The 107819-nt window shown below is 25.9% G+C and overlaps 1 protein-coding gene across 1 annotated transcript; it reads right to left on the bottom strand.

Annotated features, from left to right (window-relative positions):
* Window positions 1-7089: 7089 nt before the first annotated feature.
* Window positions 7090-97965, bottom strand: LOC135927426 (rabphilin-1-like). Its single transcript, XM_065463404.1, has 12 exons — window positions 97787-97965; window positions 79140-79601; window positions 78688-78795; window positions 76746-77219; window positions 76014-76392; window positions 31306-31335; window positions 11860-12004; window positions 10978-11115; window positions 10392-10548; window positions 9791-9960; window positions 9329-9440; window positions 7090-7922 (listed from the first exon to the last, which is right to left on the bottom strand). Exons 1-12 carry the CDS (start codon window positions 97833-97835, stop codon window positions 7615-7617), a joined length of 2532 nt encoding a protein of 843 aa, XP_065319476.1. The 5' UTR covers window positions 97836-97965; the 3' UTR covers window positions 7090-7614.
* Window positions 97966-107819: the final 9854 nt, after the last annotated feature.

The following is a 107819-nucleotide window of genomic DNA, read 5'->3' as shown; positions in this document are numbered from 1 at the left end:
TATTTAATTAATGAGTTTATCGAACCAGGAAGAACATTTCAACTAATATTATCATCAATTTTAGATAATGTAATCTTTTTGAATATTAATTTTTAATTTAGACATTAAAAAAATGTACTATATCGTTACCATCACTTGATAACGATTCTATTATTTTTTAGTCCTAGGACATAGACCCGAACACAATGGACAAAATACCATAATTCCAATTTTAAAAAATTTATAATGATTAGAAATAGTAATATTTTTAAAAAAATTAATTTGTTCTAACCAGCTCTAAGTATCTGTTGGATCCTACCGAATGTAGTGGATTTAGTGTCTAATATAATTATTATTTTTCCTCGTCTAATATAAACACTGACCCTTATTTTTGTGACATAGGCTTAAACTAACCAATAAAGTGGTCCACAAGCTTAGTATAAAGCCTTATGAACCGCATAGTTAAATAAAAACTAAAACTTATTGGTAGCCTGGCGGTGTTTCACAGTTGCTCAGCTACCCTAAGTATCTTTTAAAATTTACTGAAATACAGTGGGTTTACTGTAAATTTTTACATTGAGAGTAATTTTTTTATAGGTAATTCATATAAAATATATGCCAAAATACTATTAAATATAGCTTACTTCAACATTTTTTTTTGTGTATTTTAACAATTATTTTATGATTTTAAAACTTCAACATTTTTTTTAGTGTATTTTAACAATTATTTTATGATTTTAAAACTTCAACAATTATATTTTAAGCGGAACTAATAACTTTTTATAAGAATCTTAAAGATTTATACCTAAACTTAAAATCAAATGTATAGGAGAATTCAGCAGCTATTTTATCATTTGCTATTTCAAAATCACTATGCATTTCCTTGATGTTATGAGAAATTTAAAAAGTCCTTGTAATTTCCGATTACATTTTATTTTTGCACTTCTTTTATCCTTTAATTTAAATATGTTCATAGAAGAATTTCGAATAATCTTATGGCCCACCATAAATGAATAGGAAACACTTCACGCCTAAATAGAATTTTTAATAAAAATTGTATCAATTATATAATATAATCAATTTAAAAAAATATAATGCCATTAATTTTTCCAGGGGTCTACATTAATATTCTTTTTTTTTTTCTTTCTTTCTTTTTTACTTTCTTTCTTTCTTTCTTTCTATTTTTAATGATAGATCTTTTACTCTCCATGCTTGCTTTTTATAAAAAAAAATTCCGTGATAGAATTGTGACAAAAGTTACAATTTATGGAACTAACTTCATTCAATTTATTTGTTTTAATAAAAAAAAATTTAATAACTTATTTTTAAATTGAAAATAATTATATTAGCACTCAAATTCGGCCGAACTCTACAAGCGTGTCAGATCAAAAATAATATCAACAATAATATCTTGGGGGAAAGCGATTTATCCAGGGGAGAAATAATATTATCTAATAGTGAATAATTATTATTTATTATTCATATTATATAAATTATATAAATTATAATTATATATATGTCCTATTGGGATATGAAATCCAATGGGAAATTCGCTCTTGTGAAGACAGTTTGTTATAAAACTTTTGAAATACTATTTATTTATATCCATTTTTAAATATATTTTTAATAGAAAATATAGAATACAGACAATTGTATAGTAAAAATTGTATGAAATTTATATGGTAAGATATTCTACATGTGCCGGAGTACATTCCTGGTCAAAACATCTTTTTCAAATTTAAAAATGGCCTTTATTTAATGACATAAAATTGAAATATTCAGACCCATGGACTCCATATTCCAATACGACATATATATGTTAAAAATATTAAAGGGGAAAAATAAATTAAAGGAAAAGAAAGACCCTCTAACTCAAGGGAGTGATTAGGATAGACATAAAGGGGGTAACTCTCTTAATTAATATACATATTTTGCATTCATTTTTTTCTAATTTATTATTATATTAATCCTTGGTGATATTTAAAGGGCTCTGAAAGCAAAAAATCAGAGAAAATTTCTTAAAAAATATTTTTATACAACAAATCATATTTAAATTAATTATTTTCATTAAAGAATATTATCAACCTAAGATGTCTATGCTAGTAGTCGAAGATTGCGATATCGAATTAGAATTATCCAAATTTACGCAAACTAACTCTGACATAAGTTTACTCTTTTCTTTTTTTTAACATATCTTATTATTTTATAATTGTATATTTTGACGTAAGGTGGTATTTTCAAAATACGGTATAAAATCCAATTTTTTCAAATCTAAAAATCCCTATTCAGAATAAATATTATAAATTTTAAAAAGAAAATGGATGAGCTTGGGTGAGCTTGAGCCTTAAGGCCATGTCCTATTGTTTAATTTATAAACAGAGATCTGTTTAGACGATCTATATAGTTTCCTCTAAATACCCTAAAACATACTTTTAAAACAAACCAAAGTAATGGGAAATTGTTCAAAATCTAAGTAGGCTGCGCTAAACAGAAATAAGTTTCAAAAATATGAAGAATCAGACATGGCCTAAAGGTTTTAAAAAATATTTATTGCTATAATATATAATAATTACTTAATATCCTATATCTATATACTCTAAAAATGACAATATTTAAATTTGAGTATTTTTTTTACAAAGAAAAAATACATTTTAGGCTTTAAGATAATTTTAGGTTTTTGAAATGACACATTTTAATTTTTACTTTAATAGTGGGATCACTTTACATGGTAAAATGTTATATATTAGGATTTATGAGTGAAGATGGTAGATGGGTTAGTTGCGTAAAAGCCGATAAAGGTGATATAGGAATTTCTGGGACCCGAAGATCTGAAGTGTTAGGTTCTGGAGACCTTGGAACCGGAATGGTTCATCATCTCATAATATTTCCCCACCACGAAAGGGCGGGTTACCATTATTACCATAGGGGCTATATCAATAACGTCAACTCAGCTTCTTTAGGAAAAGTCAGCGTAGATGTAAATTATTCCATTTATTATATTTTTGCATAACTTTTCTTTTTAATACTTTAAAATATCGTTTAAATTCATAAAAGTTGAAGAATTAGAGTTTCCTTTACCGAAAATTAAAATTTTTTTGGCCTTAAATTTGAAATTTAACTTTCATTTTAAGTTAAAAAGTATTAAATTTTTAAATCTTTCAATAAAAAATTTTTCATTCTGAACTTCTATATTTTACTCCTTATTAAATATTTGTATATTTTTTCTCTGACTTCTGGTCTAATAAAATAGAAAACTGAACGCAGAAATTATTTATTTCCTTTATTAGCTATCTTAAATTTATGTAATTTTTTTTTTATAAAAATCTTTGCAATAGCTGACCCTAACGCATCCAGGATACATATTAATCAAGATAAGAAAACGCCGAAATCTTATTACCATTTAAATAGCGGGCCTTCATAATGCCAAAACAGTGAACCAACATAATAATACTATTATGATTAATTATTTTTAAAGTTCGCGATGTTATTATAGTAAAGCCCGTAAGTTTGGGAGATTAATAATAATAGTATATATTCTTCAATCATTATTTTCTCGTTTATTTAAAAAAATTTTTTTTTATATAATATAATTTGCTTTAAACAATGAGTGTTTTCGGTCAATTATATTGTATGTATAGTATGCTAAGGTTTATATATTTTTATTTAGTTAGTTTAAATGAACACTTCAATGATGTATAAAAAATATTGTGATAAAGGTTAAAAATGTATCTAATTAGTTAAATAAACGCATAGTAGATCAAACTATTTTTTAGAACTTGGTCCCGTTTAACTTATCAGATTTGACATATCAGATTGAAATTGAGTTCAACTTTACCATTAACTATAATCTTTGATTTATATTTTTAGCCACTTAAAATATGATAGAGATTGTTTTTGTTATAAATGCTGATCGTGAATCGTTCTTTGTTTTATTGTACCCTATATAATACGCAACATTTTGTTCAAAAGTAGTAAAGGCGTTGCCAGGATTTTTCTAAGGAGGGGGCCCTATTAAGTCAGTTTTTCCTACCATAAATTTTATTGGAGTCTTTAAGTCAACTTAACAGTGGCGTAGCTATGGGGGTGGTTTTCGGGTTTGGACCCCTCTCAGAGCAAAAATTTATTTTTAGAATATACGCTCAAAAGACTTCTAAGTGGTGACTTTATATCAAATAAATACCAATAATATTTATATTTTCCTGGTTTTGATGTTTGTGGAAGGATATTATATTATTATTGAAATTATTCTGGATAGTACTATTATAAAGTCACTGAGAATAATCTACTAAATTATAAAAAATTAAGGGGAGTCTGGGAGGCGAAGCCCCCCAGGCTTTTATATGTATGGACCCCCTCTAAGGAAAATTCCTAGCTACGCCACTGCAACTTAATATAGTTTGGCTAATTTAAAAAATTTTGAATTATCGTCTTTATTTTTAAAACTCAAAATGATATTTACGAGAACAGATAAATTTGTTATGGGGGGGGGGGGAGGGCTACTTGGTTACGTGAGTTATAGTGATAGCCTTTAAAATTTTAATTTGTCGCAAAATTATAAACGTCTTTATAAATCATTTAAGTGGGAATGTCGGGGCCAAATTATTTTTTATCTTTAATGAACATTTTGCATATAACATGATATTTAAATTTTAAACAAGTTTTAGAATAATTTTTTTTTATGATAGTTTTACTATTTTAAAATGTTTTTTTTTCATCATGAATCCAATATCCTTCGATTCAATTAAAAAAATTTATCTACATTAATATGGGTGTATTTTAAATGGATTTGGAGTACGCAAAAATTTAAGATCATTATATAAAATATTTATATGATATTGATTAGAAATTGAGTAAAATAATTTGTCTAATTACAATTGGAAAGGTTTTCGATTATTCATAAATTTAATATTGGGCAATTGAAGGGAGATAGTGAGTTGTGAAGACGTCATTGCCATTATAATAAAAGGGATAAGGGGAAAAAGAAATGTAAAGGGATAGGGGGTGTGCTAATTTTGATTAAAATTTCTCTTATTTTTTTGTAAATTTTAATTTCCCCTTTTTCGTTAATTTGGATTTGCCTGTTTTTTTTTGTAGGGGGTTACTATATCAATTTCTTATGGGGTGATTAAATGCTTGATTGTTGATATGAAAGTTACACTTGAAAATAACCTTCACATTTATCCTAAAATTTATCTAGTAAATTTGTTTCATCCGATTCGCAACTAACCCTTCTTTGCACAAGTGGAAAAAAATCTCTCGTGACTAGCTGGGGTCCCCGAATTCCAATTTAGAAACACTTTATCTTAGAATAAAATTAATTTATAGCTTTCATATTTTAAACATAAATAAAATAAACTCTACTTTAATGTTTTTAATTTATTTTAATAATTAATTCTTATTTAAATTATTTTTGTTAAGGCAGTAAAAAAAGTGACAAATTATTTTAAAATGTCAAAATGTGATAAAATAAAAATATATAAATAAAATTGGTGATAATGAAGAATGTTTGTCTAAAGTTCATATTAACTTAATATAAATTTTTAAATTAACAAAATTGATGTATAGAAACGTGTTTATTTATGGTTATTATATCAATGCCAAAAAAAGATGTTAAAAAAGCTACACCAAGTGGAAATCTATGCAGACACAAAGTTTAGCATCAAAGTGTAAGAAGATTAATCAGCTCTCATAAATATTAGAAGCCAGAATATAACTTTAAAAGATTAATAAAAAATTTGATGCGAGTCCTAATCGATTTGTATATTTAAAATTAGAATAATCAAAGACCCTAATTAAAACCGAATTTTTATTGTCGAGCTATTGTAACAATTCCTAACACATCTTTGATTATGACAACTATACTAAACAAGTAGGCCTGTTAAGTAAGTCTGGTTACCCTAATGTTCCCCGTATAAGTCTCAAACCTAACATTCATCATTTCTAATTCAAATAAACTCAATGGAATTAAAAGATTACTATGATTATATCTCATAAGTGAAAATGATTATAGCAGGATACGATTGTTATTTGTTTTTTTTTAAAATCCCTCTTATAAGGTAATTTAAACTATTATATTTTGGAGTGGTGTTTCATAAATATCAAAAAATATTAAGTCTTGATGTATTATATAATAATATATATTTAAAGTGTATATATCTAATATATAAAAAAAACACATTTATAACCGTTAAAAACATATTATGACAATTTGGTGTATATTATATGCCGAGATTGAGCAGCGGAATAGGGTTAGATGTTAGTATATAATATAACTTTTAGGGTTATAATTGAGTAGATTTTATAGAATGTAATATTTGGCAATAGATATCAACTAAAACCTAAGAAAAATATTTAAAAATAATTTATTCTGCTGGATATACATTGGCGCATGTGAAATTTTCTAAATATGGAGTAGAGTGGTATTTGTAATAAAAAAAATATACGTAAGGAGAGGAGATAACCCATCATATTTTCTCTCTTACGCAAGCCATTGGGAATATATTCAAGAGATTATTAATTTTTTTTGAAAATATTTTCAACACTTCCGTTACCTCATTGTTGTTAATTTATACGCGTAATTTTTTGTATACATATTTTTACAATAATTATTATAATTTTATAATATATATACATATATTTTTTTGTTATTTATTTTAAATATACCTTAACAATTATAATAAATATATTCAGCATTTGACTATGTAATATCACGTAAGATTAGAGTATTTTGCAAAAATTATAATTTATTAAACTACCCTTTCAAGTGAAAGAAAAAGAGAAAGAAATGGGTGGAATAGGGCATACTTTTTAAATATTTTTTTGAGGATGTCTTAAAGGCACAAAAAAAAATAAACATCTATCACACTAAGTTTTTAATTCTAAATTATTAGATGAGTAATTTTATCACCAAATTTAGCATTTATTTTCAAAAAAAAGGAATAGCTGCTTAGGGTGCTCATAATTAGGAGAAATGGAAGATAGTTTAAGAAAACATTAGGCTCTAGAGAAGAGAATGCTAAATAACCTAAATTTCTTGTGTAAATTTTGGTTTTATTATAAATATAAGAGGACATTTTCAAAAGAAATCAAATGTCCCAGTAAACGTTAGACAAAATATTTAATGTTCTCTAAAATAAAGTTTCAGATGAAAAATTATGTTATATTGTATTATTTTTTTTAAATAATCTTGTAATTTTCCGCTATCCTACCATTAATTTTTTGCTTGCCGTTAAAAAATAATATGTTTTTTCTGGTTTTTTCATAATATTTTTTGAGAAGTTTTTTTTAAGGAATAAATTATATTGCTTTTATGATATTCTTTGAGTTAATTATACTAATTCTTTTTTTAAAATATGATTTAAAATTATGACTAAAATAATTTAAAATATTTAAATCGATAAAATGATCATGAATGAGGTACATAAGTGAATGTGTTTTTATGTATAAATAATGCACTTTAATTTTCATCTTTGGTATATAACAATTCTTTGAATTTTCACAAAAAAAAAAGATTATCCTCCTATTTTACTTGGCAAAGAAAAAAAATATATAACTTATGTTCTATGCATTAAAAGAATAATTACATAAACTGGGGTGGAAAAATTTTTTTTTTCCTTAACGCGGTAATGTTTTGCTTCAAGTTTTCTTAAAAAAGTGCCATTGTGTCACGGGTTTTCCGGGGTTGAGTAGCATATCTTTCCAATGTTTCATCTCCATAGGACTACTTCGAGAGGAAAGGAGGAAGGAACCAATAGTATCGTTCCTGGTAAATTTATCGTAATCCTTGGCCGTTACGAGTACGGATACATGGCGTATCTTTTCGGTGGGAACGGAAAAGGTAAAACTTTCTTGAAAAACCGGGTTAAGCGTGTTAAATTTGGTTTGAGTCTTGCATTTAACCATTTTTTTACCGTTCTCTAGGAGCCAGAGGGTTATGTAGGGATCTGGTTTAAGGGAGGATATACAATAAAAGCGCGCACGCATTTAAAATAGATATAATATTATCGATTAAATTTATTATGTAAAAGAGAAAAATAAAATTTTCAATCCAATAAGAATAAAGTTTTTTTTCTGGCATATGGAATCCACGGAAATTCAGAATCTCTCAATTTTAAATCATTTACCGGAAACGATTTTGAAAATTTAATAAATTTGAATTCGACCAAATAATGTACTATTCCAGTATGCAGAGTATACCTATAACTACCCCATGAATTTCAGACAATTTTTGCTATTAACTTTTATGTATTTTTTTTTTAAAATTTATAACTTTATTATTCAAATTGCTTACCCTTTTCAAATAAATAGCGACTTTTTTCAAAAATTAATTAAATATAGAAATGACGCGACATTGAAAAGCAATATGGCTGGCTTGTATGTCGATATAGCCAAAAAGATTAAATGAAAAAATTTTACAAAAAACGAAAAAAAAATAAATTACCCAAAAATTGGGTTAAGAAGTTTAAAATTGTTTGATTAGGCATTATGAAACCACAGACTAAACGGAGTCAATAGAACAGGGTAATACGAACTGAGGGCGTGTTCAGATCTCTTTTATAAAATTGGCTTTGATTAAGTTTCTGTTATCAAAATTTCCGCTAAAACGAGTTTAAAATTACTGAACCCCATTTCGGGTCCAGAACCCTGAGAAATAACAGGAAACGATAATAAAAGACGAAAAATAAGAAAATGTTGCAATCGGGGGAAATCGCAATACATTGGGGTTTGTGGTCAATAATATGTGGGAACTGTTTCGATATAAAATTGATGGTGACACAATAATAATATTTAAGTTTATGAAATTTCAATCTAATCTTTATATAAAACATGTTCTTTTTATTTATAATTATTTTATTTTTAAACAATTAACTTTTAAACTCAAAATAAACGTAACATTCAAGTCCCAATTGAACAAAATACAATATAAAAATAACGCCTTAAACAATGTTATATAAACATTAAGATACATATTGATTATCACAAAATAACATATCAGAAATGTCATCAAATACTTAAAACAAACCAAAATAAGGTGTCCTAGATTAAAAGCTTTTTAGCATTTACTAAAAAGTAATTTAGTATCTAAATTAAGTCGAATCTGGCACAGCATATGTTACTAGATATAAAAATTAAAAAATAAACCTAAAATAAATAGTTCAAAAATTCAGGGAAGAATTGTCTAAAATACATGGTGTGGGTAAAATATACATGTCGAAATACATTTCCAATGATAAAAAAAATATATAATTAAATTATCATCGATAAAGCATTTAAAATTGAGACTACCTTTGAACCCATAATGCATGCATGTTTATTAAAAATAATATGTCCAAAATGGATTTTTAATTACCCGAGGAGCCAATCATGTCGGTGGCTTTGAGGTTTTTGCATCTGATTACATCGATATTCAATTTACCTGGACCTGGAAGATATACGAATGTCATCAAAATCTCGCCTGTTTTCTATATAAAATAAAATATATGCTTTTAGTCTTATAACCCGCATACAGTTAAAGTATTTTATATCGCTTTCTAAATTCCTTACTTATTTAAAAATAGGCCTATATATTATAATAAATATATTCTAAATTTATTATAACACATTTTTATTCTTGTTCTGATTTAGCCTTTTAACCATCCCTTTATATATTCCTAATGTATGAAATAATAATATCTCAATTTACCACTAGTTTTTTTTTAATGAATATTTTATTATATCTAGTTCTAAAATAATATTACATTAAAAGGTTCAATTATATTTAACATGTTGAACTTCTCGGCAAAAAATATTATTCTTTTTTTAAAAATTTAACCGATGATTTATCCATAGGAATGAGCTTTTTCCAGTAATGAGGAAATTGAGATAAATCCACTTCGTTTAAAGGTAAGAAAATTTCCCCTATAGGATCATCCTTGCTGAATCTGTCGTAGTCAAATACTTGTAGGTTCAGGATGCGATTTTGTAATTTGTGATAAGGAAAGCCTTTTGTTTTTTATTTTTTAAAATCGATTTTTTTTTTTAAATTTCAAAATAAATGAAAAATTTATAACTTTTAGAAGTATAGAATAAATTGTCGGTTTTCTCAAAAGTTTCTAAAATAATATTTTAAGGGAAAAAATTCAATTTTCTTTTCAGTCTTCTTTTTAAAGGTTAAAGTAAAATAAAGTTTCAATCTTTCAATCACAACAATTTCCTCTAAAATTATGATAAGTGTGAATGCACTATTTTTTATCTTTTCTTATATAATAGATCTTATAAACTCTATTACCCTGCATTCACAGTTAGCGCGAATTCGCAGCAAAATATATAAAAATTTGTAAAATTATTATATTTATATGATATTTTGTATACTTCGCTGCTGATTCAAGCTTATTATAAATGCTATGAATTCTAATATTATGATGCCCCTTTACCTTCATATAAAAATGTTTCGTTCCATATGGGATTGAGGCATTTCTTTTTGACTCTGGTTTCCATTTTGCTCTTTCTGTCAGGTAGTAGAAATAATCTCGCGTAAGGATCGCTGGTTCCTGTTATATCCTTAGCCGGCAGGGCCTTTGCTTGGAGAATCTAGAATAAAAAAAGTTCATAATAATCATATAAAAATGTTATAAAGAGTCGCATATTAGCCACTTTATGGAATCAAAAGTGTTATCAAAAACTTGATTACGTTTTTAGTGTTAAAAGTGTAAAACTATGTTTAAAAATTTTTTTATGTTTAAATAAACTCTGGACAGAACCCTTCGGTATTTTAAAGTCTGGCTTTTCGGGAAAAATAAGAAAAAAATCTTTCGGATCGGGCCTAGCTTACTGACCCGGGGTTTGAAAAATTAGGCACGATGTAGATCACTAATTTATTCTATTCGTAAGCATTAATGCATTTCTATTATTCATATATCTTAAAAGTTTTTTTCAAAAAAAAGATGATAAATTAAGAATTTTTATTTAAACCACGTAATTTATATTGTAATTTTTTTTTGAAAAAGAATGAAAAATTACTTTGACTATCAAATTTTGACTTTGAAAATCGTAGGATAATCCGAAATGAATGGTTCCTAAACCCCCTTGTTCCTCTTCTTCTCCGGCTCCTGAAGCGTTTAATTCTGCTAACCGATTGCTATCCTCTTTAAATTTAGACTTTTTTTTTGAAAGAAAGAGATGTTTTATATATCAAAGTTAACTCAAAAAAAATAATGTCTTTAAATTTCGTGTTTGCTCTGTAAATGTTTAGTGTCAATAATAATACTGTTACCCAATTGTTTGGGGAATAAAGCGTGACTATACATCACTTCTATTACAATAACATATTATATCAGCAACTATTGAAATAAAGAGAGAATTTACCCGTCAATTTAAAGATAAAAAAAAATTTTCCTCAAACTTACAAAGAGTTAAATTTGAAAATTAATAGCCGCTGCCAAAAGATTTTAAACGTTAAAAATAAAAATAAAATTTAAGTAAAAGTAAAAGTAAACCCATTAATATAAAGCAACGAATATACTAAAATTGTCAGCAAAAGAATAACAGAAATGATTTTTAATCCCCTTATTTATAATTCATATATTAAGTGAGTATGACTAATTAAATTGTTGTTGTTTTGAGAAAATTGGTTGTTGGCCAAATTTAATTGTTATGGGCAGATATTATATTTATTTTAGATCCTCTCAATTAGCATTACTCATTTGTTCCGTGCTATATAACGAAGGCATTAATCAAATATTTAAAAAATAAAATTATTAATCATTACTTAACTTGAAAATTACATCAACCAGAGCTTTCAAATAGTGTATTTGATTTCTTCATCAAATGAAATTAAATAATATTTGCTGAAGATGGGACAATAAAATATGAGACATTTAAAGAAGATGAAAAAGTAATAACTTGGTTATAATGGGATGCCGCCAGGGTGCTTTGATAATTGGAATTTGTCAGCGGGTTTCCGGGTATCGAAAATTTTGATGGAGGAGATTTTGGTTGGGAATAATTACCCCCTAAACTATCTTTCTTGGGGGTACTGTTATTTAATCTATTCAATTACAAAATAATGAAAGTTATGTATCATGTATTATTATATTATACTATATAATAAATATAATATATTTTACAGTTCTACAATAGGGTAACGTTTGAAAAAAACCTTTCAGGCTGGAAAAAATTTGGCAAAGTTTTTATATAAATATATGTTGTATTCCATATCAAATCAACTGAAGATTCAACCCGACCCTCTTCGATTTTTTTTAAAATTTGCATGATGGTAGTATATACACTAACTAGCAATAATATAATATTTTAATTCTCAACTCAGCTTACTTCATGAGATATGGCCATCTTTAGAAACGCGAAAAGTTCATAATACACCATATTTAATTTTAAATATCTCAAAAAGTAATTAAGCTCAAGGTATAATTTAAACTTTATTAAATAACTCTAGAATAGCCCTTTAATATGATATAAAATTTATTATATTAAAAATAATTTTATTACCAAAAACCGGAAATAGAAAACCGGAAATGGTTATAAAATAAAAATTGCCCTTTTTTTTCTTTCAAAATTTTTTAACAAATAGACATTATACATCTTAATATTTGTACAAAATCCTAGATTGGGACCATTACTGGGCCAATAGTTATTACGCTTTAAATATAAATAGTATGGCTTAAATTCTATATTACACGAAATGAGTAATTATTTTTTTAACAAAAGTGATAATATTTGTGAATAATAGTATTAAAACTGAAATCCGAACCCCATCTTAAGATTTATATTCGCCCCTCCCCCCAAAAAAAATTTCTTCTTAAATTCGAGATTTTTGATCTGGCAATTCTATGAGTGAATTATGTAGATTATTTTTTTTGCCTGATAAAAAATTATCTTTGTGATCGTCAGAAATATATTTTCATACAGATTATTATCTACTTATAATTAATTATCAAATAAAATAATTATCATAAAAATCAAATTCAATTCCAACAGCAACAGCCGCCATTTATATTGATTAATTTTATAAAGCCATTTTTCTAAGAAAATTAAATTATCGGTATTCATTATCCAATTTATTTTTAATTTAAAATAATTATAAATCGCTACTTTTATTCCTTACCAAAAAAATTTAAATGTCTAGAAAAGATATTTTTATTCCAGTAAAGTGCTGTAATCCCTTTAGAATAAAATCTCATTCAGTACGTTACGATCTTAGAAATGTTTTACAATAGATGATAGAAGTGAATTCTAGCTGATCAATTAATCAAAAAATTTGTAGCTCTTGCCGGAAAAAATTAAAAAAATATTCAACAAATCTGATCTCACCTTTTACTTCTACGATCCCGATCACATTACCTTCTATTTCTAACTTACCTTCTACCTCAACTATTAATGAAACATTTAGCGATTCTGAACCTGATCAACCATGCAATAATCCCGACTCTTATACAGATTTTAATACTTCAATTTCAACTTTAAATGAAACTTTGCCATTTAGGGAAGACACCTATTAAAAAGAAAAGGTTAAATGAAAAAAAATATCCTTTAAATAAATTTTTGAAAATTCAGGGAAAAATTAAAAAAGTTTTTAAAATAAATCTAGAGGATCAAGCAAAAAAAGATGAAGTTGAAATCATAAATCAACTGAAAGAAAAATTTGCTACAAGTTCTCGCAATGAAAAAATACAAATTTTAACAGTTTTACCAAAATCTTGGACTCATGATAAAATTGAAAAGGAATTTTTAGCCACGAATTTTATGGCCCGGACAGCTAAACAATTAGTTGAAGAAAAGGGTGTTTTGTCAAACCCAAATATCATAAAACCAAGTAGAATAATTCCGGATGACATTGCAAATAAAGTAATAGAATTTTATAATTCTGACGAAAACAGCAGACTTATGCCAGGTATGAATAATTTTATATCAATGAAAGTTAATGGAAAAAATGAAAGTCAAACGTTATTCTAATTCATTAGATAATTTAATGTATGATATTATTTAATTTAATGTTTATAACAATATTAATTTTCCATTTGATATTCATGTAATATAAATAATTAGCTAAATAAAGTTATAAATATTTTCTCTCTAAAATAAAATCGCTAAACTTATATGTTAAATATGACATAATGTTTACTAGTGGGCTCACAGCCCGAAACATTTATAAAAAAAATATAATCTGCCCGATCATAAAGGAATTTTCTTTTTATTTGTTTCGTAAATTACTATATATTTGGTATAATTTAGGATTTAAGCCATGCTATTTATATTTAAAACGTAATAACTATTGGCCCAGTAATGGTCCCAATCTAAAATTTTGTACAAATATTAAGAAGTATAATGTCTATTTGTAAAAAAAATTTGAAAGAAAAAAAAGAGCAATTTTTATTTTATAGCTATTTCCGGTTTTCTATTTCCGGTTTTTGGTAATAGACTTTTTATTAATAAAATAATTTTTATATCATATTAAAGGGCTATTTTAGAGCTATTTAATAAAATTTAAATCATGCCTTCAGCTTAATTACTTTTTGAGATATTTAAAATTAAATATACTGTATTTTGGAATTTTCGCGTTTCTAAAGATGGCCATATCTCATGAAGTAAGCCGATTTGAAAAGTAAAATTTTACATTTTTATTAGTTAGTGTATATACTACCAACATACAAATTTTTAAAAAAATTGAAGGAGGTCGGGTTGAGAATCGACTTTTTTGGTTGATTTACTATGGAATACAACATATATATTTGAAGAATTCTGATATTTCATAGAAATGGTAACCCATAAATTATAATGTTTGTAATTTTTTTTACCACTTTCCAAGATTATAAATAGTTGTTTATTTTGGTTTAACAACATATATTTTGTTTTAGGCATTTATATTTTAAAAATAATTAAAAAACTAGGCAGGGTTACCTTAGTGAAAAATTGAAACTGGACCGTACTAGCAAAAAAATAAATTTCCTCTGAGGCGGACCTGATAATTTCCCTTTACAAGCAACTAATACTTTACTTAGATATGTACTAACGGTTTATAAAGGTTCGTTACAGTCACCTTATAAATTTTAATTTTGAATATAATTTACTTTAATTTTTGCCATCACTTAAGTTAATATATTGTTTATTTATAAAATAGATGATATTAATTAATTTTTATTATTATAAGTGTCTGAATAATATATAAAAAAATATATAAGAATTATAACTCATTTATAAATATATTATTTGAACGTATAAGTAATGTATTTTCCAATATAAGTGGATTCACATTTGTTTACAAATAACACTTAACCCCGAAAAAGCCCTTTTAACAGAAACATGTGTTACGGGAACAATAAGCACTATAAGAGCTAGTTTCTATAATTCTGGATATTTAAATTTTTTTTGATTCTCAATACATAAAAACCGATGATTTTTTAGATTAATTAAATGCAACTTAATCAAAAATTGGTTATTTAGATATTTTGCATATTAAAATATAGAAGATAGGAATGCTTCAATACTATATGAAGCAGATTGTGGATCAATTTAAGTCATAGTGAAAAAATTAAATACTTCTTACGGATATTAAATAAATATTTTGATCATTTAATAATTATATAACAACCCATAAAATATGCAATTCACCACAAGGAAAAGAATGTTAAAAAAATATAAAAATATTTATTTTATTTTGGTTTAAACCAATAAACCCAGTTTAACTTTTTTATAAAGATTCTTTTTACTCCTTCAAAAAATAATTATATCGGTTCTGTTAAGGTTCAGATATTTATAAAGGTTTATAAAGGTTTATAAAGGTTTAGCGGTTCATTCTTGGTTCCTAGTTTATAATGTTACAAAATATGTTATTAAATAAAAGTGGCAAATTATATGATATATTTTGAAAGAATATTTAATTGATAATTTTAATCTTTAATATTATGTCCAAATTAACGTTTTTTAGGATATCAAAAATTTTAAAAATGCGCCAAAAGGGGGAAAATGTTTTAAATCTAACTGAAAAATATTTTGGATTATTTACGAAGGATTTATAATGCGAAAGCAAGGGGAAAAGTTACTTATTTATTTTTAAAATTTATATTACCTAAAAAAATTTCCAGGTGGCTAAATTCTGCATTATTCAACTTTCTACTTTTTTTTGTGAGTTGCAAAGACACTGGAATCTCATTAAGATATAATGTTGAGTAACAAAGAGCCAATGGAACCCCATCTAATGAATCCTTATAGGTTCAATGGTTCATGATTATACTAGAAATATTTTGTTTATTATGAGGATAGACTAATATTATTATATAGATTCATTTTATTTTGGCAGATAAAATATTTACTGCCGATTTTTTTTATAACGGGGTTTATCTTAATGAGCCATAGTTTAATTTTATTATCCTTATAACCATTTCTGCCTCTAAATTAGTATTAAAAATGTAAATATTATAGATTTTTTTTTGGAATAATTAAACTAATATGAGTATTTTTTTTAAAAAAAAATAAATTAAAATATTACAAAATGTTTCATGAAAATGTTGATGATAACATCTAAAAAAAATAATTTATTCAACTAAAAACATTCGCCTAAAATTAGAATTTTACAGATTACACAATGTGAATATATACGATACGATTATGGTCGGCCTCAAAGAATTTATTTTTAATCATATGACGTCAGATTTGACTAGTTATAAAATAAATTAAAAATATTAAGAAATATTTTTATTATATATATATTTAACCCTAACCCATATCGCACACCTTAAACCCTGCATTTCACAGTTAGTTCGAATTCCACCGCGAAACATACAAAATATGCTGCAATTCAGTTATACTTCGACGCTAATTGGCGCTAACTGTGAAATACAGGATAACCAATATCTCTCTAACCTTTAATCCTATGTTTAATTTTAAATATATTTCATCCAATTAAAAAATTTCCTTGGATGTAGGATTTCTTGAGTTGGGTATCAATTAGTGTTGTTAAACGGCTCGTTTTGAGCCGGTTTTTAAAAACGGCTAATTCAATATTTTAGAAAAATATTGCCTTAGCCTCGAGATTTCGATAATATATCCAAACATTTGTGCCATGCCATGTAATGAAAAAAATATTCAGGCTTGCGTAATATTTTTTTAAAAATATATTGAGTTAACCGTTTTTAAAAATCGGCTCAAATCAAGCCGTTTAACAACACTAGTATCTATAATATAATACTACTTATATAATGAAAAATGTAATAAAAAAAATTATCCTCGAAAAATCTATTTAATAAAACATGTCAAACTGATCCATTTCCTTATTTTGATGAATTCCCATTCTTCTAATTCTATTGGATCTAAGGTCTGACATAGACTAGGGGTCGCCTATAATGCGATTTTTTTTTGAACCAGTAAACGAGAAATCAAAAAATTTTTCATAATATCAAGATATTTTTTTTAAAAAAAATAAACTATTATTGATCACTACAAAGTGTAAAGGCTCTAAAAGTCATAATTTTCCTTCTTTCTTTTTAAATTGAAAAAGATAATTTTAAAAAAAAATCTTACATATTGACTGAATTATTTAAGACATAATAGTTTTTGTTCTATGAAGAAAATCATAAAATGATTAGAAATTTATGAAATCTCCTTGGAATAAATTGTTAGATTCAAATGTTCCCACCAACCTCCCTTTTCTTTTTATTCTTTTATATTTACAATTGCCAGATATGATTCATAGAATAAACGTTCCTCACCTTGAGTATATGGTCAAATAATGCTATTTTTTGGAAAAAAAAATCGTATAGCTCTTTGTTGGTAAAACAATTAATTGCCCATATTTTAAAAAAATCGATGTTAAAATTTTTTGAACCATTAAGGTTATTAGAAAATGATATAGCATTATCTCCAGTCAACTTTTCTTAAAGCGAATATTGCATACTCGTACTGACCATCATATAATCTATCATACATTTAACAAAATAATAATGATAAGATAAGATTATTTAGATAAAAATTAATTAAAATCGATATAAAATTTTGGAATGTTTGCTTTAGTTTAACTTTGACATAGCCATTATTAACATTACCATATCTCTTATGAAAGCTTACTCAAAGCAAAACAACAAATTATATCTCTAATTAATAATTAAAGTCTTATATGGAATGACTCAAAATAACCTTAATAAAATCATACATAGAATTACGATAATATTAATTTTAGAAATTTATAGTCCATCTAGGCATAGATCAAATATTGCTTCATTAATTAAATATAACATTTTTATTGCTTTCTAAAATGGATTTTTATGGACTTTGTCCTCATTATAAAAGGATTTTTGATAGATCATAGATAACACAAGGTTTGGATATCTAATAGTATGATTTTGAAGTTTAGACAATATTTTTCTGGCTATAATATTGAGCTAGCCGTTTTTTAAAATTGGCTCAAATCCAGTTTTATTAATAACAGTTTGTAAGGGCAAAAATTTCTAATCAGCATTTTAATTTTTCAAGTAATCCCTAAAATTTGTTGGTTCAAAATTTTCTTTATAAAAATATGTATCCCTTGATGACGATTAGTTTAAAGGCCATTTTTACAATTTTTTAAAAACATTTAATTTATTTATTTAATAATAAATCATCTATTACTCTAATGAAAATAAGGTTATTTTTTTTCTTTATTCTCTAAAGGGAAGGGATATGTTATAAAATTTATTTTTGCTTATTACATTACTTATATAATATATTATAATAAGAATTTATATAATATATTATAATAAGAATTTATATAATATATTATAATAAGAATTTATATAATATATTATAATAAGAATTTATTAAATATATAATAATTTCTATTTAATAAGATTAAGTCTTGATGGCGTTAATAATATAATGATAATAAAAGATATAGCTTGTAATTATATTTCAAAAGAATATTTATAAACTGTATAACCACGATGTAAGCTCACAGAAGTATTTTTGTGAAAAATTAAATTTTTTAAAAAAAAATTGTTAATAACATGTACTTCTATATTCTTTAAATTAACATTTGACATGTATATTAAAATCTCATATCCCAAAAACTTTTTAAATGGCTGAAAATAACCCCTAAAGGACATGGCCAACCAAATAATCAGACGTGAGAAGTATAGAAAATATGGAGATGAGAATGGTGAGGACGACTGCTGGGGTATCAAGAAAGGATAAAGTGTGAAGTACAAGAATATTAGGAAGTAAGACTAAGATGATGATGAACAGACTTAGGAGGTATGTGCAAATGAGAAGGCCTATGAACTAAATAGGAAATAAGGTTAAGAGATTGGAAATGATGGACAAACGTAAAAGAGGAAGGCCAAAACTTCAATGGAGCCATAAAGTTAGAGCCAATATGAAGAAATAGAAATTAGATAAAAGAGATAGCATGAATAACATAAAGTGGAGAGAAATAGTGAAGGAGCTTTCATTTCTACAAGATGTAGGGTTTATACCATACCTCAGGGCCCTAAAGATTATTTACATCCTTATGAAGAACTGTGAAATCACATGCAATTGCTATAAATTACACTTACTATCATTCGCCTTAATTTATTCGTTTTTTTTGTAAATTTATGGTAGACTGCGTCTTAATTTTTTTTAATTTTAGTTAATTCTGAATTCTATTCAGAAAATCAGTCTTTTGGACACCTTTTTTTTGGATTTTTTTAAATATAAATTATGACATAAGGTGAAGATTTCTTTAAAACCCGCTTAATTCTTATTTTTTTTAATCTAAAAATCACTATTCGGACTTTTAAAAAGCAATCGAGCTGTAGCGCTCGATATCTTCTTTTCAGAAACATAGATTACTCTTCAAAATATTATAGGAACTTTTTCCAAATATTGAGGTGACCACAAGATCAAAAATAACTTTATTTAAGGATATTCTTTTCATTTTACTTTACCAATAAAAAAAGAGACTTCATAGTTATCTAGGCTATAATTTCATTATGCTATATAATTTTTGCCTCAAGTATTTTTTTTTCTCATAACGAATCTAACGAGAAAGCCCAGGGTATCCTTGCACACAACCCGGGTTATTTACAAATAAATGTATATTAGCTTTATTTTAATAGAAAGATTTAAAAATCGAGAAATTATTGGCAAACTTTATTAATGAATTTAAATATTTTATGAAAACTAAAGTTTACAAATTCTACTATAAAAATCATCATAATTAGCACATAACTCGTGTGCCCATCTTTTATACTCTACATTCTAACCATTCCTGGTTATTATGATCATTTTTATAATTTTTATATTATAAATCTATTAAATAAATTTGTTCTAACATATATATTTAGAAAATCTTCAAAGGTTTTAAATTTAATCTATATTTTTCTATCTAAAATACCAAAATTATTTGAAAATTATATTTGCTAGTATAGAAATTAAACATAAAAATTTATCATGATTTTTGCTTAGCAAATTTGGTAAAGATTTAAAATATGAAAGATTCATTATATTTTTTTATCTTGGTTTTAATTTTAAATCTATTGAGTAAATTTGTTATAACATATATTTAGAAAATCTTCTAAGTTTTAAATTTATTCACATAACTTTTTTCATTAATCTAAATACCAACTTATTAAATATTGAATGTTATATTTGCTAATATAGAAATTAATCATATAAATTTATTATTATTTTTGTTTAGCAAATTTGGTAAAGCTTAATATGAAAGATTAAGCTTTATTTTTATAAAGGGGAATAAAATAGTGACATTTTGAATACATTTAAAAATTATTTTAAAAAAAATGAATGAAGGATAAAAACATTTATGGTGTCCGGCAATTACCCAGTCCGGAATATCCCCTGAGACAGTATCTACATAAATGCAATCAGTATCAAATAAATTCTTGTTCAAAAAATTTTGAAATTTTATTTTATATTTGTTAAGGGTTAAAATTTGTTCACAATTTCAATTTTAATGTAAGGAACTTAGATGAATTAATTTTAAACAAAAAAAATCTATTTTTTTTTTACTTTTAGTCATTAAAAGAGGTTTTTTGCATTGAAATTTTTCCAAAGGGTCCCCAAATTAAATTTTTTTTACACATGATTTTTTTATGGAAACCTATTTTATAGTTATAAATTTTAAGTCTCTAAGTCAAATAGTTTTAAATAAGAAGGATGTCCGAATTACATATCCGAAATAGCCCTCGTCTCCCCTACATATAATTAATGAGTCGCCAATATATTAGTGTTGTTAAACGGCTCGATTTAAAAACGGCCAATCCAATATTTAAGCCAAAAAAATTAAGCAAGCTTCCAAATTTTGTTAATAGATGATCAAGTCATTCTACTATCTGGGAGCAAAATCTCCAGCCTTGCGTAATATTTTTGGTTAAAATATCGTGTTAGCCATTTTTAAAAATCGACCTTTTTAACAACACTACAATCTAGTAGTATATATCAGGTTTGGCAAGTAGGCCAATTGAGTGGAGTAGTATTTGAACTAGTCAAATATCGTCAAATACTCTCAAAAATCTGAAGAAAAAATTAAAAGACCGATTTAAATTAATATATGTGATCATAATGCTGCTTATTTATTCAGCCTTCATTATTAAGGAGGCATCTTACTAATAGTGAATTTAATGAAGTATGTTTATATAACACAAGAATTAAGCATTTTGGTTGATGATGATCAAAATATTTCAAGTGTTATCATCAATTTTAGAAGTAAAAGCGGCATGCTTAGTAACAAATGATTTAGAAAGCAGTAGCTATCACAGAAAATAATCAATCAGATCCCTGCCTCAAGTTATGGAATTGGCTTTGCCCACCATGCCCATTAAGAGAAGTGACATTTTACTAACAATACCTAGTTCCACTTCTTCTTCAGAAAGAAATTGGTCGAAATGGGTTAATATTCTTGCTAAACCATAAATAGATTGAAGATCTCGACAACAAGAAAATTGGTTATGAAATATTAAAGAAAATGATAATATTGAATCTGAATCAGAAAAAAACTCTGGTACTGAGAGCTACACATTAGTTATTGAGTGGCAATGAATTTAAAAAATATTATAAAATTAATTACTATAGATCCATCTTTCTATTATATGCAAAATAAATTTAATATTGACTTAAAAACATTTCTTTGAATTTGACCATATATTTAACCTTATTTGATCCTATTTGACTGGTCATACAACGGTCAATTAACCGAATCCTATACTTCATTACGTGTAACTTAGAAATAATGTATATTATGAAATAGGGGGCGAGCTGCTTTTTTTAATATATTCTCCCATTTTTATGTTTACTTTTATAAATTAATTGGGTGCCTCGTAAAAAATTATTGTCAAACTTGGCGCAAATTTTGGAGATAAAACATATTTCTTTTTATACAATGATACGAATAATTTTTTTTAAGATTAAAAAAGAAAGTCTAATATTTTTCTCAATTAATTTGTTTTTTCCTTCCCTTTTCTTCGAAACCTGAGTTTAGGGCCTTTTTTAAAAAAAAATATTTTTAAAAAAATTATACTAAATTGAATTGATTTTTTTTTTTCAAAAAAATAAGATAAATAATTATATATGTATTTTAAATGTATCTGGCAAATCTCATTCTTGATTATTCATTTTTTAAGGAATCAGAAATAGAATACCTTATCTGCCAAACGGATATATTAAATAAATAAAACGAGTTCTTTTAATCATCTCTTAAAAATATAAATAAAACGAGTTCTTTTAATCATCTCTTGAAAATATAAAATTAAAACAGGAACTTCTTTTAAGAGGAAGCGGCTGCCAAAAGAGGAAGTATGATTTATAAATACTCTATAAAAAAAATTAAGTCTTACCTGGAAAAATAGAATAAACAATGGATTATAAGAGTGAAATGCTCTTCGAAACAAAAAAAATCTTCAAAATTTTCAAAGATTTTTTTTGAGAATGCTCATATTTTTTGATTAAGTTTTAAATTCTAAATCTAATCTTTTTGCGATTTTTATGCAGAAATAAAAATCTCCTTCATGATGAAATCACAAATTTTTTATAAAATGATTTCGAATAATCTACACAATTTTGTGATCTTCAAAGATTCTGTGCTTAAAATTTTGGGCAAAAAAAATCTTAGTTCGGTAGACAAAATTCTATTATATTGTAAAAGGCATTGCCATTTTCTTCATTTCGGTTGGTCATTCTCCTTGCACAACTCGCTATTCTTATATGGTAAAAGAGGACACTGTGGGATTGAAAAAATGGTTACTATGTCACTAAAAAATTGCTATATCCCAAAAATATTATTTATTTTTCTTTCTAAATATTATGCACCATTTTTCATTAGTAATAAAAAACTATGCCTGACATTACTTTGAATTGATAGAATGACAACTATGTTTACTTTAGATATCAAAATTAACTTATTTAATTTTTCCGATTTTTTTTTAAGCATACCTAAAATGTGTTATGTTTTTAGTGAATATATTTAAGAGACAGAGTTAATATTAACAAAAAATATATAGATTAAATGTGATTATAAGTGCCGCAAAGTGTTGTGTGAACACTCGCTGAGTCAATTCAATTGTAGGTATTTATGTTATTAAATGGCGGTATTCTTAAAAAACTCTATTTAGTTCAATTTTTAAAAACGATTTGATTATGATTTTAGCTAAAATAATATTATGTAAGCCTAGAGATTAGGCCAATAGATGTTCAAACATTTCTACCATCAATGAGCAGAATCTCCAGGCTTACATAATATTAATTTGATTATTATCTTAACCTGGCCGTTTTTAAGAATCGATTCAAATCATGCTTTTTAACAACATTATTAAATGTATCAGCGAAATCAATTTTAGTCATAAGCTTCAAAATTTTTCGAATAGATGTCCAAACCTTAATGTCACATCTATGAGCAAAATCTACACTCCTGGCTAAAATCTTGAATTAGCCTTTATAAAAAGTCATTTAGTATAAAGTGCAAATTTTTATTTTCCTTCAGATATTAAAATACTTTTTTTTTACATTTTAATTCTCTCTTTTCATTTTATTATTCTTGTTTAAGATATATAGAAAATTCTCAAATATATATATAATATTTGAATTTGAAAATTGAATCTTCATGGAGGATAAAAATGGCTATATATTATAACTTGTTTTTGATCACAAAAGGATTTTCTTTTATCCAAAAATAACTAAATAGGTTTTTTATGTGGGGCTTATTCAAATATATTATCATATATAGCAATTTGGAATCTTTCCACGAAATGTAATTAATCCCTTTGGAATTGATGTTTTCAAAAAATAAAATGCATAATATACTAAATATGTTATATTATATTATATTTAAATAAATAGTTCGAGATTTTTTTTAAAAAAATAAATTTTATGTGAGCCTTTTCACACTAGCCCAACGGCTTTGGTATGATAGTGTTAGGGGTAGTGGAAAGGCTCATCACGTGAACTTTGACTTTTGTTTTTGTTTAATCTTTCCCGCTTATAATATTAATTTCTGGTTTCTTGTATTTCATAAAAATTATTAAACACAATAGATATAGAATACTGAATTTTACAATTTAATTATATAATATAATAACTTTAACCTTTAACCAAATAAATAATAAATGGTATTAAAATTTAAAATGGAAATTTTAAAAAGTGTATTAAATTTGAAGATTTTATGAACTGAAATTAGCTAAAAGAAACCTTCTTTTAAATATAAAAAAGATCTTTAATTTAATTTTGATATTATCTGATAAAAAATAATGACTGGTGGACTCGAATTGAAATTTTTTGATTTTGCGATAGCATATAAAATATATCAGCCTTTTCGAACTGAACCTTCAAGAATTTTAAAATGTACCCCCAGTCCTGTCTAAAAAAATGTTGGCTAGGCCCAGTTCTTAAAGATTTTTGTGCAAATTGTCCAACCCGGCATAATTGCACATATTTTTCAGGCCTGACCTAAATTTAGATCTCTGATAACCATGGGGAAAAATTCTTAAAAAATGCCTTATGCTTTAATATTTCAAGTAAAGCTAACTTAATCAATAAATAGCACAAAAATAATATATTTTAATAACTTAATTTATAATCCAAAATTCTATAAAATATGCTAAAAATTTTATATTTTAGAATATATCACCTTTTTTTGTCGTGATTAGAGAAAATTGTTGTAGAAGCAAAATAGATAATTTTCCTATCAATAGGCAAATGCATTTGTATCGTTATAAACGGCTTATTTTGTTACATATTAAAAATGGTTATGGGTTTCAACATCTGTTCTTTTAATCGCTATTCCGCCTTTTAGAAAAGAAAAGAAAAGAAAAGAAAAGAAAAGAAAAGAAAAGAAAAGAAAAGAAAAGAAAAGAAAAGAAAAGAAAAGAAAAGAAAAGAAAAGAAAAGAAAAGGGAGGGAGGGGAAGGAAGGAGGGAGGGAGGGAGGGAGGGAGGGAGGGAGGGAGGGAGGGAGGGAGGGAGGGAGGGAGGGAGGGAGGGAGGAAGGAAGGAAAGAAGGAAGGAAGGAAGGAAGGAAGGAAGGAAGGAAGGAAGGAAGGAAGGAAGGAAGGAAGGAAGGAAGGAAGGAAGGAAGGAAGGAAGGAAGGAAGGAAGGAAGGAAGGAAGGAAGGAAGGAAGGAAGGAAGGAAGAAAGAAAGAAAGAAAGAAAGAAAGAAAGAAAGAAAGAAAGAAAGAAAGAAAGAATGAAAGAAAGAAAGAAAGAAAGAAAGAAAGAAAGAAAGAAAGAAAGAAAGAAAGAAAGAAAGAAAGAAAGAAAGAAAGAAAGAAAGAAAGAAAGAAAGAAAGAAAGAAAGAAAGAAAGAAAGAAAGAAAGAAAGAAAGAAAGAAAGAAAGAAAGAAAGAAAGAAAGAAAGAAAGAAAGAAAGAAAGAAAGAAAGAAAGAAAGAAAGAAAGAAAGAAAGAAAGAAAGGTAATAAATAAAAACTTCAAAAATATTATTTTTGGCTGTGATTAAAAATAATAGATATTATTTTAACAGCAAAATAGGTATCGAGCAAGGTATCGAAACTAACACGTTAGGCTAGTCTCATATCTATTTTTGTAATAGGTAAGGATATGTTGATACATTTAGATAAAAGCTCCCCCCCCCCTCCTCTCCTTATATTTTAACCAACTCATTTAAATCATATCCTCTCCTCTACCCCCTAAAATATATAAAAGAAAATTGTCTATCCCAACCCCATCCTGTTTATATAGACCTATATTAGCTAGCTGCTACCAATTCTTTTTAATAAGATGTTATATTATATATCCTCTATTTCATTATTTTTAAAGGGTTATTTGACTAAATTTATTTATTCTTGCATATCTGGGATATATAATAAAAGATACTAGTATAAAAAGCAAAAGTTAAGCTCGGCCAGGCTCGGTTCGTTTGAAATTTTTTACTAATGTTGTAGGCACCCGATTTTTTAAATACAAGGCCTAACCCGAGATATATATTTAAACACAAGATAAGCAACTATTTATATTATTAGTGATTATAATTAAATTATTTATCAAATATCAAAATTCAACAATATTTCCACTTTTAAAGTTTGAAAAAAAATATATTTTCAAATTAATTATTCCTTCTCTTTTCTATAATTTTTGTAAAGATTTAATTAATCAATATCTGGAAAAAAAATAAAATACAAATAAAAAATTTAAAAGGTATTTTAAAGGTATAAGATTAATTTTTTTTTTAAAAAAAATATAAAGAAACCCCACAACTCATATTTTGCTATTTAGATATTTTATAAATAATTAATTTTTTTTTTAAAAAAAACAAGATCAATATAATGATCATTAAGAAATGGATCGAATTTATTGGCACGGAAAAATTAATCAAAATGAAGTGGTTTCAAAATAATTAAGTTTCACTTCAATTTTAATTGATTTTTAATAGAAATGCGCATATTTTTTCGCTGTTCTTTTAAAAAAAAAAAAATTATGCACTTTAGGATTCATCCCCAATATATATACTTTAGGTAAAGAATAAAACAAACTAAGGTTCAGGACTTATAAAAATTTGACTTCGAAGGCCACTCTTTTTTAATCAGTTGAAAAGTAAAAAATATATATCTTTTGGCGCGCAGCGTTAAAAATACTAGCAAAAATTATTTTTAAAGACGTCGCGATTAGAAGGTTAGGACTGCCTCATAAAATGTAAAAATTGGTATTTTAAAAAAAATGTTCAAATTAATTTGTAAAAAATTTTTTAAAAACTGCGCAAAATAATTTCCCGTAAAATTCTCCTTTGTTATCCGGCCTTCTTTAAGCGTTTTGATTTCGGGTGGTGGAAATCTTTTCATTTTAAATATTTTGTTTCCCAGTTTTTTTAGCATTAAAATTTTTTTAACTACGGTATAAATTTTATGAATCGTGTAATAAGTGATAGGAGAAATGAATGTAAAACGAAAGAAGAACAAATCTAATAATTATAAGAAGAGAAAAGACATACGAAATCTTTATTATTTTAAGAAGCAAAAAAATTAGTAAATTGTTATAAATACAAATACAATACTTCTACTTTTCAGAGTTCTTTGTCCTCTTAAAAAATAGGAAAATAATTTTGCCGAAACAAAAGTAAAATAAATCCCAGTAGAGTTTATTGAAAAATTAAAAAACAATATTCTTTCAAAATTTAGTGCTTACAAAAGTAAAAATGAAAGTGCCACTTAATTTTGTTAAATTATTTTGTCTTATTATTTTTTCACATTTATAATAAAAATCTATATTTAAGAGACCTGGCGAGAGAATCCGGGGAAAAAAATTCAGGGCAGATTGGGTTTAATTAAATGAGAAAATTATATTGTTGCTTTATCGTGATGAAAATACTTAGAATTTTTTCAATGGGATCAGGAACAAATTAATAATTTTAACACTTTCGACTTTAGTTAACACCCCAAACCTATGAAAATAAGATTGAAATTATATCTTTATCGCCAATTTACCAAATCCTATCTTTCTTCCCTAACCAAGAATTATGATTAAAATTTACAATCAAATTTTTTTTTTAAAATGAATTGGTGTTAACCCTCCTTCTTTATAAAAAGAAAAAACATTGGTAGGCTAAAAATTGGCAATAATTAAATAACCCTTATTTAAGATTTTTCGTTTAAAAAAAGTTAAAAGATCATTTTAAGTGTTTTTTTTTAAATTGAAACATATTCAGAATCCAGCATACCATCATAATGTTTTAGTTTTTCACTTTTTTTCAAAAAAGGTTTTTTCATTTTATATTAAAATTTTGAGTTTTTTAAATTTTAAAAAAGCATCAAAAAAAATAATTTATTGCCTCTTTTCGTTTTTTTCATTCATAGTTATAACTTTTATAATTTAAAGAATATTTATATTTAAACAGTCAACCACCCTTCCTTTCCTTACCTTTCTTTATTATTATTTTTTTTTACCTACTATTGAATAATTCTTTGAGGCCAAGATTTTTCATCCAGGAAAGAAGCAAAAATGTAAATATTTTTTTTAAAAAATTCCTTTAAATTTCTTTGTTTTATTACAGAAACTATTTTAAAAAAAATTATCGGAAAAAATTTTTTATATTAATATTTTATAAAAATCCAAATCATTTAAAAGAAAATAAATAATATACATTATTAATTTTTTTTTGTTAGATTATTTTTTAATTATTTTTTCGAAGAATTAATTAATAATTAATAATGACCCAATCTTAATTATGACATTTTCAAAATTTTTTGATTTGTTTTAGAATGATTTCTTTTAATTAAATAATGAATAGGAATATATTACAGATTCAATAAATATTTAATAAATTATTAATGAAAATTAGACTATTTAATACACATTTTTTTTTGTATCGTGTCATGATAGTGCTTTACTTTGTAAATTAGATTATTTTAAAAATAATTTAAAGTATAACTTATTAATATTAAAAATTATATGATTCAGAGGCCTGCATAGGCAAACCTATATTCAGGCTCGGGAACAATATTTTTTTATATTTAAACATTTTATTTCCTGAACCGTATTTTGTAAGTTCATTTAAAAAACGCTTTTACTCAATGGCATAGACAAGGGGGAGAGGGGGGGTTGAAGATAGGTCCACTGGTTGTGCCAAAAATTTTGCTTTCATACTACTTTTGTAATGTATGATTTTATTTAGTGCACAGGAACATACTAAGATTTTCGACAGGCCTTGGTGAAAATAAATTTGGCCGCCCTCTAAAAACTAATTCAAAGACCCCCAAGGAGGATATTGGGCTAGGTTTTCCCCTATAAAATTGTGGCCGTTATAAGAATATGTACATGAGACCAAAGTATCAACATCTACCCTTAGTTCAACATATTTTTGCTATATCCCCCTTGAATTTTAAAAAAAAACTCATTATTTTAGATTAAGTTTAAGATAATAAAATTTTGTGAGTTCATATATATATGTTGATTTTTCCAAGATCGAAAAATATGTTGGATTACTGGAATGACTTTTGAAAACTTAAATTTACAAAAAAATTGGCATTTAAAATTTACTTAAAATAATGAAATATGCTTCTTTTTATTTAAATTTCAGGTAAAAAAAATAAAAACATAATTCTTAAGGGCTTTAAGAATTCTAAGAAGAAGAAGAAATAGAAGTTAGAATAGAATGATAATTTGTTAATCATTAACAGGTATAATTTATATAAATAGAACTTTGAACATTTTCCGCGTTATTTTTTTAATATTATTTTACCTAGTAATGTATCTTTCAAGCTTGCACATTATCATTTTAAACCATATGAATATTATATTAAATATGTAAAATTTTCAATGATACTTTATTGGACAAAGTACTATATATTAAATTTAAGAATTCATGAAACTTTTAAATTCACACCTTCTTGCCCTGCCTTTTTTTAATCGAAAAATCATAATAAAATACAAAAAAAAGCGATATCTGCTTGCAGCACCTCACCTTCATTATACTGAAATGAAATTGGAATATTTCAAAAAGCTTAATTTTAAATCTTATATCATGAAATTCAAGAAATAAAATTCTAAAAAGATAGACTGAAAAATTCCCGAAAAATTATAATTTCTGATTTCTGATGGAAAATTTTGAAGAAATATATTTTTTAATAACATTTAAATTAGAGAGAAAGAGAATATCTTTCTTCCTACCTTCCTAGAGAAAGTAGCTGACGATTTGGTTTTTTTTTTGAATATATATTTATATAATTTTATTGTTTTAATAATTAGATATATTTTTAAAAAAACAAAATATTTTAGAAAAAAAAGGATGTTGAGTGGATATATCCCATGGACCCGGAGTGAACCGTAACAAACCGTTAAACCATTATAAACCGTTATAAATATCTGAACCATAACCGTAACCGAACCGATATAATTATCTTTTGAAGGAATAAAAAGAACCTTAAAGGTCAAACCGGTTTAAACCTGTTCAGTTTTTATATTTTAGAAATGAAAATAATTTGAATATCCAGAATTATATAAACTTGCTCTTATAGTACTGGCGGTTCACGTAACACAAGTTTCTTTAGAAAGGGCTATTTAGGGGCTAAAATTTGTGTTATCGTCACAACGAACAAAAAGGAATCCATTTATATTAGAAAATATATTACTTATACGTTCAAATAATATATTTAAAAATGAGTTATTTTGAATCTTATATATTTTTTTTATATATATAATTCATAGATGCTTATAATAAAAATAAATTAGAAGATGGTGTTGCTTCTATAAAAAAAAATTTCTAACCGTAATGAACCTTTATAAACCTTTATAATTAGCTGAACCGAACCGAACCTTTATAAATTTCTTCTTAAGAACCGTAACCAAAACGTAACCATTATAATTTTTTACACACTGAACCTTAACCAAATTGAACCGTTATAAATAACGGTTTAGGTCAATGATATATCATAATCGAGTCTTAAACTTTAGAAAAGGGCGAAAATACCCTTTTGCAGATAGCAGCATTTTTGTTTTTGGAACCAAATATTTTAGGATGGCCCTAACTTTATAGGCAAACAACATGGGATTGTTATAATGGTTTATTGGGTTGGGTCATTGATTAGACAGATTTTAAGATATGTATAATCTGTTGATAATTGGAGAAATTTAATTATTTTTTTTCCCCTAAATATATTATTAATTATCAATAATATTAAATTCCTTCCTATTTAAAAAATTTTTTTTTATGCAAAATCGATAAAAAGAATAAAAATATGCATAATATTTCTCCAAAAAGTAAGGACAAAAACAAGTTTTAAATGGATTATATAATAATTAGCATAGAATTATTTATATATATATGTATTTAATATTTATTTTTCATTGTTTCTTAAAAAATAAATTATGATTTTAAAGAGAAATCTTTATCATATTTATTAAATAATAAAATTTGAAAATAACTTACAAAATCTCTTCTTGGCTGCCAGAATGTTTCCTGTGTGGTTTATTTTTTAAAATTATATATATATATTTTAAAAATATTAGTAAATGGAAAGGAAAAGAAAAAAGAGGAGATCTGAATATGCTTAAATTCTAAATTATTTATAAGGCTCTTAAAAGTTATTAGAAAAAGTCTGCGCGGGCCGACTCGAATTCGCTCACGTAAATATTTGTAAAGATTTTTTTTGGGCCTAACGCGCATTTTAATTTTTTTATAAAGGGAAAATAAATATAAATTTACTAAATTGTAAGCTTTAAAAAAAAATTGCAAATTTCTGGCCCTGCCCGACAAAATATTTAGCACAGATTTACAGGCCCTAGACGAGCTGGGCTTTCTGTTCCGAGCCACACTAACCTATAATACTAATAATGTTTTTATTATATAAATATAATATTATATATATCAGAGACCTGCAGGCCCGGCCCTAAGCCCTGATCGGGCCTATTTTAAATTTTTAAAATATACCCGGGCAGGGACGAGCCTATTTTTATTTTTTTAAATATAACCGGGCCGGGCCGAGCCTAAAATTTTTAAACCCGGGCCGGGCCGTAAAAAGGGCAGGGCCTAGCCTAAAATAGCCGGGCGCAGGTCTCTGATATATAAACAAAAATTTATAGGGAAAAGGAACTATAGTAGGTATAAGTTTTAACATAAATATTGATCAACAGAAAAAGGGCATAAAATTAAATTCAGAATTACTGATTAGGGAAGAAAAAAAAAATATATATTGAATTAAATTATTAGATTGGTTATGATAAGATTTACCAGACCATCTTGATGGCATTTAATTAGTTATATTTATTTCTTTTTATAAAAAAATTCTGATATATTTTTCCAAATATTTGGGATGTGATTGTATAATGTGAAAATATCAAGTTATATAATTCGTAAGTTGTAATATTACAAATATACATTATATCATGTACATTATTGGCATCATATCTCCTTTTTTGGAATAACTTTAATATGGTGTTTCTTTATTTCTAAATGTAAGGAAGGGGGGGAGGGGGGGGTAAACTATAAATTAAAAATCAATATACAAATTAGTGAGGCGTTTTTGAATTATGAAAAAGTTTTCTTATTATTGGAAATGTTGTGAATTTCAGGCGAGATAATAATACAGCCGGAAATATAAATATTTATGAAGGATATCATCATAAACCTAAAATCGGTTAACCATAACTATTTATATTTTTTAATAACTGTACCTAGTTTACTTTTCAACTTTTAAAATGGGTTAAATTTATATATCTCTTTTATTATCTTCATTATAATGATTTCCCAAATTTATTGCTGTTATTAAACATAATTCCAAGCACTCCTGTAGAACTGTGTAGTCTAGGGAACCTTAATATGGTTTACAAAAATGGCACTCTTTATAAGCACTAACTTTGAAAATTTAACTATTTTAAAAGTCAATTAAAAATTTATTAAGTATAATTTTTTTTTTGAAATCATAATTTTTCGGTGCAAATCTAGTGTTGTTATATAGCACGATTTTGGTCGGTTTTTAAAAACGGTCCCATTAATATTTTAGCCAAAATATGGTGTGAGCCTCAGGATTTGGCGAATAGATGTCCAGGCCTTTTTGTCATCTAGGCAAAATCATCAGGATTACATAATATTATTTTCGTTAATCAACCCATTTTTAAAAATCGATTTAAATCAGGCTTTTTAGCACAAACAAATATCATATTTGATATTTTTTTTCAGCCAAAAAAATATTATGTTGTCATAAATTTTTTCAGTGAAATTATTTCTTAAGTTGTTTATGTACATATTTTAAATCTATTTAAAGATTAGTTTATATTATATAAATAATTTAGAAAATAACTTGTAAACGTGATTAGTTAATTTTGTAATATAATTATAGGCAGCCAGCTACCTCTTTTAATGTAACTAGATATAATGTAACTAGATATCTTTTGAATATGTATACCTTTTGAATACTAATCAAATTTCAATTAAATATTTGTATTTATAGGCATATTTTTTAACTTAGCGATCACCTATCAAGTTATTTAATCTTACAGTTGAAAATATTTTTTTTAGACAAAATATTGATTTATAATTTTTTTTTTATAATAAAGAGAAGAAAAATAAATAAAACTCCCTCTCTACAAGGTAGTCGATAAAAAATTTTATACCCTTCCCCTTTTCGTCATTTAGTTTTGATAATGGTTACTAATGTCACCGTTAATCAAAAAAAGGAAGAGTTATATAAGAAAAATCCTCTCCCAGTCAATTTTATTCATTTTAAAATATTAGGCATTATTTTCAAATCCTAATGTTGAGTATAGCAGATAAGAAATCATACATATTTTTAATTAAGTTATAAGCATTCTAAAGGCTGTATAAAGAAAAATAGAAAAATTACTAAATAAAAATTTAACCAATTATTCAAATTAAATATTTGAACAAACTTTCGTACGCCGGTCACATTAGTATTACTGGATTTTTTTTTCTCTTCAAACTATGAGTTTATTTGCAGAAATATGCTTATTAATATATTTATAGAAGCTATTATTTCAAAAGGAAGCTTATTTTTTTATCACATACAAAAGTTAACAATATATTATTTATTATATTTATATGTAGATGCTAGTATTTTCAATAGAAATTTTTTTTATCACATATTATTAATCTACTGAAGTGGCAACTTCTGAAAAATTTTAAAACGTTGCATAAGAGGTGGATCTCAATTGTTTTGAGGATTAACAATTAATTTTGATTGATCAGTATTCGTCATTTTCAGATAATTTTGTATATTGCCATTTAAGTGCAAGCAGCGTGGATATATGCTTTTTAATCAAAATTTTATATATTTACCCTATAACTCTAACTCTGAAAGGTTTGAATCTATTTTATTTTATGTTTTTCAATATAAAATAGTTTAAAATTACATATATTATATTATAACTAATAAATACTATTATGTTCCAATTTATGTAGATATATTTTTTTTTATAAATTATAATCCATATTTATACCTTATTAATAAATGAAACTTTTAAATATCTTATAATAATTGATCACATAATAATATTAATATTACATTACATTCCTTAATTTATATAATCTAATATATAAGTTAATTATTCAGCTATTTCATTCGGTAATATAAAGATATAGTGTTAAATGAATGAAGATCAGAAAAAAAATTTGTATAATAGATGAAGAAAAAAAAAATCAATATTTTAATTTATTTATCTTTTATAACCGCTAAAAAAACGTGAAACCGTTCGTGCAAAAAATCAGTGTTAATTATTCGGCTAAAAAAATCTACCATAATCTCAAGATATGAAATGTAATCAGGGCCAAAACTACAGAGTGGCATTTGGAGCCAAGCCACCGCACAAAAATTAGAAGTGATGTGTAATTTTAAAAAAATATATAAATATTACATAAATTATCCTTAATATTACATAAATTATAGCTTAACATTTATGATTAATACTACTTAATCGTCTTATCAATTAGATATATTTTGTTGTTAATTGGCTCGATATGAGCCGATTTTTTAAAAATGGTAATTCAATATTTTATTCAGAAGAATATTATGCAAACATGAAGATTTTAGTCATAGTTGGCACAAATGTTTGAACATCTATTAGCGAAATCTCGAGGTTAGACAATATTTTTCTGGCTAAAATATTGAGTTAGCCGTTTTTAAAATTGGCTCAAATTACCAACAACATTATATTTTGTTATTTATTTTAATAATATAATTCATATTTTAATTTGTCAATCTTATTTTAAAAATGATAAAAAAAATGAGTTAAATATGTAATGTCCGGTTGAATACGAGTTGAACATGCAATTTCTGATTAAAATAAGCAAAAAAATTTTACCCCCTCCCAAAGAAATTTTTTTAGTTACGACTCTGAATAAAACTTTAACTAGAAATATTTAAACATAATTATATTTACTTTTTAGGTGCATATTCATTATTAAATCAAGCTCTTTTTAGAGCCTTATATATTTATTTTTATCTAGTAATTTTATATATTTTTATAATACTGTTTTAATATTTTAGTGTTTTATCATTTTACTAAAAGTGTTTTATCATTTTATATATTTTGAAATTGTTAAATAAAATGCCTTTTTAATAAAAAAAAATTAGCGCAATCTAATTAATTATAAAAAATCCAATATTCTTATCCTAGATTTGTTTTTAATATTTAGAAAATCTTTATGTTTTTTTCCCTTCATCACCAATTTTTTAAAAATGAAGATTTGTTTATCGATCACGAGTTAAAAATAACAATCTTTTGCGAGTATTTTCGCGTACTCCTAATTGGTATAATATTTTTCTTCTTCTTTTTGATTTCACGGCTTAATGTGATTTCATTCAGATGGCCGCAAAGATGCTTATTAATTATTTTTCATTTTCCCATAGTTATTTTTATAAATATATAATAATCTCTGTGAAAATTGGCTAGCAATTTTTGAATGCACTATTTCTAAAATCTATCCCAATATTTTATGATTTCTTAGTGCCTTTGGGGACCTTGACTAGTATAATTGCCAAGCCAGTAAAAAGGAAAAAATTTACTAACAACAAAAGTATGATCAACTTTAAGATTAAAAAGCAACTGAGATTATTTATTCTGAAAATTTATTCGATTATTAGTGCTTAAATTTTTAATCCAATTAATAGATCATATTTAGTATTTGGGTTTGGTAAATTACTCTAAAAATGTAACGGTTACCATTATTCATAACAAAAAATTTCAATCATTTATTTTGCTGCAAGACATTAAAAGAATAAAAAAAGGTAGTATAAACTATAACATTCACTAGTATATTTATATTTTTTATTTAAATTTATAAAATATAAATGAAATATTATAATTTTAAATCATCTACAAATAAAAGAACTAATTTCCAAATAATAGATCAATAAATCTTTTTCTTATTTGGAATCAAATTAGCAAAAGAAAAAAAGCATTTTAAGAAAGGAGTTAAAAATCTATTTTATTATCGGATATTTATGCAGTATATTAATTTCAAATAATTGATCATGAAGATATTAAATTAACTTCAATCTCTATATTATTTGAATTCATTGTGGAGTCCAACTTTAACTCTGGAAATAAATAAAAAATTATTTGTAGACATGGTTACGTCCCGGGGATTGGGTTTAGAAATAAGCGTAGGAAATCTTATCTCTAAGGATATTTCAGTCCATCAAAAGGTCTTGTGGTTTTTTTCTTCTTCAGAGGATGATAATCCCTAGCTTAATCTTTAGTTGGGGTTTAAATTAATTTTGAAAATAACGATAAACAAACGTTACGTTGCATAAAAAATGTAACAATTATAGCGCTATAAATTTATAAATTTATTGATTTACAGGAGCGTTATATGTAACGTAACGCTATTTGTCTTTTCTGCCCAACCTTGTAAGGTTCTCTTAGAGCTTTGATAAAAAGATGAGTGTAAGAGTTTATATGATTTATAAATAAAACAAATAAATTTAATAGCAAAATAACAAAAATAATCCAAAATGAGCTTCATACTAGATAGGAGAAAGAAGTAAAGAAGTCCTTTCTAAATATTTGGTTAGCGTTAATGTTTTGTATTTAATTTAGTGTCTTACTTATTAATTCCTCAATCAATTTGGCCCAAAATAGTTATTAAATTAGAAGCCAAATAAAAATTATGATCTCACACTTTGAAGGTGAAGTCAGCTAAATTTTATAAAGCAATAATTCTATAACTTATATAAATAATTTCCACCCATTAGGTATATATATATGGTATTAAAAAAAGGTACTTATTGAAAATACGAAAAAATTGTAAAGATTGGCATCATGCAGAGCGAACCATAGAAGCACTTAATATCATCTAGGTAGTACTTACTTTATCAATTCCGCAAAACATAAACCAGTTATAAGTAAAATAAAAATAGTTAATGTTAGATACTGCCAAGTCAATGAATAGCGATTTGATAATCAACAACCAAATTTGCTAAACAACGACTAATTTTTTTAAATAAGATTTATTTTTATATATATATTGAGAGCTAGGATGACCCTTCTAATCTACTATATAACAACATAGCACACATCTACTTATTTAGGATAAAAACTCGACTCGCTCATTGTTGGACAGATCTATACGATTAATGATAGAGACGCGTTCACCTACTAATCCACAGATTTTCGAAAACAACTATTTTTTAAATATATATCATAGCCATATCTTCTTATATCTTATTTTCTAAATCGATTTAAATTTTATTTAAAAAAATTTGATGTGAATCTGAATATCATATTAAGGAGCAGCCTTAAACATGAAGTTAACTAAACTTTTAAAAGCACTAATTCTAAAGAGCAGGCCATATAATGATCAACGTATCAGTTTAAATAAAAAAGTTGGAAAAATAAAAAATTTCTATAATTGATATCAAAATTCAAGATAGTAACGGAAATATTGAAGTACTAAAGCAATAATAAAAAAATCAAACAAATGATGTATAAAAAATTACTATCATATTATATATTTTTTATTATTAGACTCTAGGTCTCTAGCTGCTGATTAGATACATTTATAATTTAGTAATTATGAAAATTAAGATTAAAAGTTGTTTAATAACATTAAGCTGATATTAAAGTAGATTAGAGATCGGCAAAGCCCAGCCAGTCTGAAACCCTGAGGGCCAGACCAAAAATTATTTTAAAATTTATAACACATCAAACCGGGCAAAAAATTTAACGGGTCGGGCAATTCGTGTACAAAATTTCGGGCCCAGATAGACCATTTTTACATATATTATCAGTCAGAGCCTGTCAATCTTTGATTTTTGGCAAATTTAGGGTTAGTCCGGGCATAAAGCTTTAATGAATGTTGTTGATTTTCAAGCTAATATTTTGATCAATACCATATTTAAAAATAAATTGCAATATTCATATAACTTTGTATTTTAAGAACTGTCGATAAATCTTTATTTCTTTCTTTCTGCCAGGCATTACTCGAGCCTAGGAGACTTCAGCTCGTCATAAAAGCTAAAGGAAACGTCTCTAAATTTTTGACTTTTTCATAATTCACCAGGGCTATGTTTGATTGTTTATACTATGCTGTAGCTCTTGACATATTCAACTTTTTTTAAAATAATAAATTCTCGTTATCTTGGTTTGTTTTAAGTGTTTGAGTGGCATTGTTATTTTTTTCGTAATTTATTTCGTTTTATTCCTCTTACTTGAACATATTGCCGGCTAAGCATCCGACTGTTTAGTAATAAGTCAAATCAGGACATTCCCCAAAAGCTTAATACTAAATTCAGATAATAAGGAGTTAGTTAATAAAAAAACTAAGTCATCTATCTATATAAATGCTCATGTCGCAAAGGAAGAATATATTTTTCTTTCTATACCTCAGGGGGCTAGATATTCTTTTTTTAATATTTTTCAATGTTAAATAAGCTATTAAATATCCATTATTCATTATTAATTCGTTTTTTGTACGCGCAGCTTAATCATCTCTTTCTTAAAAATAAATATTTCATTGGTTCAAGTTTTTATTATTTTCAATATATTTTTAGATTTTAAATATTTTACCAATTTCCCGGGAAGGTCAAAACATTTAAATAATTAATTTCTAAATTTAAAAGTGGTCAGCGTAAAATATCAAATATTTTAATTCGAAAACTTTAAAATTAAAAACGAAGACAATATATATTTTTCCCATTTTTAAAATTGTAACATTAGACTTCCTAAAGTTTTAAAATTTTTGAAACTTTAGATGCAGCCTTGAAAAAGTTTAATTTAATTAGTAAAACTAATTGTTATCAAAATAAAGAATATTATTAGTTATGAAAATTTTATAAAAAGAAGAAATAAAAAGAGCTGAAATAAATAAGTATGAAGGAATTGACATTACCACATTAGTAGATAAAGTGTTAAATATAAGTAACAATTTTATTAATGGATTTTTTATTGTAGAAGACTTAAGGCTAGAAACGTTATAATATATTATATTTATTTAAAATTAAATTGATGTTTGAAACGTTATATACATTGATTTTTATTTAATTTGATGTTAATTTTGTATATATACCAAGATGATAATGATATTTCCACTTTTTTTGATTTTAGTCGAAAATAAAATCATCATTCCTCCTTGTAACCTTTTGCAAAAAAGTAATTGTAACTAGTTATATTTTGAAAATTATAACTAGTAACATTATTATAATTGATTTTATTTTTAATATGTTGTATTATGATTAATTAATTTTAATTAAATAGTTAATATTGATAATTAATCAAACAAATACAGATTCATAGGAGTAGCCTGATTTTGATAGCGAGGTATTGTGTGGGGTTTTGCCTCATAAATAATATTTGGTTGGTCTATTTATTGTAGGCCTTTGGCTATGTTAAATTTTTATAAAAATATATTTGGTTTTTCACTTTTTTTTCTAAAAATTATGAATTATAGGTTATTTTATAAAATTATCAATTTTTACTTTTTTTTAATTCTTGTTTGTTATATATTGAATATATTTTGTTGGGAGGAGGGTATGGGGCTGGGGGGGGGGAGGGTGTAAGTGAAAATTTTTATTAGCTTAAAATGAGAACTGACAAATTTCCAAAAGAAGAATCCTCCCTCCACGGTTACGCCTCTTTACTGGAATATGAATTCTGACTCTGACTAGTAATTTAAAAAGATGACATTAAACGGATGACTAGAAATTGTGCAATTCCTTTTTACAAGTATTACCAAAACAACAGACTTAATGTTAAAATATTTTGACAAAGCTTCGAAGAATATTTTAGATTTCCTAAGAGGCAATATTAGTGTTAAATGCTTCCTATGCTTTTCAAAAAGGTAAATTCAGCTTTTAATTTATTCTAAGCCAATCTATGGAAACACATCTTTGCAAGATTATTTTCATAGATGGTATTAAATTTTACTTAGATGTATATATTATAACAAGATTTTTGTTTAGCTAAATATTATATAAATTTATTAATTCAATTGAATCAATAATTAAAATGACTTTGACTGAATTTTATCATAGATTAAACTTAGTAGCAAAGCAAGATAACAAGATCTTTTTATAGAATTATCATTATAATAAAGCATCTAATACTGCTATATAATAAAGCCAACATTTGTGGAATTTACAAGATAAATCTGAGATTAAATCATTCCTTTCATTAAATATGTTGTCCTTGTTGTGGCCGTTGAAAAAAAGAAGAAATAAATTTAATATAATATACTAAATGTCAGTCATTTTCTGACATGAGGATTAATTTTTCCTAGGGGATAGGAGTGAAAAGGAGTGATCACATGGGGTTTTGGTGAACAACAATAGAGTTTTCTTTGGGTGCCTTTTGGGGTGGAGAAGACATGGAAGCTGGAATCAATTCATATTTCGGATAGTTTATAATAATTACTCTTATATTAATGACTGTTTTATTTTGGGATATTTATGATCTTAATTAGATATTTTTATGAATAAATGGACGTTTACAATTGAAATGTTAAATTTGGACTTTTACAATGGTGCCGTGACCAGGGTATTGTAAAAGTCCAAATTTAGCATTTTAATTGTAAACGTCCATTTTATTCATAAAAATATCTAATTAAGATCATAAATATCCCAAAATAATATAAAACAGTCATCAGTATAAGAGTAATTATCATAAACTATCCGAAATATTAATTGATTCCAGCTTATGGATTTCCATAAACCCTCAATTACACATTTTATATCTTAATCACACTAAAAATCACAATCGAATAAATTTTTTTAACCCTATATATACATATATATATCTCTGCTCATGATAATCCCCAACATTTAAATATTCAGCAATCTTTTCGGTCCTGCATTACGTGAGGTCTGTTTTCCTAATGATGGAAACCTATTTGCCATTCAATGAGTCTTAAGACCTACCAAATAATAAGACAATACCTATTGTCAAACATTGGATGTAAAATATAAATCTAGACATATAATACCACAATTATTATTGTCTTAAATGGCCAAAATGAATACATCTAATACCACAAATATTATTGTCTTAAATGGGCCAAAATGAATCAAATATCATTAACCAATAATATATATTATACATCATATATATATAATAAATTAATCAGTCCTCATGCCAAGTGCTCACTTAAAGCGTTTGTTCAGTCTAGGGAAGCTAATTTTCCAACAGAACCGAGCGCGTCTTTTAGACATAAATTTTGAAAATAATTGTCAAATGCAAATAAAAATTTATTAACCCCCAATTTTGAATAAAGAATAATCAGTGGCAAATATGATATCTTGATATTTTACTTCGCTTTAAATTTATTCTCCGGTATTTTTATTCAGTGTATTTATATTTTTATACAATAAATTGTATATTTTACCTTTGATTAAGATTTATAAATCGTAATTATTTTTATATTATATATAAAAAAAATGATGCGTTATATAAATAATTTATTAAGTAACTTGTAATGTAAATAGTTGCTTAACTATTTACAACTAAAAAAATATAAACTAATTACCTTTTTATGAATGTAACTAGTAACTTTTAACGACACTACACATTAGGTATTTGGATAAATTTACTTTACTTTTAAAATTAATTTTAAAAAATTTCAGCATTATTTTTGTATTCAAATCAGGAATTTTTTGTCAATAATATCTTATATAGATTTAAAAAGCAATCAAAAACATTAAGGAACGTATTTCCCATGATAAATGTGAATTAATTTTCGGTTTTAAAAACTTTTAATTTTTTTTTCAACAATGACAAAAATTATTTGTACACTTGCCACTAGCAAGCCTTTACTGTTACTGGAATTTACAACAATAATTTTTTCATGCTTATGCTGCATATACTAGAATTAGGTCTGAATCTAAAAATTTATAAGTCCAAGAAATGTTGTTAAACGGCCTGGAATTGATTTTTAAACAGCTAACTCAATAATTTATCCAGAAAAATGCTATGCAATCCTAGAAATTTTGTTCATAGATGGCATAAAGATTTTGACATTTATTAGCTAAATCTCGAGGCTTATAGGCAATATTTTTTGGCTAAATATTGATTTAACAGTTTTTTAAAAATCGCCTCATATCGAGCCGTTTAAAAGCCGCCAAGTAAAGCTCAATGTTGTTTATCATAAGGAGTAGTTTTATATGCTCCTACTATCCTATTCTTTCCCCTGTCAAAATCCATCTTTCTTCCCTGCCTTACTTAAGTACACCCCTCCCCATAGTAATCTCCTTCTTAGCTAAAGGCTATCTCCCAACTGAAACCCCTTTGCACTCCCCTAACAACGGCCCTTACAAAGCGATGGTTTAAAATAAAGTGTAAAAATATGGAAGAGATACTTAGGTTATCAAGATAATAGAAATTAATTGCTTATTTATTAGTAAATCTTGCTAATCACATTAGAATCTAACTTTTTAATAGGGTTCTTGAATATAGTATGTTATTTTTCAATTTTATCTAAGCACGTTTTTTTAAATTTAAATTTCTTTGGAAATATGAAAACATTATAGTTGGCGTTTTGTAGATAATTTTATCATAAATTTTCTAAACTTCTTTTAATTTATATTAGCTTTCCTATATATTATTTCTGTAAATCATAAATGAGCTAATGCCGAAATTGTGTGCAAATAGAAATTCTACCCATACTGGAATAAATTTCTGGTAAAATAAGATTTTTAATACTTAAAAAATGATTTTTTAAAGATAGCGCATTGATGTAAAAGACGCATTGTCGTTATAATATTCATACAAGATACAAATAAAATAAATTAAATAAAAATAAGATTAATAAATTTTTACCGAAAATTTATAGATATAAAAAAACCCAGCACAAAAGATTGATCTTTTTCCAAAACGTATTTCTTGAAATTTAAAAGAGTTATATACGGGATTCTGATAGAATAGAACTAAATTAGAAGACCTTATAAAAAATTTAATAATTTTAATCTTATTGATGTTCATCTTTATAGAGATTAGTCCAAAACTGATAAAAAAAATTTTTCTTATAGCTACTAATCAACTAATTTGGTAGTTAACTCTTTAAAAATCAACTCAATTCTATTTTATGATAATTATTTAATTATTAATAGTTTATATCTTATCCAAAAGCATTTATGCTCCTCTCTATTATTTTATCATCCATATTCTTACCATTCATTAATTTACTTATAAAATTTGTTTAATCTATATTGCTAAATTATCTTAGAAATGATCGTTTACTCCTAACAGTTAACTTCCATTTCACATTATCTTTCCCTACTCTCAAACATATTCTTTTCTCCTTTTCCATTTCCTTATATCTCAGATCTCAAAATAACATTGAATCCAGAGCGGTATTACGTACCCCATTCCAGAGCGCTATTACGTACCCCATTCCAGAGCGCTATTACGTACCCCATATAACTTTTCTTTTAATTCGCATGGCTCAAATTTTATGTGGCGTTTGTTCTAACATACGTTTGGTTTAAAATATATCACTTTAATTCATAATGCCCTAGGCAAATTAGTTCATGTTTTTTTCAGGTTCACAAATCACATATTTATATTAAGCCTTCTATGTTTCATTCTAAATTTTTCCATCAATTTAAATATCGTTCGATGAGCCTGAGCATGCCTAAAGAGTTATCGCAAGAAACAATGTATTTAGATAAAATTATCTCAATTTTTTTTTGTTTGCTTTATTGCTTATTAAGAGTAATTGACTTTGGACAAAACTTAATATCATGATAATAGATTTGGATAAATAGATTCATATAAATGATCAATTTTGAATTGCAATAAACATAATCTAATTTTATATAAAAAATTAGTAGTTTAGAAGGAATCCCGAAAAAAAACCCTGGAACAGAACCACCAGGAAAAAAACCCCCGGAAAATTTCTCCAAAAGATCCTTCGAAAAAAACCCCCATAAAAAAATCTTCGGAATTTTTTCCCATATTTAGAGAATTTACTTAAGACCTAATAACATAGGTATATTTTTATTTGTATTATAATGGATATAATATACTCATATTTATAATATATAGACAAATTAGTATTTTAGAAAAAAATATAATATATTAATAAACTAAATTTTTTTAGGCCCTAATTTATTTAAAGATTACTCATATACTCTCCATAAAATATGCTTAAACAAGATATTTGAAGTTCAAATTGGTACCGGAAAAAAATACCCAAGTAAAATAACCCATGTATTTCTTATTTTCGTATAAATTATTTGCTATAATAATAAATACAATACCCAATCCTTAAATACGATATTAAGTAGACTAAATTTGACATAATTTTGTAATAAAATATATTTATTTTATTGGAAAATCATCATGATTATGTATATACAAATTTAATAATTTAGAATAAAAATGATATGGTTGTCATCGAATATTGAAAATCCGCTTATAAAATCTGGAAGGCTTCGCACCCCATCATGGTATTCCTCGCAAAGTTGGTAGCCACCTCACATTCTATTTTCTTAATCAATACCCAGATTGATGGGTTTTATTCCCAACCAGATTAGAAAAACTAAGATTCTAACCTTCTCATTAATTATTTGTGCCTTATTCGTCAGATATATTGCTCTGATCTACGTTCCATGTTTCTGGAAGAAATTCGAGGCTTAATTCCACGTGTTTGGAATTGAGAATTGCTTCTTGTGACAAATTCTATATATATGAAAAAAAAATCCGGGGATTTTTTTTCTGGAGGTTTATTTTCCGGGGGTTTTTTCCTGGAGGTTTTTCCGAGGGTTTTTTTTCCTATTACCGTTGTGAGGTAAGGAAATTTATAAACACAAATATAGGGCTTATATATAAACTAATGTATATTTAAAATATCTTTCTTTTATAATTATAGCAAATGTTTAATATATAAACTAAACTCTAAATTTAATTTTATAATCATGTTTCAGCAAAACAAATTATACAAATTTTATTAGGAAAAATAATTTTTTCAATGAAATTTACAACAATTATTTAATTTGCTTGGACACGAACTGGCTTATGGAACTCACTGGTTTTATATCTAATTTAATTCACTGAACCAGCAGGTAATTCCTGAAAGTTTGAATTGTGTAAATTTTTATATCTTCAATATTAATAATCAAAATTTAAAATTGAATTTAAATTATTTATCAACATTTAAAAAAAAATACAAAATGGCAAAAATGCAAAATTTTATTAGAATTTGGCCCATATTTCATTTTTTAATGAAATATGATTATTATATTTTCTACGTTATTATAAATTATAATAGCCTACTAAAGATAATTAAAATTTTATTATATTCAATATTATAACTGTTAAACCTTCAAAGCTGACTAACTCTATATGATAACCACCTTATCTTTGTCAATAAATCCTATTAAAAATATTATCAAAATGTTATATTAATATTCGTATCTGGCCATGGCCATATATTTGTGGTTAGTAATAAATTATACATGCAACATTAACATATATAATATTTTTAAAAAAGACCGAAAATAAATATTATATATACTCTCCAAAATCCATAAATTTAATATTATAATATACGACTGGCGATAATTTATATCATTTGTATGACCATTTTCTTATTTTAAAAATAAGAGATAGAAAATTTATTGAGTTATTCTCTCATTTCAATGACAACACCAGAATTAAATTTTTTTATAGTTATTAAAATGTAATTATTCAATTACAATATTTATGATATGTAATATAAAGAAATATTATGTAAAAAAATTTATGATATATTTTTCAGTTTTTTAAAAGATTCTTTCCTCAAGAGACAATAAATTTAAACAGTGAAAAACGCGATCGGGAGACATTGCATGAATTAAAACATTAAAATGCTAAAAAAAAGGGAAAACATGAGTATTAGTGGTTAACCTACATATATATTTCATATAATGATAAATATAACAAAGGATTATGAAGGTAACCTAACGAATTCCTATATTCCCTTAAAAAATATTTGTTTCTTATTTTTATCGTGTTTTCCCATTAAATTTAATATTATGTGATTCGTAATCTTTTATATCATTTATTGAGGGATATTTTGAAATTTAAAAAATCTTATTTAACCGGAAATATATTTCAGAATGCGTAGAGTACCATTGCCATAAATTTCAGACCATTTTACAGTTAACTTTCGAACTACTCTCAAGTTATATTAATTTTTTATTATAAAGTATAAACTAGAGTGTTCATGGCAAATATTGTCTGAAATTCATAAACTAGGTATCATCCTGGAGTCCATTTCCCTCAAATCAGATCCAACAATTTAAATATTACCCTTGGCGAATGATTTATAATTAAAGATTCGAATTCTAATATGACATATTGCATGCTATTAGATAATTTATATTTTGTAATAACTAAGAGAAAAACTCTGGTGGCTTAAAATGAATATATAAGTAAAATCTTGGATCAAAGTTAATCATGCTTAAAATCGTTCATTTTCATTTATAATAAGGGAATTTTGGCAGAAAATAAATAATATTATAATAAATCTTTTTAAAAATAATGGACTTAGAATTAAGATGTTTAATTATAGATTTAATTTTGGGTCTGGTATATAGATGATATTATATAATATTAATAAGGGATTAATAGTATTTTTACTTTTTCGTTATTTAACGTTTGTTTAGATGTTTTTTTATTATTATTATAATTTTTTGTTTAAAACTCCCAATTTTATTTTTAAAAATATTTTTTATTACATTATTTACCTAAGTAAAATAATATACAGTATGTCTAGCATATAACGTTTTCAATCAATAATTTTAAAATATATAGATCTTAAGTGTAAATTTCTTAAAGCAATGAAGAAAATATAATAACTACAATCATGATTGAGAAAAAAATAAGAAGGAAAAATAAAAGAAGATTCTTTGTGAGATCCGAGGAAAGAAAATGTGTAAGAGATAATATAATGAAAATTTCAGCCAGCTGGGATAAGGCTGAGATTTGCGGGGCGAATACAGCGATTGTGAGTCTAAGGAATAAATTAAAAAATCCTAACTTTTATTGGTATGATCTAAACTATTTATACAAAGATAATTTAAAAAAATCAAATATTAGTGAATAAAGATATTATCAGTTACTAGAAGATAGCCCGTCAAAAATGACGGGGAATGAGAATCTTCTTCTTACTTTTATAATAGTTGTTACCTCTTATTTGAAAATAATATCCAATTATTATTCTTTTAATCCCCCCACCCCTTCGTGCCAGGTTTAATCCATTAAAACTAAGTGTAAATTCTATTTGGTAAAATTAAATTTAAGCTTTTGCTTGATAATACTAATATTATTTGATAAATATTACTGATCATTTATACCTAATATTTAATATTAAAAAAATTCCCAGGCAAAGTACAAAGTAATAATAATTTTGAAAAATTCTTCCAAGCCCAGTGAATATAATAATTTTAGTAGTTGAGAACTGTAATAAAATATTTAAATAATCATAATGTTAAAAATACAATCAAAATCAGATTTTCATGGGCCTAAGTTTTTTGATTAGGCCGAGCCCAGGCCTGCATAAAAATTTTTTTAGGCCAATGTCTGACTCATAGTTAATAATAAAAAAAATTCTCAAGCATTCTAGCTCATAATATTTTTGAAAAATTTTTCCCAAGCCCAGCCTAATATAATTTATAAAAATATTTTTCAAACACAGCCCAACCTATAAAAATTTTATAAAAAAAATTTTCCCAAGCCTGGCCAACCCATAGTAATTTTAAAAATTTTTTCCCAACCCAGGAGATAGGTAAATCTCTAAAAACCATATCTATTTTTTATTCTATTTTTACCCAGCTCATCTCTACTTCAGACAAAGGTCAACCCATTACTGAGAATGAATACTATTTTTATAAAAATATATTTAAATTAGCTTTTACCTAAGGGCCATATAAATATTCTGTGTTAAATATTACACCTATGCCTAATATTAAAAAAATTCACAAGCCAGGTCCACGCACTTGGGAAAATTTTCTCAAAAAGACCATATTAATTTTGATAGTTAAGAACTGAAATAAAATATATAAAAAGTCACAATGCATTTAAAAATACAATCAGAATATGATAGTTGCATGGACCTTGGTATTTGATCAGGCCTGGCCATGTCTCCAAAAGATATTTTCAGGCCAATTTCTAACCCATATTTAAAATTAAAAAAATTTCAGGAATCTAAGACTATATTAATTTTAAAAAATGTTTCCTAAGCTACTTTCAAGTACATATTAATTATGAAAAATACTTCCCAAACCCAGGAAAACCCAGAATAATTTATTTTTTCCTTGGATCCAGAAAAATAGGTGTGATGTAGGGGTTTATAAGAATTAAATCTGTCTAATATTTATATATTTTTTTTGCCATTTATATTATTGGGAAAATTTTTCAAAATTAGGATCAAATGAAGGGGAAATATCTGATTTACCTATTATTCTACTGGTTAGCTCCTGCCTGGTATTTATATGAAAATCATGAATACATATTAAAGTACCATGTTAAAAATATGTTCATTCTAATTTAAATTTTAAACAAACCACCACACTTCCAAATGATTTATTACTTAGTTACAAAATATAAATTTAAATTTAAGACATTGTTATTAAATTACAATAGAAAAAATAAAAAGATATTCTAAGTTAACAAATAATAGGAGGTTAACTTTAATCATAGTCAAATTATATATAAGTTAAACAAAAAAGTTATACATTTAATCAAAAATGTTATAATAAGTTATGAAAAATCTACATTCTACAATTAAATTATGAAGTTATGAGAAAATATACAAAACTATGGAATGCATGTAGAAAGGCCAATTTCAAAAAAATAAGAGAGATGCAAATATTTACTTATGCATAAAAATTACCTAATTAAGAGATATAAAGTTGTATAAAATTCAATGTGGATGGATCCTTCTTAAGGATTTTAACATAAAACTGTCATCTGCAAGAATAATTTTTAGAATATAAAATACAAATGAATAAAATTTTATTTTAAAAGACTTTTTAATTGTACACATAAATTAAAATTACTAAATATATACTTTATTAACATATTTTATAAAAATAATGGAAAATTTTAAATTACCCTAAATAAATATAAATTTTTAAATAACACCTCATAAGATAGGAAAATTTCTGATTCATCCCTCATCAAATAAAAGAGAAAACTTTGATTCCCCATATAATGGTTTAAATTTTAAATTCAATATTTATACAATTCAATTTCAAATATTTTTTATAAATTAGAAAATAACAATTTATTTATCACTTTAAGAAATTTTATTATGAGCAATTAATTTTTAAAACTAATTCAAAATTTTTTACAATTTGATTCATTCTAGTTGGCTTTGATATACTTTTAATTAAGGTGAAATAGAAAAAATACTTTAAATATGTGAAATGAAGTTATTGGTGGGGGGGGGGGGGCAACGTGGGGGAGGGAGAGGGTAGATAGATTTAAATAACGAAACTTCCTTATTGGTGAGAGGATCTGTCTATAGAAAGTTTTTTATCATTGACAAGGTAAAAGTCCAGGAACATTTGTAAATGGATAAAAATTACGATAGGAAATCAGATTGAAGGTAAAGAAAACAGAAAGCAGACCCTCCAATATATTGGACCTTTTAATTTAGGAAACTTGTTATCGGGTTTAAGACTCCAGTTTCTCTGATTCAATAATGTTAAAAGAGAGAAAGACAAAAAAGATTTATTTTTACTTAACCCTTAGACAATTCGTAATATTATACTCATCTGTTTAAATGAAAAGACCGTGAGATTATCATGAAAACTCGATTCTAAATAATTTATTGCGCCTTCATTCCCAAGAATATTCCCATTTTATTTTATAAATACGATAAGAAAAAGAATTCATGTAATTGCAAGGAAATGATGGGTTGACAAAATGCGTAAGAATGAATAATATAAACATTTTATTTTAAAGTAATAAATAATTATCTATATTATAATCGTTTATTACTTTAAAACAAACAACAAATCTTCAAGGTATAATAAAATAATTGTCATATTAAAAATAAAAAATATTAATTTGAGGCCAAATTATGATAAAACTAAATTTACCTTAAATGTTATTTTAAAAATGGCAACTTTAATGTAAAAATATTGCAATAATTTCTGGACATTTCTTAGTCCATTTCATTTAGCTTGATAACAAAATTAATTTTTCATTACACATTACACATTGTCAATCTGATAGGAGATATTTATTCTCATTCCATTGTTCCTTTTGTAAACATTTTAATTAAGGGAAACATGCGATAGTATGTGCCAGTTTTATTGATTACGGAAATGTTGTTCGCAGTTTGCTGTCATTTTACCAAACTGATATAGTTAGCACAAATTATATAAATTACGATCAGTAGTATCACTGGGAAGGGAAGGACGCACAAGGTGCTCGAACCCCATAAATTTTTTCAAAAGGGTGGTATTTTTTAAAAAAAGAAGAAATTTAAGACCCCCCCCCCCCGAGGTTGTAAAGGCCGTGATGAATAAATGATTGGAAGGTGATGGAGAAGAATATTTAGCAAATTTGCTTTGTCCTGCGTCGACTCTATAGCATTATGGTTTAGGTTGGAATATATTCGGTTTAAAAAAAAAGGTAATGTCTTTGTCTTTAAAAAAAGGAAAAATTTTTCATTTTAAAAAATAAAATGATATAATTAAGATTTCTTGGATTAATTAGTAGAACAACGCAATTAGTTATTTATTTTTTTTATTTCCTTTACAAAAATGCAATTTGGATTTGATGAATAAAAATTTGCGATCGGGTCGCAAAAAACATTTATAAAAAAAATTAAATGTGCAAGGTCGCTTATACAATTAATATTATTGCATTTACTTTTCATTATAGTATTTTATCAAAAATTTCCCCTTAATAAATTTTAAAAGAGTTGATTAATTTAGAATTATTGATATGCTCTATATAACATTATTTAGTATTTTATAAATAAGAACAATATAAATTTTACCTAATTTTAGAAAATCTAATAACCATTTAAAAATATATATATTAAATTACATCTTACAACAGATATATTTATATAACACTAATAATACAATATCAAAAAATATGTCGGGGAAATGAGGTAATTTTTTAAATTAATCGTAAATAACATGTCTTTACAATTTCATCTCGACTTTTATAACATATTTCCTCGCAGGACTGCGGACAAATGATAAAAAAACTTTTATAAAATAATTGTCCTTGACGGTTTTAATCAAATTCAACATTGATTTAAATTTCAACTTTAACTTACAAACATCTCCTGGGAATGAGTATATAATATAAATATGTTATTTTAATTAAATATCACAGTTTAAATATTTTTTTTTAAATGAAACCCTTGCACTCCTAAGTAGAGGTATGTAAATAAAACTAATTTTTCATTAAAACTTATCTGTTCTTTATAATCCAAATCTGTAATTAATCAAACAAATCATTTTAAAAATACTGGATTTCAAAATAAAATTCCACAAGGACATTTTTATAAATAATATATAATATCACTGCTTATGTAAGGCCAAAAATATTTAAATACTAATGATTTATACAATATCAAATTATTGTTTTTATCAGATTTTGAATTAAATAGGTAGAGTAAAAATATATATCAAGGTTGCAGACTTTACAAATCATAATAAATTTATTTGGAAAATATATTTCTCTAAAAAATGGAGAACAAATTTGTATAATTGAATTATTGTAATATTATAATACATATTATTAATTATATTTTAAAAATCTTCCAAATAATTCCTTTCTATGGTGTATCTAATCCATATTGATTTTTTTTTAAAAATGTGATGTTTCTCCTAGGTATTTATTCAATTATTACAGTATTTTCGCAATAGGAATATAGTTTTTATTAAGTTAGAAAATAATATTTAAGCTAAAAGATATCTACTAAAAAGAATGGAGTCAGGTTTAATAGAAAGGTAAGAATTTCGCAAAGATAAAAAAAAATTGCGACCAAAATATGAGTCAAGTTCTTCATTTTTACTTTTAAATATAAACTTTAAAAGCATTTTTAAAATTTATTCGAAAATATGTTTTCAGAAGAAAATATAATTTCTGAAAATGGCGACACAGGAAAATGTAGAATAGAGCTAACTGGTAACCATTTTGCATGGGTGTGGAAAAGAATATGTTTAATCCCCGAAAGTTCAAAAATGTGCTGACAAACATTGCTAAATACCATTTAAATTATTCTTGGTATTCTCTATATAAACCTAATGTATTTAGTTTCATCCATAAATAAATTAAGCTAAAATATTTTAATCTTATTTCAGTATTTATTTTCAATGAGATTTTTTTTTTCCTGATGGAGAAATAAATTTATATTAAAATTAAAAAGATATTATAGAAGCAGGTTTTATTATAGATCAGTACATATCAAATATTAAAATAGATCCAAAGAAGAAAAAATGTTAAAAACTTTAAATATTAAACTTATTTCCAAAATGGCATCCATACCCTTTGAAAGTTGAAAATGTGATGAAAGCAGTATTGAAATTAATAGATAATTGTTCGTCTTGTTTTGTTTCAGATATCTCCTTTCGACATTCACAGTGATGATAAAAATTAATTTTAACCTTGCCAATACCTTTCCATAACTATTACTTTTAAAGGCATGGGGTTTTATATTTCATTTCTTTTTTATTTACCATGAGCATTTAAGTAAGTGGCTTGCCTCTTGCGTGCTCGGTTAATTGCAGTCTGCCTAAAACTGTAGGTGGGCGCTAATTTTTTAGGATATTCTCAATTTCTTAACACAATTCTTTGAGATAGTCCAAGCGTAGTTCTGCTATTTCATATAGCGAAAAGGACCATTGCGCTTATTATGACGTATATGAGGTAAATATTAAAATAATGACTCATTAATTTATAGAGGACGAATATTTTACTACGAAAACGAATATTCATTTAAACAATTTTTTTAGTAGATTGTAACTGAATCATCCTCAACTCCCGGGAAGCACTCAGGCAGATACTTCATTATAATTACTTATTCCCATAATATTTGATTATAACGTATATTATTCAATATCTTCATTTTTGAAGTTTATTTCCAATTTAAAGATTCAATGAAATGGTAGAAAACAAAATTTAGTTTTAATGACATATGAAAAAAAATAACCCAAAATTTATCTTATAATTCATTTTATATATTTAGAGGATCATTTCAAATATTTAGGTTCTATTTGCGCATCATTTAAGTTTTTCAGTTCAGTTTATAATAATAATGCGACTCAGGAATATTTTGAAAAATATATATATAAAAAATTTTAAGTTATATCAATTACCGCAATAATGTGTTCAGGAGTATAGAATCTATGATAGATTTTTTATATTTCTTTCTTTCGAGAATATGATCATGATCGTCGTCCGATCTGAAATCACTGGAATTTGAAAAAACAGAGGAATGTTTCCTGATGCCAGGATAATATTTGAAAATTGTAGTAGATATTTTATCGCTTCCCTCTTTACCCTTATAATCCACATCTAAGCCACAACAATGTTTCAATGAATCGCAAATTTTGCTGCAGCACAAGCAACCCCCGAATATATTATCCGAGTTTTTAAACCAACCTAACATTTATAGGAGGTTATTCGGAAAATTATTATGAAAAATAAAATGGTGACATTTTATATTAAGATTTTAAATATTCATTTATATTTTAAAGAGAAAAATTAATTAGACTTAAAAAAAATTATCAAAGAAAAGCAGTAAAACACTTCTACTAAATATTAGAGAAGTCATTCATCCATTATCGATTACCAAGCTGTTTTTATTTTTTATTAATCTATATTTAGCCTCCTTTTTCTTTTTAATTTAAATATATTTTATAAAAAATTAAATATTTTTTATTAAAATTAATATTAATATTATAGCAATATTTATTTTATATTAATAATTTAGTAATATTTATTTTATGTATTTCACATTTATTATATTTTTTGAAAATCAGATCAGAAGGGATTGTATTTTTTTTAAATAAACAAATATTTCAATCTCATAAATAAAATTAAAAAATCAATTGAAAAGGTAATTTGCGTAAAATTTCAGGTGCTGTTTTATAACCCAAAAGAAACTGATAATAAAAATATTGTAGTAAAGTTTTTTTTTTTTTGAAAAATATTTTAATTATATTTTTGTTATTCAATTCAAAATCAATAAGTTATTATAATTTTGTATTATTATTATTATAGATAAAAATAATAATGAAAAATTAAATATTTTCAACAAAAAAAAAATTATACATTATTAAATAAATTTATATAAAATAATTCTTGTAGGTATAAAATATAATATCTTACCTGTAAAAATAATAAAATCCAAGTTAATTAATAAACAAATACTAAGAAATAAAAGAATAATTTTAATTAAAATGTTTTTAAGAAACCTCTATCTTATTTTGTCAGACAATACGGTTATAACCGTGAAAAGGTTTGTACATGTACATGCTAATTGTAATTGCTCTTTTCTTTCTAATTCATATTAATTATTTCATTATTATTATCGATTTAATGATTTTAAAATATTTTTGACAAAAAATAAATTAATTAATAATTATATAGGAATAGAAATGAAGGAATGGTAAAGGTAAAATATTGACTTGATTAATAGAATTTTAACTGTAATATTAAATTGCTTTTAAAAAAAGCGGATAAAACTGATAATAAATAAATAAAAATATTAATCCCTTCTTTGATTGTATGGGATAGTTTTACTAAAGCACTTCGAATAGAAGCCTATTTCCTCATATAATTGAAAAGGATAGAGAGAGGGATAGAGATTTAAATTCCATTTTTATTTCTAGAGCGATTATGATAATCTTTGATTTCCTCTCCCTTTATAGCGTATTCTAAAACCACTATTTTCCTAAAAGGAATTATAATATTCTTGTTTTAAGATTTTCTTAATATTTTTGTATAGAGAATTCATCGATACTTGTTATTTTAATTTAGTTCAATACCAATGGCCTATACGTAAAAATAAATAATCAACCCTGATAAATTTTTGGAAAATAAAAAAATTTTGCCCACAAAAAAAAGGAATCATTTAAAAATTACTATTAAAATTATTATTTTCTTACTTTAATATACTACCTTATTATAATTATGTTGTTTACTTGATTCTAGTGAAATAATTATATCCCAAGAAAATAGAGGGGAGGGGTTATTATTCATTTGGAATTGAAACCCGAAACCCAGGATCTCTAGGTATAGGCTAGCTTGCGTACTAATTTTCGCAAAAGTTTTTAAAAAAAAAACTATGTAAAACTGGTGGCAAAAATTAAATAATTGCACATCGCGAGCAATGTGTTTTGGCTAATAAATATTTATGGCAAATAAAATTATGTATTTTAGTTACGTTCTCAGGCGTAGGCTAATGAGAATTTTAAAAGTTATACAAAGACACCAGATTTTAACGTCTATTTTTGATCGCAAAATTAAATATTTTATATAATTAGGATTGGGATTGGGCCATAAACGAAATTAAATAGATGCCTAACTCTTCCACCTGATCTGACATGTTTTGTAACAGCTCATATTCGATCCAAATATTCTGTGTTACGGAGCTGTTTACTTGGAATAGGCTAAAATGAGATTCCTAATTATAAATAAAATGCCAATATTTATATAAAAACGTTCATTTCTAATTTACATTTAGGGCATTCATCCAAATTTATTTTGTAACATTTTATTTTTCCTCTAATACGGTATATCTAATGTAAATGTAGCTTAACTATAACATCCATAAAATAAGAATGAAATTTTGGAATAAATTATCTTTTTTTATAAAAAAAAACCCGGAATATATTATCATTTATTGTTCTCTGAATATGATTCTTCAATATAATACGTAATATTTTTGTTTTTAATTAAAAAAAATTTTTAGGGTTGGTGAAATTTTCAAAAAAATATCTATTCGAAATAATGTATTTGAAATATAAATGTAAATACTTTCATTTTTTAAAAAAGGAGGATTTTAAATATAAAATACTAAAAAAATCATGAAAAATATTCAAAAAAACTATTTAAAAAACAAACACTTTAACGACATTTCGGAAAAAAATGTTTTTATACCAACAAAGTTACGTTTGGCTGACGTGTAAAATTTAAAAAATTTTGAATAAATTACAGGAAGAATAAATGTAAAATTATATATTAATTAAGTAATATGAAATATTGTTTATTCATATTGAGAAAATATTCATATACATTTGAAATAAAATAAAAATTCTAACATGAGATATGATTCTAATTTATTATGAAATAAATGAGTCTAACAATTAATTGAGATTAGTCTGATGATAAATTGTGATGTTATATTAAATTAAAATATTTCATTCATATTTATTAGGTTACACCTAACGTTCAACACAACCAATGAATGAATGACAGAATTCAATTAGGAAAAAGGAAAATTAATCCATTAAGATATATTTATTTTTAATTTAAAAAATAAAATTGGAGGTGAATTGAAAGAGATTGCATTTTTTTAGTGATTTCATTGGAAAATATTTTGAAGAACGTTTAAGTTAATTAAAATTATTATTTATACTCTAAATTAAAACTTAATTTTTAGAAAAGAGGTAAAATAAATTAAACAACTTTTAATTAAAGTTTAGTAAATATAAGTCTTAAAAAGTTTGTGCTAGCATTAGCGGTTATACAAACAGATTTAATTTGATTTTGGTAAAAATTAGTCTGGATTTAATATCTTTAGGGGGTGGAATCCCTAAAGATATTAAATCCAAAATCCAGGATTTTTATAAGCTTTGTTTTAAGACTAGGATTAGATACCTTATTATTATAGATAAAATAGAAAATAGAAAATAGAAAATACCTAAGTATTATAAAATTTGAAACTTAAAAAATTTGGCGGTGGTTTATCCCGACTAGAGGATCTAGCTTATTGAGTTGATAGTACGCTTTTGACCTTATCTAAATTTTTCTTTATGTATTGCTGTTTAAAATATTTTTTGTTTAAAAAATTAAAAATACATATTTTACAAAATAATTTTTCAAGTCAAAGTTTAGGATATTTAGAGCTAAGTGGGGTACTTTATATAATGTAATTTTAACTATTTAAAAATAGTTAACACTAAAATTCAGGATTTAGAAGTAATTAAAATAAGAGAGTTTTAATGAAAAGGCTCTAAATTATACACATATCGTCCGTCATTCCCTAGAGGGACAAGTCGTAACAAAGTAGGCCCTCTTGAAAGAAGGCCTATTACATATAGCTTAAATAATTTCATAAAAGAGCGTTTCATTTACACTGAAAAAGTGAATTATGTAAAAATTTTAATTATAGTATTTTGTATAATAAATTTTGTTAATGCCCTGAAAGGGGATTAAATATAAAGATATTAGGATTTCCTGTTGCAACACGATAAGGTAATAATAAAGTTTATTGTTAACTACCCAGATAATGAAGATAGTTAATAAAATTTAACTAAAAAGTTTCAGATTATTAGTTAAATTTTATTAAGGTGAAATTCATTTTGTTCTTTTATAGCTGGCTTAATGATAATAATTCTTTTAGAATGCGGTGAGTAATCATTGAAGTTAATAGGGGTGAGCTCTTTTAAATAAAGTTAACCAATATAAATAGAATCTCAATATAAAATTGAGAAAAAATCTTTAAATATTTATTGTAGTTTGTTATATATTAAATATAATTAATTTTAATGTGTGAATTAATCAATTTACTCGATTAAAATATGTAGATTTAACAAATACTTACTAAAAGCAGTTGTTTTTAGTATTGCCTGCCCTATGATGAAAAATTTAATGGCCGCGGCAATTTGACCGTGCGAAGGTAGCATAATCATTTGCAAATTATTTGTTTGCTAGGATTAATGGTAAGACTTATTTTAAGTTATTATTGGTTAATAAAATTGAATTTAATTTTTAAGTGAAAAATCTTAAAGTTAATAAAAAGAAGGAAAGACCCTAGGAGCTTCTGTATATAGTTACAGTTAGTTGGGGCAGGGCTAAAATTAAAACTACCCTATAAAATATTAAAATAGAGTGTATTTTAAAGAGATCCAATTTTATATTGATATTTAGAAAATGTTACCCTAGGGTTAACAGCGTAATATAGTAAATTAGATCTTATAATTTATAGTGTTTGCGACCTCAATGTTGAATTATTTTTCATTAAGATGCAGTAGTTTTAATGGATGAACTGTTCGACCATTAAATTTATCCATGATTTGAGTTCAGATCGGTTCCTATCTTTTATTGTTATATTATAAAGTTAGTACGAAAGGACCACTTTAAATTTAATTTAGGTTAGCATAATTTGTGTACTAAATTTAGGATTTAGAGGTATATATTTACCTAATTACTTAAAGTAATTTAAGTATTTTAGAGTTGAAATTTCTATATAATTTATATTATATTAAATGAATATTGATGAGAGTAATGATTTTTAGGATCTTGATTTGCTTTCAAGGCAAATATAAGTTTACTTAGATGGAAGCTATAATAAAAAATAATAAAAAGTAGATAACATTAAGTATTTGTCCTATAATAATGAAAGGGGTCTCCACAACTTGAGAACCGATATAGCTTAATAGGATGAAAGAAGAAGCAATAAGGTTTGTAATAAATTTACGTAAAGAGTTATAAATTAAAAGATTTTTTGATGATATAAGTAAGATATATATAATTATGATTCTTATAAATAAGGCAATAACTCCCCCCAATTTATTAGGTACACTTCGTAGGATTCCATAAGCAAAAAGAAAATATCACTCAGGTATAATTTGTGGAGGGGTGGATAAAGGGTTAGCTTCAATAAAATTGACTACATCTGTAAATAAATCAGGACACAAAAAAATAAGTACAAAAAATAAAAATAGAGGTAACATAAAACCAAAAATATCTTTAAATGTAGTAAAATTAAATGTACTATTATTAATACTAGTAAAATAAAAGGTAAAATAAAATGCAAGGAAAAGAATCTTAAATCCTCCTCAAATTCAAATAACTACAGACTTTTCTAAAATAGGGATAGCGGAGATTATATTAGTAATTACAGTTGCTGCTCAGTAGGATATTTGCCCCCACGGAAGAACATACCCTATAAAGGCTGTTATTATAGTTAAAAAAAGTAAAATTACTCCTGAGGATCATACTATATAATTTATAACAAATGATCCATAGAATAAACCACGAAAAATGTGCAGATAAAAAATAAATATAAAGGATGTACCTATAGAATGAAGATTGCGTAACAAAAATCCTTCCCAAATATTATTTTCAATAGAGACTACTATAAAAAATGATTTATTAATATCCGAAATGTAGTGTATAGAAAGAAAGAATCCTGTAATAAATTGGGATATAAAGAATAATCCCGTAATGGATCCTATGTTTCATCAATAATTAATATTAGGCGGGGTCGGGAGATCAATAATGAATTTATTAATTTCATTAAATATTTCAGATTTTTGAATAGATTTATTTATCATTTTAAAGTTTAGTTAATAAAGGGTCCATATTGGGGTTGGAGACAGACACTGTCTCCATCCCCAATAACCAAGGTAAACAAGGAGGAAGGTGCATCAAAATGAATATAGGAATATAACTTATGGGGGTGTATCACTCCTCGCTATAATAATTTGAAGTGTATATTACATCACCCCTCTTTTAGAGAATGAGGAAGCTCCAGACACTCCGCAAAAAAAATTTTACATCATAATATCTGAATTTAAAAAAAATACTCTATCTTTTTCAAAATATGTATTCAGTTTTATTTTTAGTGTGCATGTGACTCATTTTAGATAAATAGAATGGATATGGTCATGTTTTTCTCTAACTCTGATTACAAAATTAATATTTAAATAAATAAATAAATTGTGGATTTTACATTTATAATTCAACAAATATTTTTTTAAAATTTTAAAAGTTATGTATTTATTTTATTATTTTGTTATCTTCTTATTTTTTTTTATTATGTATAATTATATTTCAATTTGTATTTATATTAAATTACTTTTTTATATTGGTAATTAAATTAGTATTTATTTGAAAGAGTATTTAATATTTTTATTTTAAAAACTAAATACATATGGTAATTATTATTATTTGAAATAAAAACAAATACTTTTAGTTTTTTAAGCTATATCATAATAAATATAAATTGAATTATAAATTTCTGTCTAATCCTGATAACTAAAGATTCAAAATTATAGCGTTTTCTCCACTTACTACCTTACACTGTATCAACCACAATCTCTACAACAACTCTTGTTACATCTCCGACAACTATTATTCCTATTTAGGAATACTGCTTTCAATATATGCCCATATAAATAATGTATTATTATATAAGTTAGATTTTTCTATCATATGATAATATTAAAATAAAAATTCCTTAGACGCTTTTTTTAAATCTAAAAATACTCAAATAAGTATATATGTTTTAAGGTAAAATACATTTTAATTATTTATATACATTATATTATTTGACTCATATATTTTTTTATAATAAAACAATTTCCACATAGTTGAGGTTTTCAATTTTTCAGGAACAAACTATAAAACTATGAATGTTAAATTAAGTAAATCTATTTTATTTATTATTTACGTTACGAAAAATAGACGTATTGCTTAATCTTGTTCAACCTCAATTTTAAAACAATATATAAAAAAAAATTCGTTAGTTGGCGTTTAATATTTGAAAATCAAAATCAATATTATTATTATTATTTATTATTTTAATATTTTTTTTTATTTAGTTAAATAATATAAAATTTAAAAGCAAATATAAAATCAAAGACTTGTCTATTTTTAAGCAGAAGTAAGAAGATGATTGAATTACTTTTTATTTGGAAGTTTTTTTTTATATCTTCTCATTTTTTTTATTATCATATGCAAATATAACTTTAAAGAATATTCGTAGTAAATTATATTGAAATTTTTATCTATACTAAATTAAATACCTTTTTGCATTTGTAATTAGTATTTATTTGAATAATTTGAGAGTATTTGCTATTTATATTTTAAATACTAAAAATTAAAAAGTATAATGTATTTATTATGATTTGAAATTAATACAAATAGATTTTTTTTTGTAATATTATAAATATTGCCTACTCCTGTTAACTAAATTCAAAATTATAGCGTTTTTCGACTTATAGCCATTTCCACCCTTACGACCTTACAACTATTTCCACCACTGCAGCAACAGCAATCTCTACAACACTCCTACAACTGTTGTTATAACTCCAAAAACTATTATTCCAATGAAAGACTTATTTTGTCACCTGAATTCCAGTAGGGAATTCGGGAATGACTCGTCTGCAAATAGAAAGCTGTTAAAATCAAATCAACCCTACCAGTATGACCTAAATAACTACATCTACTACAACCACTACACCCACATTTTGTGTTTTACGTACAACTTACACAATATCGCTAAAACAAAACCAAGACTACGCCAACTTACTTTAAAACTAAGACAATTGGAACTTCGTCGATTTGCAAAACTAGATCCCTCTAACCACACCTGACGATTATACGACTTTAACAACAAGATAACATAAATACCAACTTACCCGACAATTAGAATTACTCCAACTATTTTTCCTATAATCACAACTGGAAATCAAGACTATACAACTTATCGCAAACTTAGAACCCTAGAACTTACGAATTACAGAACAACTGGAACTAGAAGAACTACTTAAACTACTTATCCCCAAACTACAAATAATTATGGTGATCATACAACTAGATTTACACTTACTACCAGAACTGCACCAACTTACAGACAACTAGAAATATACTGACTTTCAAGATAATTAGAAGTAAACCAATTATTCCAACCCTTTATCCTCTAACCACTATTAACGATGATGATCATATATTTAATACAGAACCGAAACAATTAGTAGAACACCAACTCACAGTACCATTAGAACTACACAAATTAATTCAATCAATATTCTCTAACCAAAACTGACGATGACAATTATACAAATTATTTAAATATTTGTAATATTAATTATATTATTCATCTTTGATTTCATATTGTTACCAAACTATATTAATTTTATATTACAGCTCGATTTAAAAAAAATGAATGTATACAATGTAAACTATTTATTTATAATATTAATTTTGTGATCTAAGTTTTTGAAAAAATACACGTTATTTGTTTCATTCTATCAATGAGCAACGCTTATTGAAAATGTAAAAATAAATCTGGTTAAAGTAAAAGATTCAATTTCGCCCAGTTAAAATATTATGATATTTATAAGATATTTTAGCATAATATTATTTGAAAGAGCCTCCACATCCCTACATGCCTTTCAACCTTATTAGATAAGAGCTGCTTTAAAATAACGCCCAAAAATAATAATAGAGAAAAAGAACAATGAATATTGTTTGTTCTATTAATATACTTAAATTAACATATATTGCTCAAAGCTCAATTCCATAATATTGTAAAAATATCTTTTATTTGGCAGCCATTTGCATTTAATTTTAATAAATCTATGTTTATAATGATTTTAACCTTAAATATTTTATGTATTTATGAAATATTTTAATATTTTTTTAAATTGCATATAAATATAAATTGTAAAAAAAAATTTCAAAAAGATATAATATAAAAATAATTAAATTTTTAAAAATATTTTATTGAATATAAAAAATTAAATATGTAGAACTAGATTATTCTATAGTTATTATTAATATAATATAATACTAAGAATATAATGATGTTTCAAATTTAATATATAATACAGATAAAATTACAATTTTTAAGTAAAATAATATTTCTTAAAAATATAAAAGTCAAAAACTAAATGTTATTATTATTGATATTCATATAAGTATGTTTTTCTTGTAATATGAAAGTAAATTGTAAGTTTTTTTCTATATAACAAAATATTGCTTAACATTAAAAATATAAACATTTTAAATATAAATTGAAGATATTATATCTCAACATGCATCAGTTAAAATAAAAAAAAATAACTCTAGTATCCAATAAAATTTACAAAGGTGATTAGATAATTGTAATAATCAATTACATTATTGGTTAGGAGATTGATGTGATAGTTGCAGTTTTTTTCAATAAATTATAACATTATCTTTAGAAACTTTACCTAATACTCTGATTTAGAGAATTTTTCTATTGAATTAAGGGAATATAATCTTAGCAGAACTATGTATAAACTCAAAGGGCAACTACTTATTTCCTCCTTGAATATTAATGGTTTACGCGAAAAGTTTGCTGTTTTATTGAAACTTATGCAAGATGAGAATATGGAAATCGTTGCTATACAAGAAACCCATTGTCAGGGTAATTCCACTGCTACATTTAACAATTTTATCTTTTATGGATCTGGAACTACTCATAACAGTTGGTCTGGTGTTGGATTTTTGATTAATAAAAAAATATATAAGTATATTGATAAATTTGTTCCAGTTTCCGAGAGATGTGGACTTATTATACGTTAATACTAATTTTAGAATAACTATCTTGATAAATGTGTATGCACCCCCAAACAGAAGAAACAGATTACTTTTCTTGGATGACTTAGAGAACATTATTAATGCCTTACCTAAGAGATTTAATATTATTTTAATGGGGGACGTTAACAATAAAATTGGTCTAGATGAGATATACAAAAGTAGGGGCATAATTGGAAACGGAACTCTTGGCCAACCAAATGGAGATGATAGTAGAAAATTACTTGACCTATGTGGCAGTATTAACCTCAAAATTGAAAACACTTTCTTCCAACATAGAGAGACAAACACATATACCTTCAATAGAGGAAGGATTAAATCACAAATTGATTTTTTTATATCAAATGTCCATGGTTGGTTTAAGGTGTTATGGCGATGATAAATATAAATCTGTCTGACCATAGAATGATTAAAGCGAAGATTTTGATAAGGAATATTTGCAGAGCCCATGGTGGAACGAATTACACTCCTCACTCCCCGATAAATATATAGACAAAATACTCGAAATCTACAATTACCAGAAATTAGAGATAGGTTCAATCATAATTTGTGTGAAAAGGTTATTTGATTTGAGGACATAGCCCTATCTAAAACGGTTGAAGAATGCTGGTTAGTATTTGAAGAAGATATTCAGGAAGTGAGCAGGGCCTTAACAAATAATAATGCACCGTTTAGAAATGAATGGATATCAATGACAACTTCAATGATGATTGAGGAGCTTCGCTGCAGAAACTACTTTGATAGGGAACTATGGAAAAACATTCAGAGGTCCTTAAGGAGTGATAGAAGAATCTTCGTAGCTAGGAAAGCCTTTGAGATTGATGCAGATATGAAAAGGGGTAGACTATTTGATGCCTATAACAAACTCAATTATTTCTGCAAATCAAAATTTTTTAGAGAACTACCGTCGATACGATTAGAGAACAACAAGGTTATATATGATCAGGATAATCAAATGTCCCTATGGACTGATTATTATATGAATGTCTTTGAATCTAGAAAACCCACGATGGTTTTATCGGAACAATATACTACCATTCAATCTGCCTCCCTTTTCACACTGGCTGAGATATATGCCGCCCTAAAGAAACTGAAAAATCATAAAGCTCCTGGACCAGACAATATAACGAGGGAACAACTGAAAGCCGCATCGGACGCGATACCACGTTTTTTGCTCATTATTTTTAATAAGGTATGGCTTTCTGGGATAACTCCGAAAGATTGGAACTTATCAACGCTGTGCAATTTTCCGAAGATCCCAAATCCCATCAACTTTCGGAATTATAGGGCTATAGCTCTTACCTCTATTGCGTCTAAGGTATTTATGGTCTTACTGAAGACGCGGATTTTACAAACATCACAAAATCTATTCGCGAAATACATCTGTGCCTATCGCCCAGGCAAGAATATTATGGAGCCTTTCCTTACTCTTAAAATTATAATTCAAAAATGCGATAAATATAAATTACCTTTTCTTTTTACCTTCATTGACTTTAAAAGAGCGTTTGATAATGTCAATCACAATGTACTCTGGGAAATACTTTCAGAATTAGGTACTGATAGTAACATAATTAAGATTCTAAGAAATCATTACAAAAACTTTCTCACTAAGTGTAAAATAAATAACAAAACCTCCCCATCCTTTAGAATAAAGAAAGGTGTCAAATAGGGATGTGTTCTTTCTCCAATTCTTTTTAATATAGTTATGAACAAAATTTTGAAAGACACTCTAGATGCTGCCAATCTGCTGGAACTGAACTTAGTTTTAGATAATAGATATCATCTTGCAAATAGAATCATTTCATACGCAGACGATGTTGGGATTATCACCAAAAACCTGGAAGAAACTCATAATTTCATTCTTCTATTAAAATCTATTAGTCAGAGAGTCGGGTTAGAAATAAATTTCAAGAAGACAATGATTCTCTTGGCTAGACATACTCCACCCATGGAGAATATTGTTATCGGTTCTGAAGTAATCAAGGTAACTACAGAAATAAAATATCTTGGGATTACTATAGATAATAGAGGAGGCTGCAAAGATGAGCTGAAGCTGAGAATACAGAAGGCAAGGACAACTTTCTACAAATTTTTCAAGCTCTGGAAGACCAGGGAGATTTTGGTTTGTACAAGTTCCACGGTAATCTCCATTTTGTTATACGGGTGTGAGACCTGGGAAATTAGTAAAGCTGACAGCAGGAAATACCAAGTATTCATCAACAAATGCTTAAGAACTATAAATGGCATATTTTACCCCAGGTTGATATCGAATGATAAATTGTAAAAAATGTCAAGACATATCCCCAATCACATTCTGCTCAAGAAAAAACGTATTCAATTTTTAGCTCATATACTGAGACATCCTAACTCAAACCTAGTCCATGATGCTCTAACATGGCTTTTCACCGGCAAAGGCAAATCATATAGCAGATATAAGACACTCTGGTTCAACCATGTTCTAAAAGATGTGGCAGACCTTAACTTAAACTGGAAACAATTCACTTAATTAAACAATAATAAAAAATCCATAGATAAGCTTCTCAAGATTAAGTTCAATTATCTGAAATAACACCCCTATCTCTTGAAACTCCACCTCCTCCCTTAACCCTTACATTCCTAAAATACAGGTTTCATTTCTTATTTATTTATCATATTTTTTACTTAGATTCTTAAAATTCTATTTCTAGAGAGCCTTCTCCGTCCAGTTTACTTTTAAATACAATATAGTTGTAGGTTTTAGGTGTGGGCTGTTTTTCTTGGCCCTTTCTTATCTATTCCAGCCCACAGACGTTTAAATAATAGTTCATGAACTATTATGCGTACAAGTACGTACGGCTTGCCCACAAACGTGTGAAGGGCTCCTCATATTTTACTTTACACTTAACTTAAATCTTCCAATTAGATGGAAATGAGGAAAACCTAGCGTAGCTCTGTTGTAACTACAACGCTTGAGAGGCGTATGCGCTCTAATTCAGTATTCCGTATTCCGTATTTTTGGGAAGATCATGTTTTTTCCTTAAAAGGTACAATTAATACATTATAATGAGGAAGGGAGTATGGGGAATGAAATAACAATAAATAGTATACTAGCAAATCATAGAAAAGGATTGGAGAGGGGTATGCATAATAGTTTTTTTCCTAATTATATCCTTAACTTAAAAAGCTAAAAATTATACTATGAACGGGCTAATTGATATTAAAATTGTAATATATTTAATTAACAACAGAATATATATATTTTAGAATATAAAATGTCATAATTTTAAAATTCATGTAAAAGCTTTAATTTGTACAGCAAAAAATAAGCAAGTAAAATATATGAGTATAAGCATTTATTTATATATTTTTTGTTTTTACTAAATAATATTCTGAAATTTTTTTAAACCTTTATCAATCTTTATATAATGAATATTAAGTTAAATCTGAATTATAATATATATAATATCAGAAGTAAAAATTTAATTCTAATTTTAATAAATAATATTTTTTACTATAATTTTTATACATAATATTAATATCTCTGACTTATTTTTCTATTATTTTTATTCCTGATCATCATTTTATAGAATTGGTTGTGGCTTTGAATCAAAATGATTATTATTTTTTTAAATTATATAAGTTTCTAATTAATAATAAAGCTCTTTTAAATCAGTTACAAGTGAATTATTTAATAAAACAAATACTCATGTAAATGTATTGCAATCTTATCTAACATCTACAAATTATCATAATCCTGATAATTTTAGTTTTATCAATTAATTAAATAGACTTTTTTATTTTTCTATTAACCAAATATTTACAAATTAAATCTAAATGGCCTATATATGCGGCAATTTCAATGGAAGAAATAAGTTTCTTTTAATCAAATACCTGTTTAATTCAAAATACTGAAAATCTATTATAATAATCCTCAAAAAACGTCAATCAAATTTTAACCAATAGTGTTCTTTTAAAAAATATTTGTCCAATGATAATCATCATAGCAATTTTAAGCCAATAGTAATTCCCATGTGATTTGAATATGCTCAAATTCATAACTACCATCATTCCATAGATATGTAATGCTATATGGAAAACTTTGAAAGATATTCAGAACTAGAGAACATTGTGAGAAGGTATTAAATTTAGATATTAATACATTTTTAGATTGCACAATAATATTTTGAGAAAATTTTATTTATAAATTGCCTTGGCTCATTAGATGGTAAGCTTAAGCACATAAAAAATAAAATGTCCTGCAAAATCTGGAACCCATTTTTACAATTATAGATCTTTTAAATCTATTGCTTGGTTTAGCTAATAGTAATTACAAATTTATATATATAGATGTGGCATCAGAAATAGTAGTTTATACCAAAGTAAATTTTTAATATTAATAAATAATTTTTAATTTTAGAGTTAGAAAATCAAACATTTTAGATTGCAGAAGAATATTAGAAACCTGGATTTCCAAACTGCCTTGCCTCATTAGATGGTAAGCACATAAAAAATAAAAAGTCCTATAAAATCTGGAATCCCCATTTTTAGAATTATATATCTTTTAAATCAATTGCTTATATATATAGATGTGATGGTGGCACTTTCAGAAATAGTATCAAAGTAAATTTTTAATATTAATAAATAATTTTTAATTATTTTAGAGTTAGAAAAGTAAACACTTTTTATTCCTCCTTCTAAATCTATTCCAATTTATATCATTGTTCCATATGTAATTATATAAAAAATATCAGTCCAGAAGAAAAACTAGAAGTGCATTGATTTCACTGAATAAACACCTTATATTATACCTAGTCCTGAATATTTAGAGATCAGTAGAACTTTAAATGCATCAAGTACCAATTCAAAAGGAATAAGAGATTTATTTAAATACTATTTTAATTCTTCAATTTATGTATATATTTTATACCATTCTATTGAGGAATCAAAATTTTCTCTTTTATTTGATGATGGACGAATCAAAAATTTTCCTATCTTATGGGGTAATATTTAAAAATTTATATTTATTTGGGGTTATTCTAAAATTTTTCATTATTTTTATAAAATATGTTAATGAAGTATATATTTAGAATTTTTATTAAAATGCACAATTAAAAATCTTTGAAAATAAATTTTTATTCATTTGTATTTGTAATTTATAATGTAAAAATTTATTCTTGCTAGATGAGAGTTTTGTGTTACCAAGGTGTACTTTGTGCCTTCCATTATTAAAAACCCTTAAGGTAGGATCCATTTCACATTGAATTTTATACAACTATATATCTTTTAATTAGATAATTTTTATGCATAAGTTAATATTTGCATCTCTCTTATCTTTTCTGAAAATTTAGCCCGTCTACATGCATTCCATAGTTTATATTTTTCATAACTTCATAATTGTAGAATGTATGTTATTCTTAACTTTTTATAATATTTTTGATTAAATGTATAACCTTTTTGTTTTATTTATATATAATTTGACTATGATTTAAGTTAACCTCCTATTATTTGTTAACTTAGAATATCTTTTTATTTTTTCTATTGTAATTTAATAACAATATCTTAAATTTAATTTTATATTTTGTAACTAAGTGTGGTGGTTTTTTAAAAATTTAAATTAGGATTAATATATTTTCAGCATGTTTAATATGTAATATGTATTCATGAATTTCATATAAATACCAGGAGCTAACCAGTAGAATAATAGGTGAAACAGATATCCTTTTCATTTGATGATAATTTTGAAAAATTTTTCCAATTGATATAAAATGATTTAATTCTTATAAACCCCTTACATCAGACCTATTTTTCTGGATCCAAGAAAAAAATAAATTATTCTGGGTTTTCCAGGCTTGGAAAATATTTTCACAATTAATATGGACTTGGACGTAGCTTTGGAAACATTTTTCAAAATTTATAAAGTCTTAGATTCCTGAAAATATTTTAATTTTAAATATGGGCTAGAAATTAGCCTGAAAATTTCTTTTGAAGATATGGCCAGGCCTGATCAAAAACCAACTATGCAACTTTCATATTCTGATTGTATTTTTAAATGCATTGTGACTTTTTATATATTTTATTTCAGTTATCAATTACCAAAATTATTAAGGTCTTTGGCGGGTTTGAGAAAATTTTTCTAAGTGCGTGGACCTGGCTTGGGAATTTTTTCAATATTAGGCATAGGTGTAATGCTAATTATTTTTATACAAAAAATAGTATACACTCTTAGTCTTAATAGGTTGGCCTTGATCTGAAGTAGAAGTGAACTGGGTTAAAATAGAATAAAAAATTTTGGAGATTTGCCTATCTCCAGGTTTGGGAAAAAATTTTGAAAAGTACTATGGGTTGGCCAGGCTTGAGAAAAATTTTCTATAAAATTATTATGGGTTGGGCTGGGATTGGGGAAAATTTTTAAAACTGGGCTTGGAAAATATTTTTATAAACTATGGCATTTTTTGTCCTAAAACAAATTTTTTTGCAGGCCTGGGCTCGGCTTGATCAAAAAAACCAAGGCCCATGAAAATCTGATTTTGATTGTATTTTTTAAATTCATTATGATTATTTAAATATTTTATTTCAGTTCTCAACTACCAAAATTATTAAGATCTTTCATTGGGCTTGGAAGAATTTTTCAAAATTATTATGGCTTTGTACTTTGCCTGGGAATTTTTTTTAATATTAAATATTAGGTATAAGTGATCAGTAATATTTAACAAATAATATTGGTATTATCAAGTAAAAGAAGCTTTAAATTATTTTTACTCAAACCATAGTATTTACACTTAGTTTTAATGGATTGAAGCTGGCCTGAAGGGGGGGGGGGGATATTCAAATGGTTAGGTAAAAATTTTATATTTATACTATATAGTAGATTTATTTTCTAATGAATAAATAAGTTATAAAAATTAAATTTCTTGATATATCCAAAAATAAAGTAATATAAATTAATAATTTATTTCCAATCTATTAATTAATAGCATAAATCTTTTAATGTAATAACATTTAAAATAATTAAAATATAATTTATAATATCAATTAGGAAGTTGGCGTATTATTATTTAAAAAAATTAAAAACTATTTTTCGATTTATATATTTTTTTACAAATTATATTAAAATTACTTAAAAATAAACTACCACTCCATTTATTTTCCATAAAAAAATTTTACAGAAGCAAATTACTGTTTTAATTGATAGTTTTCGAAAATGGATTTTTTAAAATAAATTGCAAGTGGTAAAAATTTAATGCTTAACTCTATTTAAATATAATGAATAAATGCTTTTGTTGTTTTCGAACTATTTATATAAATATGATTCTAACGAATGATATGAACTTGTATAAAGAATTTATTATAATACTTTTAGAGATATATCAGAATCAAATAAAAATCGAAATTAGATGTTACTGTATTTCATAAGATTAACTTTTGTATATAGTTATTACTTTATTTAATTGTATATTAGAATTATAAAAAATTTTATTATAATTATTTAATATATTTAAATAAGGTATTTAAAAGCAATAAGCGCCAACTTGCATATTTGATTTATATTTTATAATTTTATTTTTTTTAAAAAAATATAATTATATTAAAGAATTAAAATCATTAAATTCAAGATTAGAACATAAACATCTGACTTTTGCGTACACATCATCTGATAAATTATTAAGAAGTACATTAACCATAGCAGTATCAAATAATACGCTATTAGAAAAATATTGAAGCATCTTGTTAAGAAAATATATAAGGAAGTCTGTGATCAGTTTCCTTATAATTAATTTTATAAAAAAAATAATTTTTAATTTTACAAGAAGTAATTTTGTCAAGCGTTTATTAAATTAAATAATACGTATTACATTTTAATGAAAGCATTGAGAGTATTTTTGTAAAAAATTTACTCTTTTAAACTAATATAATATATATTCGTTTTTTCCACATTTATATATAAATTATAAATGATTCAAAAGTTAATGGCAAAATAGTAAAATTCTTAGGGTGGTAATCTAAACATGCTGAAATACATTAATTTATTTTCAGTAAAATCAAATTTCTAAAATTCAATAAATCGCTCATAAATTGAATTTAAATTGGAAAAAATAACACATTGAGAGAAAAAAACCCAATGACGCTAGAGTTTACCAAATCAAAACAGACACAAATCTTATTTTGATTGATATTTCAAAATAAAGTTTTGTACAGAGGAAAGATGTGATAAAAACTTAATTTATAAATCGTAAACTTTAAGTTTATAAGAACTTCATTTTATTAAACAAACAAATCATAACTCTTTATTAAATTAATAATAGTGGGTTATGATGTAGGCTTGGAAAGGTTCCCAGGTTCGATCCTGGTAGGGAACGTAAAAATTTTCGGGTTCTTCTTCGATGAATGATGTGTAAAGACATATGGTAAGATGAATTTCGGAGCTTAGAGATGATACCCCGATCCCCGATAGGCTTGGAAGCCGGGTGCTAAGGATACTTGTCCAATAAAAAAAATGAAGGACACAAATGAAACGAATATGAAAGCTAGGGCGTTTCCTCCAAGCGACGCGCAGGGTGTAGACATCCATCCTGCGAAAAGTAAAATAAAGGTCAAATCAAAGAAGAAAATATTAGCAAGTTTGAATATTGGTACACTTAAAGGTAAGATGAGAGAATTGGCATCAATGTTGAACAAGAGAAAAGTTGACATAACGTGCATACAAGAGACGAAATGGAAAGGTCAGAAGACTTTAATGATTGGAGATGATTATAAATTGTACTATAATGAAATTGTTAGCAATAGGAATGGTGTCGGCATAATCCTTAGTCAAGATCTAACCTCCTCAGTAGTAGAAGTCAACAGAATCTCTGATAGACTAATGAAGATAATGACTTAAATGCGCAGACAGCTACAAAAGGCATCATGGTGGTTCAAACCACTATAAAGGAGAAATAAGCCCTATATAAAATATGGTACAAATCTAAAAACCCAGATGACAAGACAAATTATAAAAATTCCAAGAGAATAGCTAAAGGCGGTGGCTAGAGCCAAAGCTATGGCATACGATGACATGCATGAAGAATTACATACCAAAGAAGGGCAAAAAAATATACAGATTAGCCAAACAGCGAGAAAATAATTCTAGGGATATAAACGGAGCTTCGAAAATAATCAAAAATAAAGATGGGAAATTAATAATAAAGGAAAAAGAAATAATGAATAGATGAAAAAAAATATTTTCAGGAGCTTCTCAACTTTAATCCCCACATACTACATTTAGACGAACACTACCCATGTAAAAACCTTATACAACCAATAACAGAATAAGAAATAATCACTTGTCTCAAGCATATGAAAAACAACAAAGCTAGGGGTTCAGATGATATTCCAATAGAAAGCCTTAAAGCACTAGGAGAGGATGGAATACATCTCCTCACAAATCTGTACAATAAAATACTGGGAAATGAAGATATCCCTCAAAAATGGAGGCAGAGCTATCTAATTCCTATCTTCAAGAATAAAGGGGATCCACACAATTGTCAAAATTATAGAAGCATAAAACTAATGTTACACTGTCTTACTCTACAAAAAAAATAGAAAAGAGAGATAATAGAAATAGGAGAGACTCAGTTTGGCTTAATGCCTGGAAGATCAACAACTAATGCCATCCACGCAATTAGGCCAATGAGTGGAAAATATAGTGAAAAGAACAAAAAGCTACACATGGACTTTCTCGATCTAGAAAAGGCCTTCGATAGAATCCCAAGAAAATTTATCTGGTGGCGCTAGGCCACAAAATGGTTCCCGAAAAATATATAAGAATAATACAGGATATATATATGGGCCATACAACAATGGTCCGTAGCACAACTGGTTTCAACAGATTTCACAACAGCCGAGGGAGTTCATCAAGGGTCGGCACTCAGCTCACTTCTTTTCATAACAGTAATAGATGTATTAGCAGAGTCTATAACACAAGCATTCCCGTGGAATATGATATTTGCTGATGATATTGTGATACTTGCCGAATCCAAGGATGTAATGAAAGATTAGTGAGCTGGATAAATATCATAGAAAAGCACGGATTAAAAGTAAATAGAGAAAAGATGGAGTATATGGTGATAGTAGAAGATGAAACAGAGAGCATTGATATAAATGAATGGCAAATATCGGTTGAAAGCTGCAAATATTTGGGCGCCACGATACAAACAAACGGTAATAGAGAAAGAGGTAAAGAGTTAAATTAATCAAGGGTGGTTAAAGTGGAGATTTTTATCTGGAGTGCTCTTTGACAAAAGAATCCCACACAAATTGAAGGAAAAAATTTACAGTTCCATAGTACAACCAACTATTCTATATAGTTCGGAACATGGCCAACCAAAGAATCAGACGAGAGAAGTCTACAAACTATGGAGATGAGAATGCTGAGGATGATTGCTGGGGTAACAAGAAAGGATAAGGTGCGCAATACAAGAATACTAGGAAGTTTAAAGGTAGTGCCCATTAAGACTAAGATAATGGTAAAGACTTAGATGATAGGTATACAATGAGTAGGCCTATGAACTACATAGGAAATAAGGTTGAGAGTTTGGGAGTGATGGGTAAACGTAAAAGAGGAAGGCCAAAACTTCAATGGGGCCATAAAGTTAAAGCCAATATGAAGAATTATAAATTAGATAAAAGAGTTAGTATGAATAACGTAAATTGGAGAGAGATATTGAAGGAGCATACCACCAGAAAGGTGAAAGCTAAAGAGAAAAAAAAATAATATTAAAAGTTTTAAATTTCAGTGGATAATTTTGTCAGATTTTTTTTGACACTCATTTATATTAACGCCACTAGATCTTAGGTTATAGTCATGCCACTAACATTATTGTGGAAATATAAAAGATAATCTTTGAGGTTATGTCTTAATAGATCTTAGATTAGATATATTAATTGAGTTATATTGTAATGATTCATGAATAAAAATTGTATACTGATTAATATGGTAATAATATTAGATATTCTTTTTTGGGAACGCGTTCCAAACATGTGGAACGGAACGTCAAATATTTTTAACCAGAATTAGAATAGAATATGAACTAAAAACTTGTGATCCTGTACTACTGTTTTTTAAGCAAAATATTATGGCCTACTATAGTTTATGTTTGGAAATATTTTTTAATTTTGAAATTAAATTTCCCAAGTTGTCAAATAAAAAAAAGGAAATTTGACCAAAATTACACAAATATTGATGATTAGTTTATGAAATTCGCAATGTCATATGTAGATAAAAAAATAATCACGCTAACAGTTCTCAGCAAAAAATTAATAAGTAGGAAAGATGTTACATACAACCCTACAAGATTCGAGATGTTCCAATTTATTGATGTCAAATAGACAATAACGTACCCGTCAAAATACAACTGAATGGAATTCATTACCCCAAAAAATTTATTCAACAGGGGGGGGGGGATTACTTATCTAAAAATTGTTTGTAACATCTTTGCCTTGTTATATCTTAAGAATTACTATAAATCCCTGTTTTTTATAAAAATCCTCAAATAATATATTTAAAAATTTTGAGAAAATAAATTCCGGAGAATTATTTTCTAAGATTTATTATTGGGGATTTTTTTTTCCGAGAAATTATTTCCCGCATACCATATCACTAGATTTCAATTAGTGTTGTTAAATGGCTCGACTTAGTCAATTTTTATAAACTGCTAACTCGAGATTTTGTTTAAGAGTTATATTATCTAAGTTTGAAGATCTTTCCAACAAATGGTAGAAAGATTTGTTGACAAATTTCTAGGTATATAATAATATTTGACCAAAATCCTGATTTCGGCCTATTTAAAAATTGGCTAAATCCGTTTAACAGGGATACTAGCTTTATATGTTGATTCCTCATGTAACCCTAACATTTTACTGGGGTAATTTTTTAGACCCTTCCCCCTCAAAAGGGCCCTGACTGTTAAAAATTGATCGCTTTCGGGCGGATCTTTTCTCTTGAGAATTAAAAAATTTAGCATAGTTTTATTAGAACGCTACTAACGACTCCAAAATGCGGTAGGGAGTATTATTTTTTATATATTTTATTAAGGGCTGGATCGAATTGAATAAATTATTTATTTTAAATTGCATAAACTTAATATTATACTCTTGTTTACCATTTTTAAAAAAAAAGAAGTATATTGCTACAACTCTCCTTACTTTTTGTCGGCTTTAACTAGAATGGAATCGCTCATGCCTTTGAAAGGATTATGAATAGTCATTATATGTTGATAGAGTTGTTTAGGGAGGAAATGTTTGGCGCCTAAAAGAGATGAGTGCCTTTTTAACTCGTTTTCCTTAACATCTTTATCGATGTCATTGTTTTCGTCGTAATCATCTAATTGGTGCTGAGATAATACGCCGCTGTAAATAGTTTTCTTTTTAGGGGAGAGTTTAAGGGGGATAGTTCTACCAGACTTATATATATTGTGATCATTTGTTAGTGATAGGCTTCTTTTCTTAATATCGTCTGGATAGTAATTCGTAGAAATAGGAGTCTTGTTTAACATCGCTGTACCACCTTTCTTGATGTCAGAATCTGTGATTAATTAATCGAAAAATATTTTTAAAAAAGGGGTAAATATTATAATTGTGTACAAGAATATATTTTTTAAAAAAACATATTTTTTAATTTAAAACCTTATTTTTATCAGTCAATTTTAAGATGAAAAAGTTGCCTTTAACCATTTCAAAAATTTCCTATATTTCAAGAAAAAATAAAATCTTTGATTAAAAGAACATTATAGTTACTTATTCATATTTCTTTCTCACATATATTTATCATTTTAGTTATTTTAAAGTTAGATATGCCAACTAAAAAAAACTTATCTAAATCTTTTTAAGAAAAATAAATATAATTTTATCATTATTTATAAACAAATAAATAAAAACTTTGGCATTCATGACTCTTGGTGATGGGATGATGATATTTCTCTTTGAATTTCGGATTATAATCTCCTGCTTCTAACTTCATAAAATTTTCTTTTTCCATATTTTCGCTGACATCCTTGGAATAAGCCGGGAAAAAACTGTGCAAATAAGAACCACCCCCTCCTATGCCGTATCCTATGTTAAGCAACATTCCGCCTATAATATTAATCGCTGGTTTCATGTATCCCGAAGACGTTTCTTTTTTTTCTGTATTCTTCGGCTTGTGAAGTGATATCGTTTTAAATGTATCATTAATTGGTGGGCTGGTAATTGGTTGTGACGATGTCGAGGAGTCTAATATGGGAGATCTTTTTTTAGAGGCATAATGATCATTAGATATTCCAAGAGGAATACTACCGTTTGTATGATGGGAAGATGGGGACGCTTCTACCAGCGTAAATGATCTGGTGAATTTTCTTAGAGTATTCCTGGGTTCTTATATATATAATATATATTTGTATATATATATATATTTATATATGATGAGAAACGAATATTATTTAAAGAATTGTTAGATCTTAAAAGAAGAGTTTTTTATAAAAAAACTATAGAATGAATAATCCTTTCTTATAAATTAAAAAGATAAATGGTAAAACAATATCCCCGATAATATATTTTAAAATCATACCAGGTTATTATTAAGATATTCGAATGAATATTTATTTCGCTTATAACTGGTGTTTGTTTTAGCTAAAAAAATTATTTATAAATTAGTAAGAATATTATAATTTTCCTTGTAGCATAATGTTAAGCTTAGAGATATTCTGAAAAAAATGTTTTTCTTTAAACTATCTACCAAACAGGTTGTAGTGTAGCACTAAAGAAGTATGAAGTATGCATTAATTTTTAACATAAATTTCAGATATAATACTTCCAGATGTTTGGCTAACTTTACGCTTAAGACGTGACGTTATAGTTATTTTTTCGCCAAATATTAACGCAAACTTATATAGTTCAAACTCTTTATTAGCGGTTCTGGCGTAATGCTAGTTTCGACAATTATTTATTTTTTACCAAAAATTATTTTCCTCTTTAACCCAACTAATAAACAGAATAAAGCATAAAATATACAAATAAAGCCTTACTTAATGTTTAGGTATAAATTTTAGAATTAATATTTTCAAAAGCTTGTGACTTTCCGCTTAAAGCGTATCATCATAATTTTCGTTTTGTTTAACTCATTTTTTGTGGTTCTCATATTTGATTGAGGAATAATATGTACTAGTCAGGCACTAAATGTAACACCCTCTAGATATAGTTTTATTTATAATTTCCATTTTAGCACGATACCTATTTTAAAAATTTTCTTTTTTCTTTATACTGTCTATCAAACGGATTAAATTATTATACAATTAAGCTCTTAACATTGGTAAAATTCAGTCCCTTTATAACAAGGTCGGTGAAAATCTTGTTGCTATTAATTTTTTCCTTTATATACTTCCTATAATGAAAGTCAGACACTAATAAAATAAAACAATCCTATATTTTAGAATAAGAAATTCAACCCCCCCCCCCCACCATGGAAATACCCTGGCTACACCACTTATTCCAAGGCTAGGTAAGATGGGAAAAACATTAAGCTTAGTCAAATTTAATTATTGGCATTTATATTTATGCTAAACATTTTAAAAGATCTTACCATGACTAAACTATAAGTTCTAGTGCTGCCAGAACCAAAAAACCCAATTTCGATATCATATAATTTATTTCGGCAAGATAAAAAATATTGAAACCCCAGTCACAACAAAGGAGTTACATATTATTTTTTTTATAAAAATATTCTTATTATTTTAAAAATAATGAGTGGGGTAATTTTTTTCTCAGAAGCTTATCATATAACACTAGGGTTTATTTAATTTAACAATATCCCAAATATACTGCAAATATTATAAATTTTTGAAACTTTCTAGTATTTTCTTCCCAGCAATTTTATCCTTATTCGATTCCTCCTTTTTAGTCTTTAAATCGTAAACGTCACCCACAATAGATCTTCTCAAGGAGCCTCGTCCTTCTATAATATACAAATACTATATTGTTGAAAGAAAATATTTTGCAAATACAAATTTAATACATCTTTTCTTAGATAGAACTTTATTTATTAGAAGGTCTGAAAAGATTTTGGCATTATTAAGATTCTTTACATCATATCATGCAAAATATTTAATTAAAATATAAATAATTTTTATCTTATTTATAAATATTCAACTTATTTCGTTTCTCCTTGATACCGTATTTTTTTAAAACTAATTAGATCTAAAATTCTATAATAATAGCAACTTTATTTATATCTCACATTATATATTATACCCATTCATTAACAAAATTTGCTTGCTAAAAACAATATTTAGCGCTTACTTTTACTCATCAAAGGGCTCCCGCAATGAGAAGATGTCGAACCATATCTGGTAAAATGCTTTCCCGGCACAATCGTATTACCTTCCTTTTCTCCCTCGGGGGATGGCGTTCTCTTTGAACTGGTGTTTTTTCTAAACCACTCTATTCCACTTGAAATCCAATCTCGCTGGCTTTCTTTATTATTGATATTATTATTCTTGGCTTTACCTTTGTTACCATTCGTCCCAAGGATGTTAAAACCGGTACAGAAATTATTTTCCCCATTAGCTGTTCGACGAGTGAAATACATAATAACGGTCGCCACTATGAGTACACAAATCATAATAGATAAAGAAGAGTAAGTCGCTATCAAACCCTTGTGCAATGAAAAATTGTTAATTGGTTGAGGATGATTAGACAAAGGAAGGGAGTCCTTAATTCTTTTCATCTTTTCGGTGGAAACTAGGTTTGAAGTTTTGTAGTCTATTTGAAATATATCGTGTTTAATTATATTATTTTGTATTTATTTATTTATATTTTAATAAAACTAAATTATACATTTGAATGAATTATATTTAAAAACGAAAGGTGATTTGTATTTAAAGTTTAAAGAGTAACAAATAAATCGATTTTAATGATAATAAAGATAAAAAGAGAATGGGGAAATTATAAATATTTGAATATTAAAAATTGATAGAAAATTTTTAAAATAGAGATTATCCACTAATACTTATAATTCCACCTGACATCTATGATTTTATATAAGTTCTGTAGATTAATTATTGCCATTTTTGCATTATCGGAGAGTTTAATTATTCCTCTATTATATATAAACGACAGTGGAGCACTAATGAAATGCAATGTTGACGCTAGGAAGGCCCAAAAACATCAACGTATAAAATTTACGGATAATTTATTTGTAAAACTTATATATCTTTAAATCATAAATGAGCTTTTCAGTCAATGTGTTTAAATTTTTATCTATAAGATTAACAAAAGTTAATGCCAAGGATTGGGGAGTTGGTTAAACAGCTCGATATTTAAAAAACGGTCAACCCAATATTTTAACCAAAAAGTATTACCCACACTTTGAAATTTTGCTCATAGAAGACAGATAGGTTTGAACATCGCGTAATATTTTTTTGACTAAAATATGGATTAGCCGTTTTTTTTAAAATTCAAGCCGTTTAACAATATTACCAAGGATTTTCAAAAATACATTGTGAAATAGGTAGGGCCGGATATTTAAAATTTTTTATTTAGAAAAAACAAGTAATATTAATAGGCGTCATTTATAAATTTATAAATTTTTTCAACAGTTTTTGATTGGATTAATAAAAACATCGATATGAAAATTGGAGCTACCATAACTATATCTATCAGCAACATTACCCATGTCTCTCTCAGTTATAAAGGTTCCGGTCAAGAGCATTTTTAAGGTAGAAATTATTCTATCACCACATAGGATAATGGACAAAGATGTATATATAATCATGCCTTTATATACAGATAAAAATTGACAATAAAATTTTGAGTTATTTTTAAACTCTGTTTTTGTTCTTCTCATTCCATTATATCGATGATAAAATAAGATTAAAATTATTTATATAGAGATATATTGGAACCCTGTATAAAAAATAATATTAATTACTGAACAGTATCTGAAACTTTATAAAATTTGACCTAAACCAACCTAAGCCTTTATTTTATCTCTCTGGAATCTTAACCGATGCCTAAATATTACATCTCTTCCATACTTTTGTTAGTGAAGAATAATGTTATAGCAAAATAACAAAAAATTGTATATTAACATTATGCCAGAACCAAAAATATAAAGGCACTAAATCTGGTTAATAGTTAATTATTATCAATTTCGCCAAGCGAAAAAAAAATAAACAAGTTATAAGATAAATATAAATCGAGAAGGCACTTATTCTGAAACTTAAACATAAAAGGATTAGTTAGTATATTATGGTATTTCCATCTTTTTAGATAGATAGTTTAAGGGGAAAAGTTATTGGCTAAATAAAAGAAAAAAAACTAAAATGGACATCATACAAGAATTTAAAAATATAAAAACATTAAATGTCTGGTTCGAGTTGATACATAATTTAATTTAATTCAATTGAGCTTTGCCACCCTCAAAAACTAACATAATCGTCAAGCTGTAAGATTAGAGTCAATAAAACATTTGGAAGAACTAATTTCTAAAGCTTATTCCAATGAGTAGTGCTTAATAATTAGTATATTAATCCGTTTAGTCTATATTATTTAAGGGGAATGGGGGTGGGGGGGGGGGGTTATTGACAAAATAAGAATAAATTCCTAAAATTAGAATCATACCAAAAAGAAAATTGATACATATGATATGGGGTTTGCATTAATACCTAGTGCATGATTAATATTTATCATTTATAATAAATCAGTTTTGCTACCAATAAAGAAATCCGGTTATATCTATAAAAAAGAGCCAATCTTTTGGAAACATTTAAATCTGAAGTATAAACCGATATGTAATAGATAGTTAGTTCATTTTGGTTTATTGAATTAATTATTGGTAGGCCGCATAAACAAGCATATTAACAGAACGAAAAATATAGAAGCCCAAGTACTAAAAACAATTATATTAATAATAAATTGTTATTTTAATTGTATAAAAAATTGTTTTGAATTAACTAATTTATTTATTAAAACAATATATTAATATTAAATTGAAATCAAAATATATTTTTAAAAAACTAAGATTACTATCAATGAACTGTAGGGGAAATTTACCCTATAGAGTTCTTAATTCTTATAATGTTTAAAATGATCACAATTTTAATCATAAAAAAACATTATCCTCATTCTACTTACAAATTAATTACCCATATTAAAGATAAATATATTTATTATGACATATGTAAGAATTTATTTATATAAAGAATGTTTTCAATTATAAACCTTTATTAACTTTTTGAAATCACAATGTCAGAATTAAATTTTACTGCAATTTTCTCTAGTTAATTTTATGGGATTAAAAAAGCTTTATCATAGCCCTAAATGATGTGGATGATTTCATTAGGACAATCAATTTATTAGTTAAGTTATTTTCGATTTCACAGTTTCCTTAAAATTTTTTTGAGATCATTGCCAGAGATAAAAATTTTGCCTTATCAATTTATACATTTCAAATTTTTAATTTTCTCTTCTCCATTTTATGGAATTAAAAGAGCTTTAAATTATATCCTTAGATCAGGCGCGTAACCAATGGGGGGAAAGGGGGAAATTCCCCCCCCATCGCAAATTTGACTATTTTCATAAATATCATTTTAAGCTAATAAAAATTTTACCCCCACCCCCCAGACCCCCCCCCCCACCAATCAAAATTTTACAAATATTTGAATATCAATTTTCCAACATATTATTCAAAAATATTAATAAAATGTAAAAATATTTAGTCAAAGAGATCGAAATCAAACGATAATTTATAAATAAGGCTGAGCATGAAAAAAAGTAATGTGTCGTTAGCAGCGATATCATTATTGAATTCAATTGATCAATCAGAGTTTATCATTGCTGCTAGTTGCATCAATAAATTATTTTTAGCTCACTACTTTGTAGAAATTTACAAAAACCAAATTTAGATTTGGTTCAAGTTATTGATTTGGCGGAAAATATACATGAACAGGTAGATACAATAAGAATGAATGTAGATAAATATTTTCATAATATTTATCTAGACGTTGAATCGAAGGCTAAATTTTATGATATAATACTAATTAAACCTCGTCTAGCACCTAGGCCATTATTGAGATGAAAATAAATATTGGCTCAACTGAAGAATATTATAAAATATCCATTTTCATCCCATTCTTAGATACTTTTTTATAGCAAATAAAAGTACGGGTTTTAGATAAAAAACAAGTCTTTAGCAATCTTCAAGTTTTATTACCCAAAGATCCTTCTTCATTTTCTAATGCCACTATTGGTAAAATTAAATATTTAGAAAAATTTTATTCCTATGAGATTGATACTGAAATAAATTTAATTAGTGAATTCGAATTGTGGTATAAATATTTATACGTTTAGCTATTTTACCTGAGCATGCTATTGATGCGCTCAATCGGTGTAAAGAAACCTTGGCTCAATTTCCTAATATTTCGAAGTTGTTTTATATTCTTGCATGTTTGCCTATTACAACATGTACGAATGAAAGGACTTTTTCCAACTTGAGAAGGTTGAAAACATATTTACGAAGTTGAATCTTGGCTAAATGGGTCAGCTCTGTTAAATATACACAGAGATTTGGTTCCAAAGACAAACTAAATAATTAAAAATCTTGTATTTGATAAGAAGTTAAAAAAAACTTGTTAATTTAATTATTTTCTAGTCAATATTTTAAACTACTATTAGTATTTTCAATAAAAAAAATTATATTCTACTTATATTGTATGAGAATTTAAGCTGAGGCTAGTTTTTAAAGCAAATTTTATAAAAAAAATGACATTACACTTTATTTCAACTTTACTATAAATAAACCTTTACATTTAAAAAAACTTTATTAAATATAATATACCTAACTTGAAATAATAAAAAAGAGGCTTGTAATATCCTATCCATAAGCACGAATTAGTAAATAATAGTTAAAAATAGAAATATAATTATTATTAAATTATTCATAATTTAATAGAATAGCTAAATAAGACCCGGCCGAAGGCCGGGGGAAAGCTGACCGAAGGCCAGGTAAAAGGGGTTTGGGGGCGAAGCCCCCAAAAAAAATTTCCCCCCTATAAGAAAATCCTGGATACGCCACTGCCTTAGATGATGTTGATGAAGGAAGACCTATTTATTTTAACTAATAGTACGTCTAAAGATTAATTCATAAGAAAATTTATTTACTAAATTACATAAAAAATATTTGTTCAATATCTCAAAATGAGATTTTTTTAAAAAGAACGAGGAAGTCAGAAAACTCAATGAGAGCGATTATCTATTTTCTGTGGAAATTGGTCATAAAATATTATTTAATTTTATTATAAATATGAAAAATACAATATGAAATAATTGTAAAAGACCTATGTTAATGTTTCTACATATTTTAGTTATATAAATAATTAATTATGCACTAATTTAATAATTAGTATTAAAATCTCAATTTATTACCACATCTATTTAATGATAATATTATAAATTAATATCTAAATTATCATTTTACTAAACATTCTTAAGCTTATTTATCATTTTACTTCACCAAATGTTGTTTTGCAAGAGCTTTTCATTTTAATATTAATATGTGGATGTGTGAATTGTGGCCAATCTATACATGGCCAGTCAATACTCACCTCTCTATTATTATTAAGCGCCTTTATATGTATATTAAATAAAGCTTTTAAAGTTTAATTTTTTGTGTGAATAATGCTAAATGCCTAAGCATAATATTTATATAAAATATCAGTAATCTAAATTAGTAATTTTTTCACCAAACAAAAAAATGTGTAAGTGATTTTTCCAGAAAGAGGTACTAAAAAAGGTTTATTTGAAATATTTTTTTAATGAATTGCTCTATTCAATAAATGAACTTAGGTAAGGTACATATCATAAATATACACATTTTGACCAATTTTGAGAGAAATTAGTCCAATAGATAAAAAGTTAAAGGGTGGTGGCCAGTCTTCACACATGGCCATTTATGGCACATTTCCCCTAAATATGGTATAGATATTAACACTCCTTACATTGCAAATTTTTTAAAGGCAGACATCCCTCCACCGGGCAATTAACAATCTAATCCATATGGCGCTGCTATCAGCCAACATTCCTTCCACCTTAGAACCAATTTAATATCTCTGGCAATAAAAGACTAGACAGTGTCACTCTTACGCCTTAGTCGAAAGGGCAATCTTTTGTGTACCTGTATTGATGGGTTTGCAAAATCAAACGCATAATGCGCAACCATTGCTATCCCAACATAATAAATATTTCCAATAGAAAAGGTATTTTTCTTACCCTTTCTTATTATACCATATTAAAAACTTTAGGTAAAAAGCTAACAACAATCACTGGAGATCCTTAAGGAAATTTATACCTTAGACAATGAATATCTCTCAAGATATATTGATCGAATATTAACTTCATCCTTAGCTCTATGCCTGACTATATTTTTAATTCCCCTCACCTCTCCTCCCTTTTTTTTTAAAATTTATTTGAAAATAATAGAAATAATTGAATTTTTTTTAAAAAAAATTATAACAATCTTAAAATTATTATTATTTTAAGTCAAAATAATTTTATTGTAAAATTTAAAATGTCTACTTTTGTGAAATAATTATATATATATATATCAATTTAACACTTTTTAAAATAAATGAAGACATTTTTGAGGTTGATTTGTTTAATGGAATTATATTTTATTCCTATATTATATTGACAACAGTGGAATCAATTACAATTAACCCCTGGCCTATATAACAATAAAAATGAAGTTTGAAAATTAAAAAAAAAAGAAAAACACACATTATTTTACAGTATTAATATTTTAGATACTTTTAATTTAGGCCTCAGAATAAAAAGACAAGAATTTTAGCAAATCTTCATTAGTGGATATAATGTTTAAGTAAAATTAACAAAAATTTATAAACATTAATCATTATTTATTTTTTATTTAATTGGTTTATCTAGACGAGAATTTTGACTCATCGCGAAAAAATTGAATATGAATAATTAGAAGTTGGTAGGAGGGATTTATAGATAATGTCAAAATAGAAGCTTTGAGATAATAATTTACTACATAAATTGGAAATATTTTCTTTTGATGTAAGGATGAAATTATTTTTTTAAAAAAATTACATATCATACATGCCATCTTACCAATTTTTTTTATTTATTGGGATAGAATTATAAGTCGTAACGGGATATAGTCCCTAAAGGGGGAGGGGGGCATGGGGACCCCCCTTAGGGAAATTTTAAGATCCTCCTTAAAATTTTGTCATTTTTTATAACAAATGTAATTTTGAAAATGTTATCTAAAAAAAAAGTAATTTTTAAAAATTTTTGGCTAAAGAAAAACACTGTAATTTAGAGGGTATTCAAAATCTAGTATTTGATAAATCATTTACCAAGGGTGATTCTTTTAAATTTGTAAAACTCGATTTAAACGGGAAAAATCTATTTACCCAACCCTAAATTTCAAACAATTTTGCCATTGATCTTATGAAACAATATTTAATTTATAATCATTTCTAGACTGTGTTATTTTTTTATAAATAAATTTAAAAATACACAAAAGTTTATGACAAAAAACGTCTGAAATTTATGAGGTATTAATGCTCTAGACATGCTAGAAATAGGATTCAGGTAAAATCGCATCTTTTTTATTTTAAAATAGCCCTCAATTCCATGTATTTCATAACTTGACAAGATCGAGGATAAGTGGATGGGGGGGGGGGGGTGTCAGAGCTAGTGTTGTTAAAAAGCCTGATTTGAGTTGATTTTTTCAAAACGACCCAATTAAGATTAAGCATCGAAATTTGACAAATAGATGTCCAAGCATTCAGCTATGAGCGAAATCTTTAGGCTTACATAATGTTATTTTGGTTATAATCTTTATCGGACCGTTTTTTAAAATCTACCCGAATCGGGCTTTTTAACAACTCTAGTCACAGTCCTGAAATACGAACATGGAAAAATTTAAAACTACCTTGATAATTCATGATAAATAGTATTGCGTTTGTTCTCCTTTGCTTACTTTTACATCATATAAATAAATATATAATACTTTTACCACAATATTAATTTATAACCTTCGGGAAATAATGAGCCAGATACCGGGGATTTGTGCTTAATGCACGGGGTAAAATAAAAGGGTATAAATTTGTAGATATAAAGTTATATATTATTTATAATATAGTTTTTCATGATAAAAATAATGCTTTTAACAAAAAAAAATTTAAAAATAACTTATAAAAAAACATTAAAATTTTTGAATTTTACTTTTGGACCTTTTACGGCTAAGCCCAGAATTTCTAAAAATAAAAATATTTTGAATATTTTTTTGATATACATTTGCAAATATTTTTGCGAGGCACCCAATCCTGGGTTTTTAATCTTTTCAAACTTTTAGCCTAGAGCTCATTTCATTTTTCGGTCTCACCTACTGGTTTCTGCTTTTAAGAATTAAATTGATATAATGTGGCCTAAAACCTTTTTTTTATATATATGATCCATTATATTTTAAAAAAAAATTAATAGCCGGATTACATAACAAAGTTTTAATATTTTGGTGAAGAAAATAATGAGTGATCATTTGGAGTTTAGTATTTTAGAATAAAACTCTGAGCTTCTCGTAAGAACCGCTGGCTCAAACAATCCCCTGTCTTCCTATTAATATTTTTTTAAAAAAAGCATTTTCTAGGATTTTGGTTGTATAAAAAAATCGGTAGATACTTATTCAGTAATGCTCATATTAGATATGGATAATTGCTCCAATTCTTGAATTCCCTCAAAAGATAAAAGAGAATAATTAAAATCAACTTTCGCAATGTATTTTTTTAATATAAAATGTTAATCCCAAAAGGCTTCAAAATATGGAAAAAAATGAAAATACAACATCATGGTAGATATGATGATAAAAATGTTAATCCTTTTATGAAATTGACTAGAGAGATACTAGAATTAATAATTTGTTGTCACTTTTATTATACTGGCCAATATTTGTAAATAAAAAATAAGATTTCTTCGAATTTCAGCGACATAAATCCAAGACGGTTGTTGTTGAAAGACAAATAGGCGAGTATAAAAGATACAGACGTATAATTAAGTGTGGGTGGAGAGGAAAATTCCCCTCCCCCTTCACAAATTTGATTCATTCTCCACCTCTCACAAATATTTATACAAGATATCGCTATAAATAAGAATTTTAAGGAAAAATTAGTAAAAGTTTAATACAATTTTAAAATAAAATTCAAAATCTTTATAAAAAAAATGCTATATTTTTATGAAGAAAAAAAAAGTGAAACCCCAAAATTATTTTTGTTAAAATCTAGACCTAAAGACCAGCCACTCCCCTTCCCTTAGCAAAATCCTGGATATGCCTATTAGGAGATAGGAAGCTATTTTAGTGATAAATGATTAAGTAATATTAATCAATTTTAAACATCATTCATATTTAAAATTAGAATGTAATCCCTAACTAACATTACGTATTTTTAAATAAAATATGTATTAAATTCAAAGGATGAGCAGTAAATGGGGGATAGGGCACTATATCCATTTTATTGCATTTGTTAATTTTTCATTTGAAATTGTGCAGAGAATTAAAGAATAACATTATTATATCCCTAAACTTAACTAATCATATCACATTAAATTTTCCTTATAAGAACCCATAGCAGATCACGATTTAATGAGCATTTTTTTATCAATCAACCTTACATTTTTACGAATCCTGCAACATAATTAAGAATCCATCATTCCTAATTGATCTCCTTTCATCTTCATTTCCATTTTTGATTTATCTGATTTTTGCTTTATTTTAAATTATATATCATAAATTAATTATTATAACCAATCTTATAATTTATCTGATTTCCTTACGTTTAATGTTGCAAAAGTGACAGCTATCTACCTAGTCACTTTTCAAAAGTAACTTTTAATAATACTATTTCTAACAAGACTCTCTCCTAAATATATGAATGAATGAATGAATGAATATATGAATGAATGAAAGAAAGAAAGATAGAAAGAAAGAAAGAAAGAAAGAAAGAAAGAAAGAAAGAAAGAAAGAAAGAAAGAAAGAAAGAAAGAAAGAAAGAAAGAAAGAAAGAAAGAAAGAAAGAAAGAAAGAAAGAAAGAAAGAAAGAAAGAAAGAAAGAAAGAAAGAAAGAAAGAAAGAAAGAAAGAAAGAAAGAAAGAAAGAAAGAAAGAAAGAAAGAAAGAAAGAAAGAAAGAAAGAAAGAAAGAAAGAAAGAAAGAAAGAAAGAAAGAAAGAAAGAAAGAAAGAAAGAAAGAAAGAATAGAAAGAAAGAAATGAAAGAAAGAAAGAAAGAAAGAAAAACATAATAATTAACTACATTTTGCGTCTTTTATCCTTTAAGGGAATAGTCTGGTTGTAATTGTGACCTTGAATCCATTTTGATAATAAAAGTATATCATTTTTGTTTTAAACGACAACAACAAAAAATCAATTAACAATCTTGATAGATTAATTATTCTGTATAAATAATCCAAAAAAAAATTTATCTTCAAACAAGAAATAAATCAAAAAAAACTTATCTTTCTTTCGGTATTTTTGAATTAATTAATATTTTTTTAAGACCATTTTTTCCTTTTTATAATGGAGGCGAAAAAAAAATCTTAAGATAAATCCAAATCACGAATTTTAACATTTAAAAATAATTATATTAACTAAATATTTAGTATTCAATTTTCCTTCTAAGAATCCAACCGTGTCAGAATGATTAAAGGGTTTTTCTTTAAAAAAAAAATATATTATGAGTCTAACAAAGAATATCTTTTATCTATTTTAATGAATTACTATATATCAATCACATTTATATTGTACAACAAATTTAAAGATTTAATCGATAAAAGTGTTTAATACTTTTTTTAAAAAATATTATATTTGTAGTTATAATTATGAGTAAGTAATTTGTTATAAAATTCTGGGAAGAAACCAAATAATTTTAAAACTAATCAAGTATATTGTTATCTAAAGAAAATCTATCTTTTATGTTAGTTACATATAAGTAAAAACATGAGTGTTGTTATAGAAAAGTCTTTTTACATTCGTTTGGGCTAATGACAATTTGATAATTGTAAAGGGATATTATATCGATTTAAAAAAAATCAGTTTATTCGCTCTCATATTTACCCGCATAACCAGGTGAATATGTCAAATTAATTTTTCTACTTAAGTTTATACCTCTTATACATGGCTCTTTAAATATATATATACTATTTGGTCCACTGGCTGGTAAAAAAATAAATTAAACCAAATATTTTATTATGAGTATATCGAGACATTCCAAAGAACGAGCGGTTCACCTGATTCATGACCAGAACCTCATTTGTTTTAAATCCCTGAAAAAGTAAATCTTCGTACCCTGCGATCATAATTAAAGCGAATTAGCGGCGAAATATATAAAATATGATAATAAATAATAATATTTTTACATTCATTATGGTATACATCGCCTCAAATTCGCGCTAACTGTTTATGAAGAGTTATGCTCATAAGGAAGATAAATAACGATAGATATAGTTTCAGCAATTATTAGTTTTTATCGCTTTATAATGCAAGTGTATAAGTATTGGAAATATTTGCCCAGAATAGCAAATTTAAAAAAACACATATTAAAGGTCTTCAAACTATTCCATTTCTTTTATCATTTATTAATTCACCTCACCCCCCCCCCCCCACCACACCTCCTCCTATTTTGACTTTTAAATATAATTTTAATCCACTTGTAATTTTTATGATCCGAAAATAAAATATGTATCTTAATCATTATCCGTGAGAGTGTGGTAATATTAAATATTTAAACAGCTTTTAAAATATTGTAATGGAGTAGGAAAAAATAAAAGAGCGAAAGTAAATTCTATAAAATAACGTCCAGATACTTAAGTGGCTAAATATATCGATAAAAATGACAACTCAAAATATCCAGACAAATCTTCGCTCAAAATATTTTTTTAAAAAAGCAGAATAATTTTAACAGCAAATGTGCTTTAAAACGTTTTTTAATGAAAAACCAATCATTTCCTTTTTAATAGGCTACGCAGGAAAATTAGATGGTATCAGATTAGTCTATCATAAATGTTGACAATTTGCTTTCTCCTTCTATTACAGGCAGGCAGGCATTGACTAATCTTTGCAACCTATAAGATGGTGAGGGCTACTTAATCCATTGTTTCCCCATTTTATGGAAGACTAGCTTTACAGAAGCCAGATTAAGACATTCGCCCAATTAGCAGCATATGAAGGGGGGGGGGTGATTAGAAGGATTATCTCAAAAACTATGTGAATGCATATCAAAGACTCATCAGAATTGCTATCTTTGAATCACTTCCTCTAAACAGCCTTAAAAGAAAAAGGCTATTTAAATTTAAGAATAAAGTGTATTTGTGACTCTTTTCTAACCAAATATTTATCTGAAGCACACACTAAAAAAATCCAAAAATAGGGTGCCCTATTAAATATTTTCAGAATGCACACTTCCAAAAATAGCTAATAAGCTTTCATTTTTTTCTATTTAAGCCGATTTTTGTTTTATGGTTATTGAAACTGATTAAGGAATTAATAAGCATTAATATTGACCAGGCACTAAATATTGGCATAAGATCAATATTTCCCGTTCATGCATGATATCAATTTTTACAATTTTTTTTTCTTTTCCCACTAAACTTTCTCTCAAATTGATTAATGCGCTTTTTTAAAAATAGTGCTTTCAATCGATTCTAAAAAATTTTGGTGTCTTGATCTGACTGAGTTATAATAAAAAGGAAGGCGCATTGCTTTAAGACAATAAAACAAGTTATAATCAACAAAGCTGGGATAGGTCCTGTCCGGGATTCTTTATTCTGTAAACGCATCGTATAAGATGGACAATTTTTTCTAGATAATCCATTGAACCAGACTAAGACAGGACAGAACCAGCCCCGTCTTTAATTTTTTTGACAATCATATTTTATTATTTTAAGGCATCTTTGATAGATTTTAAAAAAAAAAGAAGGTTGGTGCACATTCAAAATATAATTTAAACATTTTGATATCGGTATTCGATTAAAATCTTTAATTTAATAATAATCAATATTTTAAGACAAATCGAATGCAATAAATTGTAACCCCCCCCCCTCCTCCTTTATTTAATTTTAATCTAATTAAGAATATAATGAGGAAACATATATATTGGATCTGATAAAGAAAACTTTGATTTTTGAAGTTTTTTTTATTTTAACAAAAAAAAATGTTTTGTAAATTCAAAACGAGTATTTTTTTGACCGTTAACAACAAATTATCTAAAAAAATAGTTTTAACATCAACATCCTTCACTTTTATAACATCTTCTGGACTGGGGTTTTAATTTTCCAATATCTATTATGATGAGATTTCAAAAACAAAATGATAAATACGAAAAGAAGTGTCAAATAAAGAATTAATAACAAAAGTATACTGTGATAAAAATAAAATAAATACTAAAAATAGTTTGGTGTTAGTAAGCTAAAGAATTTTTTGCTTACATTCTAAATTATCAATAATATTAATATGGCATATATATATGATCGACAATTCGGAGAAATCAGAATGCGTCACTCATTACTCGTTTTGTTTGAAAAAAGGGGGCACGTTATCATTACTCGTTACCTCGTCAAAAAAATAAACGCGTTATTCTATATTCAAAAAAGTAACGTTACACTTAAAAAAACATACTAAATATTATATATAAATTTTCTTTTTATTTATTTTTTCTCCATAGGTAGTAGAAATAAAATTAAAAGGAAATAATATATTATAAGATAAGCAAGTTACTATTTTGTAATAATTTTTTGTTTATTTTTAACAACAATTGATATTCAAAATCTTGATCAGATAAGCTCAACACAGCTTTCGCTGTGCAGAACACGCGTTCAACTGGAGCAGAGAATAGGAGTTCCCGTTCTAAATCGCTAAAAAAAATTGGCTTATATTTTCTAGAAAATTTTATAAGTAATTTTGAAAATAATTAATAGATGATGCTAGGAAAGCAAACATTCATTTTAAAATGTTCTAAGAGACATAAGCGAGGTATGAGGGTTATATTTATTTAAATAAATGAAACATTTTAATTAGAGGAATTGATAATGCAATACATTTAAAGTTAAACCATTATGTAAGATTAAATGTTAGAGAGATGGGTTAGGGTAAATTAAATAAAATTTAATCATTTTAATTAATAACTTGTCAAATCTGACAGGTCATGTGGTTCAAAATAATGTCCTTGAGATTATCCATCTTGACTGTATAAAATTCAACAACAAAAATGTAATAAATGTTTTTAAAAAAATGAATAATATAGGTGGTCGATCTTTATTAAAATCTCGGGTTAAAACGTTTACAAAAATTTATGATCGTTTTCCTATCTTCTTAATGTTAATTTAATTAAGTTAGGGAGATTAAATAAATTAATGTTAAATTTTCGATCTATCCGCCCGGCCGATCCCGAACGACCGAGTTCAGTTGGGAAGAAATTCGACTTCGGGAAAAGAAAATATTATTATTTGTGCCAAAGAACAGATCAAAAAATGATTGTGCTTCTTCCCCAATTTTAAATGATTTACTTGGCACGTGACTAAGAGAGATGTTATCTAATTACGAATAATAAAGGTAACATCCATAAAGATCAGATCAATAACCCGGACAAAAAAAAGGACAATTGAAGATTATCTCTAAGATAGTCTCGATGTCGGAAAAGGAAGAATAAGATGAAGAGCAGAAGGAATGGATAAAATTATAACAAATTTTTGTTACTAAAACATCTATCTTTTATATCGATTTATATTTTTAAATATTATGTCGTATATTTTTGTAAATGTTTAAATAAATTTGAAAAAAAAAAATGAATACGATATACTATTAATTTAGTCGGTAAATCTTCCTTCCGGTCTGGGCACCGAAAAGAAGATGGGGTTTTTAATTCTTTTTCAGAAGTAACATATTGTGTTCAGTCTATACTAGTCAGTTACGAGTCAATCAAAATCTTTTCATGGCGGGGGAGGGAAAGATGGGGAAGGGTTACTATTTTTTAATATTTCTTATTTTTTGTTGCTTTTTGTAAATAAATCACCTATCTTTACTATATCACACGACTTACATTACTATAATAAAATGGCAAAATTCACCTATATCAAAAAGAAAATCATTAACATTAAACACGCATGCCTTTTTAGTATCTGTTTTATTTTTTTAACATTACATTTATTATCCTTTTTTGGTCATTAAACTAATACTTTTTTTGTTTAATTTTTAAAATATGTCCGAAAATTTTTCTAATAAAGAAAGGGAAAAAAACCTATAAATCTATACATTTTTTTTTTAAAAAAAAGGTGATTATTTTGATATTTTTTAAAACGATATATTCAAAGGAATGAAACTTAAAGAATCCTGTTAAAAATAAAATAATTTTAAAAGATTTTGTCATTTTATATGGGAAGAAAGAAGTAAGTAAAATTTTAGTAATATGAGGTTTTTATTTATATAAAAAATAAATATAACGGTTAGATAGAGAATCTTCGACGGTCGAGTATTATAGTGTTCCAAATCCACATTTTTAGCAAAATGTATATTTTTTCGATAAATCAAATCTATGGGATTTTTAGGTTCACCTATTATAAGCCTTTGGCTATATTTGTTTGGGGTTTTCACTCTTTTTATTATTATTAAAATACTTTTTTTTTCTAAACATTTTGAATTATAGTCGTTATTTCACTATGGCAGCCGACTACCTTGGTAAAATTTCTATAAAATAAAAATATAAATCTTGGTAAGACCTCTATAAGCCTCATAGAATGGCACTTTTTGCACAGATTTAATATAGTAATTCTTCTCTTCTCTCTCTTCTTCTCTTCTCTTCTCTTCTCTTCTCTTCTCTTCTCTTCTCTTCTCTTCTCTTCTCTGTATATTGAAAAAAAAGGTAGTGTTGTAAACTGCATGATTTTTAAAAACGTCTAACCAAATATTTTAGCCTAAAAAATGTTATGCAAGTTTAGAGATTTTGTTAATGGAAGTCCAAACCTTTCTGCCATATATAAGCATAATCTCCAGGCTTGCATAATATTTTTTACTAAAATATTAGACTAGCCGTTTTTAAAAATCGAGCGGTTTAAACAACACAGGTTTGAGGACATTTAATAGCAAGAGACTTGATTGGCAAGTCAGAATTGACCAGTCAAATTCTGTCAATTGACCGGTCATTTGGTCTGAGGAGTATTTGATCTGATCATACTTTAAAAAATGTGAAGAAAAAAATTAAAAATGGTAGAAAAAAACGAATTCTAATTCTTTTTCAGAAAGAAATTGGTCAATTTGGATTAACAGAAATCGATTGAAGATCTCGACAACAGGAAAATTGATTAAAATATTAAAGAAAATGATATACTTGAATTTTAACCAGAGCAAGATATTCCCACGGAGAGCGAAACATTAGTTATTGAATGACAATTTATTTAAAAAATATTATAAAATTAATGTTATAGATTATAATTTTACTATTATATACAAAATAAAGTTAATGTCTTAAAAAACATTTATTTGGCCATATTTGACCGTATTTTATGATATTTGGTCGGTCAAATATCGGTCAATTGATCGAATCCTATTTGACCGGTCAAATCAAAAACACAACCCTGATAAAAAAAAACTCTCGAAGAATACGAATTGCCATAACACATTTTTTTTGGTTTTTATTATAAAAAAAAATATATGATTTAAAATTGTTGTCATAACTAATATTAAAAATATTTTTAAAAAAAAATTTGCTAATGGATTGCATATTTTTGTCAAAATAAAAATAAAAGTAACCATTAATCACAACACAACCAATTCAGTTTATAATAATATTTTAAAAAATATATAAAATATTTACCTCGTGGAACGATATCTTATTAATTATTTGATTAATTATATAGGATAAAATGTATAGCGTTTATTTATCGTGGTATATTTTTTTTATTCTGAAAGCGATTTTTAAAATACAAAATCCTGATTTTAAACCAGAATTATATTTTCCAGCATGTGTCTACTTACCCTATAAATTTCAGACAATTTTCGCCATATGCGTATACAGGATTTTGTTAAGATAAACGGGGGAGGGGGGACTATTAGGTAAATTTTTCCCCACACATTATATTGGAGATATTTAGGTGCCACTTATTGTTGACCTTTGGCTATATTCGATTTTTGTAATTTTTCTAAATTTTTTTTAATTATATTCCCTATTTTAAAAGTTATTAACTTTTACTAATTTTTCTTTCAAATTCTTCCTTATAATGATTGTGTACATTTTTTGGGGGAAAGGGAGGTAAGGTTGTATAGGGAGAAAATTTTTAATGATATTTACAAAAATAGGAAAATTTGCGATGGGGAGGTAGGGGGGAGGGTTATGCCTCCGATTTTCGCCATAAACTTTTGTTGTGCTTTTTTTTAAAAAAATTATATCAAACTGATCTAATTAAAAGTATTTCAACAGCAAAATTTCTGAAATTCAAGGCATGGATACTCTATACATGTTGGAATACATTTCTAATTAAAATCGTATTTGAAAAAAAGAATAATTATAAATATAAATTGAGATATTTCGAATTCCAAGAGATCCCATAATCTCAATAGAACATATTCAAATTGTAGTATAATGTGCAAAAAAAAATATTAAAAAAAAATTATCATAACGGTTTTAATCGTTCTTATTCTTCTTAAACTTAACAAAATTTAAATAATAAAAATTACGATTTTTTTAAAAAGTTTAGGCAAGGGGGGGGGGGGTGGATTTTTTGGATATGCAAATTTTTCGGGATCCAATCTTCCTTTGTCAATCTTCCTGCAATTCTTTAAAACAGTTTGGATATCAAAAGGTTCAAAAACTGATTCACCTGCTAGATCCCGTTCAGGTTCGGGCAAAATTTTTAATGGTTAAGATTAGGTTTACACTCGTAGCGAATAAAAATTAATAAACAATTTAAACCTGAAGTTCCGGTTGATCCCTGCTTTCTTTATGTCTTCTTTTTTATTTTTCTTTATTATTTATTTATTTAGTTCTCTTTCTTTAATATATCGTTTAGTTAGGTGAGGGTGGGGAGAGGGAAGGGAGATCATATCGTTATTATTTTTCTTTTTCGCGATAACATTGTTATTCCATATGGACTTAAACTAATTGTAATATTGATTAACCTCATCATTAGACCAAAAAATAAATTCAGAAAACAGGTATTCCTACCAGATTATTTTTATATCTTAAAGGTATTTCCTGAATGCTGAAGCAGCATCAAACTCAAATATTGATTTAAGATAATAACGATTACGGTTAATTTATTGGCTTACCAAAATTGTTGTTATCTCAGGGTCCTTATATATAAAGATTTTTATCATACCATATTGTTATTGAATTGAAAAGAGCATATGAGCTTTCATGTTTTAGCAATCCCTTCTCAGCTAACGCATTTTCTAATTGCTGAATCCTTTAGCCCAAATTTATCATTTGGGGGATGAATGAGTGATTGGATATTTTATAACTAATATTTTTTATAGACATGTTCTTGTTTATTTATTGGTATAATAAATTCTATAAATAATTTTTTTCTAAAAATTTTGTTGGTATTTCCATTAAGATTTAATTATTAACGGTTAAAATTTAATAGACAATAATTTTGTTTAAATTTGAAAGCCTGAAAAATTTTGGTAGATATTTTTTATGGACCAGAATTTTTTTCGTAGAGCCAGGTTTATTTATTTGGGGGGGGGGGGGGCGTCTTTGGTTGTCTTAATAGGGGGAAAAATGGCTAAGTAGAAAAAAACTTCATAAATTAGCTCAACGATCACTTGGTTTGGACGCTTAGAAACCCTCTTTTATCTTAAATTTATATTTTATTAATCTTTATGTCATCTTAAAAAACAATGATTAACCTTTTTTAAAAAATTTTATGAACTGAAATATGCTAACTTTGTACGAATGAGAGTGGGAGGATATCCGAATCATTTTTTTTCATCATTCCTTCTTTGAATACTCGAATTGTTCATTTTAAATGTTTGAAGTGCCAATGATTTTCATCATGAAATTTTCATTTCATACAAAAAAAATGTATTAAAAAATGTTCATCATTAATATATATTTTTTTTCACTTTCCTTTTTTTTTCTTTCTTTCTCTCTTCCTTTTTTCTTTCAAATTTTGTCAGCTTTGTGTAATTTTTCCATAAAAGAACCTTTTTTTAATATTTTAAATTATTCCCAATATTATTTTTTTTTGTCATCTAATATCATTTTAGAAAATTTTTTTTGGTATAAAATTTAAATCTAATCCTTAAGTCCCAAGCCTATAAAAAAACACATATAAATATATAATTTTATTAATTTTTATGGAAAATATGATATAAAAAAATAAAAAATGTTTTATTATTGTAAAATCAATAAAAAAAAATTTATATATTATATACCTTATAATTATTGCCAATTTTAAATAAATCTTTTTTTTTCAAAATATAATATATGATCGCAAATACTTAAAAATCACGGCTTTAATACACCTGAATCGACATGATTTATTATAAGGACAACTATTTTTTGGCGAATTATAAATATTTATCTATTAGCAACATCTATAATATACAATATAATCGTCTTATAACATTTCTCAGGGGGTGCAAATATTTAAAATTTAAAGAGTGGAGTTGCATTTAAAGCAAAAAACTATTCAAAATTTATTATATTTTTTGTAACCTGAAGTCAACCTAATAAAAAAAAAAGATATTATAAATAAGTGTAAGATTTGTGATTTTCTTTGAATTTTTGATGTTATTTTAAATAAATAACTTAGATAAAACATATTTTTGAGTTAGGACCTTAACGTAAATAGTAAGACTTCCAAAAGTGGTCTTTTTACTTTGACCATCTCTCTAGATTGACAAAATGTATATAACATTGAATGGTTGCCATGCCATGACTTTTCATTTGATAAATCAATGTTCAATCTAAGCAAGTAATTTAAGCGTCTATTTTAAATATTTTTTTTTTTGGATTTTACTTATACTACATATATTTAATCTGATTAAATTTTTTATTAAAAAATATTTTAAGATTCAAATTATTATTTATTTATAAAATTTAAAAAAAATTTTGACCTTAATAAAAAATAAATAGATATTAATATATATAATACTCATTTATATAAAATCATTTAATGCTATTTATAATATATAGAATTAGTATGTGACCTAATAAGTAATAAAAAATTTAAAAGAATATAACCGAATCACGCATACCTATTCTATACAATTTAGAAAATTTCGGCATAAACCTTTGTCTATAATTTAAATTTATGTGGATAACCTATACATAAATTAAGAGTGGTTTCAAACTTCAAGACGCGTGGGTCTGAAACTCACAGTGGGTTGACATTATAATGCTGGGATACATTTCCGGTCATATAAAAAAAATTTAATCCGAGAGTCTGATTGACATTTGAGCGATTTAAAATCTCTATCCGTAACCGAATACGGGGATATATATACATTTATTACTGTTATATCCAAAAATTACCCAAATCAAATTGAAAGATGAACCTTCTATTAATACAAATATTGTATATGAATGACTCTAACTTAAGCACTTATCTCAATAAACCTTAAAGAATGTATTCATCACATTCTAAAAAATATATGAAGACATTTTTTTTCGTCTTCATTGTAAATTATCTTTCAGGTTCGAATCCTTTAAGTTGAAGGAGACAACTTTGTTTTAGCAAGGACAAAGATTATATACATATTGTTAACATTTGGTTTCACTTTATAATTTTTTTAGAAATCGGAAAGTTTTTGTCATATTCAGTCCAAGGTAAAAATGATGGTAATGCGCAATCAAATCCTCCCCAACCCTGTATTCACAATTGGCGCACGGCCAATTACACAAAATACGCTGTGTTTTTGTATTCTCCGCCGTATGTTCGCGTTAATTATGAATTAAGGATATCTCTTTAATGATGTCATCCGATAAAGACTATATACAACTCAAATACGAATGAAATGATGGGACATTTCTATTTCTTCTAAAAACTAGTTTTTATATTTGTTTTTTTTTAATAGTTATAAAAATTTAAAATTTGTATCTAACTTAAAAAGCATTAAATATTAATAGTGTTCTTAAACGGCTCAATTTGAGCCTATTTTTATAAAACTAAAGGCTAACCAAATATTTTAATACGAAAAAGATTGTCTAAGCCTCGAGATTTCGCTAATATATGTCTAAACCTTTATGCTATCTATGAGCATAACCTTTAAGCTTGCATAATATTTTTATGGATAAAATATTGAGTTACAAACACTAAAAATACATTATCAGCTTCGAGGACGTTATCTTGTAATAACGCATTACTATACAAACTAATAAACTAATTACAACTGTTGTTAAATGTTTATTAATAATAAAAAAAATTGCAACCTTGTGGAGGGAAGGAAGCTGATAAAATCGCCTTAATCTCTCGAACTGCAAGATAGCCAGCAGTAGAAGGAATTAAACATAAAAATCAATATTTTGTTGTGTTAACTTGACGTGTGTTTGGTCTGTTTTTACTATTTTCACATAACTGTTTCACTCCTATAGACCAGACCGGATCCACCATGCATGCGGATATACATTTCTGACAAAATCAGTTTTGTTTTCTTAAGATTTAATGATGACGCTTAATAAAAAATAGAAATGTAATTTCTTGCGCTTTTTATTTTAAATGTGGAGATCTTATTTCATCAATAAATGTATATGTATTGTACCTAATAAAATACCTTTTTTTTATAAATTTAAGAAAATGTTTAAATTTATATATCTAGATATATATTAAATCTGCATCAAAAATACCATTTATATCATTTTAAATAAGATCAAAAGACAAGATTTTAATTTTTATTAAAATATATAATTATACTCATATAGGAAAATTATTTAAATAAAAAACACCTACAATTAAATAAATTATTTTTTACAATTTAAATAAAAAGTTTTTTTTAACGGAAATTTAAATGGTTTCTTAATTTTATATTTTTTTCTTTTTAGAATTCGTTTATCTTCTTCCACTTCACATTGTTTCATCTAAATAATATCATTTAACCACATAAATCTGATTGTGAAATATTTTGAAAAGTATTTATGTACTTTAAATAATATCATTTAACCATATAAATCTAATTGTGAAATATTTTGAAAAGTATATTTATGTTTTTTATGTTCTTTGACTAATGTTATTTTTTTTTAAAAAAAACTTATATTATTGATTTAATGTGAAAAATTTATAGATTTATGTAATATTTTTTAATTAAATAATGGATTTTATAAAAAAAAATAATTAACGCGTTTTGAATTTTTTTTTGGACAATCCTATATATTCAACATCATAAGTCTATATAAATAATATCGACTTATCTGTCCTGTTTACTCTCAGCTTTAATCGCGTTTTAATTTCACTCATCTTTAAACAGATTTTTGTGTAATATTTGCATAATTTTTGCTTATTTAACATCTTTTGCGTTTTTCGTTAATAATGCACCATTTTGCATTGTTTTAGCTAATTTTGCGAAATTTCTTCATCGTTTGGTCTACTATTTGCATACTTTGCTTGTTCTTTCTATAATTTGCTTGCTTTCTTATCATATTGCGTGCTTTTCCATAATACTGCACGCTTTTAGTGTATTGTGCATCATTTCGCGTGCATTTTGCATTTTATGTCATTGTTATTCATTGTCTCTTTACGTAATTATTATATATTTTTTTATTTTTTACAGGTTTTTATTTGATATTGCTTTATTATTAAATTTGCCATTTATATGTTCCTTGCATATTTTGTCTGCTTTGTATATCTATTTTGTGCTCTTTAAATATTTAGGCTTCTTTTGCATATTTTGTACCATTTTGTTTGTTTTCAGTCATTTTGGTAGTTAAGTGATACTATTGCATTTTTTTGCTTGCTTTGCAAATTTCATGTCATTTTTTCCATGCCTTTTTTGTGATTTTACATGATTTATTATTTATGCATAATTTCTACTTAGCTTAAATCTTTTCATTTTTGCGCCGCGTCGGGTGGTTTAGTAAAACCAAAATACATATAATTATTGATAATAAAAAAAATTGGATATAACATCTAAATTAATGATAAATTTATAGGTTTAAATGCTAGTTGCAATCCCCTTAACTTGGCACTTATCAAAATATTGAAACAATTGAACTAATTTCTGAACAACATATAACAGTCTAATATTCTGCTATGGATGATTACGTCACTAGGCGATGCTGGCCCTAGCCCTATCAAAATTTTGGAGAGCTTTCAAGAAACACCCCCTTCCCTCTATACCAGATCTTAGGATTTGTTTTTTATCCAAAAGAAAACTAAACTAAAACAATTGTAAATATATTTAAATTAATAGATTATATAAAAACAGAGTTCGGCTTGACTCAATTGACCGATATTTGACTGAGTTATATATTTTTTTATGATAATATTCACTTTATTTGGTATAAAATAATAATAAAATACAAAATATGTTCATAAATCATTACATTTAATTAAATTCCATGAGTGTTGATTTTAATTCTAAAAATAATATTTTGTTTGCTATATGGTCAGATTTTTTTTACTCTGGAATTATTGAGTTATTACCATTTTATTTTTTATTTTTAATTATCGTAAATTATAACTAATGATAGTGTAGTAAGTTTTTATCTGGATTCAATTAAGTTATTACCATTTAATTATTTTTTATTTTTAATTATCGTAAATTGTAACTAATTTTAGTGTAGTCAAAGTTTTTAATTAGTTCTTATGAATATTATTCCAAATGGACTAATTACTTTTCGAAAATAAAGTTGATTTGGGAAGGATTACATTTATCATATACCTCAAGCAGGTAGAAAAAGTCCCCTTTGTCAACTTGATACCTATCATTCTCTCGTATTCCGCAAATTTTGATTATCAAAGTTATCGCATTTAGAACATTTATTATATCAGATATAATAACTTTATTATTACCACCACAGAGACCTTATCCTTTTTATTGTATCAAAAAATTTATCAAATTCATTTAAGATACCGGCCTTGCTATTGGGGATGTAATATTTTGTTAGCATAAAGGGGGGGGGGGTTGTTAGTTATAAAATTTTTTAATTTTTTTTCTTCTACTAATGGCGAATGATATTGGGATCATAGCACCTCTTACCTTTTGCGTGAATAAAAATATATTTATATCCTCTATTCATAACAATGACATAGCTAACGATTTAAAGTATAATATTTTAAAGTAACTATTTTTTCTTATCCAAAACTGTATATAAAATATATAACAAACCATATAATTCACTCTATTTATTAAAAACACAGTTAAAAAATAGGTTAGTGCAGTATTTTGCTTTTCTTGTTTGGATTGACAGTGCCAAATTTTATTTAATTTTTTTTTATTATAGCCACATATCTTTCTAACATCTCTCTAACCCTCTACTAATTGATCGAGTAGGTCAGTTTCAGAAAATATTAAAATTGTTCAAAACTGACTTTTCCGCACCTCAACCGGAGTGTATATCAGTAAGCTACCAGGCCATTTAAAAAGTAAAAATTTCATTAGCAATATCGGAACAAAAAAAATTAAAATGCCGTCGTTCAACACTACCTTAGGTTTTGTTTAACATAACCCTAAAAAATAAAATTAGATTGGCATCGATGTCATATATTATTACGCTTTATCTATAATTAGCACATTTCGTCTCTATTACCATCAGTTTTATCTATATGGTCATTTATATAAAAATTGATCAATATGTAAATTTATCTGCATCTTTTTTAGAAGTTAGAACATTCAAATAATCACAATTTGTTTTAAAAAAAGATAAGATAACTATTATTCTGATTAATTATTCAATTTGGTCTTAAACACAATAAATTATGGTTATTTTATTGTATAATTGTTATTATGCTTTTCAAAAATTCATAAATGTTCTGTATATAAACATTTATTTTATGTAATACATTTGCATGATATCATTAAAAAATGATAAAATTTCCTATTTTATATTATTATGATAATTAAAGAAAGTAGGTAGTTAGTTGAAACATGATATTATATATTTTTTAATTTTTTTAAAAATTTTTTTATATTATAACAAAAAAACAATTCTACGGTAGTAGAGATCCTTATATAAAATTTTAAAGGCAAATTGGAATGAAAATAATTTTGGAGTGGTTTTAAAAAAGTATATTAAAATGTGCTTAAACATAAAATGCTATAAAATAAATGATTTGTTAACTTCTATGGCATTAAATCAAATTCATAATTGAGTTTAAGGATACTTCCCTGAAAAAAATTTAAATAATGCGTTTATACATTTTAACATTATCTGTACAAGATTAAGTTCTACCCTAAACATCTTTGCATAAATTAGTTTTAATTTCGTCCCACCCCTTAATTATTCTTACCCAATCCGACCCATATTTATTCTTACCCGACTCGGTACGTAAAATAATTTGTACGGTCCGGCTTCGCCCAGACAGGCCAGGTTTTCAGGCTTTCAGAATGGTCGCATCGACCTCTTATCTTACACATAAAATAATATAAAATAAAATATCGTAATGAGATATTTTTTAACAAAATCATTCATCTTTATAAAAAATAAATTACAATAAAAATTTCAAACATAATGGGCATAAAAATATATATTGTAATAATCGCACATGTTTTATAAATTGGCCTTCCCTTATCTGGCATCTGACTTGATGACTGGAAGCGTTACCTATTGGAACTAGTACTTACTGGGACGGATAGGAGGAAGAGAGTAAAAAAAAAATAGAATAATAATAGATTATATACGAAGTTTTAAAATAAAGCAGAATTTATTTTTTTTGAGGAAGGGGGAGGGGGATTAAATATAATTATTCACTATTCGACATAGTAAATTTGATCCTGGCCAGATATATTATAATTATATATTTTCTATCCTCACTATCTTTGTTATAAAGTGGAAAATCAAGCGATTATCTTAGGCAGATTTATTGTCAGGGTAGGAATATAGTCGCCCGATCAGTAGTATTGTTAACCTGCATTCAAGTTAGCCCAAAATCAAGGCCAAGTATTACATAATATGATATAAATATAATAATTTTACCTCAATTTTTGTATAACGCTAATTTGCGCTAACTGGGAATGCAAGATTGGACGGCTCCATTTAGCCTATTTTAAAATGAGATTTTTGCCAAAATAATTAACCCTCGCTCGAGATCTCGTTATTAGATTTCCAAACCTTTCGTAATATTTTTATGCCTAAAATTGTGAGTTAGCGGTTCTTAAAAACAAGTTAGTAAACAGTACTAATTTTCATCAAGTTGATTTAAGGGGAATTCTATTTTAATTATTTATTTATATAGATTTTTTTTTCTTTGGCTTTTTCACTCTTATTTTTTTTAACAAAAAAATGTTCATTTTTTGTTTTTTTTTGGAAAACTGAAAATTTCAAAATAAAATGTTATATCGATTCACATCATTATAAATAGTGAATTTAATTGAGTTTTAAAATATCATAAAAGTTAAGTTTACAAATTTTTGTAAAACTTTTTTTTAAAAAAAATGGAAATAGATTATGTTGGCCATGAGAAAATTTTGCTAGTTGACACCAATTTTTATAAATTATCGTTTAACAAAAAAAATACCTTTGAAGAAATGTAATTTAACTTAGCTAGATTAGGGGGGGGGGCAGTCCTCTTTCCCCTGTAGACATAAATGAGGATTATAAATTATTTTTGATAAATATAAAAAGTTTTTCAAATATTCTATTTTAAATTTTAGCAAAAAGTTAAAATTTATTTAAATATTTCTTCATTGTTTATATTAATTTTTTTCATAAAAATTTACATTTTTTTTAAATCTTAAACACTGAGGATACATGAAAAAATATTATCAGCAAAAAAAAAAGACCTAAAAATGTTAAAATTTGAAATAAAAAATATGTAACCCAAACCCATTTTATAGTTTCAGATATTATCATAACTGATTGATCATCATCACAATTATTTTTTTTGTATTGGATAATAAATTAATTGATTACTATGCAATTTAAAATGAATAATTATGGATTTGGCCGAAATTATGAGAAATGCGAATATTATATCACAACTTAGAAAATTAAGAGATATCGAATAAGAATTTTAGAAGAATAAAATCGTTGAGGCAAAATGATATGATTTGATATTCGCACTCGACTTGTAGCTAGACAAACAAATCGTTTCCATATTAATTTGGAAGTCTATTGAGGATTATAATAAATTACCGTTTTTATAAATTCTTTTGTATCTCAGAGATTCCTGCAGAACATTACCTTAGTCTAAGGAAACTTATTTTGCTATTATATATGAGGAAAATTTTATTTTATTAAGTCATAAACATTTGTATTAACCTGTAAGCCTTAAGAAATATATCCTTTACTCCCGGCGACATGGATATGATATCAAGACACGATCTATAGCATGTATTTAAATCATCAGGCATCATTTCGTCGAATTTAACACAACTCAATACCTTTTCTGCGTGAAACACACGGTTTGGAAAATCGTATTTGAACCATTTTAGAGCTTGATTAAACAATTTTACTTCGTTTCTAGGCTTTAAATAATCTTGAGTTAAATATTGACAGAGAGTATCGGGATCCATCGTGTTTAGGCTATCCCAAAATTGATCTTGGCCGAAGTTAGAATCTATATTATGTTATTTAGTAAATCTAGATTATAGAACTAGTGATATGGTGTTTTTTTATTTATATTTTTAAATAGTCAGTTAAACTACTCATTAGTTGCGTTTGACTGAGTTGCTGATTATATGATTCAACATGGTCGGCGAACCTCACTTGAACAGTTCTTTGACCCATGGAATATGATGGTTTAAGCAGTGAAGTATAAGCCAAGGGTTGTTGAATCACTAAACTTCTTTCGTTATTCAGAATTTGAGCGTAATGTCTAACCAAGGCTTCTAGCACAGGCATTTCTAAAAGTGTACACGCTTTCATCCATTCGGGTAAACTGTCCGGGTTGATATCTAAGCGTCGCGAATAAATATAAAGCAAGATGCGATCGAAGATTTCAAAGTCTATATTCATGTGAGGAGGGATATGTATTGTAGTAATATCTCCAAAATTATCCACAGCAGTTCTTCCTTCAAATGTTGGATTACTAATTTTGCACATATTAAGTTGATTTATTGACTGATCGTTTAAACATCTATGAAGGTAATTGCTATGTAACCTTATTATCTGCTTGTGTACCGGAAATTTTACATCCCCGAGGTAGACTGCGCAATCAAAATTATCAATATCGAATACCTGTTTATCAATATAATTACCAAAGGTATTGATATTATTGATAGATTTGATGTACTCCATATATTTTAAATCGTTATCCTGCCGCTTTCCTAAGCTATCTGACATTTGGATGGTTAGTGTGGGAAGCTCCTTCAATTTTTTGGTAATGTCTATATTCACACCATCCCCTTTAGGTAATCCCGATTTGGACATTTCAATTCTTTCACATCTCCGAGCTAAATAAGGTATTTTTAACTTTTCAGCACATCTTTTAAGATTTAAGATATAATTATCTTCACTTGACGATATTTCGGAGGTGTATAAAAACTTAAGAATATCTCTCATCATATTGGATGTGATATTATATTCGGAGGGAATAGAGATGTCTGTTAAATTTGGATTCTGAGATAGATTCTGTGCTATAAATTTGCTTTTTATTAAAAAATATTATTTTAAAATATTTTGCTTTTAAAACTTCTTTAAAGAATCAAGATAACTTTTTTAGTCAGATGGTATCCTTTTTCGAACAAATGTATATTTTTTTTTAAATCTAGCCTGGTTAAAAAATTTGTTTTTGAAAACAGTGATAGCAGGTCTGCTTAAGCAATTGAAGAAGAGTTTTTAATTGGATGAAATGAATTTTTTAAATTAAACAAGAGTCTGA

This window comes from Gordionus sp. m RMFG-2023, chromosome 3, assembly GCF_954871325.1.
Source record: "Gordionus sp. m RMFG-2023 chromosome 3, tfGorSpeb1-WG-v2, whole genome shotgun sequence".
Taxonomy (NCBI): Eukaryota; Metazoa; Nematomorpha; class Gordioida; order Chordodea; family Parachordodidae; genus Gordionus; species Gordionus sp. m RMFG-2023.
Note: the sequence above shows the minus strand (reverse complement) of the source record. Positions and strands in the feature narration are given on the sequence as shown.

What these genes read in the sequence shown, in the direction of transcription:
- LOC135927426 (XM_065463404.1), bottom strand. Translation starts at nt 97,835, where the DNA reads ATGATGAAAAAAAATGATTCGGATATCCTCCCACTCTCATTCGTACAA. An exon ending in TTCCTATGGATAAATCATCG is followed by an intron (nt 9,441 to 9,790) that starts GTTAAATTTTTA and finishes TATTTTATATAG; the next exon opens with AAAACAGGCGAGATTTTGAT. An exon ending in CGACATGATTGGCTCCTCGG is followed by an intron (nt 7,923 to 9,328) that starts GTAATTAAAAAT and finishes CCCTTAAACCAG; the next exon opens with ATCCCTACATAACCCTCTGG.